Genomic DNA, 144,179 nt, shown 5'->3' with positions numbered 1-144,179 from the left:
TTTACAAATTGGGGGTGTGTGGTGGTGGGGCCCCTTGGAGATAATTGGCCCCGGGGCCTTTGCCAGTGATAATCCACCCCTGGTGCCAGTAAAAAGATTTGGTGAACATTTCCAACTTTTGTTGCTTTGGTTAGAAACACATGCTAAAATCATCAATGGGATCATTTTGATCAGTGTAGTGATTGTTGTCAGTGTGACTTACTGAAGTGATCTGGATTCTTTAACCACAGGCAGAAGCTTCTGAAGAACTTCATCTGCTGAATTTTGTGCTCCAGTAAACTGTTTTAGATCAAAAACATCCATCTTCTGCTCTGATGTCATTAACACATAAACCAGAGCTGACCACTGTGAAGAGGAGAGTTTGGTTCCTCCTATTTCTCCAGATCTCAGATAATCTTGGATCTCCTGCATCAGGAATTCATCACCCAGTTCATTCAGACAGTGGAACAGATTTATGGATCTCTCTGGAGAGCGTTTCTCCCTGATTTTCTTCTTTATGTACTCAATTGTTTCGTCTTTGCTGTAGCAGCAGCTTCCTGTCTGTGTCAGTAGTTCCTGTAAGAGAGTCTGATTGGACTCCACTGAGAAACCCAGAAGGAAACGCAGGAAAAGGTCCAGATGTCCATTTTTACTCTTCAAGGCCTTGTGTACAGATCTATGATGCAGCTCAGATAATGAATTTTTCTTCCAGTTTAAAATCTTAGACGACAGACATTGCTTATTTTTTTCAAACACATTTGTGTTCTTCTTTGTACAGGAGAGATGTGCATATAGAGCTGCAAGATGTTCCTGAATGCTCAGATGAACAAAGCAGAAGACTTTACCCAAGCCCAACTCCTCTCTGAAGATCTGAGAGCACAATCCTGAGTACACTGATGCTTCTGTCACATCAATGCCACACTCTCTCAGGTCCTCCTCATAGAAGATCAGGTTGCCTTTCACAAGCTGCTGAAAAGCCAGTTTACCTAGTTTGAGAATCATGTCTTCATCTTTCATTTTCTTCTCATAGTCCTTCTCATGTTTTACATTGGTCTGAATGATCAGGAAGTGTGTGTACATTTGAGTGAGAGTCTTGGGGATCTCTCCAGTCTCTGCTTGACTCAGCATCTCCTCTAGAACAGTGGCTGAGATCCAGCAGAACACTGGGATGTGGCACATGATGTGGAGGCTCCTTGATGACTTCAGGTGTTTGATGATTGTATTGGCCAGACTCTGATCACTGATTCTCTTCCTGAAGTATTCCTCCTTCTGTGGATCATTGAAGCCCCGTACCTCCGTCACTCGATGGACACACTCAGAGGGGATGAGATCAGCTGCTGCTGGTCTGGAGGTGATCCAGATGAGAGCAGAGGGAAGCAGATTCCCTGCAATGAGGTTTGTCAGCAGCACGTCCACTGAGGCTGATTCAGATATATCACACAGTTTCACATTAAAATCCAGAGACAGACGACACTCATCCAGACCATCAAAGATGAACAACACTTTATATTTATCACTGGATATTTCCATTTCTTTGGTTTCAGGGAAAAAGACATTAAGAAGATCTGAGAGACTGAGTGTTTTGTCCTTCATCAAGTTGAGCTCTCTGAAAGGAAGTGGAAATATGAGCTGGACGTCCTGATCCTCTTTCTCTTCAGCCCAGTCCACAATGAACTTCTGCACAAAGACTGTTTTTCCAATGCCAGCGACTCCCTTTGTCAGCACAGTTCTGATGGGTTTATCTTGTCCAGGTAAAGGTCTAAAGATGTCATTGCATTTGATCGGTTTGTCCTCTGTTGCTGCTCTCCTGGATTGTGTCTCAATCTGACTCACCTCATGTTCATTATTGATCTCTCCACTTTGACTCTCTGTGATGTAGAGCTCTGTGTAGATCTCATTCAGGAGTGTTGGGTTTCCCTGCTTTGCTGTTCCTTCACACAGACACTCAAACTTCTTCCTCAGACTTGATTTGAATCTGCTTTGGACCAGTTGAGAGTCACGGCTAAAAGATTAAAATAACAGATTGCATATGTTCAGATTACAGAACATAAATTAAAGAGCTTCGTCTGAATATCAGCATGGCTGTAATTTGTTTGCACAAGCTATGCTGATATTCAAACCAACAGAACGATTTATTTTATAAATACATTTATTTCATTCAGAAAAACCATGGTAATAAAGAGCTCGTTATGGCCAGTGTCATGATCCTTCAGTTAAACTTTAGATTCTACACAAAAACTATCGTAATTTTAATTAGAGCAACTGCAATGGATTTGTATAGATGAATTGAGGATGAAGTTATGACTTTATTTTGTGTAAATATGTCCAGTTATAATAAACTTTAACTGTAAAATATTACTTCAATAATTAAAAGCCTTGCAATATTAATATTGTTAAATACATCTGCGGTATATTGAAAAATATGTATTATTTGTTTCTGTCCTTTATTTATTTATTCATTCATTCATTTATTCTAATTTAAAGAACTTGCGGAAACATGTGGGCTGGATGAGCTAAATTTTAGCCCCAAGTCAGGCCCTGGTGATTATCCTCTTCTAGGGCCAGAAAGACATTCTAATGATGAAACAATTTAAAGTAAACTCCTTAAGAAAGTCCTATGCGCAAAGGCTGTTGCTGTTTCTGGAAACCTGTTTGCTTTGACCTCATATCTAGTGTTAATGCATTTATGCTTTTAATGTGTTGTAGCCTGGAATATTTGTATATTTTAGAGATACAATACATTTAGTACATCATTCAGGTGGATGGTACACACTGGTGGTAGGTAAGGAGAGACTCCTTGTATGTATGATTGATTTCTCTCTTTGGTAGAAAACGTTGTGGCACCAAGATATGCTGGCCTACAAAGCAACCACTGGCTCTGCACCAATATACCTAAACTCGCTTGTTCAGACTTACACACCCTCCAGGAGCTTACGTTCTGTAAGTGAACGACGCCTTGTGGTGCCATACCAGAGAGGCATGAAATTTTTTTCTTTTCCTGGACCGTTCCCATCTGGTGGAACGACCTGCCTATCTCAATTCGAGCAGCCGAGTCTGTAGCCATTTTCAAAAAACATCTAAAGACACATCTTTTCCAGCAGCACCTGACCAATCAATAGCACTTATCACTCTATTCATTTTCTGTTTGTCTATTTAATAATATCTATAAAAATAAAAAATAAATAAAAAACTGTCCTATGTGTTCTGTGCTAGATTAGCTGAGACTTGTTATGCACTTGCTTATTGTTGCCCTTGACTGTTCTAGTTGCTTCTATTGCACTCATTTGTAAGTCGCTTTGAATAAATGTCCTTGAGCAAGGCACTTTACTCCACGTTGCTCCAGGGGGATTGTCCCTGTAATAAGTGCACTGTAAGTCGCTTTGGATAAAAGCGTCTGCCAAATGCATAAATGTAAATGTTAACGTGGGCCTGCCTGCAGAGCTTAGATCCAACCGTGATCACCTACTTGTACTTTTCTAGCAAGTTTGAAGACTTTGATTAGCTTTTTCAGGTTTCTTTGATTAGGGTTGGAGCTAAAATGCTGCAGTGCATTGGTTTCACAGAGCCTGATTTGAGGAAACTTGCCATAGACCAGCTGTGAGAAGGGATCTGATCCTGTGCTCAACTCTTGGTATTGCAGTGCTTTATAATAGTAGTTCTAAATGCTCCCAGAATTTGATTGACCATCGCTGTATTTTGATAAGTGGATATTTGCATGCATTATTTGTTGGTGGTCTCTATGTCTCTCCAAAGAAAAATGGTGTACCTCAGATCAGTTGATGTCTGTCTCCCCTTAAATGTTACTGGCTCTCCCATAGACTGGTCACTCTTCATAGACACACAACTGGGCTCTGGTGCATTTGATTTCTGTCTGTGACATTCACTTTAAGAGAAAAGAGAAGAGAATAGAAATAACAGATTAGACAATAGAACAATTTTTATTGATGATTTTATACATATACATATATCATTAACTTCTAGACAGAAGTTTTGTACCTCAGATCAGTTGATGTCCGTCTCCCCTTAAATCTTACTGGCTCTCCCATAGACTGGTCACTCCTCATGGACACACAACTGGGCTCTGCTGAGTATGATCTCTGCCTGTGATATTGACTTTAAATGGAAAAGAGAAGAGAATAGAAATAACAGATTAGACACTAGAAGAATTCGTATTGATGATTTTATATCTATCTATCGATCTAGTCAGAAGTTTTGTACCTCAGATCAGTTAATGCTTTTATTCCCTTAAATCTTACTGGCTCTCCCATAGACTGGTCACTCCTCATGGACACACAGCTGGACTCTGGTGTGTTTGATTTCTGACTGTGATATTGACTTTAAATGGAAACGAGACAAGAAAATGGAGATGACAGATTAGACAAAAAAAAAATGTATTCTTGATTTTACATCTATATATGAGTCAAATAGAAAATATATATCCATCGAACAAGACAGAATTTTTGTACCTCAGGTCAGTTGATGTGTGTATACCCTTAAATCTTACTGGCTCTCCCATAGACTGGTCACTCCTCATGGACTCACAGCTGGACTCTGGTGCGTTTGATCTCTGACTGTGAAATTGACTTTAAATGGAAAAGAGAAGATAATAGAAATAACAGATTAAACACTAGAAGAATTCGTATTGATGATTTTATATCTATCTATCGATCTAGTCAGACGTTTTGTACCTCAGGTCAGTTAATGCTTTTATTCCCTTAAATCTTACTGGCTCTCCCATAGACTGGTCACTCCTCATGGACACAGAGCTGGACTTTAGTGAGTATGATCTCTTCCTGTGATATTGACTTTAAATGGAAAAGAGAAGATAATAGAAATAACAGATTAGATTCTAGAAGAATTCGTATTGATGATTTTATATCTATCTATCAATCTAGTCAGAAGTTTTGTACCTCAGATCAGTTAATGCTTTTATTCCCTTAAATCTTACTGGCTCTCCCATAGACTGGTCACTCCTCATGGACACACAGCTGGACTCTGGTGTGTTTGATTTCTGACTGTGATATTGACTTTAAATGGAAACGAGACAAGAAAATGGAGATGACAGATTAGACAAAAAAAAATGTATTCTTGATTTTACATCTATATATGAGTCACATAGAAAATATATATCCATCGAACAAGACAGAATTTTTGTACCTCAGGTCAGTTGATGTGTGTATACCCTTAAATCTTACTGGCTCTCCCATAGACTGGTCACTCCTCATGGACTCACAGCTGGACTCTGGTGCGTTTGATCTCTGACTGTGATATTGACTTTAAATGAAAAAGAGAAGATAATAGAAATAACAGATTAGACACTAGAAGAATTCGTATTGATGATTTTATATCTATCTCTCGATCTAGTCAGACGTTTTGTACCTCAGATCAGTTGATGTCCGTCTCCCCTTAAATCTTACTGGCTCTCCCATAGACTGGTCACTCTTCATGGACTCACAGCTGGACTCTGTTGAGTATGATCTCTGCCTGCGATATTGACTTTAAATGGAAAAGAGAAGATAATAGAAATAACAGATTAGAAACTAGAAGAATTCGTATTGATGATTTTATACATATCCATCTATCGATCTAGTCAGAAGTTTTGTACCTCAGATCAGTAAATCCTTTTATTCCCTTAAATCTTACTGGCTCTCCCATAGACTGGTCACTCCTCGTGGACACAGAGCTGGACTCTGGTGTGTTTGATTTCTGACTGTGATATTGACTTTAAATGGGAACGAGTCAAGAAAATTGAGACGACAGATTAGACAAGAACATTTTGTATTCTTGATTTTACATCTATATATGTGTGTCAAATAGAAAATGTAAATCCATCCAACAAGACAGAATTGTTGTACCTCAGGTCAGCTGATGTGTGTATTCCCTTAAATCTTACTGGCTCTCCCATAGACTGGTCACTCTTCATGGACAGACAGCTGGACTCTGGTGGGTTTGGTCTCTGACTGTGAAATGGACATTAATAGAATAAAGCCCGAACAGAGCAGATAAAAGACAACAGTTCATATATTTGATTTTGCATGTTGAAAAGCTTCAGAAATGTTGAAGAGTCATGCCATTGCTCAAGAATACTGTCACCCATCCGTCCATCTATTTATTGACACAGATCTGGGCTCTTTTAATTTAAGGCAGTGTATAGAGATGTTTTTGACCCTCAGGGTCCTAACTATATCTCAGCACCAGAATATGACAGAGAAAACCACTAACGTCACCTTAAAAACCCTGGAAAACACCCTGTTATGTGACATACAATATATTTCTATAACATTAAAATAATACAGAGTTTGATGTACCTGCATCCTGGAGAGAAATCATCATCTCTGAATGATTCTTTGTCCTCCATCATTCATTTAGTCTTCATGGAGCTGCTCGGGTCAAACTGACGAGTCAGAAACACTGATTCACTAAAAAAGTAGTTGTTAAAATTTCCTTTGTAATTTCCTTGAACTTTATACTGTAACTAACTTAAATATTTTTCCCCAAATTGTTTGCTGTTTAAAAAACAAAAAGGTAAACAATTATGCAACATTTATTTAATTTTTAATAAAAAATGCTGAATGAATGAATAAATGTGAAATGGGGTGAGTTTCTTGATAGGGGATATTATAAAAATACAAATTTAAGTAAATTTGATTAACAAAATAAATATATGTACAAACTTTAAACTGATATCCCTGATTTTCCATTACTATCACAACCCACAGTGTCTGATGTTACGCTCAACCTGGTAGTGAGTATAGGGGTGAACGGGGCACAATCTCACACAGGGGTAGTTGTAAAACTTATGATTTAAACATTTCCACACATGCTAGAGCATGACAAAACTTGTGTGTAATGGTTATATATGTGAATTGGATCACTAACTATTGAATTCAACCATGAAATCATGAGAAACAGGTCAAAAAATACTGTTCAATGTTAAGAAGTGATTATTTCAATAAAAGTAAAGCATTCAGGTTTATCTAGTGTATCCTGTTCTGTGAGAGGTGTGTGTGGAGGAAGGGAGGAGTGTGTTGTTCAGCTCTGTGTTTTTCTGAATGTTTTTCTTCCTATTATATGTTTTATTGATTATATCAGATAACATTTTAAGCTTTAATATGATCATGTTGCAATGTACCCCACCTATGGGGCATGTTGGCACACCTCACTTCCATTCAGGATAAAAAAAAAAAAAAAAAAAAAAAACCTATTAAAAAAAACCTATTAATGAAACAAGACCACATATTTGTAGCAGACGTGTGAAGTTAATGTGAAAAAACAAACTCTGAACCCCAAGCGGATTTACACAAACTGAAAACATTACAACTAAAGTAAAATAAACAAATGTCATGTTTAAATGATAAAGGATGTGTCCACCTCCAGAAAATTGATATTACAATAAGGTTAAGATATTCACGTTTCTTTAAGTAATTCATTTTAAAGTTAAACTGCTTAAAGCCTTTCATGGTTACTTAAGTTAAGGAAGTAACTTGAATGCAGCTCACCTGACTCATGAATGCTCAAATTGATTAAAACATTAGGTTACAGGTTCCCGACATATTCACAGTTTGTCTCAAGTGTTTCCCACCATGTAAATTCCTGTAGAGGCGACTAGAAATATTACTACTAAACACTATGATACTCGGTTTTTCTGAGTTAAAGAATCATACGTCCTGGTGTAAAATGGCACAAGGTAAATCTCTGAAAATGCTTTCACGTCAACAAAAGTTACCAAACCTGTTTGAAGAGAAGCACATCACATCCAGCATATCATAAACAGTTTGGTTGTGTGTGAGAGAGACTAGAACCTCATCAAGAAACATTTAAAGATGTCAAGAATTTACAATTCTATGTTGGCAAAAAGAAGATATAAATCCAAATTTGAGGGTCTTGATTATTATCGTGACAAAGGCTTTGTTTTTAACCTCATGAACATTAATTATAACCCAACAAAGCTTGAATTAATACATACACCAAACCCTATAAAAGGAAAATCATGAGATGGGAAAATGTGGATATACGTTTATTTATTTCTCAAATGGTTATAGGATATATGGGTTTAAGATGGTTTATTTGTCCTTTTAAAAAATAAATAATTGAGAGTCACAACTCTTTGCAAATTCCTTTTGATCATAAACCTTATCATTTTCCATGTGTCCTGTAACCAGAGGCCAGGTGTATAGCTGCACTAGGGATGTTTGTTCCAGTTTTGGGGGACGGTTCACATACCTTTATTGGGAGAGTGAGTTTGCTGGATTATTCATTAAATATAATGAATAAATTGTGTGTCTGATTGGTCCAGATGCTACAGCAGTTAAGAATACATCTGCTGCTTTCATGCCTTGATGCCTTCCTACCTTGAAATGTGTCTTCCAAAGGCAGTGTTTTCCAGTTTTCAGATGCAGCCAGTGACATTGAACTAACAGTGATTTGTAGTTGATGAGCCCAAGATCATGCAGGTGTATCTCTGCAGAACTAATGGGTGTTTCCCAATCAGTGGGGCGTTTTCAAACACGTTACCCAATTTGCTCTAATCCACCGGGGGCTTGGTTTAGAGGTGGGCCTTCATGGCCTTTAAGTCTGTTTAAAAATGGCTTAAAAACATCCATTGTAGTTTGATATTGGCCACTGATTGGTAAACGCCCATTTTGGCTTTTGCATGTGCACTTCTCAGTAGTCTAAGGCCCTGTCCCAAATGGCACACTTCATGTGCACTTTCGGTCTTATGGACTTACAATGGCTGCCGCTTGCACGTGTCCGTTAAGTCAACGAGATCGCAGGGTGTCCCATTTGTCATTTTAGGTCTCAGCTAATTTTAGAGTCATTTTAGAGCTCGCAAATGCCCCCTTTGAGGTCGATATGCGCCCTCGATGCTCACTTCAGCCGACTTCTACGCAGTGGACTTCTTCCTGGCAGTCAAAGCGGCATTATGTTGTGAAAGTGTGGACTCAGAGGAAGACCATGAGGGTTTAGGGTGCCATTTGGGACAGGGCCTAACTCAGGAGTGGGGAACGTTGATACTGGAGGGCCACTCTCTTGCAGCGTTTGGCCCTGTCCCAAATGGCACCCTAAACCTAACTCATCCTTATAAATCTCAACTACAGTATAGATTCAGTCATGGTACAGTGAGAACATTATTGGCAGCAAACTCTCTTATAGCACAGAACCTCATGGCTGTGTCATAACTTTGTCACACCTTGTGATAACACTGAATACTATTACAAACATTATGGATTCAGTGACATAAGTCAGGTAATGTAAGTGTATTTTCTAATGAGGCATATGTAGCCTGTGTTACTGTAGATAATTCAGCAGAGGGAGATTTGAAACCTGTATCTTGCATTGTTTGCTGTTGAATGAACTGAGTGTTAAAAGTACTAAACTGAAAGAAGATCACACTGTTGTGTTTCAGTGATTAAACTAAATGTTCTCATCACCAGCAGCCATATCACCCTGTAGACCTAGACTGGTTTCCCACTGAAGCTAAGCAGGGCTGAGCCTGGTCAGTACCTGGATGAGAGACCAACTGGGAAAACTAGGTAGCTGCTGGTAGAGGTGCTAGTGAGGCCAGCAGGGGGCGCTCACCCTGTCCTCGGCACCCCAGTATAGTGATGGGGACACTATACTGTAACAAGCACCGTCCTTCGGATGAGACATTAAACCGAGGTCCTGACTCTCTGTGTCTTTCGATAAAGAGTAGGGGTGTAACCCCGGCATCCTGGCCAAATTTGCCCATTGGCCCCTGTCCATCATGGCCTCCTAATCATCCCCATATACAATTGGCTTCATCACTCTGTCTCCTCTCCACCAATCAGCTAGTGTGTGTGGTGGGCGTTCTGGCGCAATATGGCTGCCGTCGCATCATCCAGGTGGTGCCGCACATTGGTGGTGGATGAGGAGATTCCCCCCTTCTATGTAAAATTCTTTGAGTGCCTAGAAAAGCGCTATATAAATGTAACAAATTAATATTATTATTAATTATATATTATAATTATAATTATTACATATTACAGTAATCTTGTGTTTGAAAAAAATATTATTTGGACTGAAAATATGTGTAACTGAATGAAAGCATGAGATCAGGTTTTGAAAGAATGACTAGCTGTGTTACAAGTGTGATCCGTTTGGATTTTTGTACTAAGAGTTTTGAAAATGTACACCTTACTTGTGAAAATAGTACCTGTAAAAACTGTAATCATAATTATACAGTACTGTGATACATATCATTGTCTTATAAGGCTTGTGCTGTATCTCAGGACTACAGATTGAATTTGGGTCTTTGGGGCGACTGCACTGACTGTGCTTGGCACGGTGGAGTCGCCACGATACAGGAGAGTGAAGGAGACGAGGTGTGGGGGGTCGTGTGGAGGATAGACGACCAAAACCTGCCAAGTTTAGACCGGTGGGATCACCTGGGATTGTGATCAGGGGCGATTCTAGGATTGTCATTTTAGGGGGGCTCAACCCTCAGTGAGGGTATGAAACAAATGGTAACACTTTAGTTTAGGGTCCAATTCTCAGTATTAACTAGTAGCTTGTTAGCATGTATATTACTAGGATATTGGCTGTTTTTTATTACTTATACGGGCCAATATTAATGCGTTATTCTGCATGACCATATTGTATCCCTTAATCGTACCCAGAAATTTAGGCAGGGTTTTTATAATGACTGAGATCCCAAATGTGAGGTAGTTAGGGGGGTTGGGGGGCATGCTCCCCCGAGAAAATTTTGATTTCTATGATCTACATATGTGCATTTTAAGATATTATCAAGGCCAAAAAGTGTGATAACAATAGCTTAATAACCTAGCCTGACAAGCCAGACCCATATTAAGATGTTGGTACCCTGGCTGCAAATTAGATTTGCTGCTGCTAGGGTGCGTCTAGATTTCTAGGCTACTGAAAACCATGTCAGTGGGCAGTAGATTATTTGTCTTTCTTCTTATCCCTGCATCTCTCTTTTTCTCTGCTTTTATCTTGCCCTGTCTCTTCCCATAAGGCTGAGCTTTGACTGAATTTTTTTTTTTTAATTTTCATCAGTGAAGAAAGTAAACATACTGATATTTATATGTTTTATGAATCATTTTCGTAGACACGTTAATTTATTGAAGGCTACCAGGAAAGCTAGGTTAGTTTATTAAATTAATTCACAATATGCATTGTATACATTTAATGCATTAATGCAGGCTAATAAAGGAAAACGAAAAATCACAGAAAATACCTTCTATAACGTCCTGTGCCGCGAGACATCATGAAAGTAATTTATTTTACATCATCTCCCGCCTCCGGCTGACATGCAGCACAAGCTTTGCACTTCTGAATAAGAGCTATCGGAAATTGGTTACCGCTACACTGACCTGTTTCAGGACACTTTCTCCAATCTTCCATCTGAGATTCGCCGGGACGCCGAGTTGAACAATGGCCACTCGAGTCGACGGCGAAGATTCAAAAAACACCGCGGGAAACGCGCTGGGATCCGCAACAGACTGAGAAAAAGAGCATTCAGTCCTCCTCTCCCGAGCATTTTGCTCGCAAATGTCCAATCCTTGGAGAATAAGATGGACGATCTTAGAGCCAGGATAAGTTTTCAACGGGACATGAGAGACTGCAACATCTATTGTCTGTCCGAAACATGGCTCACGCCAGCGGTCCCGGATACAGCCGTGACGCCGTCCGAGAACTTCTCTGTTTTTCGGATGGACAGAACAGCCGAGGCCGGGAAATCTAAAGGCGGTGGAGTGTGTTTCATGATAAACAAGAAATGGTGCGATCCTAGGAACATCTCCATTCTTTCGCGATCCTGCTCGCCTCACTTGGAACATTTAACTCTCATGTGCCGGCCTTTCTACCTACCGAGGGAGTTTTCCTCGGTCATCGCCACTGCCGTTTATATTCCACCACAAGCAGACACGGGGCTGGCTTTATCTGCCCTCCATGATGTGACCAGCGGCTTCATAAACAAACACCCCGACGCTGCTTTCATCGTCGCGGGTGATTTTAACAAAGCTAACCTAAAGAAAGTATTGCCAAACTTTCACCAGCATGTCTCCTGTCCCACACGAGGAGCAAACACACTGGATCATTGCTACTCTCCGTTTAAGAACGCCTACAAAGCTCGTTCACAGCCAGCTTTTGGCAAATCGGACCATGCCGCCATTTTCCTCACACCGGAATATAAACAAAGGCTCGTTCAAGAGCCCCCGGTGAGGAGGGAAGTCAAACGCTGGTCATCCCATTCAGAGATCACGCTACAGGCAGCTCTTGATGACGTCGACTGGGACATGTTCCGCGCGAGTTCTGAAGACGTCAGCGAGTTCACAGAAGTGGCGCTCTGCTTTATCAACACACTGACAGAGCAAGCCACACAAACAATAACTATAACGTCCTTCCCTAATCAGAAACCGTGGGTGGACAGTTCAATCCGCACTGCAGTTAACACGCGCACTATCGCGTACAATGCCGGTCTCCAAACGGGGGATATGAGGGAGTACAAAGCTTCATGTTACGCCCTCCGGCGCGCCGTTAAAGCCGCAAAACTCCGCTATAAAGACCGAGTGGAATCTCATTTCCAACTCAACGACTCCCGGCGGATGTGGCAGGGACTGAGGACTATCTGTGCTTTTGGAACTAAATCGTCTGCAGAGGTGAGAGCTGATCCGTTGCTGGTGAACGAGTTAAACTCTTTCTACGCTCGCTTTGATGGTAATCGCGGCAGCGCGACTCCGGCGAGTGACGCGTCAGAGAGAGTCCCTCAGAGCAGCAACGGTCACGTGATCTCTGTCTCGGAGGACGAGGTTCGGAGGGCACTCAAACGTGTGGATGTCAGGAAAGCTGCTGGGCCGGATGGTATTTCAGGTCGTGTTCTGTGGTCCTGTGCTGATCAGCTCGCAGGGCTCTTTACATCCATATTTAACGAGTCCCTTGCTACATCTGTTGTCCCCACCTCCTTCAAACGATCCTCCATCATCCCTGTACCTAAGATCAGTAAACCCTCTTGCCTAAATGACTATCGTCCAGTGGCTCTCACATCTTTAGTCATGAAGGTCTTTGAGAGACTCATTAAAAACAACATTTGCTCCTCCATTCCTGACACTTTGGACCCTCTTCAGTTTGCCTATCGTCCCAATAGATCGACTGAAGATGCCATTTCTCACGTCCTTCACTCCTGCCTCACTCACATCGACAGCAAAAGTGGGAACTATGTCAGGCTGCTATTTATTGACTATAGCTCAGCCTTTAACACCATAGTTCCCATTAAGCTAACACACAAACTCCTGGATCTAGGCCTGAATTCTTCTCTCTGCCTCTGGATTGAAGATTTCCTCACTGGCAGACCCCAGGCGGTGAGAATAGGCCAGTTCACCTCCACCTCCATCACCCTGAGTGTTGGAGCTCCACAGGGCTGTGTGCTGAGTCCCCTGCTCTACTCTCTCTACACCCATGACTGTTTGTCCACACACAGCTCCACCTCGATCATCAAGTTTGCTGATGATACTGTTGTCCTGGGTCTCATCTCCAACAACAATGAGACGGCATACTTGGACGAAGTGGAGCAACTGACATCATGGTGCCAGGACAACTGTCTCTCTCTGAATGTTAACAAGACCAAAGAACTGATTGTGGACTTCAGGAAGAGACAGCATCGGTCATACTCCCCTCTCATGATCAGCGGGACACCGGTAGAGAGAGTGAGCAGCTTCAAATACCTGGGTGTGAACATCTCCGAGGATCTGACCTGGACTACACACATCCAGACACAGGTGAAAAAAGCCAGGCAAAGACTGTACCACCTGCGCCAGCTGAGGAAATTCAGGGTTTCACCAGCCATCCTGAAAACTTTCTATCGAGGGGCGATAGAAAGTGTCCTGACTCAGTGCATCACAGCGTGGTACGGGAACAGCACCAGTCACGACTGCAAAGCCCTGCAAAGAGTGGTGCGCTTATCCGAGCGCATCTCAGGCTCAGCTCTCCTGTCTCTGCAGGACATCTACACCAAACGCTGCAGAGGTAGAGCTACTAAAATCATCAGAGACATTAATCACCCTGCAAACTCTCACTTCACCCTGCTGCCATCTGGTAAGCGCTTCCGTAGCCTGATGGCAAAGACTGAAAGACTCAGGAGGAGCTTCTTCCCCCAGGCCATCAGACTCCTGAACTCAGTCACGTGACTTCACTTCACCCCGCACACGCATAAACATCCAGTTTTAACATTAACATCCACATACTGCCATTGCACTGCACTTTACTTTCCTATTGTTACTGCGTAACAACCTGTAATAGACCTTGCACATTATACTTCTTTATATATACATATATATATATTTATGTTAACCACTTATTTCTAAGTCTACAGTTTATCTCACTTATCATATCCACTTATTTTTTTATATTTTTTATATTTTAATTTTTATATTTTTATTTTTATCTTATTTCCTATTTTTATCTTTACTTGATTTATTTATAATTCTACTTATGTTAATACTTTTTATTCTAATTTTATTCTATTTCTATTTTAATTTCTTGTAACTGTTATTTGCACTGTCCATGGAGCGGACCTGTTTACATTTCACTGCCAGTTGTATATTGTGTATATAACTGTGTATGTGACAAATAAAACTCTTGAATCTTGAATCTATCACGACACGCATGCGCAGAAAAGCAACGAGAATAAAAAAATAATACAAAAAAAGAACTTGAATCAATGTCTTTATTTAATCGACATGCCCTGCATTTCTTATTTTCATTTTTATTTTAAAAAGTAAAAATTACACTTTAAAAATTTTTTGATAACATGATAGTTGATAGATTTAGCGGGGCTGGCATGACAGACAGGGGGGCTAAAGCCCCCCTAAAAAGGGTCTAGAATCGCCTCTGATTGTGATGTCTCCCAAAACCACTCTTTCATCTAGTATTTATGATCAGTATTATACTGGATATGGCACTCTTTCCACATTATAAGAAAAAAACTAACTCAAATCAGTATCTCATGTTAATTTTTATTTTGTATTTATTGTATGCATGTATTATTTTGTAAGTATGTTTCATGCTGATTTACTGCACATTATCACTTGTATACACATAGTAGAAAAAAACAGTTTAGTACTTAAAAAAATAATGTACAGATTAAATAAGCCATGATATCTGCTTTGATCATCAGCTTACTTATACTAATATAGGCAGATATAGTAACCTATATATTCATATTACACACTGTACAAAGCATTTATATACTAAATATGTTTTAGACAGGAATTAAAATATCTGCATTTGGAATGTATTGTGCATCTTGCACGTTTCAGGCAGGAACAGGTTCATGAAGGCGTGTACAGCCCATTAGAAGTCATAGTGGAAACAAAAGAGGGGCTGCTTCTCTGCCGGACGTACAAGATGAACAATTTCAGACCCTGTCCACCTTCACCACAGTATAAAAAGGTATTTTAACATTAGCCTGACTGATCAAATCAAAGAATAAAGTTTAATTACAGAGCACAAAGGGAACAACCCACCTCTCTGATCAAATATTAACATGTGATTTAAAGTGTAACAACAGGAGATTTAGATGTTCTCCGTATAGTTGTCTTTTAATTGGTGACTGTCTAGTTGCATAACTATCATGAAAAGTGTCCGTGATGTCTCTCTTATTCATATTGACTTGTTAATCTTGTCTCATTCTCTATCTAGGTTGTGTGTTTAGGGGCTCAACAGAACGGCTTGCCTCAAAACTACATACAGAAACATCTGGCACTGGAGACAAACAACTACAGCGGCACTTCCTTACTGGATCAGATTACAGATATTGAGAAATAACATGTATTTTTACTGTATTTATCAAGTCAATAAATAATAAATACACTTTTGTGTTAGGTTGAAATCTATTGTAATATGGTTTGAACAGAGGATACACAGATTGTTACAAACTATATTATGGCATCCCATTTTGCATAATAATATAGTTTGTAACAATCTGTGTATCAGTACAAATGGCAAAAGAAACAGGCTTTCTTTGTTTAATTTTGGATTAAGGATTGGATCATTGAAAGTTACACAAACACATCCATGTGTGATGATCACTGTGTGTTTGTGTGTGTTGATGCTGTTGAATGTGATGTGTCTGTAGTGGCTCTTTATTCACCATCAGCCGATCCAGAGAAGGTCAGACTAACATCTAATTCCTGTAAGTGAAACACAGACAGTCAAATGTATGTGACATCAATACATGATCCACTAGAACAACTAAAACAAACCATCACTATTAGTGAGAGATAAAAACCCTGTTATACATGGTGTCAACTACAGTTGATAGAATGCATCACTTTGTGAGAAAAAAGATAGGAAATTATTATATTCTTGTTTTTATTTGAAATAAAATGAAACTTTTTGGCACATCAAAAATTAACACACTAGTGGGTTAAAACTCAAACATGGTCTTCATGATAAAACTTAATCATGAAGCTTACAATAAGCTTAGCTTAATATCAATAATTAGCAACCAATTAAAATGTGACCATTTTTAATCATCAATACTCACAGAAGCGTCTTCAGTTTATAACGTGGATCATCCTTCAGATCAAAGAGGAGCATCACATCCAAGTATGTTAGTTGATTTTTAGTCAGATCCAGATGTCTCAGGTGTGAGGGGTTTGATCTCAGAGATGAAGCCAGAGCAACACAACCTTTATATCTGACACCACAATCACTCAACCTGTAGAGAAAAATGACACTCTTCAGTCTCTCAGTTCAGGATCTACAGCTCAGATAAACAGGAACTTCACAATCAGAAAGAGACTCAATCCACAACACTAGTTATAGGTTCAGTCTAAGGTGAGAACCGCTTAACATGGTGCTTGAAGGGTTCTTTTCAATATAATTTGAATTGAAATTCCGAAAGTTAAGTTAGGGAGGTGCCAGCTCATCTAATCTTTCAATCAACAGGTAGAGAATATTAGCAGCTGCTTACCTCTCTCCAGTCTCACTGTGCATTCACACCGCTGCCGGTGAGAGAGTCAAAATTTGGTCTGACCACTCTGCCAGCAATGCTGTTGAAAGATTTGTGGACACTCTGACGTAGATCGAATGCTTGGGTCTTTTTAAAACTTTATTTAAAGGGTCCGCAAAGCAAACAAGCAAAGTTGAAGTGTAGCCCTAATGCAATTGGTCAAATTAGTTTTGAGCAAATTAATTACCTTCACTCTGAAAAACAAGCGTTCTAGCGTGAAAATGTTGCCTATAAATAGTGTTGCGTGCCTTCTTATCAAGTTCACATCATTATGAATGACCACGTCGTAAATGATAGGAAAACCCGTGGCAATGATTCTCCATTTTGCTTGGGAACTAATGTGGTCTGAACCAAAGTTTACAGGACTGCGTTCTCTGGAATCCTCTCAGGCAGAGGACTTTCCGATTGGTTGCCGCCGAACCATACTGTCATAGCTCATTACCATAAAGTTAACCTGATTTCTCTCCTCGACACCCAAATCTTCCAAGCCGCGCCGCGCCGCGCCGCTGTTTGCCTTTTCCCTTCAGACGACGAACTGTCCTTTCTTCCCGAGAAACCAACAGTCACTTCTCATGTAAGATCGAATCTCACGGTCCCAAACACGGATACTCTTTCTGAGCGTTCCGGTCACAAAATCCAGCACTCATACAAACCTCGCACCAGAAGACTTATCTCCTCCACCATTAACTGCGCCCCACCCATCTTCTTCACAGACTTCATCTCTAAATTCTACCACACCTTTTCCACCCATTTCAAAATGGTCCATCAACTTCCTACGTCGAGTCCTCTCAAGCTCTGGAATCCATTTCGCCCGCCAATCATCAAAAGCTCAACTCTACGATGGATCTCATTAATTCTAACAACAGTTCCATCATTCCAACAAACACTTCAATATCTCATAAAAGCAAGACTCAACCCTCATCCACTTCTGTTTCTCTACCTCTCAGCTCGCTAATCCAGAGGCTGCTGCCGCATGCACTTCCTTGTACGTTTTTTTTTTTCACCCAGCAAACAACAGCGGCCGCAAAAAACAGTTCCGCTGCTTCTGTTCTCATGAATTCCCATTGGCATTTAACTCCACTCCCCAGGCAAGAACCGACTATCCTCACTTATTGTACTGTACTTCCTTCTGCTTCTCCAGTTCTTTTTTTAACCTTTTCACAATAACTCATGCACCAGGATGCCTTTGCAGACGGTTACTTTTCTCTCACCCTCAAACCAACCTATTCAGAGAGCAGATCCTAGTTTGAGGCTGCCTAGCTACTCCTCTATCTCCTCTCCTCTATCCTTCCACTCCAGTTCACCTCATTCCTCTCTTCTCCCTTCTGTTCCCCAATTTTCTTCTGACATTCTTCTCGTGCACAGGTCCTAGTATAAGGCTGCCTCTGCAAAGGATCTCACAACTCCTTTTGCCCACCAACCCTCCTTTCCCACTTCAGCCCATTCCAGCCATCTTGGACACCAGTCAGTAATGGGGCCCTCCACCCAGCATCCATCTTCTTTTCCCAACACTAACACTTCTTCTTCAGGTCCAATTCGCTTGCCAGCTCATTCTCTCGCCACAGCAGTCCCTCTTCTGGCTCCTCAATGCAGTCTCTATGGAACCACCTCCAGTGTCAACCCACCTCCATTCCCTAATTCTATCAGGTGCAGACATTGATCTTCCTTCTTTGCTCACTTCAGTTCCCATTAATGAACTGCTCTTTTGACTGCGGCCCACTAACCATCAATAAAAAAAATTCCATACCTCCTTCAAAGTGAGGTCTCACACTTGCAGAATTCTGCATAGCTTTTGGTAGATACACAGAAGTAGTTTGTGCTATCAGACACGAGGAATTAAATGCCTGCCTCTCCATCATAGCGGAGTTTAGTCTCTCTTTTGGAGGTAGTCATTTTTACACCTACCAAAAGCTTTTCGCAGATAAATGTGCCGCCCGCGCCACCCACTGGAACCAATGTCTATACTGGGGAGTACTGGACCTCGAATTATACAACCAAGTCTTCTGAGGAGTTCAAAGCCTCTCTTGCGCCATCTGCAGGTCCATCATTATTTCCTCATTAGCAGGTGAAATGGACAACCACCCAGACAAAAACTTCACCCAGTTCCTTCATTCAGACCTGATAAAAGGTTTTGGAAAGTATACCTGATTCCAGCTTGATCTGCAATCCACGACAGCAGAACCCAACATAGTGGAAGCCTTCATCAAAAAAGAATTGGGTTCTGGATTCATGATCGGCCCTTTTGATCCTCCGCCTTTCGAATTATTCTGCATAAGTCCAATTTGAGTAGCCACCAGAAATTTTTTTGGCAAAAAATTAATCATCATTGATCTCTCTGCTCCTCACAGAAATTCCCAACCAGTATCAATTGCTGGTTTTGGAGCCTAGTTAGCAAAGGTCAACATAACATCTGCATTTAAAATCATGCCCATTCACCCAGATTTATGGCACCTGTTTGGAATTCATTGGAACGACAAATTCTACTTCACAGTCTGCCTAACTTTCGGCTGTAAAAGCAGTCCCAAAATATTTGATATGCTTTCCGAAGCGCTCTGCTGAATTCCACAAAACAATCATGCAATCCCATACCTAATCCATCTCCTTGACGATTTCCTCCTCATTTCACCAAGTCCTGTCATCCATCATTTTTCTGTCATCCAAACAATGTTCCCCATACTAGGAGTTGCCCTCTCTCCCGAAAAAACCTCTAATACACCTCAAACTGCTGAATCGACTGCCCTGTTCGAGCTGTAGTAGTAGCAGCCTATCTATGGGGTTTTCAAATAGTCAACAAAAAACACCCCAGAGCACACCCCCTCAGACATCTCCATAACCTATCCACGAATACCATATTACAAGCCGTTTTTCCAGAACACTCCAAACCTACTAGAGAGCTAGGAGTTTTCCCTCCTCTCAATAGCCTCCATCACTTACCTCTATCATATCAATTCAAAGTCTACCTCAGCGTAGGGCTGTGAATCTTTGGGTAGGAAGCGAATCGATTCGATTTACGATTCATAGGTTTTCGATTCGATTCAAGAACGATTTTTGACAATTCAGAACGATTCGATTCGAGACGATTCACATTAAAATTCGATGCGATTCGATTAATTCGATTCGATTATGCATTTTTTTTAGATGCATTCATAGGATTAAAATGCTTCCCCTAATGTGTCTTAGTCAGGGTGTGAATTACACAGCAGTGTTCAGAGGTCAGAGAGTGGGCAAAAAAAAACCTGTAACACTTTACAATAAGGTTCATTAGTTTAAAATTAGTTAACTACATTAGTTAACATGAACTAATAATGAACTGCACTTATAAAGCATTTATTTTACCTTTGTTAATGTTAATTTCAATATTTACTAATGCATTATTAAAATCTTGTTAACATTAGTTAATGCACTGTGAACTAACATGAACAAACCATGAACAGCTGGATTTTTATTAACTAACGTAAACAAATAAAAACTTATGCTGAACAGAGGTGTTTTCCATGGTTAGTTCATGTTAACTAATACTGAACAAAGGTGTTGCAAAATAAAATATAATACCAGGTTAGTTGGTTAGGTCATGTTAACTAATGCATTAACTAATGTTAACTAATACATCCTTAATGTAAAGTGTTACCACAAACAAAACAAAAATTAGTCCATTGTTAATGTTAGTTCATATTACTTTTTATTACGTTTTATTATACAGACTTTACTTCCCATATAAAACGGCATTTGTAGAAATTTACTTTAAGTTAGTTGATGCTAACTATTGTGTAGGATAATGGTTAATGGAGAGACTCATATTATGCACTTTTCCAACTAATCCTAAACTGACTTTTCTTCACAGAATAGAAAGAAAAGCCCAATTGTTCTCTTTATACAAGATAATTTTCCTTATGATGATTCTGAAAGAAAACGCACCGGTGTCTACTGCTGCTATAGTAACGGATGCAACTTTAATGCGCATCTGATTGATATATAAATCGCACGCTCTTATTTCAGTGTTGGTAATGTTGTAGTTACTTTAGCAGTTTCCTTCGTATATTCAGTTAAACGACATTAAGTTAAATTTCATGTATCATTCATCAGAACTGTGCGTATGCATTTTAGACACTTACACAAACGTGTTTGCTCCGTCCATGCAATAAATGTTCATCCTTGAATAAGCAGGGTTTTACTTCCACTGCTCAGGTAGGCCGACTGTATTTCCGTAAAACTTAAATATTTTATTTTATATAAAATAACGGTGGCATTCCCACGCAATGAAAGAGTTTTATTTCAACAGTAGTGACCGAGTGACTTGGCAGTTGACAATGGCTTGCGGTTTGACTCGGGACAATTCCTGTCTCGATAGAGAGCGGTCATCTGCTCATGTGGTCGCAGTTGCCGTCATGAGGAGAGCTCAAAGATGAGCTGCTCAAACATGTGTCAGTGAGCAACGGACGGAGCGCGAGAGCAATCCAGTGAAGGCGGTAAAGCGCGTGTCTGTGAAGGCGGTAAAGCGCGAGCTGTGAGGGCGCGAATGACGCAGCACGACTATTAATTCACGCATTTAGTAGATATAATCTAATGTTAATTTTAAAGCACTGAATCGCTATTGAATCGCGATTCATTCGATTCTTAGCATTTAAAATCGATTATCGGCCGAAATAAACGATTCACGATTTAAAATGCACGTTTCAAGATTGATGCATATGCATCGTCAGGATTTGTAATCGATGCATCAAGAAAACAAGTGAATCGTTACACCCCTACCTCAGCGGCATTCATTTCTTTTTCAAGCTCATCCACGGCCAACAGTGCGGCAACGTTTACAAAAAAAGAATTCTTCATTACACAAGCACACGGAGTCTGGACTGCTTCTCCCTACTATTTTGCATCTTTCCGCTTACCTAGCCTCGCAGGGCTTGTATTTATCTGGATGCAGTGAGAGCTCTCCCTTTTCTGATGTGTTTGAGCTACTACTCCTGGAGTGGGCTCTCCCATTCGAAATGCTGTCTGGGCTCACCCATCCAGATGCTGTGCAGGCTCCCCCGTTCGACTTGCAGTGTGGGCTCTCCCATTTTGATTGCAGAGTGAAATTTTCTATCCTTCAAAGCACAGTGGGAACGGAACTTTGGCGGATATTCACGCCGCGTTAACCAATCAGGAGCTTGCTCTAGTAGTGACAGCAATGAAGACAAAATCATATGTGGATACCCGGAGCTGTACAATACATATTCGTACGTTATAGAAACAGGAATAAAATGGATCTTGCTTGGAAGGAAGTGAGTGAGGAGGTCGGACAGTCTGGTAAATTGTAAAAAGCGCTCTTTACTCAATTTGTGCTATATATACAGTACATACATATTGAGACTACAAGCTAGCTAAAGCCGGAAAATTGAGCTTATTTGCCATATTTTAAAACAATCCATGTTAGCCATTTCACAACGAGACTGGAGCTGCCTGGCAGAAACCCCTTCCATGACGCAAATTCGCGTCTGTTGCGAAGTGAATGTCACGCGTGAATGAAGCGAATGTCAAGCGCGAATGAAGCAAGTAAACTCAAAATTTTCAAGCATCCAACTACATGCGAATAGGACGATTTATTTGCGCAAGTTGCATCTGGTGTGAACGCACAGTTAGAAATATAGAGACTCAGCTGTGTTGTGTGTGAGGCAGTTTTTGTGACAGGTATTTGTCTTTCCTTTTTACACTTGGTACATTTCCTGATGTGGATACAACTCTATAGATTATCCTAAATCCATGTCATAACTGATACAACTATAAATTATTTGTGAATATTTCTTTGTGAGTACCAGTGTGTGACTCTCAGAGAGATGATTTACCTCAGTATCTCCAGTTTACAGTGAGGATCATTCAGTCCATAAGAGAGCTGATTCACTCCTGAGTCTCCTAGTTCATTCCATGACAGATTCAGTTCTCTCAGATGTGAGGGGTTTGATCTCAGAGCTGAAGCCAGAGCAGCACAACCTTCATCTGTGACACCACATCTCCACAACCTGTAGAGTAGATATAAAGCTCAGATAAGCATGATTGAGCGCCACAAAATCCTCAACACATCTGAATATAAAAAAAACTTAAAAACATCTGTAAGATAATGAGAAAATATACATGCTAATTATTCTTTGTGTATTAATGTTTTCTTTACTGACTTAACAGATCTTAACAAGCCTACTGCGTTTTAGATTATAGGAGGCACTTCCATTTTTGGGAAGTTCCACTCAAAAAGACATCATAAGGGTAGGCTAATATATAATATATATACAGTTAAATAACCCTTAAAATGTCCTTAATGTTGTAATCTCAATGAACAGACTAAGAAAACTATTTACAATGGTGTTTTAATAAAAAAAAAAAAATAATACTATGGCATCATTTTAGGTTTGAAACTTTTCATGTAAACAAATTTTATAAATATCAGGAAAGGAGATATGTAAGAGATAATTGAAAAACTTTTGTCCAGCAATTTGTATATTCTCAAATGTCAGGGTGGCACAACTGCAAACATGGCTCTTTTAATGCATCTATAACGAATTCCACTGATGGCAAGTTTGAAGGTGAACCCAAGTTCAGTTTATTCTAAAACAAAACATGAACAGATGCAAAATAAACAATGACTTGACTTCACCAACTCACATGCAAGAACAACGACTGACACCCAACAACTGAAGCATAGAGGTTTAAATACACAGGGGCAAACAAGAGGCGCCGGCCGTTCAGGTACGGCCTCGGACTGGTTACCCCCCAACTAAAAAAAAAATTATTGGGTGGAGCTACTGACACTGGAGAGAGTTCATGGACTGAAGTCCTCTCTGGACCCTGGACAGGAGACGGAGTCCTCTCTGGGCTCGGGACAGGTGACGGAGTCCACTCTGGACTCGGGACAGGAGACAGAGCCCTCTCTGGACTCGGGACAGATGACGGAGTCCACTCTGGACTTGGGACAGGAGACGGAGCCCTCTCTGGGCTCGGGACAGGTGACGGAGTCCACTCTGGACTTGGGACAGGAGACGGAGCCCTCTCTGGACTCGGGACAGATGATGGAGCCCAGACGGAAAATAGGCTAACTTCCGTCAACATAACCAACGTGACAACCTGCTTGCACAGGGAGCGTGCCTTGTCACCATGGAGACATTTCTGAGAGACGATTCAGAAGATATTTACTTTGGTGCAGATCCTGAACCGTATGTATTTGAACTGTAATACACTGAAGATTAGGTTGTTACGTTAGGTTGTCACATTGGCGCTGGATTCATGGTACGGCAGCAAAGTTCCTTGATTATTACGCAGGAATGAGAGTATAGTTCCTAGCCATATCGGCCTAGAAAAATCACAAATTTTCATTTTCCATTGGTCTTAGTTCACTATGTAACTACAGAAGAGTCAAGTTTTAAATAGGAAAAATATTGAAACTCTTTGGTCATTTTTTGCGCGAGATGCTAACGGTCTAATCAGATTCAATGATCTATGCTAAGCTATGCTAAAAGTGCTACCGCCAGATCGATTGGCTGAATGGATTCGAAAAAATATGTGCAGTACTTCATTGTCTCTCCACCATGCTAGTGGATTAGCCGTAGAGTCATTTGGTTGTTCTTGGAGATAGCGGGTTAACGCGCGCTCTGATCGGTAAAGTGGCAGAGATTTCAGACCTCCGTTTATTAAGGAGATCTCCAAGATTTCTCTTCTTGGTAGGGGGTGGTGCACAGACCTCTCCCGAATCATCTCCAGCAGTAGCAGCCTCCGAAGCACCACTAACTCCGCCTCCGTTTCCCTCGTCAGCTGAGGGAACCTATCTAAAAAATGATTTTTTTTTTATGTTTGTAAAAAATATTTGAATAACACGGTTTTGGCGGTTATAGAGTTCTAATGACGGTGTTTAACTATAACCGTCGGTCTCACGGTTATATACTAACCGTCACACCCCTAGGTGTGAGGAGTTTGATCTCAGAGTTGAAGCCAGAGCAGCACAACCTTCATCTGTGACACCACAATTCCACAACCTGTAGAGATCAATGACACTCTTCAGCTCAGATAAACAGGAACTTCACAATCAGAAAGAGAGACTCAATCCACGGCATAATTAACAGGTTCAGTTTAAGGTGATTTGTGAAAAACTACTGAAAAAACATGTCGTGAAATACTACAATCAGAACATATTGTACATGTTCATTATTCTTTGTATAACACTTTACAATATGTGTGCACTAATATGCATGAATTCATGCTTAACTAATGCACAGATAATTAATAGGTAATGTATGACTCATGAAGAACTAAACCATCCATTAGTGATTACCACATCAACAACTAATAAAGTCTATTTGATTAATATATGAATTGCTATCAATTAAATGATGTGTCATGTATTAAATTCTTATTAACTAGCAGCTTAAATCATGGGGGTCATGCACTTAGTATTTTTCAGGGGGCACCACTTGGGGGGTGGGGGTTACAGCAGAAATGTTTGTGTTTCATGTGGAAAAAAATAACCCACAAATAAAAATAACTAATATTATTAATTTACTAATATTATATAACTACTTTAGCTTTCACTGTGATAACTAGTACAATGTCATCATATCCAATTATATTTTTGAATTATAATACATTATTAACACATCAATTCTGTTTTTGAAGGAAACTGTAAGATATGCACATTTTATTTTTCAAATGTTTTGTCAGTGACGCTGACACAGTACTCCCTGACTTAGTATGTTTTCATTAGTTTCCCATTTCCTTTGTTCAGTTTTCCCGCTCCTCATTTGTGTTATTGATTTCAGCTGTGTGTGATTAATTAGTCTCGTTTATGTTTGCAATATAAGTTGAACGTTCACATTCTGTGTGTCTCTCTGCCCTTTATGAGATATATTGCCTGTTTGGATTAAACTTTGCATTGGAATTATATTCTTCTGAATCTTCAGAAGAGTGTGATAGACGTGCTAAGTCAGACAATTATTTACACTACAAAAAATTAAGCCTATCTGTTTCCATTAAAAAACTATAAACATCCTAAAATAGCCTATTTGCTTACCTTATAGGCAAAACCACATACATTTGTTTAAATCAATTCAAAATACTATTTGGACAGTGGAAAAGATTGAGAATAACTCTTCTCTGAAAACTGTCTCTGAAATGTATTTTATACATGTTTGATTTATTTATTCTAAAACAAGGCAAGGATACTGTGTAATGTGATGACACATAGTCCGTATCTCATATTTTCCTAATGTCTTGTACCGTTAAATATGGTGGCACATGGATGGGAATATTGATATAGAAATTATATGCAGGTGACGTTATGCATAGTAAAACTATGGACAGTGCAAGCTCCATATATGTTATTTCTGGGAGGAGACGGGGTGGAGATGCATGTGCGCACTGCTCACTGGGTTTTATAAAGGGAATTTTGCACAGGTTCTGGCATACGCATGGTTCCCTTTCAATCGGTCATGTTCAACGTCACATTGGAATGTCACCGATGCATTGGGATATTGCCTGAGAGCCCGATCACCTTTGAGTGTAAACTAAACGAGCCAATGAAGATTTGCATTGCACAACCCCCCCACCCCTCCTCGGTTGCAAAATTTCCATTTAAACCAGTGGTCACCAACCTTTTCAAGCCAAAGATCCCTGACCTCAGCCTTGATGAAAGGCAAGATCTACCTAAAGATTTTTCATGGCCGATTCAGAGTTTTTTTCTTCTTTATTTAAGCAACTTTATTTGTTGTTTATTTGCTCTATAACAGGCCAAACTGACCTTTAAAAAATGGCCATTTGAAATGTGAGGCAACCACTGCATTTTAATTACGATCCAAACAAAGATACACATATGTAGCATGAGCAGTTGTTTTTGATTAAAATTATTGCATAATTTCAAGACTTAAGAGTAAATACAGAATGCTCTGACTTTAGCTTTGTGAAATTGTAACATAAGACACACCTGCACAAAACAAAAACAGATGGACTGAATAAAAATGCTAATTCACTCTCTGACAGTAGGAGGTGCTTATGGAAAACAAGCGTTTATTTGGGTACCGCTGTAAAATGCCATAGAAACTATTCTGAAACTATTCTATTCTACATTCATGTAAACCCCCACTCCCCAATTCAATATCTATATTTTTCTTCCTATATTTCAAGCTTCCCAAAGAGTGATCTTGCTGGGCCTATTAGGCTGTTCCACTTCATGTGTTTTTACAGATCAGACATTTATCTGAACCATTCCATTTACACTTTTCCACATAAATGTGTCTCCACAAAACGGATATAAATCCAATCTTCAATTCCCACGCTATATGCCTGTTCACATCATCATGTATATGAGTTCACATCACCAACATTTTATTGATCAACAGTCAATTCCAGGACTGCGAAATGAGAGAGAGTGGCATAAGAACTGATCAATTAGTTTCTTTACCTTTAATGATGATGATGATTGTGCATTGAGCGTCTGTAACTTTTACTTTAATTTGCGTCAGTTTGCTGAAGAGATATTCAGCTGATCGTCTGCGGCGATGCGTGCTGCAGTAGCGCTGTCATATCTAACTATAACATCGGTCGATTTGTGCTGTGCGAATTTTGAGGTTGCAGAGAATACATTTTGGGAGCATATGTAGCGATTTCGTGCCTTGATAATGTGTTTGTAACGCTCGTACACAGAGAGGCCGGATAGCTGGCCTGAATGGTTGTAGCCAAGTGTAAGCAAAACTCATCTGATATTTCACAGGGGTTTATTATCAGCATCGTCGATCCCACGCACACATGGGGCAGTTTGCAAAACACTCCACTAACAACAGCGTTACTGAACAGAAAATAAACAGTGCAAAGAGCAACAGAAATACACGCATACATGCTTTCAGAGCATTGAATAATTATTAAAATCAATAGTAGTTTGAAGTGTAAGGCCTGTGTAAGTGTAATCGTTCCAATGGAGACTCACGATCGCGAGTGAAGGTTGCTGTGTGTTCGGTTTTTTAGCTGGGAAAAAAGGATTTAGTTCCAATTCATCTTTTATTTGACTCCATTTATCATAATCTCGAATTTAGTTACAATGCCAATTGGTTATTTGGTCATTTATTTTTAATAGTTCATCACACATTTAATTATTCTGTTTAACCCTTTGTTGAAATTATACCCGTTCATAATCTATATTTAATAGGTAATAATTCCAGAGTAAGTCAGAATAGATCAAAATGTAACAATTTATTAACAGTCAGGTAAATGTATAATGCCAATTACATAATCAATTCAAAGATAATCCATACATAACATCAAATACTCTGAAGTAGCCTAAAGAGTGAAAGATGCATACCTGACTTCTGAATATTACATAACGCTGAGCATCTAGTAGACACTCAGCGTTATGGGCCGAACTCGTTACAGTATCGCGCCCTTAACTTTCTCAAACATCGCTTTAAGTACTCAGACCAGACAGGAATCTCTTTCAAATGGAAACATGTGTAACAATGGGAATTTACATTTAATCACTATCCCATTTTGACCTGTATTGACAAAAGACCAAATGGTTGAAGCCACACCCACCGTAATAAGCACAATTTCTCTAAACTCTTAAAACCTTTATTATCTTCTTGTTTACTTCTGTGGTGATGAGATCTTTGTACCAGTCGCACTGAAACATTTCAAACAATATCAAACACGTATAATACTGTAATGAGAATTGACATTAAACCATATAGATTTTATGAATTCTAGAGGAAGGATCGGGGAAGATTCAGGTGAAAGGAAAAGCATGTAAATTAAAGCCATTCTCAAATGATTCACTCAGTGTGACATCTCGGATCGGAGTGATCAGCTGATTTGTTTACGGGGTTACCAGGGTAAAAGCTGCATTTCTGCTTTTCCATCAGCACCATCTACTGTCATAGAGTTAACGTACATTTTCATTCAGTGCGCTTTCACTAGTTCGCCATGCTGCTCATTCGCCTTGGGCTTATTTACATCATTCAAAAATTCTGGATAATTCGCAATAAATAATTATTCATGGTATTTTGAAGTGCCCACGATAACAATATTGTGCATGTTCATTATTGTGATATATTACCGTATACTGGCACATTTCTAATTACACAACATTCACAACATCTCTAAGGGTGCTTTCACACTAGCAGTTTTGGTGTGCACCCGGGTTCGATTTATGTCAGAGTTCGGTTCGTTTGGATGATGTGAATGCAGAAGTGAACCGCTATTAATGACGTATGATTTGATAAAAAATGTCTGTTTGTGCTTATTTCACTCATTTTCCTGACAAGGGTGACTGATGTACTGCAAGCAAAGAGCTGTATATCTCATTTCTGCTCGTCTTCAGCATTCTTTAGCATTTTTACTGCATTTGCAGTACATTCGCGACAGATAGACGGAAGTGCCATTACGTACTGAAGCTTTAGAAACAAAACCAACAGTAAAAAAAAATGGTGAGCAACGATATGCATTTTGCCGCCTTCACGCACGCTGACATTACTAAGCAACCGGGTAAACAGCTGCTGCTTTGATGACGCAAACACACCGCGGTTCGGACCCAAATAATATAATATGAACACAGTCCCTCAGGGACAGGGGGAGGGGGGAGCAATCGAACTCGGGTTCGGACCAGGCAATCGAGTGCGAAAGCACCCTAAGAAATAAAGAGACTCACCTGTGTTGTGTGTGAGAGACATTTTTTGCATTTGCATTTGCAACTGGATTTTGTCTCTCCTTTTATACTTGGTACATTTAAGCCTAGTTCAGACTTCACGATTTTCAAACTCATCGGGTCACTGTTCTTTTCACACTGCATAACTATCTGGGCCAACATTCAGTCACTGCTGTGTTCACACTGCACAATGGATCAGCAACATGGGAGTTCACACTGCATGACTGTACAAGAGGAAGAATCACAGACAGCTCTGTCCCGTCCGCAAACTACGTTTCACAAGCAAACACATGCGAGAAGTAAGAATGAAAACAACGCAAGATCACACGTGCATCAGACTGGAGTTCTCGCGCGAGACTGGAATTGTTATTAAAAATATAGACTGCAGTGCAGAAACTTGCTATCCAAATTGTCAGTGTGGTGATGTGCAGCAAAAAGGAGAAAAAGAAAAAAGATTATGGTGGAGGAAATGGTTGGGGAGACACAGGGAGCAATGATTGTGTTCTGCAAAGAGAGTTTGAGGTAAATAAATAATTTTGCAATGTGCTGCTGCTGTGGCTGGTTGAGCAAATGTTTGTGCTTTGTTTCTGTTTGATATAACTATATCTATTAAAATACTGATATTCTGGTCTATAACTCCTCCCTGAACCTCCAGCTGCCCTGTCTCTTGCTCTCTCATTGGCTGTAGTTCATCGCCAATGTAATTTCAGTCAGAACACATTTCACACAGCAGGGGTTTGAATCACTGACAGGTCCAGATATTTAGCATGCCAAATATCTCATGGGCATCAGCGACTCATCTGCGATTAATTCACACTGCGTGATTGTCACTCGTGTGCACGAGCACCGATTTGCCTATGATTTCGGGCATTTGTCTGCGATTTCGCAAAACCTGTGGGCGAGTCAAAATCGGGGCTAAAATTGGGCATTCTGAACTTGGCACTACTGACATGTGGATAAAACTCTACAGATGATCCTACATCCTTCAGATTCATTTATCAGAATGGATACAACTATGATATTTACTAGTATTAGTAAATACCAATTTGTGATTTTTAGAGAGATGATTTACCTCAGTTTCTCCAGTTTACAGTGAGGATACCTCAATCCATCCTTCAATTCACTCCTGATTCTAGTTTATTTCTAGTCAGATCCAGTTCTCTCTGGTGTGAGGAGTTTGATCTCAGAGCTGAAGCCAGAGCAGCACAGCCTTCATCTGTGACTCCACAATCATTCAACCTGTAGAGATAAAAAAACAAAACATGCATGATGAACTGACACTAGTTTTAAAATATACTTCAAGTAGGCCTATTAAAATGGATGATACAAAATTTGAATTGTGTAGAAATGCATGAAATGAAGCAGGAACTTATAGGAATATACAAAAATCAAACAAAAATAATACAGACAAGTCAATGAGTTTAAAAGACTTTGGGATAAGCTGTTGTTGTTTTAGTGTGCAGTATCTGTCAAAAGTTTGTAAACAACAAGTTTTTTGCTCTGGCCCCCTCCCTGTTAGAAGGAGTGATGAGAAACTTAGCATACTTACAGACTATCATCACTCAATTACTGGTTGTGGTGTCCGCAGAATAACATCGGGCTGCTGAATAGTCGATCCCTTTACTCAAAAACGCTTATTGTTAATGCTATGATTACAGATCATAACCTAGATGCTGTGTTTGACAGAAACCTGGCTAAAACCTGATGATTACATTACTTTAAATGAGTCCACCCCCCAAGATTATTGTTATAAACACGAGCCACGTCTGAAAGGCAAAGGGGGAGGTGTTGCTGTAATTTATAATAATATCTTCAGTATTACTCAGAAGTCTAGTTTCACATATAATTATTTTGAAGTTTTCATGCTTTCCGCAACGTTATGTAGTGTAAATGATAAATCAATTTGTGTTGGCTACTGTATACAGACCACCAGGGCACAATACAGACTTTACCAAAGAATTTGCTGATTTTCTATCAGAGATAGTACTGGCTGCAGATAAATTCCTAATTGTTGGTGATTTTTAATATCCATGTAAACAATGAAAAAGACACATTGGGATTAGCATTTAGAGACATTCTAAACTCTAGAGTTGGAACTGCCTGGAGTTAGGCGACACGTGTCAGGTCCCACTCATCGCCGTAATCATACTTTAGACCTAATATTGTCACATGGAATAAATGTTGATACTGTTGAAATTCTGCAGCAGAGCGATGACATCTCCGATCATTATCTAGTATCATGTATACTTAATTTAGCTAAGGCTGCAAAGCCGTCCCCTCATTTAAAATATGGCAGGACTATCACCACTGCCACTAAAGATCGCTTTGTAAATAATCTTCCTCATCAGTTCCATCTCCTCAGCATCCCAGATAGCCTAGAGCAGTGGTTCTCAACTTTTTTTGGGCCAGCGCCCCCTATCCATTATCCAGGTCCCTTACTGCCCCCCCCCCCCAAACCACCCACCACACCAAAAAAGGGCTAAATGTCTTTATTGAATGCATGCTGATTATTATTCTGTTTAATAATAATAATAATAATAATAATATGTATATTATTCACATCATTATTTTCTTCTTCTTCTTAATATTATTATTATTAAATCCGTAACTTTTTTGTATTTAAAATGTACAAAATGTATAATGAGCGAGTGCATCATGAATCCATTTCCCAAACCGTGTTTTTGTCTTATCCTGAATCACTGGTAGTAGGCCTACACTTATGAGTAGTGTTTATATTGAGACTATATTAGGGGCGTTTGTGTGGAACACGTGGAAAGGGCGGCTGTGCTGCTGTCTCCTTTCCACAAGCGCTTGCGAGATGAGAAATAAAAATCTGCCCTAGTGTTCATGACCTGCGGTGCGCTTGCGGCATTCTGAAAAGTATAATTTTCATCTCTCCGCGGCATACGCACGCCTGGAAAAACGAGCGCGCTGCACCGCATGCATGTCACAACCGTGTCGCTTCTATTATGAGCGTGCTACTACTACTCTGCACCGCTGCGGAGTAGCACATTACCTCCACACAGTACCATCGCAAAGGCACCTCACACGGGCCTCGCACAAAGTAAAGTGACAGCTGACTTAAAGGTAGGGTAGGTAAGAATGATCTAAAACACTTTTGTCCAAATTTGTTTAAACTTTCTTTATATGTCAATTAGACATGTGCCGGTAAACGGTAATACGATATACCGCAATAATGAACATGCACAATATTGTTATCGTGGGCACTTCAAAATACCGTGAATAATTATTTATTACAAATTATTCAGATTTTTAGAATGAATTTTAAGAATACTTTACCCATCAACCGTTTAAAATGAAAAACACGTCAAAGAGGAACGCGCACTGATGTAAATAGACCGTGCATGAGCCGAGCACATGGCGGAATGAGGAAACACGCTGAAGTGCACATTCATTCTTCGACAGCAGAGGGCGCTGACGGAACAGCAGAAATGCAGCCGTTTCTCCAGTAATCACATAACATAATACATAATCCTTAAAGACTTAAGGCTATTCATTTTCAAACTTGCATTTTATATTTTAATCTGGACTAAATTACATGCCCTTGAATATGTTCTGACTGTTGTTCAATCACACACTTTACAAGGCTCCAGTATTTAACATTAGTTCCTTCATTAACAAACTGACAATGAAAAATACTTCTAAAGAATGAATTAATCTTAGTTAAATGTACATTTCAGCATACCTATTGTTCTTTATAATTCTTTTGCACTTTAATCTGTTTTAAATATTTGTTTACTTTATACATTTTTGTGTATTGCTTTATTGTATTTAAATGTTTGGTTCTTTTGTTATAAGAAAGTGATTTAACCTGTTATAGTATGACAACACTTTTTTTGCAACTTATTTCAATATCGTGATAATACCGTATACCGTGATAAAAGCTTCAGCAATTAATCGCAACATGAAAATTTGATACCGGCACATGCCTAATGTCAATACATAATTAAAATGTAAGTACTCTGAAAAAGAGAGTATAAAAATCGAGTGACTCTAGACTTTTTAATCTGCAATAAACACCGCTCATTATTTTCATCCGGGACGAAACAAGTGATTGGCTTGGGCAACTGTCACTCTCTCTCGCTACCATGGCTACCGCCGCTTTTGCTACAGGATCTGCCCACATGCGTGCACCCGTTTGATTTGAGGAGTTCAAGAGGCTGTATTTCTGCTGGACAGGTAATCTTTCATTTTCATTATACATTTTTTTGGTTTATGTTTTCATGAAGCATGTATCACTAGCACATGTAGCTGCCTAATATAGCTAACATAACATTACTTAGCATAAAGTTACAATGTTATACCCTCAGCGAGCCATTAGTAGAGATGATAAATACTCAATATGCTTAGCTCAAGTTGATCGCTGTCGTGTTGAATTTCGCAAAAAAAAAGTAACTTTAGATAACAAAATGCATGTGTAAAAGCTAGTACACCGCATCCAGGAACTTTTTTAGAACTAAGTTAGCTTTAGCTACTACCCTCTGTCTAAACTCTTTTACCATGTTCACCGGGAACTTGCCTGCACGTTTATTTCCGCCTTTAGTTTGTTTTACATCTTATTTGTTTATATTCATAATGATAAAGTTAGATTTTTATTACATGTGATTCTGACATGATGTCACTACATGCACTCCGCTCCTTCTTCTCCGCTCGTCTCAGGTAAATAATGCGTCTTCCAGCTGAGCGGTCGGCTTAGTGCGTTCATGTGTTTTGGGGGCGTGGTTGTATAACACCTGGGCTGCGTTCAGCCCCAACAAAACGTTGCAAAACGTTTTTTAAACGGCAACGGTGCTGCGTTGAACACCCTGTTCTGTTGACGCAAGAGTTGTAACTATGGCAGCCGAGAAGGCCATTCTTTGTGTTCTTTTTGAGGAATTTTCGGAGCCTGATAAAATCGATATAAATACGTGTTTAATACTGCAAAATACATGCAATCACTTCCCTTGCCATCCAGAATAAATGACAACACCCCAATCACATTTATTTAACTTTTTAATCTCCTGGTAATCAATTCTAATTTAAATCATTTTATTTCTAGTTCTTACTTTTTTAATAGCTTGTATTTTCTTTCTCACTTTATATCAAGCAATTACCATATATGAAATTTGGTATATAAATAAACTTGCCTTGCAATGAAGCTAAATATATAAATAAATACATCATCATGTTGATTATATATATATATATATATATATATATATATATATATATATATATATATATATATATTAACTTGTGAGTATTTGCAGCGTTTCTGTATTTGCATGTGTTGTGGACTTTTTGCAGCGCGTTTCTCTATTTGCATGTGTTGTGGACTTTTTGCAGCGCGTTTCTCCATTTGCATGTGTTGTGGACTTTTTGCAGCGCGTTTCTCTATTTGCATGTGTTGTGGACTTTTTGCAGCGCGTTTCTCTATTTGCATGTGTTGTGGACTTTTTGCAGCGCGTTTCTCTATTTGCATGTGTTGTGAACTTTTGCTGCGCATGTGTTGTAAAACTGATGAAGATGTTTTCTTTATTTGCAGGTGTTTTTTCTATTTGCATGTGTTTTCTTCATTTGCAGCGCGTTGAGCTCTCTCGGCCACCGTACTCATGACATTTTGAGACAAAAAGGGCAGGGGCTTGAGCCCCTTTTTGTTTTTAATTATTAGAATAAAGACATTAAGAGAATAAATTGTTATACAAGTGCTTTTACTTTTAATACTTAAAGTAGGCCTACCTTTAAAATCAGGTAGGCCTACTTTTTACTTAAGTAGGGTTGTCATTGTTGTACTTCTACTTTTACTAAAGTAAATATTTCTCTGGTTATTTGTAGGCTACTTTTACTTAAGTACTGAGATTCAGTAGCCTACTTCCTCCACCACTGCTGATAAACACTTTAAAGTGAATGCGACAATAACATACGGTTAAAGGCGCGTTAGGGGTTCTGGTTTTGTTCCAAATCTGTACCGAAATTTAAATGAAGTATTTTTAAGCATATAGAGTCAATTCTGAGTAACAGAGACAATGATAATAAGATCAATACGCTCATTTTTGGTTAAATATAAAGTCACTATTTACGCATAGGCTAAAGTTAATGAGGAAGTCATAGCACCTGAAAACCACGTGAAAACTTACCTTGATCAAAAAAACTATTAGAGTGGTTCCCATAATGTTCATGGTTGTTTCCCATCAAGGTCACATAATGCTTCCATAAACACCTAAAACATACTGTTAGACACTTTTGTTTAATTTTTTTCCGATTTTAAGAATGTTAAGCTCAGATAAGAAAATGTTGCAGGTAATAAACAAGCTCTACTTTCACTTTTAATTACGGGCAACAAGGAAGAAAGAACCTATTTGGATCCGTGAAACGCTTCCTGCTCATCCAGTTTAAGCCAAGAGGAGGTTTGTCATTTAAGGCGTTACGAACTTTCTACGATCATGAACTTGAACGTCAAAACGTAAATTAATTTGAAAACAACCATTCACAGCGACATTTAAAACGTCACATTTCTGCGCGGGAAAGGTATGAGCTGTTCATTTTATAGGCTAACAGTAGCCTGGATGCCAGCCGAATTTAGCCCCGCCCACAAAATGTTTTGCTCGGGCAATTCGGTCTGGACTCGCTCCATAGAGGAGGAATTATGCCCGAACAGAAACTGTTCGGACCAATGAAATTGTCAGGGCGGGCTTTAGACGATGATGGACAGATGATCAACAGTAACGTAATCATCCACGTCATCGAAGGCTCTTGGGTTGAATTTGCTCTTATCCTAAACGGAGAACTTGTTCGTATATGCGTTCACCTTTACTATTTCTCTCAGAAACGATGATCGTGTTGGTAAGTACTCTGTGTATCCTTAAATTATTTTATTACTGCCAAAGATCGTTTACACTCATCTTTTTCTTGGGGGTTTCCAAGTGTTTTTGCAATGTCGCGCACAATTGCTACTCAAAACTATAGCCCAAAACTATAACTTTCCGGGGGGTTCTCCGGAAAAAAATGGCGTTTGGTTGGCAAAATATGTTATTTTGGCAAGGTTGCCTGCTAAAATTCGCATTCCTGGGTTTATATAATCACATAATTAGGGTCACTTCAACCCGCGGACATGGAGAAAAACACGGACTTGGTAACAGTGCAGTTGAGTTCTGTTGACATTTGACAACTAACGTTACGCGTCGCTCCGTTGCTCTGATTGGTTGTGGGTCTATCCAATTGAGGTCTTTCCTGGCTCGGTTGAAACACGCCCCATAATCCAAGCTCAATGGAGCGGTACCAGACTCATATTCTGACTAGAATTGAGTATGGCCACGCCACGCCAGGCTAGGCTAACAGCCTATTCCTGCGCACTTTTGTTGAGTGTGAAATTATGTGAAAAGGACGATATAGGGCCTACTAACACTTAATGTGCTGTATTATAATGTTAACCAAAACACAAAGCAGAAGAGGACAGACATCATTAAGAGCCCTTTTAATTTATACAAATTGGTTTATGGATTTATGCTGGCAGATGACAACTCATGGGGATAGGTAGCCTATTATATAGGTTATTTGACAGTATTCTCTTTATCACAAGTACATGTTCACAGCAGCACATTGAAAAAACGTTAACATTAAAATTATGAGTAAACAAATAAAGCAAATAACCATCAAAAGCTAAATTTAGCATTAAAGTAATTTAAAAAATAATTTTAAGTTTTAATGGTATTGTATGTTTAATTGTAAAATTAACCTCTTAACAAGCGCCCCATTTTTTAGGAATTCTTTGAAAACGATATACCCAAATGAAAATGTCTGCAGCTCTTAAACCCTATGGTCTATATTCATAAACCTGGTCTTATTTTAAACTAGACACTTGAAATATTGCTACCCAAGAGTCATAATAACTCAAAGTAATATGGGAACAGAGTAATATACATGTAAATATACATGTAAGTGACTCACGTTTTTTGTTTTTTGTTTTCACTTAGGGAAAAAAATATTATAATTTAATGTTAAGAGCCTGAAAATAACTTAAATATAAAACTGAATGTCTAATCATGTCATGATTCAAATATGAGGATGATTCTCTCAGTAATGTAGCTTCTGTGAGCTTTTATGTCAAGAAAAGTCTAGGCGTCATTTCAAAAAGGCCATTTATTTCAGAACATTTGCTATTGTAAAGAGTAGTTTTTCATTCAAATAAATCTGCAATAAACTGCAATATACTACTAATTATAATGGATAAACAGTTACTGAAAAACTAAAGCAACTATTTACAGAGATTACAAAGTGTAAAAAACTCATTTAGCTGATGGGAAGCGTCTGTGAGAGACAGCGCGCTCCACTGCAGTTGCGCCATGGAGAACGCGCAGCCAGCGCAAAAACAGTATTCACCAAAGCCTACTTACGCAAACTGCGCAAGATAATGCCTTTTGATTGGTTACTAAGTCCATCAATCAAACCTTTGTTGGAAAGGCATTGGCTGGGCACCGAGTGCCTTTATCCAACGAAAACCATGGGCGCAATGATTGACAGCCCACCAAGCCTGTAAGGCACTTCCTCTATATGATGCATCCCAGAAGAGTCTCTGATTGAAGGAGAGAGACGAGGGAGGGTTTAAAATACGTGGGAGAAGCTATTCTAGCAGGGGGAGTTTGCCAGACACGGAATAGAATCGATATTTCATTGAAAATGGACATGATTGATCACGCTAACTCAAAACTCTCTTGCAAACAACGAAGGATTTTTAGTTTTTTCCCTATTTTTTCGTTGTTTTGGATTAAAAAGTGGGATGCATTTTGAAGAATGGACTCTTACACAGAGATGTATGCGGGTGTTTATTGGATTCGTCCGATCTGATCTGAACGACAGGAGATGAAAGATGAGTAACGCTGATATTATGCTAATGTTTACATGGACGGTCCTTTAGCGTTTCATTTAACCCTTTCCTCTCTGGTGTATTTATTGCAAAAACAAGTTCAGAACATGAATCTTGAGTGTTTTAGCTTTCAAATGATGCATAGTTTGTGATAGTTGATTGAATATTTTGTATAAAACAAAAGTAAATAAAAGTACACACCCCCCCACTTCCGTCAACCCCCCCGTCCACGATCCGATGCGGGTTAAAATTAAGTGTAAAAAAATATATTTTATGTTTTTCTGACATTTTGTCTATAGTTTTATAAATTGATATACTTCTGGGAACCAGAACATTTTTAGTATTTTTCATGTCATTTTCATGTTTATGAAACAATGAAAAAATAAAATGGCATTAAATTACATGTATAGACAAAAACAATGGGATTTATTTTTTATTTATTTTCCCATTCAATACAATGCATCTAATTTGCATAATAATGTGTTCCTGGTGAAACATGTAATGAAAAAAAGAAGTGTATTAGTGGGAGTAATAATTGGCAACATTTTCCTAGTAATATCTAATATTTAATAGAATATATTGATATGTAGACTAAAAACTGTGACATGTGTCAGAGAAATTCACTAAATTGTAAACAAAAAGTCTATTCCTAATATATATATATATATATATATATATATATATATATATATATATATATATATATATATATATATATATATATATATATATATATATATATATAGTTTTATCAATCACTGTTTCTGGAGATGAAGCAGTAATACTGTAGTTTATCATCTAATCTCTGAAGAGCTTCATGGGTAAAGATAATGGCTATATTGCTGTTAAACAGCATTCAGGGCTGATAACAGAACTGTGCAAAGTACATGTAGACTTTCATGTAGATTTGGCACAGTAGGTTTTAGGTCCATATTAAAGTTCTCAGTTGGTGATGGATTCATGATCTACTTTCAAAGCTAAAATCCTGAAGAAAGTATCAGATGAGCTCTTTTCTGCTGCTCTTTACTGGAATATCTGCAGGTAAAAAAAAAAAAAAGATTTGAAAGTAATGTAAAAACACTCCATTTGTGTAAAGTGTCTAAAATATGAACTGTTTAATGTTAATCTGTGGGATGTTCTAAACACGACCTGTTGACCTCAAACCATCCATCAATACACCTGCAGGAGCAGAAGATGAGATGATTTACACAGACAACAGCAGGTACAGTATGTGTGTGTATGAGTGTGTTAGTGAATGTTTCACATACCCTTTGGTAAAGCCATTTGTTTTAAGGGCATATTGCACTCACCAGAGTCCTGGGGTAAAACATCATCTAGCAGTGTTTCCCAACCACGATCCTAGAGACCACCAACACTGCACATTTTGCATGTCTCCTTTATCTGCCACGCCCATTTAAGGTCTGACTTTGAGTCTCCACTAATAAGAAGATAATTTGAATCAGCTGTGTTTGATTAGGGACACATGCAAAATGTGCAGTGTTGGTGGACCTCCAGGGGTGCATTCCATTCGACAGGGTCCCTACGCACTGTTTACTGCTCCCTACTCCCTGAGCACGGTATATCAGTTGAAGTGGACTTCACTGACAATAATCGCTCATTTGGAACGTCCTGCAACGTCATCAAAGAAAGGCAACGACATGTGCAGATTATGATATAACATAAATTAATATTGTAATTTACTTTACTTTCAAATTGAAAACCATATAATAAGCATATACATTTACAAAACACACAGTATAGGCCATTAGTACTGTCCATTAGTTTTATTAGTTTACTTATAGGCCTAAGTTACATGTATTGACTATGAAGCTGCACCTGTCATTCAATATGAAAACACTTTGATTTGGTTAACTATGTATAAATGTAGGCTATTCTTAATCAATGGTCTTTGTAGCGGTCTCATCTCGATCTCGTGCGCTTTCTTTCCCAAGTGCAGCTGCACAGTAAACATTCCTGAGGTAAATAAAGTAAAATATAAAAAATGACAGCCCCGGAAGTAAGGGATGCAGTCAAGCTGAAGAAGGAGTCCTATCGGGCCTGGTTGGCTTGTGGGACTCCTGAGGCAGCTGACATGTACCGGCAGGCTAAGCGGACTGCAGCCCGGGTGGTTGTGGAGGCAAAAACTCGGGCCTGGGAGGAGTTCGGTGAGGCCATGGAAAAGTACTATCAGAGGCTGAGCAGAAGCAGAGGCTGGGGGCTCAGAGGAGGACTCGTCCATCACCCAGGCTGAAGTCATCGAGGTGGTCAAGAAACTCCTCGGTGGCAAGGCACCGGGGGTTGATGAGATCCGCCCTGAGTACCTCAAGTCTCTGGATGTTGTGGGGCTGTCTTGGCTGACACGCCTCTGCAGCATCGCGTGGCGGTCGGGGACAGTGCCTCTGGGATGGCAGACCGGGGTGGTGGTCCCTCTTTTTAAGAAGGGGGACCGGAGGGTGTCTTCCAACTACAGGGGGATCACACTTCTCAGCCTCCCCGGGAAAGTCACATGTGTTTTGTGGATTTGGAGAAGGCATTTGACTGTGTCCCTCGCGGCATCCTGTGGAGGGTGCTCGGGGAGTATGGGGTCCGGGGTCCTTTGCTAAGGGCTGTCCGGTCCCTGTACGACCAAAGCAGGAGTTTGGTCCGCATTGCCGGCAGTAAGTCAGACTTGTTCCCGGTGCATGTTGGACTCCGGCAGGGCTGCCCTTTGTCGCCGGTTCTGTTCATAATTTTTATGGACAGAATTTCTAGGCGCAGCCAGGGGCCGGAGGGTGTCAGGTTTGGGGACCACGCGGTTTCGTCTCTGCTCTTTGCGGATGACGTTGTCGTGTTGGCCCCTTCTAACCAGGACCTTCAGCATGCACTGGGACGGTTTGCAGCCGAGTGTGAAGCGGCTGGGATGAGGATCAGCACCTCCAAATCCGAGGCCATGGTCCTCAGTCGGAAAAGGGTGGTTTGCCCTCTTCAGGTTGGTGGAGAGTTCCTGCCTCAAGTGGAGGAGTTCAAGTATCTAGGGGTCTTGTTCACGAGTGAGGGGAGGATGGAACGGGAGATTGACAAACGGATCGGTGCAGCTTCTGCAGTAATGCGGTCGATGTACCGGTCTGTTGTGGTGAAGAAAGAGCTAAGCCGTAAGGCGAAGCTCTCGATTTACCGGTCAATCTACGTTCCTACTCTCACCTATGGTCATGAGCTTTGGGTCATGACCGAAAGGACAAGATCCCGGATACAGGCAGCCGAAATGAGTTTTCTCCGCAGGGTGGCTGGGCGCTCCCTTAGAGATAGGGTGAGGAGCTCAGTCACTCGGGAGGAACTCGGAGTAGAGCCGCTGCTCCTCCACATCGAGAGGGGTCAGCTGAGGTGGCTCGGGCATCTGTTCCGGATGCCTCCTAAGCGCCTTCCCGGGAAGGTGTTTCTGGCATGTCCAACCGGGAGGAGGCCCCGGGGAAGACCTAGGACACGCTGGAGGGACTATGTCTTCCGGCTGGCCTGGGAACGCCTCGGTGTTCCCCCGGAAGAGCTGGAGGAAGTGTCTAGGGAGAGGGAAGTCTGGGCATCTCTGCTTAGACTGCTGCCCCCGCGACCCGGCCCTGGATAAAGCGGAAGAAGATGGATGGATGGATGGATGGACAGCCCTCAGGTGCTTCTCAACTCTTTTAATTTGTTTACATATTCATAAAATATAATATACAAATGTAAGTTATTGCCATAACCATTCATAAATACTCTAGTTTGTATGATAACTATGAATATTCAAATGCATATGTAAACTCCTCAATCGCAGAGCTGTTTAAAAACTCTTCCAACCAACGGCTCTGCACCATCATTAGTTCAGACAGGTGATGCATGCGACGCGCAAAGACAGTTGGGTGATTTTCACTCTCTACTTCCTGTGAAGTGATGTATCGATGTTCCCTTCTTCCCTGGGCCGTTCGCAGTACCCTTCGGACTAAACATGTTTGCTCCCTTTGGATTGGAATCTCACTTAAGATGGCGGCAGGGCCTGAAATTAACTCTTTTGACCACCTGCCACAGTGACTTTTTACCAGCCACTTTTTTTCTCCTCAACATTAAGCCTGTTCACGTGCTTGTCCGGATTTTTGTGTGTGTATTGTAAATATAATTTATTCTGAAGAAATATTCTCAACAGTGTTCAATCAGCTTTGACATATTTAAATCTGCATATCTTTGATATTTTTACCTTTTATAAAGGGCATTTTTTTAGGCTATGCTTCAGCTTTCATTTTACATTTTTAAATTTGATCTATAAATTAAATTAGAATAATAAGACACTTTAGGGCTGTTAGCAATCAACTTAAATAATTTACACTGAAAAATGACAACTTAAAAACTGCATTAAAACATTTAATGAGATTGTTTTAAATAGTTTTGAATATACAAATAAGAAAAGCTGGAAAGAATGTTTAAAAATGAAACAAAACCACCAGTAGGTGGCAGCAGGTGACCGTTTTAATGAGCGAGTCATTGAGTCGATTAATTCAAACGGATGATTGATTCAAGAATGAGGCAGTCGTTTACGGATAGGTTATTGAATCTTTGATACAAACGATTCATTCAAAACGCTGAATCATTCAGTAGGCTAACATTGATTTCTCCTCGAGAGGCTGCGCGAGCGTCAACAGCGCAACATTGTTACCATCAGTTTATTATACATTAGGCTATTATTATCCACTATCGATCGCCACTTACGGTAAATTAATGCAGAATCATTCTTGCATTTTGTTGATTCCCTAGTTTTTTGTTATTGATGTTTTAATCTGTCTAGTAAAATTCTCTTTCACTTTGAACAAACATTGTTCTTTAACTTGTAAGAATACACATTTAAGTGCTGTCAAGTCATTAACGAAATCAATATAAGTAATAATAACTCTTATAACCTAATATACAATTTTTTTTTTTTTTTTAATTATTCATTGATGTCACAGACAGTCATACTCTGACTGCTGACTCCAACGTGGCAGGTAGATTGACAGTGTTACCCGCCAATTGCAAAATTCACCCGCATTTGGCGGGTGGTCGGGTGTTAATTTCAGGCCATGGATGGCGGAATACCCTCTGAAGTCCACTTCGCAGTCCACTTACGGTCGAATGGAACGCACCCCAGGATTGTGGTTGGGAAACACTGATCCAGATAAAAACAAGATAAAAACATCACAACATCAGCAGTATCAGCTGATCATGTCACATGGGGGCGCTGTTATACAAAAAAACAAAGTTCAACAAATGATAATGATCATTAAAACAGAAGAAAGAAACAAGTCAAGCATTTAACAACACTTTCATTTGTTTCTATAAAAAATGTTAAGGGTGAAATTGTTTTGTTTAATTTAAAAATATTTTCTTGTATGTATCACTTTTAGGATGGCCAATGTGGTTGACTCAAAATCATTAGATTTTTAATTAGATTGGATGGTGAAGAGTGTCTCTATGACAGGTGGTTGGAGCAGAGGGGTTGAAAAAAACCAAAAGGGTTTGTCAGTCAGGAAAATCATATCAGAGATGGAGCAAGATATTCTAAAAATCCAAACTTTTTAAAATAATGTACACTGATGAATCCTTCAAAAAACGATTCAAAAGAACATGAAATGAAAAGTGGCCCTGTTTACTTTTATGTTCAAAGTCTTACTGTGTTTCATGAGTGCAATAATCTTTCATCAAAAACATTTTCTAGTTGTGATTTTTTTTTCCCCAGCTGATTTAAACAAGGCCACAAAAACAATTGATATTGACCAATAACAGTATAGCCTATAATGTGCCTCTGATGTAAGACTGATGCCACTGAAGTACTGTACCTGTGATGCCCAGGTCAGAAAGGGTGGAAAGGACGGTCTGGTGGTTTACAGTGTCAAATTCAGCAGACTGACACTTCTTGGTCTAGTAGGATAAGGACGGATGATTTGGAGTTTTGCTTTTGCCAACCAAATAGTTTCTACAATGGACAGCAGGGTGATCTCTGTGGAGTGTCTGCTTTTGAAGCCAAGAGAGAAACACACAGATCTATTTGAACACAACTGATTCAATTGAATTTGACAAAAAAGGAAGGAGTGTTTGTGTGTTAGTTTTTTGACCTGCTTAATTGTGGTGGGAATGTCGCCAGTAGTGTGAGATGTGTTGATAATATGAGTGAGAGCTGGTAGCAGTGTTAGAGAGCTGGGGATCGGGTCTAAGGGACAGGTTGTATTACGGTTGGCACAGAGAAAGCTGGAGACATCATTCTCTGTGAGGGGAGAGAAATAAGAGAAGAGTGTAACGAGTGTCTGTGGAGGTTGGCTGTGGGTGAGTGGTGTAGAGAACTGGATGCTGATGGTTGTCACCTTATCAGTGAAATTGCAGTCATCAGCAATCAGAGAAGAAGAGGGAGAAAGTGAAGGAGAATAAAGTATAGAGGAGAATATTGTGAATAGTTTTCAGGTGTCTTGAGTTATTGCTGATTTTCTTCTGGTAGTAAGAGACCATGGCAGAATAAACATGACAGGAGATACTTGCCTGGGGGCGAGAGGACAGATGTTATCAAGTGTAAGAAAAAATGATGATGAACGTTGAAGATCTTGTTGAAGAAGTTTATTGCAGGATAGCAGTGACAAAGTACATGTAGCACTTTGGGTTCACCGGTGTCAGAATGAACCCAAAACATCCAAATCTCAAACCTTTTATCGTGTTACAGTTGACCACTCTTAATACAAATGAAGTTACTCCTGTTGTAACAACTGTGGTCTGAATGTTAAGTCGATATAAATATATATATACACACATTTTAAAATATATTGTTTTAATTTCTGAGTAGGCCTTTAAAACAAATGGCTTTTTAAACATACTGTAATAATGTGTATTGTAATCACAAGTATCTGATCACATTACTATGATACATAATAAATATGTTAATCATAAAGTATTGACAAGTCTTATCAAGTAGTGGTATCATTGTCTTATTGTAACACATCCACTGAGGCGAGTTGCAGTGAGAACCCAAGAGCAGTTTATTTACAAACGTGAATAAAAATACAAATTAAACAAAGACCTGACCAATGAGAAAACAGGACTGAGAAACACATGACTGAACTGAGTAAACTTCAAAATAAAAGACATGACACATAAAAATTAAACAAAACCAAAACAAACCATGACCTATCCCCCCTCTATGGGCGGGTCCAGACGGCCAAACAAGGCAAGGCAAGGCAAGGCAAGTTTATTTGTATAGCACATTTCATACACAGTGGCAATTCAAAGTGCTTTACACAGAAATGAAATAAAAATATTCGTAAGATTATTAAAACAGTTATAATAGGAATGAAAAGAAATAAAAAATAAAGAAAATATTGAAAGATAAAAATAAAGAGTATAATTAAAAATAAAAATAAAAACAGGGTTAAATTTAAGCATATAAATTAAAATGCAAGCAGTTTGGACAAAGCACGTACAGTGGCACAGCTCATTCAGTAAATGCACAGCTAAACAGATGTGTTTTGAGTCTGGATTAGTGTTGGGTCCGAGTCCACCTTTGTCGAGTTCGAGTCAAGTCCAAGTCTTAAACAATCAAGTCCGAGTCCAAGTCCGAGTCCAAAAGGGGCCGAGTTGGACTCAAGTCCGAGTTCTTATCGACCGAGTCCGAGTCGAGTCCGCCCGAGTCCAGAGTGTAATTAAATTGAAAAAAGATTAGAAATTGCTATTGTAAATTTGTATCTTCTATTAATATTTTAAACTTTCAACCCATTAAACCAATGGCAATATAAAATTAAACAAAAAATACCACTATAACATCTAGCCATTGCCATTTAACATTTTTATTTTGTCAACAGATCAACTAGTTTCCAATCAAAAATGGTTTCAAACCATTAGAATGGACATAGATATACTGTATGTAGAACTTTTATAATTACAAGTGCAAGAAAAACACAAATTAACCTGTTTTATTGTATTTAAATTGTTTAATGCCTCTGGTATCACCAAATTCTTATGTTTAGGGGTGGGCGATATTAAAATCTTATTTCACAATAAATATATATTTTCTCAAGTAGGATTATTCAAGTAAGAATAAATACTATAGAAATTGAATTAAACAATTACATTTAAAATAAAACAAACTTCACTGTATTACATGTACAGTGATTCTTATTAAATTTACTAAAGTTAGTCAGGAGTGAGTGAGTGAGTGAGTGAGTGAGTGATTTTCTCTTTGTCTTTTGTTGTTTTATTAACATTAAAGGGATAAAATTCTGTCATCCATTACTCGCGCTCAAGTTGTTTTACACATGAATAAAGTTCTTTCTTCAGTTGGACATAAAATATATTTTGGAGAATGTTGGAAACCAACCAGTTGGTCCCATTGTAGGAAATAATAATATGGATGTCAATGACTACCATTCAACTCTTTGTGTTCAACAGAAGAAATGAATACAGGTTTGGAACAATATTAGAGTGAGTAAATAATGACATAATTTTAGAGGTGAACTGTCCCTTTAAGGACAAGCGACAGCGTGTTCACTATAGGCTGCGCTGCTGTTAATTTAAGACCTCTACACATCTAATATACAGACACACGCCGATTTTACTTTCACTTTAGACATAACTGACTGTGTTTATGTTAACCTTGTGTGTATTTGACAGTATTAGTGCAGTAAGACTACTTAGTCCAGTAATCACGTGTGTTTGACAGGCTTTTAGTGCGCGCGCTCAGCGCATGTTAACACAGTGCACAAGCACGCGAATGAAACGTTTAACCAGCAAGGCTCATATCAGCGCGTAGACTCACAGGCACACTCAAACAGAGCCAAAATAAACTGAGAGAAATATTTCAAAAATGTATTTATTCGAAATGAATTAAATCGAAAACGAAAAGAAAAAAAAACGCAATTCCCAAGCGTGTATTCAAGATATTCAACAGTGCCGAACGGTTCAATATTATATTAAGAATTGTGACGTCCATAGTATGCACACAAGAATCCGATATATATCGTCATATCACCCAGCCCTAAGTTATTTGGATTTAAGTTGGTATTAAAAGTTATAATAAGCAACTTACATTTCTCTAGGTTTTCTTTGAACATGTCGGTAGAAAGTCGTGCCAGACACATCAGTTGATTTGCAATCCGCAGAGTGCTTCTTTTTACTGGATTTCTTGCAAAAAAATTCTTTATGATTTTCAAAAGCAAAACAAATTATTGCTGACTCTGAAGACATTGTCCTAGCCACGCATTGCATCCGTGTGATGTGTGTATTGTCTGCAAGCATAAGATGATGCTACTGCTGCCTGCCGGTGTGGTGCAGTAAAATCACAAGCGGGGAGACGTTCATTAATTTCTTATCTTAGTTTTATGGCGGTTTTGTTGTTACACATGACTCGGACTCGACTGCACTCGGGATATTTTCCGAGTCCAAAATGTCCAAGTCCAAGTCAAGTCCGAGTACAAATTCACCCGAGTGCGTGACAAGTCCGAGTTCATTCAAAATTGGACTCGAGTCCGGACTCGAGTCCTAGTCCAAGTCCGAGTACCCCAACTCTAGTCTGGATTTGAAAGTGGCTACTGTTGGAGCACATCTGATCTGTTCAGGAAGCTGGTTCCAGCTACGGCTGGCATAATAGCTAAAAGCAGACTCTCCTTGCTTTGAGTGAACCCTTGGTATTTCTAACTGACTTGATCCTGATGATCTGAGTGATCTGTTGGGTTTGTATTTAATCAGCATATCTGTAATGTATTGAGGTCCTAGGTCATTGAGTGATTTATATACAAGTAATAGCACTTTAAAATCGATCCTAAATGTAATTGGAAGCCAGTGTAAAGATCTGAGGACTGGTGTGATATGGTCATATTTTCTGGTTCTGCTCAGGATCCTGGCAGCAGAGTTCTGTATGAGCTGCAGCTGTCTAATGGTCTTTTTGGGAAGGCCGGTGAGGAGACCATTACAATAGTCCACCTTACTGGTAATAAAAGCATGAACGAGTTTCTCTAAGTCTTGCCTGGAAACAAAGCATCTAATTCTTGATATATTTATGAGATGATAGTAAGCTGATTTCGTTATTGCTTTGACATGACTATTGAAACTCAGGTCTGACTCCAAAATCACACCAAGATTCCTGACTTGATTTTTTGATTTCAGACCTTTAGCCTCAAGATATGCGTTCACCTTGAGATTTTCATTTTTGTTTCCAAATGTAGTAATTTCAGTTTTGTCTTTGTTTAACTGAAGAAAGTTTTGGCACATCCAACTGTTAACTTCATCAATGCATTTACATAGAGAGTCAATGGGGCTGTAGTCATTAGGTGATAGGGCTAAGTAGATCTGGGTGTCGTCAGCATAGCTGTGGTAAGCCATTTTGTTATTTTTCATTATTTGGCTCAGTGGCAGCATATACAGGTTGAATAGGAGTGGTGCAAGAATGGACCCTTGTGGGACTCTGCATGTCATGGATGTCCACTCAGACTTATGGTCACCTATACTCACATAATAGCCTCTCCCTTCTAAGTATGACCTGAACCATTTGAGGACCATTCCAGAAAGCCCAACCCATTTTCTAGCCTGTCAAGAAGTATGTTGTGGTCAACAGTGTCGAATGCAGCACTGAGGTCGAGTAGTACCAAAATTTATGTTTTGCCTGTATCTGTATTGAGGCGAATATCATTTATTATCTTAATGAGGGCCGTCTCTGTGCTGTGATGTGGTCGGAAACCAGATTGAAAATTGTCAAAGTATCCGTTTGAGTTCAAGAATTTGTTCAGCTGACTGAAAACAACTTTTTCAATGATCTTGCCTATGAAGGGGAGATTTGAGATTGGTCTGTAGTTGCTCAATATGGAGTTATCCAGATTTCTCTTTTTCAGGAGAGGCTTAACTACTGCGGTTTTTAGGGATTTTGGAAAAGTCCCAGAAAGAAGTGAGACGTTTACCACTTCTAGGAGATCTGCTTCTAAACAGTTAAACACACTTTTGAAAAAAGAAGTGGGGAGTGTGTCAAGAGCGCAGGTTGATGTTTTAAGGTGCTGTGCTGTTTCTTCTAAAATTTTACCATCAATTGCTTCGAAATCAGTCATAGTAACTTTCTGAGGTTGTGGTCTGATCTGATTCACCCCAGAGAAACTCAAGGATGTGCTGATCGCATTTCTGATATTATTGATTTTCAAACAAAACCCAACACTCAGGAGGGTGGTACAGCGGAGATGGTCCTGGGGGAGGGATGGAGGGCCAGGCCCGTGAATGGGGACAGGACCTGGACCATGGCATGGCAATGGCATGGCAGTGGAGCTGAGGCAGGCCTGGGTCGTGGAGCATGGGCGGATCTGGCAGGCTAGAAAGTCTCCAGGGTGGTGCCATCAGTTCAGGGGTCCAGGGCGGTGCAAGAAGTTCAGGAAGCAATAGAGGTGAAGGTAGTTCAGGGGACCATGGCAGTGCAGGTTAGTTAAGGGGGCCAGAGAGGCGTTGCCCTCATGGCCTTAACCATGTACCTATAGAGACAGAGCGACACGCGTCATAATCTGAAGGCCACGCCCACCGGGGGGGAAAACAATCGAACGCTCTCCATTGACTTGTCATTTCGGACTTATAACAAAAAACAGAACAATGTCTAAAAGCGGATATGTGACAAGGTGTACAGCAAACAAGCTAAACAAAACCCACAACCAAAAACCCAGAAGTTTTTATAAGCTATTGACCCAAAAAACAACGTTTAAGGACAAAAAAGTGGATACAGGCCATTGAGACGGAGCGTGACACGTTATATTACACTGAGAGCCACACCCACTAGAGGGGAACGTAATCAGCGACAGGAAATATAACATATAAACCTTGCATTTGGATATTTGACTTAACAGTGACAACATATTTACTGCACACATAGGCATACTGAGACATACTGAGTGTCAGGATCCCAAAATGTACCCATTCTTCCTGCTGAAGCGTCACGTTTTACTGCCTTTATCCACTTTTGTCTCCTTAAACTCTCGTTTTTTTGGGTCGACAGCTTATAAAAACTTATTTCTGTGTCTTTTAGCTTGTTTGCTGTACACTTTGTCACATATCAGCTTTTAGACATTGTTCTGTTTTTTGTTATATGTCCGAAATGACAAGGATGCAGCCTCACGCAATGCAAAGTCAATGGAGAGCGTTGGATTGCCCCCCCCCCCCCCCGGTGTGGGCGTGGCCTAAATACGCTCTGTCTCTATAGCCCCCATTTCTTGGGCTATGGTGTTATGGGCTGGAGCCATCTCTGGACTCTCAGGGGCTTGCATTGATGTGTGGGTGGCCCAAACACACATAATTGCCATGGCCACAATTGTCAGTTCTGCACACTCTGGTGTGGCGGCCATGACGGGACGAGACTTGGCTGAGGGCTCAGGCATGGTGGCCATCTTGTCTGATCCTCAACGGATCGATTACCTTGACGAAGGCGCAAGAGGCAAACTGCTCAGTTCATTGTTGAAAGTTGAGTATTCTGTAACATATCCACTGAGGCGAGTTGCAGTGAGAACAAAATACAAATTAAACAAAGACCTGACACGACACAGAACCATGAACTAAACTTGAACCTGAGCATAGACATAGACTGACCAGCAATGGTACAGGGACAATACTCGACAAGAGGCAACGGAAATATGTGGGCTATTTTTTACACAAAAACTACTGACCAAAAAAATGGAACACCTCTGAATAATCAAAACAGAACCAATGAGAAAACCGGACTGAGAAACACATTACTCTATCACACTAATGCTGCGTTTACGCCACCTCATATTTGCCGGAATCTTGAGATGACAACACGTGACGTTGTATTCGGAGCTGTTCACGTCCTCAAAATGGGGGATTATCCGTTTCTATAGCGTCAATCGGCAAAATGAACCTGCGTGAAAGAATGTTGTAATTTAATTTAAGTAAAATGTAATAAAATTTTATTTAAGTACTAATGTGGCGTTCACACCGGACGCGATTCGCGCGAAGGTGGACGCGTGTACATTTTGAGTTTACTCGCGCGAATCGCGCGTGACATTCACTGCACAACAGATGCGAATTCGCGTCATGGGCGGGGCTTCCGCCAGCAGCTCGTCTCGTTGAGAAATGGCTGACATGGGCTGTGTTTACATGTCTTTTTTTTTGTTCATATCTACTGTTAATGTGTGACAAAACGTAGTTTTAAGACTTTTTCAGTCGATAATGTAGTTGTTTAAAGCTCAAATCTGTGGTTTATTTACATAAATAGTGCCTATTTGAAAATTTTATCTGCCGTTGTCGGAGCTGTGAGCTCCAGCGGACAGCGCGCTCAGCGCACGTGAAAGCCGGCGAGGGCAACCTTTCCTCGGCCAGTCCTTCTGCCGTCTACCGCTGGCTCTGATGTCTCTGTGGTTTGTCTCGAGCTATAATTCGTCTTGTAACGGCCGATCTTTGGTCTCATGGATCTATAATTTGTTCCCTGGCAAATCGTTTAGGCTGAGGGCAAAGATAAGTTTCATTACTTTATATTTTTAGGCTATAACTGTACGTTGCAGTTGTAACGTTAGCCTACTAGCACTGACTTTGAATGTTTGACTGCATTGTTTGCTTTATTTCATGTATAGCTTGTTATACATTACTTATACTTTTGTATTATTGATCATACATAAACTTGCATTTAACAAAAAGAGACTGGGTTGTGTTTCATGTCATTTAATGTTATCACAGTGATAATCATATTGTCTGAACCAGATATTAATATACAGATTTTCTCCTCATTGTTGTCACTACTAGAGCAAGCTCCTGATTGGTTAACGCGGCGCGAAATATCCGCCAAAGTTCAGATTTTTCAACTTGAGCGTTTTGCGCGATTCGCGCGTTCAAAACGCTCAATTCGCGTCCTTTGCGCCGCCTCAATCGCGCGAATCGCGCGAATCTCGCCGCCTCATTCGCGCGAATCGCGCCGCAGAATGCCATTTCGCGTCTCTGCATTGACTTAACATGTAAATCACTCGCGCGAATCGCGTCCGGTGTGAACGCACCATTAGAAGAAGTTATGCAAATGCGTTATTACACTTTCATTTATTTAGGTTGTCATTGCAAGAATAGCCTAGATATCTAACTCCGCGCTGCTTGTCTTTTGTTTATGTTCACATTACTTTTGCTTGAAAAAAAATAGTGTACAATGGCAAAAGTTAATTGAATTTTAAAATATTGTGAAATAACTGATTATTTACGTTTTACTGCCATTTTTCTCTGCTTCCGCATGTGGTGCAGCGGTTACGTGGTACAAGCTGTAACTCTTAGAAAATTCCCAGCCTATAAGCTGTAATTACGAGCTTTATGAGGACGTGAACACTTTTTACAAGCTAGAATCTCGAGGAATTACGAGGTGGCGTGAATGCATCTTATAACAACCAAAAAGAACATGACACATAAGACAAGGGAAGCACAATACATGATGGGAAGGGAATCACATAACAAGAGCTAGGAAACACAACTGAGTAAACTTAAAAATAAAAGACACATAAACATTAACCAAAACCAGAACAATCTGGTTAGTTTCAGACCCTGTCCACCTTCACCACAGTATAATAAGCCTGACTGACCAAACCAAAGAATAAAGTTTAATTACAGAGCACAAAGTGAAAAAAACACATCTCTGATCATATATTAAGTGCTGTCAATCGATTTAAATATTTTTTTTCTGTAATTAATCGCGATTAAAAACATCTGCGTTTATATTTTTATATTGTAATAATTTCACAGTTACTCTCCAAATTAATGTAGAAACAATGTAAAGACAGTATATTTGAAATATTTGTTGTAATGGCATCTTTTTATGAAGGCTAGTAGGCCTATCACTGATACTAATACTGCTACTGATGTCTCAGATTTTTTTTTTTATTACATTAATGATAGACATTTAACATTACAGTATAATTAGAAGCTATATCAATTTCAAGTGAACTTAAAATAATCTTCACATAAACCCATTATAATAAATGTCATATTTACCGGTGTCATTCCTACCTGTCTAATAGGTAAAATGTAAGTTGTCAAACTGTCTACACTGCATAATTAAATTAAATATAGATTAATCCATATTAAAGCTACAATTTTCTTTGTTACCTTTGTTCTGTGATTAACATTAATGACAGACATCATTAGTCGCTGCTGTCTCTTTAAGATCTGCTGCTGCCGAACATGATGCGCATCTGACATGCGCATCTCATTTTCTCCACAACTCTTTTAAGTTCATGTAAGACGTTATTTAGCTCATTTAAGACTGCTCTTATGAGAACACTCGACAAAATGGGCATTTTGGCATAATTCTGCGTGTTATTGTTCGTTGAAGCAAGAAGAGAACTGGATTCTGCCGCGCGTCTTTCAGAAAAGGAAATGGTCATCCTGGACTGTCATAGCATCAGGTCTGTAAGCTTAAACCTGCTCAGGAGCAGCTTATTTCATGTAAACAGGATTAGATTGCATCTTTTTAAGCGGCATTGATACTTAAAATATGTCCAGTAGTCAGGACACTAATCAGGGATCAGGGAGTCGGCCACATTCATGTACACAATATACTGATTCACGACCTTGGAAACTAGGGAGTAGGGCTGTCACGATATTAGATTTTTTAAAAGAATTCAAATAATTTAATTAATTAATTTATTAATTAAAAAATTTTTTTTACTTTGTTTATTTAGCTTTTCTTTTTTACCCAACGAACATAATTGGATACTGATAAACACACAAATAACAAGAGAGAAAATACTGTAAAGTTCAACAGTATGATCAGTGCCACCGCTCCCACCACGAGCAGCGCGTAGGGCACCAAGAGCACGATGTCGATATTTTGTGCTTTGAATATCACGTTTATCGCAATTACCGGTATATTGTGACACCCCTACTAGGGAGCTGATTGAGACGCACCCAGGACATTCACAGACAGGGTGTTCTTTTTTGTCTTGTCACACTCGAATGGTTTAAAAGCATTTGCATGAATAAGAGTGTGATCATATAATGTAACACTATATGATATAATTTTAAAGCATTAAACTGAAAAAAATAATTGTGTGCGTTAACACGCTAATTTTGACAGCACTAATATTAACAAATGTTTTAAAGTGTAACTTAACTGGAGTTTAAGATATTCTCAATATAGTTGTCTTTTAATTGGTGACTGTCTAGTTCAATACTGTAACTATCATGAAAAGTGTGATGAGTCTTATTCACATTGACTTTTTATCTTGTCTCATTCTCTGTCTAAGTTGTGTGTTTAGAGGCTCAACAGAATGGCTTTCCTCAAAACTACATACAGAAGCTTCTGGCACTGGAGATAAAAAACTACAGTGGCACTTCCTTACTGGATCAGACATCCAGAAATGACATGTATTTTTTAACTTACTTATCAAGTCAATTTATAATAAATACACAGGTTTTAACCCTTGTGTTAGGTTGAAATCTATTGTGATATGGTTTGAACAGAGGATACACACATTGTTACAAACTATATTATGTAAAATGAAATACAAGTGCAAATGTCAAAAGAAACAAAAGGTTTCATTGTTTGACTTCAGATCAAGGATTGGCTCATTATGTAAAGTTACACAAACACATCTGTGTGTGATGATCACTATGTGTTTGTGTGTTGATGCTGTTGAATGTGATGTGTCTGTAGTGGCTCATTATTCACCATCAGCTGATCCTGAGAAGGACAGACTAACATCTAATACCTGTAAGTGAAACACAGACAAATGTGTGTGAAATTACAGCATCATCCACAGCTAAAACAAACTATCAGTATTAGTGAGAGATAACCCTGTGATACATGGTGTCAACTACAGTAGACAAAGCTGAAAAAGCCATTTTAACCAGTCAGGATTTGACCTTTGAAATTTGACCTCTTAGCCATAATAATAGTTCCCTTTCAGTCGGTCACGTTCGATGTACGTAACCGACGAATTGGGATCACTTCAGGGAGCCCCTATCAGCTTCGAGACCTAGAGAACGAGCCAATGGCCATTGGCGTGCGGGATTTGCATCTCGCGCTCCGCCCCGCATCGCGGGTATAAACAGGAAGCGAGAGCAACCCGCAGTTGTCATTCACTGAGGAGCCAAACAGGCGTTATCACAGAGTTTCGACTGCTGTATCAGCAAGAGAGAGAGAGAGAGAGTGAGAGTCTTCTACAAGACGAGAGAGAGGATCGCGAGTGTTGGCGTGACAGCACAGATCAGCGGGACCGCGTGCTCAGCTGCACAAAACTGCTGTTCTCACAGCAAACCACATCTGTCGGTTCGGTGAGGGCGTACAGTGAGTACAGATACAGGCTGCACTATCCCCTGTATTCTGTCGCGGTTTTCCCTGGGTGCTTCAGCACATCTTTAAGAGCGTTTCCTCACAAAAAGAGCAACACGGGTGTGACACTGCATCTTTTTCAAGATGTCATTCCACCCGTGCGTTTCTGGATGCGGTCGTTCCCTCTCACCCGTTGGCGGTCACAACCGGTGTCTCACATGTTTGGGCGTTCAGCACGCTGAGGCAGCGTTTGTGGATAGTTCATGTTCCTACTGCGGGAACATGACTATCTCGGAGCTTAGATCGAGACTCGCCTACCTTCGGGAAGGTGGAATCCCCCTCCGCATACCTCAATCTAGTACTATCCCTGTCCAGCAGGATAGGCCTACTTCAACGGATGCCCGGGGTGATCTGAGGATTACGTTCAGGGCAAACCCGCCGAGGGAGCCTCCGCGGGCCCCTGATCCCTCACAAGCTCCTCAGCCGGTGGTGCTTCCGGAAGAAGTCGCTGGTGACTTTCTGAGATTCGGCTGTACTGCCTCCCTCTGGGAGAGTGGCAATGGTCGAGTCGGACCCAGAGTTGACTGCTATGCTTTCCCGGGCCGCCGGGAAGGTCGGGCTTGAGTGGAACCCTCCACCACGTCCCGAACCTTCCAGGTTGGATGATTGGTTTCTCGGGGCGGGTCGCGCTGGTTCTCAGCGTCCCGCTCCGGTACCATTCTTCCCGGAGGTGCATGAGGAGCTGACTAGGTCGTGGACGGCGCCTTTCAGTGCCAGAAACAGACCTAGCGGCTCCTCCCTCCTCACTACCCTTGACGGCGGGCAGGCCAAGGGTTACGTGGGAATCTCACCAGTTGAACGGGCCGTCGCGTTGCAACTGTGTCTGTCGACCGCCTCCAACTGGTGCGGTGACTCACGTCTCTCGTCCCAGGCCTGTAAGTTCTCTTCCAACCTAGTTGCGAAGGCTTACAGGTCTTGCGGACAGGCCGCGTCCGCTTTGCATGCCATGAGTTTGAGTTTGCTCCAGGTGCACCAGGCCCAGGCGCTCATGGACATGCACGAGGGTAGACCTGACCCAGAGCTCCTCCGGGAGCTCCGGACGGCGACGGACCTTGCCCTCCGGGCGACAAAAGTCACCGCCCGTTCCATTGGTCAGGCGATGTCCACCCTAGTGGTCCAGGAGCGACATCTCTGGCTTAACCTGGCCGACATGAGGGAGACCGACAAGTACCGGTTCCTGGACTCCCCCATCTCGTTGGCCGGGTTATTCGGCGATGCGGTCGGAGGCCATCAAGCATATCCTGCCCCGGCAGCCAGCTGCTGCTCCCATTCCGCCGCCGGCCACAGCGCCTCCGCCTGCCCGTCGCAGAGGATGGCCGCCTGCCGCCGCCCCTGCTCCCGCCCCAGCCCAGCAGCAGCCTACACCTCGCCGTGGGCGCGGAGCCGGCCGCGGGAAGGTCGTCCAGCCCACTCAGGCCGCTGCCAAGCCAGGTGGCAAGCGCCATCGTAAGCGACCCTGAGACGGGCCACCCAGAGATGGAGGAAACTGCTCTTCAGGAGATGGCTGCAGCACCACTCCTTCCCCCGGAAGAGGGCTGGGGGAGAATCTTTGTTTCTGTTTTTTCTGTTCCGCCACTGGCCCCAGTACCAGTGGTACCAAAATTTTCAATAAAAGAGCAGTTTCCAATATCTCTGGGTGCCAAGAGAGCGCGCCTGTCAGTGTTCGACGCTCCCATGCCTTGTCACTCTCAGTCGCCTCTCTGTTCGCCAGGAGGGGGTGCCGGCTGCGGGGACGCACCTCAGAGGCCTTCCAACACTCGCACACCCCCTCAGCGGAAGCAGGTAAGTGTTGCACAGCACACTCAGACCCCACTTCGGGCCGCCACCAGGCCGTCCGAGTCGGGTCCCTGCATGCCGCCTCGCTGCCCCGCTGTGGGTACGTCTGTGGTGCTGATGGCCCCGCTTGCACGGTCCCTGGGAGCCTGGCTAGCGCTTCCCAGACCGTCTCGCTGGCTCATCCGTACCATCAGACTCGGCTATGCGATTCAGTTTGCCCGGCGTCCCCCCAAGTTCAGGGGTGTTCACTTCACCTCCGTGTCGAAGGAGAACGGTCCTGTGCTCCAGGCGGAGATTGCGGTCCTACTGGCGAAGGACGCGATAGAGCCGGTCCCTCTAGCTGATATGAAGACCGGCTTCTACAGCCCGTACTTCATTGTACCCAAGAAAGGCGGCGGGCTACGGCCGATCTTGGATCTGCAGTTCTTGAACCGGTCCCTTCACAGGCTGCCGTTCAAGATGCTCACGCAGAAACACATCTTCAGGTGCGTCCGTCCCCAAGATTGGTTTGCAGCAGTCGACCTGAAGGACGCGTACTTTCATGTCTCGATTCTCTCGATTCTTCCCCGGACACGACCCACTGCCAGTTGTTTTATTCCCTGACCGAGGGGACCCTCGGCTCAATTGCTCTGGCACACAGCTGGCTCCGGGACCTACGCAAATATGCGTTTCCCCCAGTGAGCCTTCTTGCACAGTTCCTGTGCAAGGTCAGGGAGGATGAGGAGCAGGTCCTGGTGGTGGCTCCGTATTGGCCCAACCGGACTTGGTTCCCGGAACTAATGCTCCTTGCGACAGTACCTCCTTGGCCCATTCCTCTGAGGAAGGACCTCCTGACTCAGAGACGGGGCACCCTCTGGCACCTGTGTCCGGACCTCTGGAGACTCCATGTCTGGTCCCTGGACGGGACGCGGAGGTTCTAGGTGGCCTACCACAGAACGTGGTAGACACCATCTCTTCCGCTAGAGCTCCCTCTACGAGACGGCTCTATGCGTTGAAGTGGAACCTGTTCGTTGACTGGTGCTCTTCTCGCCGAGAAGACCCCCGAAGGTGTACGATCAGTTCGGTGCTATCCTCTCTACAGAGCGGGTTGGAGCAAAGGCTGTCTCCCTCCACCCTCAAGGTATATGTTGCCGCTATCGCCGCTAATCATGACTTAGTAGACGGAAAGTCCTTAGGTAAGCACGATCTGATCGTCAGGTTCCTGAGGGGGGCGAGGAGACTAAATCCGCCTCGCCCTCCCTCTATACCCTCTTAGGACTTAACTCTGGTGCTTACCGCACTGCAGAGGGCACCCTTTGAGCCTTTGCTGTCGGCTGAGTTAAAAGTTCTGTCACTAAAAACAGTACTCCTGACTGCATTGGCCTCTATCAAGAGGGTAGGGGACCTGCAGGCATTTTCGGTCGACGAATCGTGCCTGGAATTCGTGCCTGGTAACTCTCATGTAATCCTGAGACCCCGGCCTGGATATGTGCCCAAGGTTCCCACCACTCCCTTCCGGGACCCGTCGCCACAGTTGCTGTACCATCACTGCAGTACTGAGCCACTGAGTTCGGCTCCTCAGTGAAAAACAACTGCGGGTTGCTCTCGCTTCCTGTTTATACCCGCAATGCGGGGCGGAGCGCGAGATGCAAATCCCGCACGCCAATGGCCATTGGCCCGTTCTCTAGATCTCGAAGCTGATAGGGGCTCCCTGAAGTGATCCCAATTCGTCGGTTACGTCCGACGTACGTCTCCGTTCCCTCCTTCAGGGAAACGAGGGTTACCATATGTATCCGAAACGTCTCCTAGTCAGATTGTGTGTTTTTATGATAATGAAAGTACCAAGTGGTGATACATAATCATCTTTATTTTAAGAATTCTCTCTTAAAATACATCACTTTGGGAGAAAAAGATGATTTTGAAATAAAATGAAACATTTTTTTCCCATATCAATAATTAATGCACTAGTGGGTTAAAACTCAAACATGGTCATCATAAAACTCTGCTCAATATCAATAATTAGCAACCAATTTCAATGTGACCATTTTCAATCATCACTACTCACAGAAGCTTCTCCAGTTTATAATGTGGGTCATCCTTCAGATCAGAGAGTGGCTTCATTCCTGAGTCTCCTAGTTTATTCAATGACAGATTCAGAAGTCTCAGGTGTGAGGGGTTTGATCTCAGAGCTGAAGCCAGAGCTGTACAACCTTCATCTGTGACTCCACAATCCTTCAACCTGTAGAGAACAATGACACTCTTCAGTCTCTGAGTTCAGAAAAGCAGGATTAAGCACCGCAAAATCCTCAACACATCTGAATATGAAAAATTGATTGAAAAACATCTGTAAGATATTAATGAGAACATATTTTACATGGTAATTTTTCAATTTTACTTCCTATAATGTTTTGTTGATCTTTGTTTGTTTGTTTGTTTATTTCCATTAACTTTATTTTTTGGTTTCAGTTAGTTGATCTGAATCCTTCATCTGAAGGTGATACGTGTGTCATGCAATCATACCAATAAACAGTTCAAACTGCATTTTTGCCTCGCATGTCCTTTTTTGTTGCTTACCCCCTTCTCTAACAAGCACTTTAAAAGCAGGTTTCGTAACACTTAGGAACCATGTTCAACAACAAACTCACAAACAGCATGTGTTTGCAAAACAGCTAATCAGCTTCACAACACCTCTAAGAATTAACAAGACCTGTGTTGTGTGTGTGAGGCATTTTTTGTAACAGGTATTCATCTTTCCTTTTTATATGTGGTACATTTCCTGATGTGGATAAAACTACAGATGATCCTACATGATACATCCATGTGAAAACTGATACATCTACAATCTATTTGAGAATATTTCTTTGTGAGGTCCAGTGTGTGTGACTCTCAGAGAGATGATTTACCACAGTATCTCCAGTTTCCATTGAGGATCCTTCAGTACATCAGAGAGCAGATTCACTCCTAATGTTCCTAGTTTATTGAATGACAGATCCAGTTCTCTCAGGTGTGAAGGGTTTGATCTCAGAGCTGAAGCCAGAGTAGCACAACCTTCATCTGTAACGCCACAATCACTCAACCTGTAGAGAACAATGACACTCTTCAGTCTCTCAGTTCAGGATCTACAGCTCAGATAAGCAGGAACTTCCCAATCAGAAAGAGAGAATGAATCCACAACATGATTAACATGTCCAGTCCTGCGTCTACATGGTGCTTAGGCTTTATTTCAATATTTTATTTCAATATTTTAGAAGATGTAATTTTTTTTAAACATTTTTATGTGAGCACCGCAAAATTCTTAAAACAACTGAATGCAAAGAAAATACTGAGAAAACATGTTGTGAAATAGTTCTGTAAGATACGAATCAGAAAATACAATACTTAATTATTCTTTGTATATTAGGTAACACTTTACAATATGTGACCCGTTACGGCAACCAGGGACACAAGTCGGCAGCACAAGTTTCGAGCGAAATTAGAATGAAGCGGTTTTTTTTTCAAAATTGGTGATTTTCGCTTTTTTGCCGAATCTGTTAGTTGAGATCATGAAGAAGCCTCTCCGTGTTTGAGATAGCAGTATTGGTATATTTAAAAGCATACACTTTGAGGTTGAAATCGCCTTGTTTTTAGGAGATTCTAGCATGCAGCAGAGGCGTGTTTCTCTTTTGTTATTGTCCCGCCCTCTAAGGGAAGCGTGGCTCAGTGTTGCCAAGTCCGCTGTTTTTCATGTCCGCGGGTTGAAGCGACCCCAATTATGTGATATTTAGCCCGCGGAATGTGAATTTTAGTAGGCAACCATGCCAAAAAAACATATTTTACCCCCTGAAATGCGGCTGATACACGAGCAGTGAGCAAGCAGCAGCTGATACGAAGTGCAAACCTCCCAGATAACACAATGTCTGAAGCAGTAAAGAACCAACACGATCATCTTTCCCTTGTGCAGAAAGAGAGGGCTGAGTACAATGACATGACTGAAAATAAACATACATACAGGTCCTTGAAAGTGCTTGAATTTATTTTGTGCAAGAAGTTTTCTGGAAGAAATTCCATATTATTCTCTCCGGTCCGATAATGTGTTATTTCGCCAACACTTCGTGGACTATGATTGATTTACGTTTGTTACTTGCATTTATGCATTACATTAAGTGTTTCCCACGTGAGGTACTTTGTGTTGTACATTGCCATGATGTTCACGCACGCACAAAACCACTACGGTACCTCAGCGTTTCACAGACACACCGTGAAATATTGCAAAAATAGACTGGTTACATGATCCTAAGCTCTTTTCAATAAAATCCATGCAAAAGTTAATATCAGATCATTTTAGAATACAGTATAGGATGTACTGAATATTCTTCAGTTTTATGCAAAACAGAAATATGACAAATAGAATATCAGACCTCTGTCATATGGCCAAAAGTAAAGTCCTTGAAAGGTTCTTGAATTTGAAGTTAACCAAGCTGTGGGAACGCTGTATTAACAACTATCCAAACTGTTTTAGACCTAAAAGAGCCTTTGTAGGCCTATGTTACCCTTAAATGTCAGTGAAAAGAACAGAATCAGATTATTTTTTTTTTCTCATAGAAAATTGTACTTTGCATATTATACTATAAAAACACATAATTATAGTTGATTTTAGTTTATCATAGTTGATCATGACGGTTATCACAGAATCCTGTTAAAAAGTCCCAATACTACACAATGAAATCAATTCACCAAGTTTTATGTAGAAAACCAGCAAATAACAAATAAAAAGGTTTTATAAAAAGATAAAACTCACATATTTCAGCCTCTAAATCATTTTTAGTCAAAAAAGATAAATTACTGACATTTACAATGCACATTATCCTTTATTATTAATAGTATGCGGTCCGATTGTAACCATGCTGCTTTACAGGGGGAGCTTTACAGGGGGTATGGCTTATCTAAATGAGATGTAAATGAGCCCTATTGTCACTCCCAGCAGGTGAGAACAAAATCTTTAGAGGCAAATTTCTCCCTGTTAAGCTTTTTTGAGTGCCTACTTTCAAATGGCCACAACTTCTCCAAATATTATCAGATTTCCATGTGTTACATATCACTGGAAAGCTTGGAGACTACACTTTCAGAATCCGTAAATAACTCAAAATGCCCCAGAACAGACTTGTGTCCCTACCTTCCGTGACTGGTCACATATGTGTGCACTAATATGCATGAATTCATGCTTAACTAATGCACAGATAATCAAGAGGTAATGTATGACTCATGAAGAACTAAACCATCCATGAATGATTACCACATCAGAAACTAAAAAAAGGCTGTTTGATTAATATATGAATAGCTATCAATTAAATGATGTGTCATCATGTATTAATTCCTTATCCACATATAGTATTAACTAACAGTGTAAATCAGGGGAGTAATGCACTTAGTATAATTGAGGAGGTGACAGAAGAACTGTTTGTGTTTCATGTGGAAAAAAGCAAACCCCCAAATAAAAATAACTGTTATTGATAATAAAAACATTACTTTAGGTTTCACTGTCCACAAACCACATGTGTTTGCAAAACACATTATCAGCTTCACAACATCTCTAAGAAATAAATAGACTCAACTGTGTTGTGTGTGTGTGAGGCATTTTGTAACAGATTTGTCTTTCAATTTTACACTTGGTAAACTTGAAGTGGATAAAGATCATACATCCATGTCAGAACTGATACAACTATAAACTGTTTGTAAGCACCAATTTGTGTGACTCTCTGAGAGATGATTTACCACAGTATCTCCAGTTTACAGTGAGGATCCTTCAGTACATCAGAGAGCAGCTTCATTCCTGATGTTCCCAGTTTATTTCCAGTCAGATCCAGATGTTTCAGGTGTGAAGGGTTTGATCTCAGAGCTGAAGCCAGAGAAACACAACCTTCATCTGTAACACCACAATCACTCAACCTGTAGAGAACAATGACACTATTCAGTCTTTCAGCTCAGGATCTACAGCGCAGATAAGTATGAACTTCACAATCAGTAAGAGAGACTTAACCCCCAGCGGTCGCGATGACAATACCACCTTGCTTTTTTTCCCCTTATCAGTGTGAAAGAGACTTAAATAACTTAATCGATTAGTCTACTTTTATTTGTGTATACTCACAATAAAAACAAAATGTTGTGCTTTTTGTAAAATAAAGAAAACATGATGCACGTTCTGCCGTCTGTCTCTCAGGGTGGTTTTCACACTTGGTCCTTTTCAGGGGGTCTGAGCGCGGTTTGCGTGATTTTGGCCCATATGTGAACACTCCAAACGATCTCAGACCCCTTTAAAGCGAACCGAACCGAGACCATCTCGGGAGGTGGTCTGGGTACGGTTCGATCTCATCATATGGTACGGTTCGCTAAAAACTCGCAATCTGAACACAAACCGCTCTGGGCTTACTTGATTTTCTGTTTGCGAATTCCAGTGTAGTTTGGTCATCAGATGCCTCTGTACAAATCGGCTGTTCATCATGGCTGCTTCTTCTGGCAATTCTCTACAAATTATTCGTTCACAACTTACACTTGTTTATTGCAATTTCAACCGCTTCCGCACTGTGTGAGTGAGAGAAGCTGCACGCCTTGCTAGTTTACAATGGTGTTACGAGTGCACACACCTAAAGCACGTGCACATAAGCCAGCTGTCACAGCACGTGTACTAAACAGAATCTTTAACGTCCTATTGCATTTATTTTAAAGTGTCAAAAACACACAAGTTTCACATAAACAAGTGGTTTTGTTTTTAAGTGAATGTAAACATCTGCATTACTAGCCTTTGCAGTTTTCCATTTCCATTTCTTACTTGAATGCTGTTTTAAGGCATACCTACTTTACCTGGAAATTTTAAAGCAGTTTATTTAATTTGCATCTTTTTAAAATTATTGTATTTTATTGTTTATTTTTATCATTGCCTTCTGCATTAATATAAACATGATTCAAGGAAAACAATTCAAAATGTTATTTACAAAGGTGGATGTGTGATATGGCTAGTGCAAGAATATGTAGTATTGCAAAAAATATATTTTTTGTGTAAAAAGATAAACAACTTAATTCATTTGTAGCAATGTCATTTAAAAATTTTTTTTTTTTTTACAAATAAATAAATATTATTATTATTATTAAAATAAATATTGGTTACCGAGGCACAAACAATGTAAGTGAATGGGATCAAATGTTGAAGGCCATAGGGTCAGCCATCAAACACTGAAGTGGACTAGATCCAAAAAGCAACAGTATGAACACAAAGGGGTCTGAGACCCCATTCCTAGTAAAGTGGACCTAAAAAGGATCTGAGTCCTCTTTCAGGTACAGGGACAGTGTGAACGTGAAGAGAACTGGGTCCTTTTTCACTTGGTTCACATTTTGGTCCACTTAAAGGAGTCTGAGTTTGGTTCTTTTAAAGAGGACCCAAGTGTGAAAACACCCTCAGTGAAGTCCGTGTTGAAATGCGTTTGAAAATGAACTGTAACTTAGCGAACACTTGCCAAACATACATGAGAGATGGTGTCTACTTTTAAATAATGTAATTCATATCAAAAAATAATATTCTCAGTTTTTTGTTATCCGTCTGAAAGCAATGCGAGGTAGTTTCTCAAATGTCTGCTCATTATCCATAATGTGACCACACCCACGCGCTACACAGCATTCACATGCTAATCTTCGAAATGCTAGGTAGGAATTGTGAAGGAATGCTAACCTGTAAACGCCACATCACCTCAGTAAACAAACATCAAGCTTCATCATTCCTGTGTTTTTTATCGACTTTGAAAGTTAAGCTGTGAGGAATATGGACTTACCTCAGAAGAAAAACGCGATGGACCTAGTGGAGGTACGAAGTTTTATCCCACTTACGTTAGTTAATGTGTTATTGTTGCATAAACCAACGGTGCACTGAAGCATTCTTTGTTTATATTAGTTTATGCATAAGTAGTACAGTATAAGTATACGTTTTAATGTAAACGATTATAACTACCTCAACAAACTATACATCATTAAAAATATCTAAGACTCAAGCTTCAGCATTTGACCAATTTTATTCTGAAAACCCTAGTGTCAAAAGTTATGAAAATGAAAAAAGGAGTCGATACCTTAAATTTGAATTCTGACCGCCAGCCGCTCCCATTCAGGAAAAACTCCTGCACGGTCGAGAGTAATATTCATACAATTTTTAGCCAAAATGCAGTGCTTTGACTGTGCAGTACCACTGAACGCTCTCATGTACTGTTATTCATTCAGACTGAAAACGAAACAATCTCTTACTTATCAAAGAATCCACAGAAAATATATTTTAAAATATATTAAAATAGAAAACCATTATTTAAAATTGTAATAATATTTCACAATATTACTGTTTTTTCTGTATTTTTGATCAATAAATGGCTTGATGAGCATGAGACTTCTTTCAAAAACATAAAAAATAGTAATGTGCCCAATCTTTTGACCAGTACTGTATTTAATTTTAAATATAATAGGCCTAAAAAACTATTAAGGTTAAGGATATTAAGGTTAATACAATAGTTGCTATGATCATGTTATTGGCTTTGTCAGGCAACAGAAGAGACGGTGAGCAATGCAGAATATACTTTATTTATAATATGCAGAGGTCAGTCGGGAAGCGGGCAAAACTGACATGTGGATAAGATGATCCCACATCCTTGTCAGAACTGATACAACTATAAACTATTAGTAAATACCAACTTGTGTGATTTTCAGAGAGATGATTTACCTCAGTATCTCCAGTTTACAGTGAGGATCCTTCAGTACATCAGAGAGCAGATTCACTCCTGATGTTCCTAGTTTATTTCTAGACAGACTTAGTTCTCTCAGGTGTGAGGGGTTTGATCTCAGAGCTGAAGCCAGAGCAGCACAACCTTCATCTGTGACACCACAATCCTTCAACCTGTAGAGAACAATGACACTCTTCAGTCTCTCAGTTCAAGATCAACAGCTCAGATGAGCAGGAACTTTACAATCAGAAAGAGAGACTTAATCCACAACATGATTAACAGGTCCAGTCTAAGGTGAGACCCGCTTCTACATGTTGCTTGAGGAGTTTCATTTCAATATTAATCACAATAAATAATTTTAATTTTTTATGCATGGCGCAAGTGCACTTAGGGCGTCTGAATCCACTATTGCTTGTTAACGATGAAAAAAAAATGGTTGAAGCACCAGGCGCATGGTCCAAAAGGGTTGTACCTAGTCTCTTAATGAGTCATGGGTGTGTTTTGGGCGTAACATGCAACACATCAATAAGAGTCACATCTCCCATTCCCTTTAAAAGCCATTTGCACTTGCACCATGGTGGATTCGCTATTTACATGGCGGACTTTGCAAGTGAAAAGACTGAAGGCATCTCCAGAGAGGAATCCTTTTATTTTTAATATTTAAACATGTTTGTGTGCTGCTGCGCGTCCTTGTGTGTAACAAGCTGAGTTCATGCACGCACGTCTATCATACATGTATAAGCTCATTCAGTATTATCAGCAGCTATCACGTTTCTCCAGAGCTCATTTACCCTCCTCCATCCCCAGCTCCTCCTCTTGTCCAGTCAGGATTTGGTATTTTGATTCCCCTTGAATCAGACTAAATTCTCAAAATGTGTTGTCCATTAAATATTGACATTAATGATATCTGCAATACATTATGTTGGTTCTGTTTAACCTAAGGGGGTTTATCGCTGCTCTCCCTGCTCTTATCCATGCTAGGCTGCATGGATATGCAGGGGGTTCTTGCCCAGAACAGTACCATACCACCAATCCAAACTGTATGCTAATTGTCAATCATCTTTAATGATAGTGGTCCTGACAGAATTATAAATGTGATCATTTTTGATCATGTAGCTATTGTTGTCAGTGTGACTTACTGAACTGATCTGGATTCTTTAACCACAGGCAGAAGCTTCTGAAGAACTTCATCTGCTGAATTTTGTTCTCCAATAAACTGTTTTAGATCAAAAACATCCATCTTCTGCTCTGAAGTCAGCAACACATAAACCAGAGCTGACCACTGTGAAGAGGAGAGTTTGGTTCCTCCTATTTCTCCAGATCTCAGATAATCTTGGATCTCCTGCATCAGTGAATCATCACCCAGTTCATTCAGACAGTGGAACAGATTGATAGATCTCTCTGGAGAGCGATTCTCACTGATTTTCTGTTTGATGTACTGAACTGTTTCCTCTTTGTTGAAGGAGCAGCTTCCTGTCTGTGTCAGTAGTTCTCGTAAGAGAGTCTGATTGGACTCCAGTGAGAGACCCAGAAGAAAACGCAGGAAAAGGTCCAGATGTCCATTCTCACTCTGTAAAGCCTCATCCACAGCTCTCTGATGCAACTTAGATATTACATTATTTTTCTTCTGTTTAAAAATCTTAGACAACAGATTTTGTTTGGTTTGGTCAAACACATTTCTGTTCTTCTTCGTAAATGAGAGATGAGCATATAGAGCTGCTAGATGTTCCTGAATACTCAGATGAATAAAGCAGAAGACTTTCCCCTGATACAAGCCCAACTCCTCTCTGAATATCTGAGTGCACAATCCTGAGTACACTGATGCTTCTGTCGCATCAATGCCACACTCTCTCAGGTCCTCCTCATAGAAGATCAGGTTGCCTTTCACAAGCTGCTGAAAGGCCAGTTTCCCCAGTTTGACAATCATGCCTTTATCTTTGACTTTCTTCTTATAGTCTTTCTCATGTTTGATGTTGGTCTGAATGATCAGGAAGTGTGTGTACATTTGAGTGAGAGTCTTGGGGATCTCTCCAGTCTCTGCTTGACTCAACATCTCCTCTAGAACAGTGGCTGAGATCCAGCAGAACACTGGGATGTGGCACATGATGTGGAGGCTCCTTGATGACTTCAGGTGTTTTATGATTGTATTGGCCAGACTCTGATCACTGATTCTCTTCCTGAAGTATTCCTCCTTCTGTGGCTCATTGAAGCCCCGTACCTCTGTCATTCGATGGACACACTCAGAGGGGATGAGATCAGCTGCTGCTGGTCTGGAGGTGATCCAGATGAGAGCAGAGGGAAGCAGATTCCCCGCAATGAGGTTTGTCAGCAGCACGTCCACTGAGGCTGATTCAGATATATTACACAGTTTCACATTAAAATCCAGAGACAGACGACACTCATCCAGACCATCAAAGATGAACAACACTTTATATTTATCACTGGATATTTCCATTTCTTTGGTTTCCGGAAAAAAGACACAAAGGAGATCTGAAAGACTGAGTGTTTTGTTCTTCATCAAGTTGAGCTCTCTGAAAGGAAGTGGAAATATGAGCTGGACGTCCTGATTCTCTTTCTCTTCAGCCCAGTCCACAATGTACTTCTGCACAGAGACTGTTTTTCCAATGCCAGCGACTCCCTTTGTCAGCACAGTTCTGATGGGTTTGTCTTGTCCAGGTAAAGGTCTAAAGATGTCATTGCATTTGATTGGTGTGTCCTCTGTTGCTGCTCTCCTGGATCGTGTCTCAATCTGACTCACCTCATGCTCATTATTGATCTCTCCACTTTGACTCTCTGTGATGTAGAGCTCTGTGTAGATCTCATTCAGGAGTGTTGGGTTTCCCTGCTTTGCTGTTCCTTCACACAGACACTCAAACTTCTTCATTAGATTTGATTTGAATCTGCTTTGGATCAGTTGAGAGTCACAACTGAAAGATTAAATCAACATATTACATAAACAATATTACACTTTTAATCAGGCTGTTGGTTTGAATATCAGCATGGCTGTTATGTGTTTGCACAAGCTGTGCTAATATAACAGAACGATTGCGTTTGATATTACTTTTATATGAAACAAAAGTTCAATAAACATGACATGATTATTGAACTGCTTACATGTTAGAAACAATGTTGTAATCACATTCAGAATTTGAGTTAGTTTGTCGAGAATGTTGTACCTCAAATCAGCTGTGTGGTTTCCTTTAAATACTGGTGGTTTGTCCATAGACTGGTCACTCTTCATGGACACACAGCTGGGCTCTGGTGAGTTTGAGCTCTCCCTGTGGCATCCACATTAACAGACACATTTGAATAGAGAACAGAATAGAGTATATATCTATCATCAATCTACTGTATGTAGTAATGTTGTACCTCAGATTAGTTGATGTATGTTCTCCCTTTAATACTGGCGGTTTGTCTTTAGACTGGTCACTCTTCATGGACACACAGCTGGACTCTGGTGAGTTTGATCTCTGCCTGTAGAATTGAATTAATAATAAAGAGAAAATAAATAATGTAGTTTAATTTACCTGTAGACAAAACTCAAATAGAGAATCAATTATTCCATAAGGATTGTATATACAGCACAAATGTAGTTGTGCTTCAATTTGTGCTATAATATGGTTTAATCTAATGAGTTTGACAGTATTCTGGTCCAGATTATCAGTGTGATGGGGGTCAGTAGATGTTAGTGAAACATCAGGACTGAAGCTCTGGATCAGCTGTGGATCCTTTACTCAACTTTATAAGTTATTATAAAGGGCTTTATAATAGTATAATTGGGGCTCTCTGAGTTGTAAGAATGAGTTTGAAGAGTTTTTTTCTGAGATTTCTTTCAGAATTTGATTGCCTATTTCTAAGTGGATATTTGCCAAATTCTGCCCTTCATGCATTTTGCGCCATTGTTATTTTTCTGTCTCTCTATTTTAAAATGTTGTACCTCAGACCAGTTGATGTGTGTCCTCGCTTCAATTTTAGTGGAATCTCTATAGACTGGGCACTCTCCATGGACACACAGCTGGACTCTGGTGAGTTTGATCTCTGACTGTGGAAGTGAGTTTAAAGGGGTCATCAGATGCCCAATTTCCACATGTTGGTATGATTCTTTAGGGTCTTCATGTAAAGTCTGTAACATACTTTATTTAAAATTCCTCAATGTTTGTGTAAAACAACACCCTTTTTACCTCCTCAAAAACAGCTCTGTTCACAGCGACCCGTTTCGGTGCATGTCTCTCAAAATGATAATGAGCTACTGCTCACCCCACTCCTCTCTTCCGTGGGGCGTGTAGACACAAGACACGTGAAGTACTGTCTTGGTGGACAACTGGACAAGGGTGGAAATATGCTAATACGGGACAGTTTGTAAGAGGTCGTGGGCAGAGCATGAGCAATATAACATAATATTGCTCAGAAAATTAAAATGGCTTGATTATTGAGTGTTTATGCTTTTTGAGGATTAAAAAAAAAGGAGCAAATGGATTTTACCATTCCATGTACAATGGATTTTACATGTAGATGCAGAAATGTTGAAGAGGGATTGCACAAGAATATTGTCACCCATCCGTCCATCTATTTACTGATACAGATCTGGGCTCTTTTAATATGGGACAGTGTATAGAGAGCCTTAATTACATCTCAATATGTAATAGAGAATCAATCTATCTATTTTTTTCTATTGATTTTTAATATATTTCTACGTTTTGACGATAAGTGGATATTTTGCCTTGCATGCATTTTGTGCCAGCAGTCTGTCTGTCTGTCTAACAAAAATGTTGTACCTCAGATCAGTTGATGTGTGTCTTCCCTTTAATTTCAGTGGAATAATCATAGACTGATCACTCCTTATGGACACACAGCTGGGCTCTGGTGAGTTTGATCTCTGACTGTGAAATTGAGTTTAATAAAATAACATTAGAACAGTGATAACAAAATAGAGATAAAAATGTATAATTGTTGAATTTAAATTAAGATAAACCTCACATGGAGGCTCTGTCTGTCTGTCTATGGATATTTGCCAACCCAGACAGCAACATAGGCTAGTGTCAGCCCAGATCCTGCCACCCTGCATGCATTTTTTGCCAGTGGTCTTTCTATCTATCTAGACAGAAATGTTGTACCTCAGATCAGTTGGTGTGTTTCCTCCATTCAATTTTAGTGGAATATCTATAGACTGGTCACTCTTCATGGACACACAGCTGGGCTCTGGTGAGTTTGATCTGTGGGTTGAGTTTAATACAACAGAGACAACAGTAGTTCATGCCATTATTGTGGATTAAACAGGTACAGGTGATTTTAGATGCAAAAAAGTGATGACATTGCAAAAGGGTCATGTCACCAATCTGTCCATCTATTTCCTGACACAGATCTGCTCTCTTTTAATTCAGGGCAGTGTATAGAAAGCCTAAAAACCTTATGTTTTTAATTATATCTCAGCGCTAGAATATTATAGCGACAACAACTCACATTTCCTTATGAAGACTTTGGCATACCTGCATTCTGGAGAAAAATCCCCTTTTCTGAACATTTCTTGGTTCTCCATGATTCATTCAGTCTTCATGCGGCTGCACAGGACAGAAATACTGATTCAGACAAACTGGCAAACAAAAGTTACAAGTTTAACTGGCAAAAATTACAATTTAGGGCCAGATGTACTAACAGCTTGCGTCAGCGCAAATCCTCTTTTGGCGTTAAAAAACTACTGTCGGGATTTACTAAAGACACGCAGTGATAAATTAACACTGAAAAGGCATGGACAAGGTTATTTTTGCAGATGAACTTTTTGCATATGCATTTGTAGGAGTTTCCCTTTCAGGCACAAAATTCATGGGAGGAGAGTATTTAAATAATTCATTGAAGGTGATTTACAAAGGTTTGCGCTCGTCAATTTATTAGGGTTTGTGCCATTATTTATTGTGTCTTTTATTTTATAAGAGATTTTCTAAAATCAAATATTTCTGTAAATTTTATGAACAAAATAAATGCATGTACAAAATTAAAAGTAATGTTTGTTAGAACTATTTAAAACTAATTATTTCACCCCACCTACCTGATGTTACCGTCACCCTGGTAGTGAGGAAAGTTGTGGCATTTTTTGTAACTGAAAAAAAAAAAAATCCACAAATTATATTTACGTTTGATACATAAAATTGTGAATTTTTTTTTTTTCATAAATCAGATGTTGAAGTTTAAAAAAAAGTTTTACAACACCCAAATATGTTAACCTCCATTTTTTTTACCTTCTTTTTTAGTTCTTAGAACATCAGGTGATTAAATGTAGCCTAATATTCCCCAGCTGATATTTAAACTGTAATTGTATAGACTTACATATATGTCCAACAAAAATTTGATTTCTTTACGAACTTCACGTTTATTTTTTCCTTTAAATACTTCAAGGAAGCAGTTCATGTTACATAGTAACTCAAATGCACCTGACTAATGCTCACTCACCTCGATCAAAACCTTACTGTAGTTTATCACAGGATCCCAACATGTTCATGGTTTCCCATCGAGTGTTACCCATAACCCAAATTCCTGCATCATCAACTGAAAGATTCTATAATATATACTATTAAACACTTTTGGCACAAAAGTAAAACTCTGAAATTGTTTTCACTTCTGGTAGCAAAAGTCGCCAAACCTGTTTGAAGATAAATGTCCCACACGTCCAGTTCATAAACAGTTTGTTATGAGAGAGAGAAAGGCTACACTAGTTTTGATCAGGAATCATTTAAAGAACTCAAGACTATATGATTCTGTCTGGGCAAGGAATCATTATTTAATTTGAGATATTTTCTGGATAGAATAATGGGCACCCAAACACAAAGCAGAACAGGATAGAGATCTTTACATCAATGTTGTACATTTTAAAGCAGTGGTTCTCACCTCGGAAACTGCCAAAGGGGCCACAGGATGACTTACAATTATTTAATTATATTAAATAATAATAATTAAAATACACAAATACTTTCTTCTCGTTTTATAGTTCATTTGAGGCCGTTTCTATGGTGTTAAATGTCGAGAGCGCATTCTTGTAACATGAGAATGCACCCATGAAATGAATTTCTCAGCTCACAGGCAGATTTCTATCACTCAATCTCAAAACTTACTGGACGTGCATTTTCAAACGGCTATGCTCTCACTCAGATTTTACTGCATGTGTGCTCAAACTTTGTCCAGTATGTTCTTGTGAATATCTCCTTGCTCTTTCTCTAGAATTGTCTCCTTATTTGTCCAGAAACAAATGCCATTGCCAAACAGTGCCATTTTCACTACAAGGATAATTTACTAAGCACGCTCACGCAGGGAGAGTAAATTATGGGGTGATTTTAATTTGTTGGGTAAAAGTTAAACAATGGCTTTATACTTTCTCTTTCCCTCAGTATCCATGGGAACAACATCCGCTACTTCATCCTGCCGGACAGTCTTCCTCTGGACACACTGCTGGTGGACATTGGGCTTAAAGTCAAGTCAAAGAAGAGAGAGGCTGGTGAGTTACGGAAAACATCAAACTGACTTTGAAACTCAGGAATTGATTGACTGTCTATGAAAATGTGTGATTGGTTTCCTTGCCTTTCTTGCAGTTGCTGGCCGCGGTCGAGGAAGAGGACGGGGTCGTGGTGGGCCGACTGTACATTAGTGCGTTTTGTACAGCATTTTTTGCTCTTTAATTGGAGAATATTTAGATTTTGACTTGTTTGCATTTTTGTACATTAAATGTATTTATTTTGAAAGCTGTTTTGAGTCTTTTGTTTATGCGCTGAACTGTTAATATAACTAATATAACTGCTAATATAAGGCAGTGATGTCTTTGGTTATTTTTCTACATTATCAATTAACTGTCCGATTGAACTTGTCTAGTTCTGTGCAGAAAAAGCTTTTCTTTTGTTTGTTTCACCTGTCAAAAGAACGTTTGAAAAGTAACTGACACTACTGGAACTTCAAACGTAACAGGTTCTATGGTCAGAAGAAACAAAAAAATAGCTTTTTTTGGCTGCAAACACTTAAGATGGGTTTGGTGCACACAGGGATAAAAAAGTACCACATGTGTAAAATGAAATACTCTATTTTTGGCCTTAATTTTCTGCCAGAGGTCCTGGACATCTTGTTCAGATACATGTTCAGATACATGGCATCATGGATTCAATCAAATACCAACAGATACAAAGATCTAAACCTAACAGCCTGTGCTAGAAGTCTTATAATGGGCCATGTTTGGATCTTCCAACAGGACAGTGATCCAAAAACAAACTTCAAAATCAAAACAAAACGGGTCACTGAGCACAACACCAAGCATCTGCAATGGCCATCCCAGTCCCTGACCTGAACCCTAGAAAATGAGTGGGCTGAACTGAAGAGAAGCGCTAACATGGATCGGGGAATCTGAAGGATCTGGAGGGATGATCTCTGATCTCTTGTCAGGTGTTCTCCAAACTCATCAGGCATTATAGGTGAAGGCTCATAGCAGTTATCTTGCAAAAAGTATTTAATAAAAAGGGGCAAATAATTTTTAACAACGTGTTTTGGAGAAAAACATTTATTTCATAATGTGATTTCCCCCCACTTTCAATTCTTTTACTTCAATGAAAGGTTAGATTTTTGATTTTTTTGTGTGCAAATTAACAATGCAGATTTATTTTTTACAGCCATCTTTGATCATATTTAACAAGGGGGCAAACACCTTTTCACACCACTGTATATTTGTATTTTGCAGGAAATTATTAATTGGTTAAAATTCTTGTTGGTGGAAAAGTGCTGAGCTGATTTTTTGTGCCATCTAGAGGTTGGAGAATACAGTCAAATGGCCCATTGTATATAAGTGTTCTTATGCTTGGCTTGACTTGTTTGAATGGAAATGATTGTAGCAGGCAAATATATATGGGTCGCAACAATAAAAAAAGAAGAAGAGAAGGTCGCTCTTAAAAAAGTTTGAAAACTACTGCTATAGAGGACTATTATTTTGTTGAACAGACCTAGGGAATGACAGATGACCTCAGATGCTCAGATTTGCTTGACCAATTGGCGGAAAGGGGCATCTCATGACAACCCCCATGTGGAACATAGAATAGAACTGAATGTAGAGAAATGTAGGCTAATGGAGTAACAAGATCGTTGTCAGTGATACAGTTTCGTGTGAGAATGGGGTCTAGTCTTATGGGGTCTTACCCTTATTTGTTGTAGAGTTTGCTTTCTTACAAGGTTGAATAAGGCCAGAAGAGCAAGGATCAATCTTTCCTATTGTTTCTGCTACCACCAAAAGATGTATTAGTGCAAAGAGAAGACAGGTGAATATCCAGGAAGTTTAAATAAGCAAATCCGCCCTATCACCCATGAGGGGTGTGCATGGGAGAAAAGTTGGTAGAGAGGACTGAAGGTGTTGCTGTGATCTAACTGACCGATCCACTGTCCATAATGTAGTCAAAATTTCAACTATGTACCACTTAGGTACTAATATATACACTGCCAGTACCAATATGTGTAATGATAGGCATTCTATTGAGTAACCACAAGGTGGCAGTATAGCCTGCCCTTCTGTGTGAGGTTCATGTTGTAGAGAGACGAATAAGCAGACAAGGGGTTGTTGGACATGTGATGTTGTGAAAGACACGAAATAAAAGATAGCTTGCAGCTCATAGAAGCTAGCAGCACAAATGTTCATGTGTTACTTCTTGAATAACAGAAGACAGAACATTACATGGTACCAGGAATAGGGTCAGAAAAAAAAAAAAAAAAAAAAAGAAAGAAAGAACGGATGCACGATGGATGCAGTAAAACCACCAACTCCGCTGAAAATGACGGGGAATGTGGACGCGAACTGGCGAACCTTCAAGCAACAATTTCAGCTCTACATTGCCGCGGTTGGAGTTGATAGTCGGGCGGAAGAAAGAAAAATAGCCCTTTTGCTAACCATTGCAGGAGCGGAGGCTATTGAAGTGTTCAACACCTTTGTATATAATGAACCCAACGATAAAGACAAGTTTGACGAGGTCCTAAAGAAGTTTGATGAACACTGTCTTTCAAAGAAAAATGAAACTTACGAGAGATATGTATTTCGTTCTCGTCTTCAACAGCCTGGTGAGTCGTTTGATAATTATCTCACCGATCTCAAAATAAAAGCTCAGTCCTGCAACTTTGGTGATCTAAAAAATTCAATGATAAGGGATCAGATTGTATTTGGGACAAATGAAAAGAAACTCAGAGAAAAGCTGTTGAGGGAAGCGGATCTCACACTGGCAAGTGCAATAAAAATATGTCAAGCTAATGAGCTAGCAAAGCAACATGCTCTGACTTTTCAAGCGGCGCCATATGACCAAGAAAGTGAGTCCGTGAAAGTAGTGAAAATGAAAGGAAAATCACAGTTCAAGTTCAAACAAAAAGACAAAAAGAGAGACGATGATCAAACACAGTTTGACTGTAAGAAGTGTGGTGAAACACACAGACCGAGACAATGCCCTGCATTTGGAAGGACATGTGCAAAGTGTAAAAAACAAAATCACTATGCGAAAATGTGTCAAACCAGAAAAAAGATACACATAGTGCAGGACGACCCAGATGACAGTGATGATTTGAGCGAGACATTTTTCATCAAAATGGTGTCATGTGAGAAAAGCTACGTACAGCCCCAAAATGCAAGTGACACAGAGCATGCTGTACGTGCAGTAAAAGATGATAAATGGACTGCACCTCTGTTAGTCAATGGGACACTAGTAACTTTCAAAATTGACACCGGAGCCAAAGCCAACTTGATCAATGAAAATGATCTGAAAGCTCTTGAAGAGAAACCAAAAAGAGTTGCAGACAAGGCTATGTCATTAAAAGCATACAACAATCAGCCAATAAAAACTATGGGTAGTTGCAGGCTCAAATTGACTGCAAAAGGCAGACAACACCACTTGATGTTTACAATAGTGCCAAGTGGACACGAGTCAATCCTTGGAGACAAAGCATCTGAAGATCTTGGACTAGTCAAGAGGATCTACCAGATCAACAGTGACAACATAAAAATAGACAATCAAATCAAAAGACTGCCACAAAGCGAAGGTAGTACAAGTATTGTGAACAAATACGCGACTGTCTTTAAAGGACATGGTACACTACCATACACTTACAAAATACAGCTCAAGGAAGATGCTAAACCTGTAGTGCATGCCCCAAGGAGAGTGCCAGCACCTCTTAAAGCAGGACTTAAAAAGGAACTGAACAGAATGACACAGATGGGAGTCATCGAGCGAGTGGAAGAGCCCACAGACTGGGTAAATTCCATCACATGTGTTAAAAAAAGAAACTCCTCTGAGCTACGTGTCTGCCTAGATCCTAAAGATTTGAACGAAAATATTAAAAGAGAACATTACCAAATCCCAAAGAGAGAAGAAATTCTGAGTGACATGGCCGGTGCAAAGTATTTTAGCAAATTAGACGCCTCGCATGGATTTTGGCAGCTGAAACTGGACCCAGAAAGCAGCAGGTACACCACCTTTAACACACCATTTGGGCGTTACTGTTTTCTGAGGCTTCCATTTGGCATCAAATCAGCGCCAGAGATCTTTCACAGAGCCATGGAGTCAATCATAGAGAGTCTGGAAGGAACACGAGTGTACATTGATGACATAGTTGTCTGGGGAAACACAAAACAACAACATGATGAGAGACTTGAGAAGCTGTTACAGAGAGTGAAAAAGTACGGACTCAAACTAAAAAGAGAGAAATGTCTTTTTGGAGTGACAGAAATGACATTCTTAGGAGACAAGCTCACAGCAAACGGCGTGCTTCCAGACAAAACAAAAGTGCAAGCCATACTGAATATGCCATCTCCAAATGATAAAAAAGGAGTTTTGCGAGCAATGGGGATGGTTAACTTTCTGGGTAAGTTCATTCCCAACCTCTCCTCAAAAACTAAATGCCTCAGAGAACTGCTGCATCACAAAGTTGCATTTGAGTGGACCACAAAACATGAAAAAGAATGGAAAGAACTGAAGAGAACTGTGACTGCTGAACCAGTTTTAACCTACTTTGATCCAACAAAACCAACCAAAGTCTCCACTGATGCATCAAAAGACGGACTAGGAGCCGTATTGCTACAAATGACTGAAGAAAAATGGCAACCTGTAGCATATGCATCAAGATCAATGACTGAGACTGAAAAACGCTATGCTCAGATTGAGAAGGAGACGCTGGGCCTAGTGTTTGGGTGTGGGAAATTTCACACTTATGTTTATGGACTGCCCACATTCACAGCAGAAACCGATCATAAACCACTCATATCAATCCGTAAAAAGAATCTCAATGACATGTCGCCCAGAATCCAACGCATGATGATGACATTGCAGCGCTATGACTTTAACCTAATATACACGCCAGGTAAATACATAGTGCTTGCTGACACACTTTCTAGAGCACCAGAACTCAACAGTGGCACAGCTGAGAACACCGCAGCAGAAGATATTGAAACACACATCAACATGGTCACTGCCTCACTGCCTGCATCAGACACCATACTGCAGCAGATTGTTAAAGAGACAGCAAAAGACTCCATGTTACACAAAGTGTCTCACTGTGTAAACAACGGCTGGTCAAAAGGAGTTTGTCCACAGTTTTTCCCGGTGCGGGCAGAGCTGTGCATGTCAAAAGGACTCCTGCTGAGAAATAACAGGATTGTCATCCCACAGACCATGCGCAGGGACATGCTTCACCGTCTTCATGAAGGACACCTGGGAGTGGAAAAGTGTAAGAGAAGAGCACGTGAAGCCATCTACTGGCCAGGTATCAACAAAGACATAGAGGAAATGATTGAGAAATGTGACATCTGCCTCAGACACCACTACAAACAAGTCAAGGAGCCAATGCTGGTGGCAGACCTTCCCACTGCTCCTTGGCAAAAGGTGGGCACAGATTTATTTCATCTGTTTGGCAAGGACTATCTTCTGGTTATAGACTATTACTCGAACTACCCCGAGATTGCGCAACTCTCCAGCACCACCGCACAGTCTGTTATAGAGCACATGAAAGGGTTCTTTGCCAGACACGGAATCCCACAATGTGTTGTGAGTGACAACGGTCCACAGTATGACTGTGGAGAGTTTAAAGAGTTTGCGAAGTACTATGGATTCAAGCATGTTACCTCAAGCCCATTGTACCCACAAGCCAATGGTCAGGCTGAAAAGGGAGTACAAATTGTTAAGAGACTACTGAAGAAAGCCAAGGATGGTAAGACTGATCCTCACCTTGCTTTACTAAGCTACAAAGCTGCACCTCTGGAGTGTGGAGCGTCCCCTGCTGAGCTGCTTATGTGTCGCAAGCTCCGCACCACACTACCGCAATTGCAACCAGGACGAGACAATCAAAACTGGATTAACAACAAAAAGAGACTCAAAATCAGACAAAAAATGGCCTATGACAGAGCTACAAAAAGTCTGGAACCTCTTTGTGAAAAGGACACTGTGAGAATCGAGGGACCTAATTGCTGGGACAGGAAAGCGACCGTGCTCAGTGAAGTCGGACCTAGATCTTACGTTGTGGAAACAGAGGATGGACATAAAGTGAGGAGGAACAGGAGGAGTCTGTTAAAGACTCATGAGGACACTGACAAACACGAGGACACAAACAAACACGGAGAAACTGAATCTGACAAACAAAATGATACACCAAATGCACACCAAGCTGAGCCTAATACCACAGACTCTCAAATGACTGAACCAATCAGAAGGTCTACGAGACCTAGAAAACCACCTGAGAGACTTATTGAAAAAGTATAATGCTTTACATTGTTGTTTAGAGTAGAGTGCCTTGTTATTGTTATTGTTATTTCTTTATGAGGTACTTGTAAAGTAAAGTAAATAACATGTTGACCTTTTGCATGGTCGTAAGGCTTTATTACAAGAAAAAGTTAAAAGTTAAGTTTTAAAAAAAAAAAGAGAGCTGTTTCAGTAACCTTTGTTTTAGAACTTTGGAAAGGGGATGTAATGATAGGCATTCTATTGAGTAACCACAAGGTGGCAGTATAGCCTGCCCTTCTGTGTGAGGTTCATGTTGTAGAGAGACGAATAAGCAGACAAGGGGTTGTTGGACATGTGATGTTGTGAAAGACACGAAATAAAAGATAGCTTGCAGCTCATAGAAGCTAGCAGCACAAATGTTCATGTGTTACTTCTTGAATAACAGAAGACAGAACATTACAATATGTACCTTTGAGGCACTAATATGCACTCTTTGGGCCCTATTTTAACGATCTGAAACGCAAGTGTCAAAGCGCGAAGCGCAAGTAACTTTGTGGGCAGGTCTCTGCGCTGTTGCTATTTTCCCGGCGGGATAAATGGCTCTTGCGCCCGGCGCAAATCTAAAATGGGTTGGTCTGAAGTAGCTTCATTATTCATAGGTGTGGTTTGGGCGTAACGTGAATAAACCAATCAGAGCGTCATCCAACATTCCCTGTAAAAGCAGGTGCGCAAGTTCCATTATGGATTGCTATTATTATGGCGTATTTACCAGGCGCACGCCAGGAGCGGTTCACAGCCGAGGAGACTGATGTGCTTGTAAGAGCAGTGAAAGACAGAGAAGTTGTGTTGTATGGGGATGGGAGAAACCCACCCAAAATAGCGTCGGTTAAACAGGCGTGGGAGGAAATAGCCACAATTGTTTCATCAGCTGGCATCCCCAGGACGTCGCACCAGTGCCGCAAGCGCTACAATGACATCAGAAGACGGGGAAAGTCCAAGCTTGCCAGCATCAATCGGGCACGCCGTGTAACGGGAGGTGGATCTGCCTCTACTCTGGACCTGACGCCAGCAGAGGACATCGCTGCGTCCACCCTCACCGATTTTTTTTCCTGGTTCTTGACGGACAAACCAATTTGTTAGATGTCCTTATATACATATATGTCTTGCCAGAAGTTGCCACTATTGGGCAAACAGGTCTCCTTAATTATTATACTACAATTAGCCTGAATAATTTGTAAGCTAGATTTATGCCTATTTTTTCACATCTTCGTGGCACACCACAATGATTTCCGTCATCTCATGTGTTAATATTTTTTAGTGTAACAATTTATGATTTGCAAAAAAAACTGTTGCATCTGTGTAGATTACATGAGCAAAGTGTATGCGCGTTGTGCACGCTATACATTATGGTCAAGCATGCGCCCTTAAAATAGCATAATGAACAACGCGCAACGCGCCACTGACTTTAGACTAGGTTTTTTATGGTCAGTGGCGCAATTGTTTAATGGAACAGCAAAATAGCACCAGGGATTGTTTGCGCCGGAACACGCCTCCTTTTTTGCGCTGAACCGCCCAGGTAGCGCAAGTTCATTCACTAGTTTAGCGACGTGCTTCTATGGAGGGAAAAGCGCGCTTTGCGCGGGTGCAAAATAGGAATGACACATGCGTCGGTGTACAAAGTCAATTGCGCTGGGTGCAAGATAGGGCCCCTTAGGTACAAAGGTGTACCTTTTGAAAAGGTACTGCCCCAGTGACAGCTAGGGGCAGTTGTGGCCTAATGGTTAGAGAGTAGGACTTGTAACCCGAAGGTTGTGGGTTTGAGTCTCAGGTCCGGCAGGAATTGTTGGTGGGGGGTGTGAATAACCAGCGCCCTCCTCCACCCTCAATATCACAACTGAGGTGAGACCCTTGAGCAAGGCACCAAACCCCCAACTGCTCCCCGGGCGCCGCAGCAATATGGCTGCCCACTGCTCTGGCTGGGTGTTCACGGTGTGGGTGTTCACTACTGTGTGTGTGTGCACTTGGATGGGTTAAATGCAGAGCACAAATTCCAAGTATGGGTCGCCACACCTCACACCTTTTTTTCTGAAAATGTTGAATATGTTTAACTCGTCTCATTTTCCATTTAGGCTGTGTAGTTAGGGACCCAAACAGAAAAGAAAAACCTACGCAAAAACTACACAAAGAAGATGACTGAGGCAACTATGAGATGTTGAGATCTGGTAGATATCTGTAGTAGTGCATTTGCTAGAATCTGAGACAACAAAACTGAAATGTCATTACAATTTATTTAATATAAAACTTTAATTCTAAATGTTCACAAAATCATTTAGCTCTCTTACATTTATACAGGCTTCAGATAAGTCTAAAGTCTACAGATATCGAATAAGTCTTGCACATGACTCTTGTCAACAATCATTCTTTGCTCTGCACTCAAGAGTATGTGACATTAACTTACAACTGACACAATAGTAACTAAAGTGTAAAATGTGATTTGACGTGTCAGTTTTCCCTCTATTTAACACTGTCAGAGCTTCTCTGAGCTGGATGGTTTCTCTCAGGTCTGTGCCTTTACCTGAGCTCACAGAAATAAGTTACAAAATCTGTATTGAGGCCAATAGGTAAAAACATCAAATTCAGAGGGCAGACTGTATTTTTAATACCATGTCGTGTTAGTGAAGCACTAGGAGACATAGGTTTCAATTCACAATAAACACATTTTTCTTATGTTGAATTTAAAAATATTATAATATGGATTGAACAGAAGATACACAGATTATCACAAACAACTAGAAATATTATGTAAAACTGGGTACCAGTACAAATGTCACTCCTGAATATGAAACAAAAGGTTTCCTTGATTTACTTTGGATCAGGGATTGGATGATAATGGAAAGTTATAGAAACACATCCATGTGTGATGATCAATATGTGTTTGTGTGTGTTGATTCTGTTGAATGTGATGTGTCTGTGGTGGCTCTTTATTCACCATCAGCTGATCCAGAGATGGTCAAACTAACATCTAAAACCTGCAAGTAAAACACAGACAGTCAAATGTGTGTGACATCAATACATGATCCACTGTAGAACAACTAAAGTAGGGCTGTCACGATATTAGATTTTTCACACCACGGTTATTGTGGCCAAAAGAATTCACAGTATCGATATATCACGATATCATAGAAACCTTTGGGGGAAAAGTTATCAACGAACATAATTGGATACTGATAAACACAGGGCACATGCATCTTTTTTGAAGCTCCCTATGAAATAACAAGAGAGAAAATACTGTCAAGATCAACATTATAATGAATAAATATTAACATCAAAACTGCTACTTTAACCTGTTAACTTGTGTACCCGTATTTTAAGCTCTTTAACCTATCGTTGTGCCGGCGCCAATAAAGTCATACAGTAAGCGCACTGCTAATTCAGTTTTAATGTGCACCTAGAACAGCCGTAGATGAGACATTAAGCGCATGGCACTGCGACCAACGTAACATTCTGCAGAGTTTAATGTAGCAATGTTGTCGCACAGTTTTTCTAGATCCGTTTTAATCATGTAATAGAGTTGAACAACAAAAAATCAAGTGCTACGAACAGGCTGTATTGGCCATGACTAGATTGCAAATACAAATACAAAAATATACATTATGTAAATAGACATTGATTAATTAAAAGAAACTATGAGATGTGCTGCACTGCTGGAAACAACATGAGACCATGCTACCGCGACCGTCAAGACAGGCTCGCACAGTGTTTAGAGTCCCCGCCAGCAGCAGCGAGCGTTCCTTCCTTTTTAAAACCTGTTCACTTCATTCGTTTTCTCTGAGATAGCTATCATATTGTAAAAAGATCAGGAGTAAATGTCTTCCAGAATTCTTTCGAGGCGGATTTAAATCTGATCACTCAAACAAATAAATTCAGTATGGGGCACATTTCAGACGAAACTGGACAAGTGTGAATGCATATGGTTGTTTAAACCACATTATATACATTTTACTCCTGGCAAATTGTTAAAATTAAATGCGTGAGAGCGTGTTATAGGCTAGGCTATATATGACATTGTCAGATATGACGGCGCAACTGCAACACGCATCACCGCAAATGAGTAGACCATCACTAAAGCCTTAAGTGGATCAATTTAGCCTCTCAAATCAACGCTTGACCTTTCTTGCCTACTGTAGGCAAGAAAGGTCAAGCGTTGATTTGAGAGGCTAAATTGATCCAATATGTGGTTAACTCACTGTCGGCCGCTGGCCGCTTGTTCATCACTTTAAAAAACAAAAACTTTAATTTAACAAACATAAAATGCTCCAAACTATTTTCTAAATTAACTTAATAAAGAAACTAAACGAAATATAACTACTTTGACATTAAAAACAAAGTGGAACTATTTTTATGGCTGCAACAGTGTGTAATAGGGAGGGAGAAAAAAAAACATGGGCTCCAGTTGGACTCAGGACACTGGAGTATTTACGTGTCATGCTATCATAAGAGTCCTATTCATTTTAAATATTATGGTTATTGCCAATACCGGTATATTGCGCCACCCCTAAACTAAAGCAAACCATCACTATTAGTGAGAGATAACCCTGTGATACATGGTGTTAAATATAGTAGATCGATCTTAAAAAGCCATTTTAACCATTCAGGATTTGACTTTTGACTCTTAGCCATAATAATACTCTTTGTGCCAAGTGGTGATAAATATTCATATTTAAAACAAAAACAAAAGCAGAATTATCTTAAAATACATCACTTGGATAAATAAAATGAAACTTTTTTGTCACATCAATAATTAATGTACTAGTGGGTTTAAACTCAAACACAGTTTTCATCATAAAACTCTGTTTAGTATCAATAATTAGCAACCAATTACAATGTTACCATTTTTAATCATCCCTACTCACAGAAGCTTCTTCAGTTTATAACGTGGATCATCCTTCAGACCAGAGAGGGGCTTCACTACTGAGGCTCCTAGATTATTCAATGACAGATACAGGTCTCTCAGGTGTGAGGGGTTTGATCTCAGAGCTGAAGCCAGAGCAGCACAACCTTCATCTGTGACTCCACAATAACTCAACCTGTAGAGAACAATGACACTCTTCAGTCTCTGAGTTCAGGATCCACAGCTCAGATAAGCAGGAACTTCACAATCAGAAAGAGAGACTCAATCCATGACACGATTAACAGGTCCAGTCTAAAATGAGACACACTTCTATGTGGCGCTTGAGGAGGTTAATTTCAACATCATTAAAGTGTCAGATTCTTTCATTTTTTTTATACGAGTATGCCAAAATCCTTTAACACAACAGATTGCGTACATTCAAATCAATGTTTCATACCCATTTATTATTTGCTAAGTAGCTGTATAATAAGCGGGTAAAACATCTCAGTTACGTATATAACCCTCGTTCCCTGAAGGAGGGAACAGAAATGCCACGTCGATGACAGATGAATAGGAATATTCCTAGTGAGAGCCAATCCACTTTGAGTGTAACTAAACGAGCCAATGCACATTGGCATGCAATGATTGCACCAGCTGCTCATGCCACGCAGTGGCCCGTACATAATATCACCCGGCCCGAACTCTAGGCACAATTCACGTGAAAAAAATGTCAGTGAGGACAGGAAACAACCACATCCAGAAACACACAGGTAGAATGTCATCTTTAAATAGACGCAAGCTCTATCTGTGTTGCTCTTCTAGGGAAACTGCTCTCCGCAGTGCTAAAGCACGCAGGGGGATGGTCGCGGCAACATAGACAGGGAAAATGTGCAGCCTGTCATCTCATAGAGGGAAATCTCTTACCAGCCGCGAAAACAGCGCACCAAACCAGCTGTCAGAACAGCCTTTTGTTTTTGCTCAATAAAACAAAATAGAAAAAGAAAGAGAAAGAGAAAAAAACTTAATTCCACTCCAACATCAAACGAGGAGAGGTCCACTCGAGGAGTCCACCCGTTATAATATTAACACATGCTTTGTAGAGAGTGATTTCAGGACAAACCATCCACCACTCAGCTCCGAAGCAAAAAGCTGATTTGATGCATGCACCTGTGGCTCATTTATACCTGCATTGCATGGTATGAGCAGCTGGTGCAATCATTGCATGCCAATGTGCATTGGCTTGTTTATTTACACTCGAATTGGATTGGCTTTCGCTAGCGAGATTCCTATTTGTCGGTCATTGACGTGGCATCGAGTAGGGGTTCACAGATCTGATATCTATATGATTTATCAAAATTATTTCATTTACATTTGGTCACATAAATGTATCTCCGCAAAACGGATATAAATCCGATCTCCAATTCCCGCACTATATGCAGATTTAATGGAGTTAACATCACCGAAAACAACAGATATGAGCTGCATTTTATTGATTTCAAAATCAAAGATCGCAATAGGAGAGAGCGCGGCAACAGCACTGGTAAGATGTAAAGTAAGACTTGCTTTCGGTTTTATTTGCGGTGGTTTATGTGCGCAGGCTTGATGAAGAGATACAGCCGCTCGTCTGCGGCGATGCGTGCTTCAGTAGCGCTGTCTTATCTGGCTATAACATGTCATATAGGCTAGCCCATAACGCTCTCACGTTTATTTTTTAGCACTGTTGGGAGGAGTAAAATGTTTCAACAACTAGATGCATTCAGACTTTAGCTTTCACTGTAATGCAGCCCAGACCACCTCCTGAAGTGGCTTTTAGTATATTGTGAATTTGTTCTAAACGCTCCTGTTGTCTTCTGTGCCCAGACTTGAGTTTTGTTTGATACATTCAAGAAGCGTGTTTTCTTTGAGCAGGTAAAATTAAAGGTTCAGTTCATATAACTGACTGACAAAATGATATACATGAGGATGCAGTGCATTGTCAATGCATTGTGATGCATCGTGATATCGAACCGAACCGAATCGATGGCATGATAATCGTAATCGAACCGAGCTGTGAGACCAGTGTAGGTTCACACCCTTAGCATCGAGAGTGACCGACAGAATGGGAACTCTATTATTACTTGATATCAGGATGGACAGAGAAATGCTATTCATCCATATCTAGACTCCTTGTCTCTGAAGGCCAATAATCATCTGGAACTGAGGAACCATGTTCAACACCAGACAAACTCACAAACAACGTGTTTGCAAAACAGCTTATCAGCTTCACAACATCTCTAAGAAATAGAGACTCGCCTGTGTTGTGTGAGTGAGGCATGTTTTGTAACAGGTATTTGTCTTTCCTTTTTACACTTACATACATTTTCTGACATGTGGATAAAACTCTACAGATGATACTACATCCACATCAGAACTGATACAGCTATAAACTATTTGAGAATATTTCTTTGTGAGTTCCAATGTGTGTGTGACTCTCAGATAAATTATTTACCCCAGTATCTCCAGTTTACAGCGAGGATCCTTCAGTGGACCAGAGAGCAGCTTAGCTCCTGATGTTTCTAGTTTATTCCAAGACAGATCCAGTTCTCTCAGGTGTGAGGGGTTTGATCTCAGAGCTGAAGCCAGAGCAGCACAACCTTCATCTGTGACTCCACAATAACTCAACCTGTAGAGAACAATGACACTCTTCAGTCTCTGAGTTCAGGATCCACAGCTCAGATAAGCAGGAACTTCACAATCAGAAAGAGAGACTCAATCCATGACACGATTAACAGGTCCAGTCTAAAATGAGACACACTTCTATGTGGCGCTTGAGGAGGTTAATTTCAACATCATTAAAGTGTCAGATTCTTTCATTTTTTTTATACGAGTATGCCAAAATCCTTTAACACAACAGATTGCGTACATTCAAATCAATGTTTCATACCCATTTATTATTTGCTAAGTAGCTGTATAATAAGCGGGTAAAACATCTCAGTTACGTATATAACCCTCGTTCCCTGAAGGAGGGAACAGAAATGCCACGTCGATAACAGATGAATAGGAATATTCCTAGTGAGAGCCAATCCACTTTGAGTGTAACTAAACGAGCCAATGCACATTGGCATGCAATGATTGCACCAGCTGCTCATGCCACGCAGTGGCCCGTACATAATATCACCCGGCCCGAACTCTAGGCACAATTCACGTGAAAAAAATGTCAGTGAGGACAGGAAACAACCACATCCAGAAACACACAGGTAGAATGTCATCTTTAAATAGACGCAAGCTCTATCTGTGTTGCTCTTCTAGGGAAACTGCTCTCCGCAGTGCTAAAGCACGCAGGGGGATGGTCGCGGCAACATAGACAGGGAAAATGTACAGCCTGTCATCTCATAGAGGGAAATCTCTTACCAGCCGCGAAAACAGCGCACCAAACCAGCTGTCAGAACAGCCTTTTGTTTTTGCTCAATAAAACAAAATAGAAAAAGAAAGAGAAAAAAACTTAATTCCACTCCAACATCAAACGAGGAGAGGTCCACTCGAGGAGTCCACCCGTTATAATATTAACACATGCTTTGTAGAGAGTGATTTCAGGACAAACCATCCACCACTCAGCTCCGAAGCAAAAAGCTGATTTGATGCATGCACCTGTGGCTCATTTATACCTGCATTGCATGGTATGAGCAGCTGGTGCAATCATTGCATGCCAATGTGCATTGGCTTGTTTATTTACACTCGAATTGGATTGGCTTTCGCTAGCGAGATTCCTATTTGTCGGTCATTGACGTGGCATCGAGTAGGGGTTCACAGATCTGATATCTATCTGATTTATCAAAATTATTTCATTTACATTTGGTCACATAAATGTATCTCCGCAAAACGGATATAAATCCGATCTCCAATTCCCGCACTATATGCAGATTTAATTAGATTAGATTAGATTAGATTCAACTTTATTGTCATTACACAAGTACAAGTACAAGGCAACGAAATGCAGTTTAGGTCTAACCAGAAGTGCAATAGCAGCAAGTGCAGGATATATACAATGGTTGCGTAAGTGCAGGACATAAAAATGTTCTGAATATATATAAATATGTATAAGTAGAGAGATGGTTATTACTATAAGTAGAACTGAATTTACAGATGAATATATACAGTGAATAAATATACAGATGGCTATTACTATAAACAGAATTTACAGGTGAATATGTACTATGAATAAATATACAGATGGCTATTACTATAAACAGAATTTACAGGTGACTATGTACTATGAATAAATATACAGACGGTTATTACTTGAACAGAATTTTACAGTTAGAGGTATACAATAATATGTTAGGCTAATATGAGGAATATAGCAGTGGATTAAGTTAGTACAATAAATTATGGACAGAGCTATCCGAAAGAAAGTGTAAAAGTGCAGTGGAAAGTGGTTGCATATTCCAGTTAGAAGTACGGTGCAAAATGCAAATGTAAACATTGTTACTGTAAATACAGTCGGCAGTGCAGATGAGCATTATCCAGTTACGGTATGGTGGTGCAGAATGCATAAGTAAACAGTTGTTACTGTAATAAACAGTCAGTAGTGCAAATAACAAAGTGAAGGCAGATGTGAGGTAGGAGAGTTATCAGTTTATGAGGGAAGTGGATCAACGGGGGTTTGAGTTCAATAAAGAGACAGCTCTGGGGAAAAAACTGTTCTTTAGTCTGCTGGTCCTGGTCCGGAGGATCCTGAAACGCCTGCCGGAGGGCAGGAGAGAAAACAGTCTGTGGGCTGGGTGAGAGGAGTCCTTGAGGATGCTGCGAGCTCGATGCAGACAGCGTTTCCTCTGGATGTGTTCGATGGCAGGCAGTGGAGTCCCTGTGATGCGCTGGGCAGTTTTCACCACCCGCTGCAGTGCCTTGCGCTCCGCAACAGAGCAGCTCCCATACCACACTGCCACACAGTTGGTCAGGATGCTTTCTATTGCGCAGCGGTAGAAGTTCACCAGGATGGCCGAGGAGAGCTGATTCTTCCTCAGTGTCCTCAGGAAGAAGAGGCGCTGGTGAGCCTTCTTGACCAGGCTGGAGGTGTTGGTCGTCCACGACATGTCCGCCGAGATGTGGATCCCCAGGAACTTGAAACTGGAGACACGCTCAACAGCCATTCCATTGATGTGGATGGTGTCGTGTGTGCCTCTTGACTCCTTCCTGAAGTCCACGATGAGCTCCTTCGTTTTGGTGGTGTTGAGGAGCAGGTTATTATCAGCGCACCATGTGGCCAGGTGCTGGATCTCCTCCCTGTAGGCAGTCTCATCGTTGTTGCTGATGAGACCAATCACCGTAGTGTCGTCCGCAAACTTGACGATGGAATTAGTTCCATACACAGGCTTGCAGTCGGAGGTGAAGAGGGAGTAGAGAAACGGACTTAGCACACAGCCCTGTGGTACACCAGTGTTGAGTGTGATGGATGTGGAGCAGGTGGATCCTGATCGAACATTCTGGGGTCTGTCAGTTAGGAAGTCCAAAATCCAGTTACACATTGAAGTGTTGATGCCCAGGTCTCCAAGTTTGGCAATTAACTTGGATGGGATGACAGTGTTGAATGCTGAGCTGAAGTCAACAAACAGCATGCGTGCATAAGTGTTTTTACTGTCCAGATGGGTGAGCACAGAGTGCAGTGCCATGGAAACGGCATCCTCTGTGCTCCTATTGCTGCGGTAGGCAAACTGGTGTGAGTCCAATGTGGATGGTATAGAGTCTTTTAGGTGTTCCAGGACCAGCCGCTCAAAGCACTTCATAATGATGGGTGTGAGTGCTACAGGGCGGTAGTCATTAGGGCACCTCGGGCTGGAGTGTTTCGGCACTGGCACAATGGAAGTGCGTTTAAAGCATGATGGTACAGCTGCTTGGGCGAGAGACAGGTTGAAAATGTCTGTAAAAACCCCAGCGAGCTGCTCCGCACATGCCCTGAGCACACGTCCAGGGATGTTGTCTGGTCCAGCAGCCTTGTGCGCGCTGATCCGGCTCAGTGCCTTGCAGACATCTGTGGTGGAGAGTGTGATTGGTGGGTGGTCAGCTGAGGGTTTGAGCTTGGTGGCAGTTTCTCTGTTGTCTCTTTCAAAACGAGCATAAAAGTAATTTAGCTCATTCAGGAAGTTGACATCAGTGGCTGCGGGGGTGGAGTGGGGGGGTTTGTAGTCACTGATGGCCTGGATGCCCTGCCACATGCGTCGAGGGTCAGAGTTGGAAAAGTGACCCTCAATCTTAAGCTTGTAGCAGTGCTTGGCCTTTTTGATGCCCCTCTTCAGGTTTGCCCTGGATGCGCTGTAGGCTTGTGCATCTCCTGATCTGAAGGCAGTATTGCGTGACTTCAGCAGGAGTCGTACTTCCCTGTTCATCCAAGGCTTCTGATTTGGGTATGTGGTGATCTGTTTCTGGGTTGTAACACTGTCGATGGTGGTATTGATATGATCCAATACTGAGGAGGTGTAGGAGTCAATGTCCGTGTGAGCGCCACTGGTGGCTTGAGAAGCAAACATACTCCAGTCTGTGTTTAGAAACCTTTCCTGGAGTGTGGAGTCTGCCCCCGCAGGCCACACCTTGATGGTTTTCATTGATGGCTTCACGCGGTTGATGAGGGGTGAATATTTGGGTCTGAGAAACAAAGAGAGGTGGTCTGACTGTCCCAGGTGGGGGAGGGGTGTCGCAACGTAAGCTCCGGCCATGTTTGTGTAGACATGGTCTAAGGTTTTGTTTCCTCTGGTGTGGCAGGAAACATGCTGGTGAAACTTGGGTAGCACTGACTTTAAGTTTGAGTGATTAAAGTCACCTGCAACAATAAACGCAGCTTCCGGGTGATCAGTCTGTTGTTTACTGATGGCTGCGTGAAGTTCTTTCATAGCAAGCTTGGCATCAGCATCGGGTGGAATATAAGCTGCTGTGATAATAGTGGAGGTGAACTCCCGCGGTAGATAAAACGGTCTACATTTAACCATGAGAAACTCCAGGTTAGCTGAACAATGACTCCCAACAATAGCAGAGTTTGTGCACCAAGCTTTGTTAATATAAATGCACAATCCACCCCCTCTGCTCTTCCCAGAGCCATCTAATGTTCTATCCGCCCGGAGTGTGTGGCGTCCCGCTAGCTCGATAGCGGTGTCCGGTATTCCGCTGTTTAACCAGGTTTCCGTGAATATTAGGACGTTACAGTTCAAAAGTTTCTTACTGTGTGTGATGCTGAGTCGAATCTCCTCCATTTTGTTCACTAGCGACCGTACATTGGCAAGGAAAATGCTGGGTAAAGAGAGCCGATGAGGAGTAAGCGTTAGCTTAGCACGCGTTCCTCCACGTCTCCCTCGCCTTTGTTTACGATCACGCCGCCGTCTGCGTGCACTTCCGCCCGGCCGGGTAGAGTGCAGAGTCACCGGTGTCTTAGCGATCTCAGGAAGGAGTTGTAGATTGTCCATAAAACTGTCGGAAATTCGCAAACCAATATCCAAAAGCTCAGCGCGGGTGTACGATGTAAAGGCACAACTGTTCTGTGCGAACAGACCCGAGAAGAACAGGAAAAATACCGCAAAATTGCAGAATCTGGAGAGACGCTGAGCCTCGCGATCTACTCGCGCCGCCATCTTGGTCATATCCCCGCCATCTTGGTCATATCCAAGATGGAGTTAACATCACCGAAAACAACAGATATGAGCTGCATTTTATTGATTTCAAAATCAAAGATCGCAATAGGAGAGAGCGCGGCAACAGCACTGGTAAGATGTAAAGTAAGACTTGCTTTTGGTTTTATTTGCGGTGGTTTATGTGCGCAGGCTTGATGAAGAGATACAGCCGCTCGTCTGCGGCGATGCGTGCTTCAGTAGCGCTGTCTTATCTGGCTATAACATGTCATATAGGCTAGCCCATAACGCTCTCACGTTTATTTTTTAGCACTGTTGGGAGGAGTAAAATGTTTCAACAACTAGATGCATTCAGACTTTAGCTTTCACTGTAATGCAGCCCAGACCACCTCCTGAAGTGGCTTTTAGTATATTGTGAATTTGTTCTAAACGCTCCTGTTGTCTTCTGTGCCCAGACTTGAGTTTTGTTTGATACATTCAAGAAGCGTGTTTTCTTTGAGCAGGTAAAATTAAAGGTTCAGTTCATATAACTGACTGACAAAATGATATACATGAGGATGCAGTGCATTGTCAATGCATTGTGATGCATCGTGATATCGAACCGAACCGAATCGATGGCATGATAATCGTAATCGAACCGAGCTGTGAGACCAGTGTAGGTTCACACCCTTAGCATCGAGAGTGACCGACAGAATGGGAACTCTATTATTACTTGATATCAGGATGGACAGAGAAATGCTATTCATCCATATCTAGACTCCTTGTCTCTGAAGGCCAATAATCATCTGGAACTGAGGAACCATGTTCAACACCAGACAAACTCACAAACAACGTGTTTGCAAAACAGCTTATCAGCTTCACAACATCTCTAAGAAATAGAGACTCGCCTGTGTTGTGTGAGTGAGGCATGTTTTGTAACAGGTATTTGTCTTTCCTTTTTACACTTACATACATTTTCTGACATGTGGATAAAACTCTACAGATGATACTACATCCACATCAGAACTGATACAGCTATAAACTATTTGAGAATATTTCTTTGTGAGTTCCAATGTGTGTGTGACTCTCAGAGAAATTATTTACCCCAGTATCTCCAGTTTACAGCGAGGATCCTTCAGTGGACCAGAGAGCAGCTTAGCTCCTGATGTTTCTAGTTTATTCCAAGACAGATCCAGTTCTCTCAGGTGTGAGGGGTTTGATCTCAGAGCTGAAGCCAGAGCAGCACAACCTTTACCTGTGACTCCACAATCAATCAATCTGTAGAGAACAATGACACTCTTTAGTCTCTCAGGTCAGGATCTACAGCTCGGATAAGCAGGAACTTCACAATCAGAAAGAGAGACTCAATCCACAACGTGACTAACATGTTCAGTGCCTATTATTATTATTATTATTATTATTATTATTATTATAGTGCTTGGACTTCATTTCATCACATTATTATTTTAAATATATCTTTTTTAAAATTTGTATGTGTGTACCACAAGATCTTCATCACAACTGAATTTGAAGAAAATACTGAGCAAACATGTTGTGAAATACTTCTGTAAAATATGAATTAGAAAATATTTTACTTGTTTTAAAATATTTTTTTGTTTTAAAATTATTTGTTGAATATTTGTTACCACTTTACAATATGGGTGCACTAATACAGTATACATGAATCCATGCTTAACTAATGCACAGATAATCAAGAGGTAACGTTTCTGGTTGTAGCGATGTGTTTTTTGTCAAACTCAAAAATAAGTATTTTTCTAATGATTAAAAAAATGATATTGTTTTATTTTAAAAGGTTCATAATTGTATTTCATTGACAAAATATTTTAGTTTGTCTTATTTATTTTATTTACTTAATTCGTTTATTTGTCAGGGACAATGTACAAAATACATTAATCTTACGAAAAGATGTTTTGTACCAGAATTAGCTAATGCTAGTTTCCATCCGCAGTCCCCGGGCAGGTACACATAATATTAAAACATTACATTACAAATAACTTTCAGTAGCACTAACAAATACATGTAATATCAAAAAACCATCACAACCTAAAATATATATAATCAAAAACATTTTACACTTATAAAGTTTAAATGTGCTGATGCTGACACAGCTGGTTATCGAGAATGTGTTTTTTTAAGTTTTGAGAAAAAATATTCTGATCTACAGACAACTTTAGACTGTCTGGGAGTTGATTCCATTGTTTAATGGTTTTAAATGAAAAAGCTGTCTGTGCAAAGGCAGAGGATCTTTTCGGGATAGCACAATTTCTGTGAGCAGTGGAGCGAGATGTTCTGGTCGTTAGTTCAGAATAAAGTTTTATGAATTTTTTCATTGAGGGTGGAGCAATATTATTAACAATTTTGAAAACATTTCTCAAGTTTGTATATTGAATCAGGGAGTCAAAACGTAATATGTTATATTTACTAAGAATATTGCAATGATGGTAGCGAGGAGCTTTTCTGTCAAGTACCTTTAACGCCTGATTATAGACCGATCGAAGCGGTTTGAGTGTAGTCTCGTTGGCTTGAGACCAACAGGACAAACAGTAGGTGATGTGTGGAGAGATCATGGCATTAAAATACATAAAAGATGCTTCAATTGTCAAACTATTCCTAATATGTCTAAAAGTAGAGATATTATATTTAATAGAATTGCACATTCTTTTTATATGTTTTTTAAAACTTAGAGTTTGGTCCAAATGGACACCAAGATATTTGATCTCTGTCACGACGTAAATTTTTTGTCCATTAAAATAAATGTTAGGCATATCTTTAACTTTATTGGACTTAGTGAAATACATTCCAACAGTTTTTTCAATATTTAGTGTTAAGCAAGAAGATTTCAGCCAATTACTTATTTCGTCCATGGCTGAGGACAATTTAGTGGCTACTTGCTCCATATCCCGCTTATGTACATAGATGATGGCATCATCTGCGTACATGATGATCTCTACGCCCTTGCACACAGCTGGTAGATCATTGATGTAAATACTGAACAACAAGGGTCCCAGAATTGATCCTTGCGGGACCCCAGTTGTACAGGACTTCAGAGAGGACAATGCATTTTTTACCCTCACACACTGCATCCGATTTGCAAGATATGATTGCATCCAACCCAATGTCTCCATAGACAGATTATACTTAGAGAGCTTAGACAGGAGGACACAGTGGTTTACTGTGTCAAAGGCTTTTCGCAAGTCCAGAAACACGGCACCCAGCGTGCCCCCTCTGTCCAAGTTGGCCTTTATGTTTTCAATCAGATAGCAGCAGGCTGCGTCGGTAGAATGGTTACGTCTAAAACCGAACTGCATGGAGTGCAACAAGTTATTACAATCTAAATGATCGGTTAGCTGCTCTACGATGGCTTTCTCAAGAATTTTACATGCTACAGGCAATATACTAATAGGCCAGTAGTTGCTTATTTCATTTTTGCTTCCAGATTTATAGATTGGGGTTATAACTGCTCTTTTAAAGACACTAGGGAAGACACTTTCATCAATAGATTTATTCACAATATAAGTGATAGCTGGTGTTAAAATCTCCCTATGTTTTTTAATGAGAGAGTTATCAAGTCCCCAGAAGTCCTTAACTTTTTAGTTTGATAAGGATTGTATTATTTTATCTGTTTTAGAATAATCAATGTGTTTAAAACACAGAGCCTCGTGATCATAAATTGAGAGCTGAGGTGATGAGCAAGAATGAGGCAATCCAGAGTCATGTTGGATAAGTTCATTCACTGAATCAATAAAATAATTATTAAAATAATTTGAAACTATTAGACCATCCTTGTGATTTTCATCATCTATTTTCAGCTTTATTGTTCCACTCTTAGTTTGCCTCTTTCCAGTTAATTTGTCAATAGTTTGCCAAAGTTGTTTTGAATTGCCCTTTGCTTGTTTAATGATATTCATATAAAATATTGCTTTTGCTTGTCTTAGCTGTTGAGTTATTTTTTTTTGAAGTCCATTATAGATCAGGCGATCAGTTATGAGTCCCATTTATGGGACTTTTTTAATGCTGAATCTCGCGTTTTCATCAATATCAAAAGATTATCATTTAACCAAGGTAAAGGGATTTTGACTTTGGGCTTTACCTTTTTTCCTTTATAATATTTAAAAACAAGCTGTTGAAACATCTTTATCAACTCAGTAGAGGCTGCATCACTGTCTTTATCATTTACCATTTCAAACCAATTTACCTTTCTTATTTCATTATCAAAACTCTCAACATCTTTCCTGGGGATATAGAGTACAGATTCATTAATATCAATTTGATTTAAATTTCGGTAACGCGCTTTAGACAATTTCCTTGCAACTAATGTTAAATTATGATCAGAAAGACCTGTTATTAAATTATAAACTTTACCGATACGGTCAGCTTTGTTAGTAAAGACTAGATCAATAAGTGTTTCAGATGTTTTAGTAATCCGAGTTGCTTTTTCAACCATTTGTGTAAGATAACATTTTTGAGTAATCTCCTTTAGTTGTTTTCTGCCTTTTTTATCGATCCAATTTATATTAAAATCCCCCATGAGAAGTATTTCTTTCGCATTACATTTTTTAAGAATGTCAGTTAGGTGATCAAAAAATATATTATTTGCTGTCGGAGGCCTATACAAAACAAGAACAGCAAATGACATTTCCGGAGACAGCCTAATATTTATCCCCACACATTCCAAAACATCTCCTACTGATTCCATGTGTACACACTGAAAACTGTCCTTAACATAAATCATTACTCCGCCCCCTTTGCCATGACCACGGTCACGCCTGTAGATGTTATAGCCTGGAATATTAACAGCACTATTTGAAGTGGTGGGTTTTAGCCAAGTCTCAGAAAGACACAAAAAGTCAAGGTTGGAATGTGTTAGCAGCTGTTCAAGTTGTTCAGATTTCGGTACAGCACTTCTTATATTTAGGTGTCCCCCAAATACACCTTTAGGTTTTACCTTGGGGTCCCAGAGTACTTTGGCATGGTTAACAGTCTGAAATAGTCTGTATCTCTGTTGTTTGGTTACCGCGTTTGAAAGACACGGTATGGATAGATGAGACAGGTGCACAGATTCACATGCCGCTCCTATCTTCTCCACAGCGTCATTTTGATTGTTTACCCCAGTATCCGGACAAGATTTATCTTGTGAAAGCGCATCTAACTTTATAGCGGGAAAAACCTGCAAAGTTCCAGATCTTTCCTCCGCCGTGCACAATGTTGATGGTAGGCAATTTTGTCTGTTTGTTTGTGTGTGCTCGTAAGAGTAACTCACTGCAATTGTGACTGTAGATCCACACACAGGTGAGATGCCATTTGCTCCCGTTAGTAAAATGCGTAAATGGCGTGTTTACTCCATGTGTTGAAAGGTGGTAGTATGTGGCGCGTCGCGTTGTGATCCGACCGGCAACAAAGAGCTTGCCAGTCACTCCAGGTTGACAGTAACACCGCGGCAAGCACATACAAAGCGATAATCACATACCGATTTGTATATAGTCGCCTACTTTTTCTCAGATAAGGCAACTGTAATTCAGCATCAGGTCCACTGTTGTTAAATGGCGACTCCTCAGAATGTATTAAGGAAGGTGAGCTCGCAGGACCTGCCAACCTGCAGCCTCTACCTGACGCCATGACACCTCTCTTGGATTTTTTTTGTTTTGTTGATTATATCAGGTCACATATTAAGCTGTCATTTGGTCTTGTTACATTGTGCACCTCACATGTTATAATGTACCCCACCAACGGGGAATGTTGTCACATTTCACTTCCATTCTTTCAGGGTGAATCAAGAAAAAAAGTATACACTGTATTAATGAAACAAAACCACATAATTGTACTAGACGAGTGAAATTAATGTGGGAAAAAATAAATACTCTGAACCCAAGTGGATTTACACAAACTGAGATAGTCAAAAAGCGTTAGGTTGTGCCCTGCTCTCCCCTAGTGAAAGAGAACCCCGTTATACTCGCAGCTGATATGTTTACAGGGTTATTGAGGTAAAGACTGCATGTCTGCTGTTCCATCAGCACCATCCGCTGTCAGAGAGTGAACGTACATTTTCTTTTAAAGCATCTCCACTCATTTGCCACGCTGCTCATGTGTGTTGGGTTTGTTTACATCAGTGCGTTTGCCACTTTGACGTAGCATGCAGCGTTGTTGTGCATTTTAACCAGATGGGAAAAGTATTCTTAAAATGCATTCTAAAAATCTGATTAATTCGTGATAAATAATTATTCATGGTATTTTGAAGTAACAATATTGTGCATGTTCATTATCATGATATTGTATTACTGTATACCAAGACATGTCTAATTATCAGCTTCACAACATCTCTAAGAAATAAAGAGACTCACTTGTGTTGTGTGAGTGAGGCACTTTTTGAAACAAGGATTTGTCTGTCCTTTTACACTTGGTACATTTACTGACATGTGGATAAAACTCTACAGATAATCCTACATCCTTGTCAGAAATTATACAACTATACATTTTTGTAAATACCAATTTGTGTGATTTTCAGAGAGATTATTTACCTCAGTCTCTCCAGTTTACAGTGAGGATCCTTCAGTCCACCAGAGAGCAGATTCACTCCTGCTGTTCCTAGATAATTTCCAGACAGATTCAGTTCTCTCAGGTGTGAGGGGTTTGATCTCAGAGCTGAAGCCAGAGCAGCACAACCTTTATATGTGACACCACAATTACCCAACCTGTAGAGAACAATGACACACTTCAGTCTGGATCAGTTCAGGATCTAAAGCTCAGATAAGCAGGAACTTCAGAGACATTTAGATTTTTTTTATGCAAGCGGCCCGAAATCCTCAACACATGTGTATGATATGAAAGAAATTGTCACACCTTCCCATTGTATAATAATCTTTATACTTATCATAAATATTGTAAAACAATGACAGACACTTTAGAAAGAATCTAATGAAGATTAAAACAGTATCCTCTTCAGTTATCTCACAGGACTCTTTTATTTTGTTCATTATTCAACATATAAGCAAACTGAAGAATGATGAAGGATGTAAATGCATTTATACAATTTTACCCCAGTATCTCCAGTTTACAGTGAGGATCCTTCAGTAGAGCAGAGAGCAGCTTCACTCCTGATATTCCTAGTTTATTTCCAGACAGATCCAGTTCTCTCAGGTGTGAGGGGTTTGATCTCAGAGCTGAAGCCAGAGCAGCACAACCTTTATATGTGACACCACAATTACCCAACCTGTAGAGAACAATGACACACTTCAGTCTGGATCAGTTCAGGATCTAAAGCTCAGATAAGCAGGAACTTCAGAGACATTTAGATTTTTTTTATGCAAGCGCCCCGAAATCCTCAACACATGTGTATGATATGAAAGAAATTGTCACACCTTCCCATTGTATAATAATCTTTATACTTATCATAAATATTGTAAAACAATGACAGACACTTTAGAAAGAATCTAATGAAGATTAAAACAGTATCCTCTTCAGTTATCTCACAGGACTCTTTTATTTTGTTCATTATTCAACATATAAGCAAACTGAAGAATGATGAAGGATGTAAATGCATTTATACAATTTTACCCCAGTATCTCCAGTTTCCAGTGAGGATCCTTCAGTAGAGCAGAGAGCAGCTTCACTCCTGATATTCCTAGTTTATTTCCAGACAGATTCATTTCTCTCAGGTGTGAGGGGTTTGATCTCAGAGCTGAAGCCAGAGCAGCAAAACCTTCATCTGTGACTCCACAATCCTTCAACCTGTATAGATAAAAAACATGCATGATGATCTGACTAGTTTAAATTAATATATAAAAAAGTGAGAACTACAAATATAAATAATTTGTAATCTTATTAAAAGTTTTTGAATAACTAGCCAAAATGAAATTAAATATTGTAGCCTAATATGTTAACATTCTCAAAGCGAAGTCAATTAATTTATTGTCACCTACTGGTGTATAGGCCTACAGAAATAGTGTCATATTTAATCAAAGCTTTACTGGCATGATTGTCGGCCTATTAAAATGGATGATACAGAATGTTCACTGCATAAAGAGATGCATGAAATGAAGCAGGAACTTAAATAAATATATACAAATATTAAAGGTGCACTATATAACTTTTCAATCCACTAGAGGTTGCACATTCAAAACAAAGGCGTTGTTTGATGACGCCAGGTTTGAGCGCAGAATCATGTGGTCTTCATCTCACAGCCGGTGGGAAAGAATCGGGATAGGACTCGGGCAGAAATCTTGTTCATGGATGCGATTATTAACGTTACTGTAGTCTGAAGCAGAGCAGGACCGAGTCTTGTGGAGCTGAGGAACCGCTGGAGTGATTGTTAATAAGATGAATGCAACACACACCTCGCGAGCAGCAGGACTTTTATTATGCCAAAGTCACCGGCTCCATTTCTGTTTTTCCAGTCATGTTAGATACATCTGAGTGTGTTGAAACTGACGTTACTTCTAATAAAAAAATCCAGAGAATGGTTTGAATATATACAATCACTGATAGGGATGTGCGCAATGACTATTTTCTCAACTGTTTAAACAGAACTTTTGTTAGTCGTCTAACCCCGGAGACAGTCTGTATATGGGATCTATTTGAAAGAACACTTAATCTGTGAACAGTCAAATTAAATCCTATACTAAATTCTGCTAAAAATAGGTCAAATACATGCCATGTGCTTGCCTTTCATTGATTATTTTAGCTATTTAAATTTTTTACTTTAAACTTGAGCATTCACTTAAGCAACGCTAGCCATTATAGACATATTTATTCAAATCAAGTCAATAGGCAGCGCAGGACCAATAAATTCAAACGTAATAGCCTATTATAAACAGATTTCCTCAAATAAAAGTCCAGCACGTTAAGGTATTGTTGTTCATTACCACGACAAACACTTGCGTGTCCTGGTTTGAACGTGCTTCTAGGCTTTGTAGGCTTTTAAAATACTCCCTCACCTTGCTCATCTTTCTCTGAACCTGCGCGAGCGCTACAGAGAATATGAACGAAAAACCTGAGGTAAAATTTTATTATTTTGTATTGCTGCAGATATACACTTTTCAAAATAATATATTAATTTCAAAATGTAACATTAACATGATGGTAATTTATACATAGCCGTTGTAAAAATATAAAGCAAAACATTAAATGTGCAAAAAAAAAAAACACTAGTATTTTCCAAAGACTAGCAACAGGAGTATAATTTAAACAAATAGTCGGCTAGTCTCGCATATCCCTAAACTTCAACTTTCTGTTACAGTGAATGTAACATTTAAAAAAAAATTGGGGGTGTGCAGTGGTGGGGCCCCTTGGAGATAATTGGCCCCAGGGCCTTTGCCAGTGATAATCCACCCCTGTTGCCAGTAAAAGGATTTGGTGAAAATGTCCAACTTTTGTTGCTTTGGTTAGAAACACATGCTAAAATTATAAATGTGATCATGTTTTTCAGTGTGGCGATTGTTGTCAGTGTGACTTACTGAACTGATCTGGATTCTTTAACCACAGGCAGAAGCTTCTGAAGAACTTCATCTGCTGAATTTTTGATTCCAATAAACTGTTTTAGATCAAAAACATCCATCTTCTGCTCTGATGTCATTAACACATAAGCCAGAGCTGACCACTGTGAAGAGGAGAGTTTGGTTAGTCTTATTTTTCCAGATCTCAGATAATCGTGGATCTCCTGCATCAGTGAATCATCACCCAGTTCATTCAGACAGTGGAACAGATTGATGGATCTCTCTGGAGAGCAATTCTCACTGATTTTCTGTTTGATGTACTGAACTGTTTCTTCTTTGTTGAAGGAGCAGCTTCCTGTCTGTGTCAGTTGTTCTCGTAAGAGAGTCTGAATGGACTCCAGTGAGAGACCCAGAAGAAAACGCAGGAAAAGGTCCAGATGTCCATTCTCACTCTGTAAAGCCTCATTCACAGCTCTCTGATGCAGGCCAGATAATGAATGATTTTCCTTCTGTTCAGAAATCTTCGACAACAGATTTTGTTTGGTTTGGTCAAACACATTTATGTCAATCTCTGTAAATGAGAGATGAACATATAGAGCTGCTAGATGTTCCTGAGTGCTCAGATGAATAAAGCAGAAGACGTTCCCCTGATACAAGCCAGACTCCTCTCTGAAGATCTGAGTGCACAATCCTGAGTACACTGAGGCTTCTGTCACATCAATGCCACACTCTCTCAGGTCCTCCTCATAGAAGATCAGGTTGCCTTTCATAAGCTGCTGAAAGGCCAGTTTCCCCAGTTTGAGAATCATGTCTTCATCTTTGACTTTCTTCTCATAGTCCTTCTCATGTTTGATGTTGGTCTGAATGATCAGGAAGTGTGTGTACATTTGAGTGAGAGTCTTGGGAATCTCTCCAGTCTCTGCTTGACTCAACATCTCCTCTAGAACAGTGGCTGAGATCCAGCAGAACACTGGGATGTGGCACATGATGTGGAGGCTCCTTGATGACTTCAGGTGTTTGATGATTGTATTGGCCAGACTCTGATCACTGATTCTCTTCCTGAAGTATTCCTCCTTCTGTGGATCTTTGAAGCCCCGTACCTCCGTCACTCGATGGACACACTCAGAGGGGATGAGATCAGCTGCTGCTGGTCTGGAGGTGATCCAGATGAGAGCAGAGGGAAGGAGATTCCCTGCAATGAGGTTTGTCAGCAGCACGTCCACTGAGGCTGATTCAGATATATTACACAGTTTCACATTAAAATCCAGAGACAGACGACACTCATCCAGACCATCAAAGATGAACATCACTTTATAATTATCACTGGATATTTCCATTTCTTTTGTTTCAGGGAAAAAAACATGAAGAAGATCTGAAAGACTGAGTGTTTTGTTCTTCATCAAGTTGAGCTCTCTGAAAGGAAGTGGAAATATGAGCTGGACGTCCTGATTCTCTTTCTCTTCAGCCCAGTCCACAATTAACTTCTGCACAGAGACTGTTTTTCCAATGCCAGCGACTCCCTTTGTCAGCACAGTTCTGATGGGTTTGTCTTGTCCAGGTAAAGGTCTAAAGATGTCATTGCATTTGATTGCTGTGTCCTCTGTTGCTGCTCTCCTGGATTGTGTCTCAATCTGTCTCACCTCATGCTCATTATTGATCTCTCCGCTTTGACTCTCTGTGATGTAGAGCTCTGTGTAGATCTCATTCAGGAGTGTTGGGTTTCCCTGCTTTGCTGTTCCTTCACACAGACACTCAAACTTCTTCACCAGATTTAATTTGAATCTGCTTTGGGCCAGTTGAGAGTCACGGCTAAAAGATTAAAATAAATGAATTCTTGGTAATCAAATAATTACACAATATTACACAAGAAACACTGTTTTTTCCACCATAATATCAGCATAGCTGATTTCACAAGACAGCTGCATCCATGAGCATTGATATCGATTTCATGATTCTTTTCTATTTTCAATTTGACTAAGAATTAATTTGGAAATATTTCAGGTACATTTAAGGAAAAATGGCAACACTGTATATAAGGTTTCGTTTGCTAACATTAGTTGACTAAATTAGTGAACAGGAACAAACAATACTTATATTTGTGTATTAACCTTAGTTAATGTCATCATTTACTCATTTATTTTTAAAAACAAAAAAAAGGAAAATATCTTTGGTATATTACCATAATTGTAATGGTATAAATAAAAGATCCCAAAGTATTAAATTCAAATGGCATTTTTTATTTTCCAACATAATAATAATAATGAAAAAAAAACTTTAAAAAAATGTATTTATTAAAAAGTTACAGATAACAGATTAAGTAAGATTAAGTAAAAATATAACTAACTTATAATATAGTGCAAATATTTGGCAAACTTATCATCTCTAGTTATCTATCTATCTATCTATCTATCTATCTATCTATCTATCTATCTATCTATCTATCTATCTATCTATCTATCTATCTATCTATCTATCTATCTATCTATCTATCTATCTATCTATCTATCTATCTATCATATGTTGTACCTACATTTTATTATGTTGAGTAATTGAACTCTCACTGTGGAATCAAATTTAATAATACAAAGATAATATAATAGGGACAAGAATTTATGGAGTTGATTTTACATGTGCATAAACCTCACATGGAGAATCTTGTCTAACTAAGAGAAGCTTTAGAAATGTTACCCAGTGTACAGAGACACTCTGGGTCCTAACTATATCTCAGCACAAGAATATGAGAAGACCACTCAGAACACCTTAACAATCATTGCAAACACCCAGAACTACTCCGTTATGTGACATATACCATGTATTTTCTATAACATATGAAGAATTTGATGTACCTGCATCCTTGAGAAGAATCTCCATCGCTTGATGTTTCTTTGTCCTCCATGATTCGTTAAATCTTAATGGAGCTGCAGGTAAATCTGATGTTACACTGAATACAAAAATAATTTAATATGCTTTACAGAACAGTGCTACTTAAATGTTATAGAAACCATATCAAACATGTATCTAAACAAAACAATTATGAGTTACAAAAATCCTCTTAACAAACTTCAAGACAAGTTATTTTTTATTTCTTAATTTTGTAGATGGAAAAAAACTGCATTATGAAAAATTGTAATAAATAAATAAAAACCAGTTAAAGGGTTAGTTCACCCAAAAATGAAAATTAGCCCATGATTTACTCACCCTCAAGTCATCCTAGGTGTATATGACATTCTTCTAATTTTGGAAAAGTGTTGAAAATACCTCTGCAGTTCAAAATGCTTACGCTACCAGTTACGCTCGTCAGACGTAGCGTAAGCATTTTGAACAGCGAGAGGCACTTTCAACACTTTTTCCACGGAAGGCGAACGGCCGGAACTTTAGCTTATGTTTTAAATATGGATATTTTTCTTACACAAACGCATCAATTCTCTTCAGAAGGCCTTTAGCCTATTAACCCCCCAGAGCCGTGTGGAGCACGTTATTTGACGGACAGAGGCATTTTTTATGGATTTCAAAAACAGAGCAACAATTACTGCTATTATAAAGTTTGGATTAGCCAGGAGTTTTTTAATATAACATTTTATATATATAATATAATATTAATATTTTAATATAATATTTTATTTGTCTGAAAGAAGAACGTCATATGCATCTAGGACTTGAGGGTGAGTAAATCATGGGCTAATTTTAATTTTTGGGTGAACTATCCCTTTAAGTCTCATATTGTCTTGCCTCTTTTGTTCCACTATTAAGTATGTTATTGGTAAAAATGTATTGCTTTAAAGCAATTGAGACAGAGATATGGTTAGAGCATGTATACCAGGTCAGACGTGATCATTAGGCTATGTTTTTTTTTTTTTTTTTTTAAATAGCAAGGGCATGTAATAAAACGCTAATTCTAATGTTTCTGCAACCCTGTAAAAATTGCGTTAAACAATGTATGCTTAGAAAAAACGTTTCACAACCTTGAAACCTGTATGGGGTAATTGTAACACACATAGCCTAGCTTACACATAAAATAACATCAATTATGTGAAAGCTTGAGGCATAAAACAAACAACAAAAACATTAAAAACTTTACAGACTTTTACACAACTTTACACAATACTCCCGGTACCTAAGTCCATTGCCAACTTGTCGATTTTTAGTAGGCTACAAATATGCAGGGGCGTAAATTTTATCTAACAGTAGGGGGGGACGATAAACATGAAATTTCTCAAGAGCAATTTTTGAAGGGGACACAAATAATATAGCCAAAATCGTAGTTGTAAGGATATGTGTACCAGAAAAAAGAAAAAAAAAGAAAAAAAAAATGTGTGCTTATTTGCCGTTTTGGTGCACTGAATAATTATCTAATGTCCGTTTTTCTTTTCTCTGTCATTTTATCTGACCAACAACACAAAGCAATAGTTGTTTAAATATGAGTAGGTTCACCACACAGTCATATTATTTAAAATTATCTTGCATCCTCCACATAGTCTTTTATACTATGATATTCAGATCTTTAGATATTCAACTGCAGCCCTCTGATCTGCCACTTATTATCATATTGAGCAAAACCCAACACAGATCTGACAGAGCGCCGTGCGCACATACTTTAGATTTAGAATTAGCACCAATTCGAGGGTGGGTTGCTTGAATTATGGGTTCATTAGCCTGTTATTCTTAATGAAAAACACAGCAAGAAAACAGTACAATGACACACTCCCTTAAATAGGCACTTTTACATTTCGCTTTGAAACCAAAACTTCCGCGATCATCTTGTCTGTCAGGTGTTTGCTCTAATGATGAATGAAATCTGACTCTCGTTCGGCTCGTGCTGTATTGGGCAGACACGTTCAGTTTTTAATTGTTGTGTCTGTTTTCTAACTAAACAAAATTATTTTATTACTATAAAAATGAAAACAACGGTGGGCCGGGGCGGGGCCGCGGTGGGCAAGTGATGCCAACAGTGTTTTGCCTAATCTGTATTAAAGAGAAAAGAGTCACTTCATCTGATGTTTAAAGTGAATAAAATAGTATTGACAGCTTACTGGAGTTTCACAACTGCTGTCTGAAGAGCTTTGTTCTCTCCCCAAACTTGTGGTGGTAGTTTTTTTTACGTTCAATGGGTAACGTTAGTTGAGGTGCGCGGTGGATCAAACCACTGTGGGGCAAGGGGGGAGGGGGGACTCAAAATGTTTCTAAACTTAAACGCATTTTTTGTCCCGTTTGCTTTTGTATTGTTTTACTACTTACACATTTATTTTAAGTATATATCATTATATTATTTACTATACTCAGCATGGTTTTTAGGGGGGGACAGCCCTCAGATTGGGGGGGTCCTGTCCCCCCCGTGATTTACGCCCCAGCAAATATGTAATAGCCTAGGGCTACTTATTTTCTTTCAGAGTCGATTGACGGTAGCGCCCAACTGTACCGAAAATTACAACTAAAACTTATATTTTAAGCATATAAAATCTATCGGTCTAACAAAAAGACAAGATAGGACAATTAAGATAGGACAATAAGATCAAGATGTTCAAGTTTCGTACTTCATGTTTAAGTTAATATTTTACGGATCCGAATGCGGAAGTCACTTTTAAACAACTCAGACTCACCTAGATCGAAATATTAGGCTTACACAAACTTACCAGACAGCATATGCTCATGGTTTAATTCCCATCCAGTGCACGTAAATTACACATAGACATAAACAACTAAAAGAAAAAACACTGTTTTGCTTAGATTTTTTATTTAAATAATGTTTGCTCCGCTATAAAACGACGCAAGAAAAAAAACTATCTACTTTCACTTTCACTTGCGCAGCGATGTCAGCAAGACAAAAAAAAACAGTTTGGACTCGAGAGGACATTTCAGCTCTGAGCTCATCTAGTTCACACAAAGAGCAGTTATGATAGAGACTAGACTAATAACTCACCAGTTTTGATAAGCAATCAATCATTTAATATTCAACATTATAAGAATATGGGTGATAAAGACAAGTTTGGGGAATTATGAGCTTTTTAAGATCATGGACATTATGTAAATGAACTAAATTCTCCTTGCCCAGTTATTTGGGGGAGCAATAATTCAAGTTCTTATGAGCATCATTAATATGACATTATAAATACCTTTAACAATGTTGACACTGTTGGTAGGCCTACCGGGATTTTGTAGGGCAGGTTAAAAGCATCGATGAACAATACGATTTTTGAAATTTTTATTGAATAACTTTATATAACATCATATTCTTTTTACAGTGAATGTTTTGGTCAGGTTTTTCTTGGAGTGGGCGGGTTTTGAGAGATTTTGGGCTGGAAATTGTTGGTCTAATAAGGGAACTGTCAACTGACAGCTTCAATGGTAAACGGTCCACAACAAGTGAGATGTTTTTTTAAAAAACATTATATAATACTAATGATTCCAACCACCCTGCATCAGTTTTTTGAGACGTGAAATTATGCGAAAAGAACGATGTCGAAATGGATAGAATAATATTCACTCAAACACAAAGCAGAAAAGGACAGATGTCTTTACATTCCCAGAGCACTTTTAATTTATAATGATGGATTTATGCTTGAAATGAGGATAACTCATGGGAATATTATAGAGATTATTATATATATTATTTTGTTCATCACAATTTCCTAATATATACACAGTCAGCAACACATTTTACAGCAATTGTCAAAAACATATCAGTAAACGCACAACAAATAACCATCAAAAGGTAAATTTCTTTTAAGTAATTTCAAAAATGAAAAGTGTACAAAAATGATTTAATCGTCCATGTGGTAGCTTTTCCTGACATTCTTTCATTCATTTTCCAAAACAAACTCTTCCTTTGGATACCAACAGTTTACCAGAAAGATCTGTACATCCCATCATGTGGTTATGGATCATGAAACAGTAATACTGTAGTCCACCATCTGATCTCTGAAGAGCTTCATGGGTGAAGATAGTGGCTAGATTACCGTTAAACAGCCTTCAGGTCTGATAACAGAACTGTGTAGAGTATATTACACATGATTTCATTCAGATTTGGCACAGCAGGTTTTAGGTCCATTTGGGTCTCAGTTGGTGATGGATTCATGATCTACTATCAAAGCTGCACAGATCCTGGAGTAAATATCAGCTGAACTTTTTTCTGCTGCTCTTCTTTACTGGAAATATCTGCAGTTAAAAAATAGTTTTGTGTGGAATATGGTATGAATAGGACAATGGGCATAACATTAATTAATTATAAAATAGTTGAATTATATCTGATCGCTATTACAACAAAAACATGGGATATGTATCAATGTAAAGTGTGTAGCATCTGACCTGTTATAATGTTAATCTGTGGGATGTTCTGGACATGACCTGTTGACCTCAAACCATTCATCAATACACCTGCAGGAGCAGAAGATGAGATGATTTACACAGACACAGACAGCAGGTACAGTATGTGTGTGTATGGGAGTAAGGACCCCCTAAGTACGACTTTAATCCCACTGAAGGACATCAAAATAAGATATAGGGGAATCTGCCGTTTTAATAGCGGAAAATAGTTCACATTGCTCTGTATCTGAAATCATAATAATAATATTATTAATATAAATTTGACCACTCCTAAAATGGGTCGTACTATTGGCCGAGAAGGATAAATGCGGGAAAATATAGCACATTCAATTGGCTGCATGCAATGGAGACATAACGACAGATACAGTAAGTGTTCAAGAGAGACTTTTTCCTGGAAAATAAGCGTTTGAATCTAAATATAAGTGTATCCCATCATGCATACATTTCCTGCACAGTGCATTAAAATCAAATGTTTACTGTGAAATGGTGATGCCTTGAGTGTGAATGAATCATGAATGGTAAATACTGTTAATTAAAACAGCATACAACTCTAAATTTAGATTTAAATTAAAAAAAGTTTTATTAAATTTTTTCTGATGCACACATGGACGTTACGTCCATAACTATAGTACGAATAATCTATAAGAGGATGTTCTTTTATGATCATCAGTGAAATGGCTAGGAATCACTTTATTATAATTATACATACTGAGATTGTGTATCATACAAAACATTTTATTTTTGTTTTTTTCTAAATTGTTAATACCAATGTCATATCATTGTGTAAGGCGCAAAGCTCACAAAGATAGGCTACTGTATTAGATCCATGATCTGATTTATCCATGTTTATGTTGCTAATAAATTGATTTAACCTTTTCATATTTAAATGGCACACCTTTTTTGAAATTATATTTAATTTAACACTGGTGATGTCATGAGTAAGAGAAAGGCAACAGACATAAGGCAGTGTTTTACTACGGTCAGAGTTTCCTATGTACAATGTTTTGAAGAGGTTTAAGTGAAACAGTTCTACAGTTTTAAAAACTATTGTATACATGGCGGAATGTTTTTTCTTGTTTCTTGGTTATTAACGGCATATTGTTGTTGAATAAATAAGATCTAACTGAATTAAATTTGATGAACTTAGTTGACGCATGCATAAACTAGGTTAACTGAAAAAAGCTGACCCCCCTGAAAGTCAATGGCACATTGTGTGTGAGTGAATGCTTCCTCTCATACCCTTTGTGGTAGACACAGAGACAGGGCAGTCGAGCGATGGTGTCCCCCTGAACCATATCATCCAGACATATCGAACACTCACCCGAGTCCTGGGATAAAACATCATCTACAGAAAGATAAAACATCACTAACAGCCTCCTAGAAGATTAGAGCACATGGGGGCGCTGTTCCACAACAAAACAAATGAGCTCTAGAATAGACTGTGGAGGACAAACACAAGCCAGTCCAGCATGAAATATAATAAGTGAAATATGTTTTTATATTTGAGAGCTCAGGATTGCAGAAACAGGCCAATGATCTAAGGTTGTTCTCACCGTTATAATTGAGTCTGTGTTTGGAGAAACACATGGGCAAATGAATGTCCATTTCATCAGAGCAGACATACTTTGAGCAGACGGGACAGTCGAATCCAGCTGAAACAAACAGAACAAATCATTCTTAACTATTGTCATATCTGTATGATTTATTGGCCCTACATTATGTAGGTCAGCTGAAAGATAACAAAACCTATTTATTTATTTCCTCTCAGTGAACAGGAAATGTTGTAATCTCGTCTGTGAGTCTATTTACTGTAATGTGCGTAAATGGGTTATCAACACGATATGAATAATATCTGATATGTAAAATCCACAGTACGTGCTCGAGCGGCACATGGCTGAATGACTGTAAAGCAGGATTTGCCAACATGTGCTTCATTTCAAATTAAATTCATTATAAAGTTGTAAAGTGATTATATTATGATTAAACGGTCTGCTCTATGGGCGTAACGATACACTCATATCATGATTCACTACATTTCATGATATGATACTATCACAATACTTTTAAGCCAAAATAAAAGTTTTATTTTTATTATTAGTACTTCCAAGACATATGGTAAAAAGTGAACAAAAACATACTGTTGATTAAAATGCTAAATTTGGTATTAGGCTACATCAGGGGTGGACTTGAATAGGCTTAGACTTGGTCCTGATCCTCAATGCACAGGGAAATGTGATGCCAGAATAACAATATTCATGAAGCTGAAATTACAGAATTATGTTATGCTGCCTTCACGTGCTATCGGAAATTTCCTAATTCCCACTTTAGAAGTCGTGATTACGAGCTTGTTGCATTCAAGTGCTTTGTTGTCGGAGTGAACAGGAATCATGGTGGACACCAGGGGCCTGTTTCAGAAAGGGGGTTCAACCAACTCTGAGTTTAAACCTGAACTCTGAGTTGACTTACTCTGAGATGGGAAACTCTGAGTTTTGGGTTTCAGAACAGCTGAATTGAGGTAGTTCAATCAACTCTGAGTAGACTGACTCTGAGTTAAGCTCATGCACTCCAACTATGAAAAGCCACGATCAATGGAGCTCCGAAATTACGATTCACCATGGCAACAGCACCCAACAAAAAGACGTTTGCATACTTCCGGGTCAATACACAAGTTTAATTCTTAATTATTTTAATTAAGTTTAATTTTCATGGTATCCAAAAGGCAAACAAAGAATGTGGCAGCCGCTAAAAAAATTAAAAATAAAAACATAATTCAATCAGGAAAAGCTTTAAGCATAAAATGTTCATGGGTGTAGGTTTAATGACTTTACAAACATTTGACATATTAAATAAATATCATTCAGTGTCCAATGTGCAGCAGCTTTTCCCACATAGACCCTTTTCACAGACTGTGATGACGTGTTTTAATGGTCATCAATATCGTAAATCCTGCAACGTTTTTTGTATTTTTTATGTATGTACATTTATAAAACTAATACTTTGTATTATATTACTTTTGCATCAAATTACAAAAATCAAGTTACTGCTGCTGTGAGAGTGTTTCTAATACAGTGTCTATGGGAGTGATGGTGAAAATTAAAATCTTTCTCTCTTTTCACTGCAGTTATCAATCTCACTTTAATTTTTCCATCTTTTTGAAAGTTGTGAAATCACTATTGTGGAGTTTTTCTTTTGCTATTTGAGCAAATGGAGACTAAAATATATATTTAATGTATTCTCTCATTCACCGCTATAAGAGTTGACCCAACTATGACGACTTCAGCTTCGGAAACCCAGAAATGTGAAAAGGGTCTATGCTCTTTTCACATAGTGAAATGTTCTCTGATCCCACCAGTTACATTTATTAATCAGGGTAATGACATTATTGACTTCTACTCAGGCCAGCCAAACTCCAGCACCACTGACAGATGAAGAGGAGATGGAGGAAGAATATTAACATCCAACAGGAAAAAGAATAAAGTATTTGTAGGAAATAAAGATGACTATAAAATTGTAAATAAATGTATTTAACAGCTGTGGTGGTGGTTATGCCATATATCTCGTACTACCATCTGGCAGCATCCTTCCATCCCATACAGTAATCCGTTTTCAGAAAGTGTGATGATGGGAATATGAGTGTCATAAATGCATCCAACCACTGGAAATCCTAAAGGAAATTCGAATTATTAGGTTACTTCTAGAGGATTATCAAGTGAACGTCAGGATCCTGTATAAAAGGACATGCCATTTTTGACACTTTGACAGTGTCCTCATGATTAAAATATGAGCAATGAATGTTCCTGCAAAGAATGCTTTTCTTACTTTGTATTTTTGTCAAGTGGCAGAAAATTTAATTTGTTTTAAGTAAACTTTGCTTACTTTAGATTTAGATTAAATTTATATATTTTTTTATATTTATACTTGAAATACGACCAAAATACTCAGTAAGAAAAACATTTGTGGCGTTTGAATGTATGAATAAAGTATTTAAACACTGCTGGTGCTTTAAAAAGGGTTAGGAGAATGAAAGAAACTCTGGGTTTACCAAAGAAAACCTGCTTCTGACCAGGTTAGGTTCACAGAGTAAGTTACCCTGGTAACTGACTCGGAGTATAAGTTACCTCTCTTTCAGAAACGGGCTTGGCTTACCCTGCTTTCTCGGGTTTGACATACCTCCCATTCTGAAACAGAAAACCCAGAGTTTCCCTTATTTCAGGGTTAACCTACTCAGAGTTTTCACTTAACCTCCTTTCTGAAACGGGCCCCAGGTTATTCATGCCTATTTATTGGGAAAATCTTATTAAAACCAACATCATATGTAGTGTCCCATGCACCGACAACCATATAAACATTCCAGATAGTCCGCTTTCTGCTGATTCTGTAATTTCAGTCAAATGCAGGCTATTTTCGCTGTGTACCAAACATACAATACGCTTCATATGATTACTCTTACATGTAAATATGTACTACATTAATGTCAAGATAAGACGACCTAGCTGTTTTGGAAAAAAAAACAATAAAACCACACCTGCCACAGCGGTAGTTCTCTCCGCCACCATGTTTAAAGCTTATGACACGCCCATCTCGGGAATTGGGGTATCAAAATTATTTCCGAACTTCCCAGTGGTAAACACGACATCAGAGGGCGTTCATGTGCAATTTTTACCTAGGAAACTCGTATTTACGATAATTCCGATAGCACGTGAAGGCAAGACACACATATGCTTGCACTCTGTCACTCACTACATATATTTAATATACTTTTGTACTGCTAAAATCAGACATTTGGCATTATCAGGGCCCACATATATTCCCCTACTGCATTAGTATACATTATGTTCAACATTATAGTTTATACTGTCACTTTCATTTGTTTCTCACGCAATACAGTCACACTTTCAATGCATACATTCGGATCTCACACAGACTGAAGGGAATCACTAGAACAGATTGTATTTAATTATATGAAGGAAAGACCCAAAATACACATCAATGTAAAGATATGCTTATAAATTATGCAACAGAACACAATACACAATACAGAGAATTCATCTGAATGCATATTAACTATAATGCATTTCTGATGTGCATGCACAGTAAAAACTGAGCACTAAAAAAGGGGTAGATTCAGTACTTTTTGTAATGAGGTTTGCAGCAGTTTTGATAGTTTAACTAATGTGCTGAACATGTTTGCCATTTCTTTGCAAACACTCAAGACTTGTGCTTAAAAGTGAGAAATCATTTATGCATTGACCTGTAAATCACTAACTAGATAAGTAGGCAAATGTTACTGAGAAAGAGTCTAAACACTGCTGAGTTGCAACACACACACTTCTTTTTGAGGACATTCATTGATATAATGCAATCCCTAGCCCCTTACCCTAACCTTAAAGGGGCACTTCAGCGCTGGGAAGATGAATGTGTATTTAAACTGGGTCATTTATGTAGTAGAAATGTGAAATTATTTTTGAATGTGGTGCCTTCTAGACTGAGAAACAGTGTTCATTTTGACAGCAAATTTTGATTTAGTTTTAGTCATAGTCTTTTGACTAAAATGCCATTTAGTTTTAGTCATATTTTAGTCTCCTGAATGGTTTTTAGTTTTAGTCTAGTTTTAGTCGACTAAATCTACAGTAGATTTAGTCTCCTAAAATCTAATGAGTTTAGTTAAATTGTAATACATTAAGCATTTAAGCATCACATAACCGACTGTCACTTGAACTGACATTGACATCATTTTGTTTTTGACATTAAAAATACACGAAAGAGCTCAATTCACTTTTTTGTCTGTTTTTTAAAACAGCTATATAGTTTTTATAACTTTGTATTTCTGTTTTAGTCAGTAGGCCATATCAGGTTAAGCTAAAGCTTCAAATAAGTTTGTTTATTTATTTTTTTTAATTTCAGTTAACATTTATTTAATTTCAAGTAATGAAGTTTTTTTTTAATGGTTTTAGTTAATCATTATAACCCTGATACTTTATTGAATATGTGTCAAATACTGGTCTTTCCTCCTGACTATAAATTAAATGGGAATTCTATTAAATACAGTTTATTGTGTAACCAAAAACGAATATATAATGCGTGACTTTTAATGAAATGTTTGCGCCTCTGTTGCAGTTGGAGCGGCTCATTCAAGTTCAGATGACATAAAATATGCATTATTATTAATATGCATGTTACAACCGTCTAAAACATATTACTATATAAAGATTGTAAAGTAAACATTGTCATTATTCATCAGCATTAGTCCATAAACAATTGTCTGACATAAATGTGCGCAATTCATTGAGCCGCTCTGGAGCGCTGGATTGGGGATGAGCCTGTAGAAGCGCAACAGCAGCCGTGTTTTCCAGTGGTTAGATCAGCACGTTCAGATCAAAGGTGCGCATCTGTTCAGGACATCAGTTCTGACTGGATCTCTTCCCTAATCGTCCCTCCCTAAAATTTTCGTCTCGTTTTTATTAATCAGTTGATTTTCGTCATAGTTTGTCATCCAACACTAGTTTTTATTTAGTTATCGTCTCGTTTTTGTCAGTGAAAAAAGGTTGTTGACGAAAATTATGATAAATTATTCGTCAACGAAATGAACACTGCTTAGAAAAGACAGAAAATTTATTTTTGTCTCATTTGGATGAAAGACAACAACTCCCAGAATGCACTTGCTTTGCTGCCCTACGAGGCCACTCCCTACACCGCCCACAGCGTCGTTTTGATCTTCATAATAATACAATTAATTTTGCTCAGTTAGAGAATAAACACTACAATTAAAATCTGAACGTGTCTTTTAAATAAAGAGTGAGTGAGCCGAACGAAAGTCACAGGACAAACGAGGCAGGAGTCAGATTTCATTCATCACGAGAGGGAAGAGCTGAGCAGAGCTGAGGTAAGCGCGGCTGTCATTCACAGCGCATGCCCAGTCTGGCGCGTTTTCTAATCGAATATGGAAGCTAAACTTTCATAGGAATTAATTGAAAATTTGAAACACTCACTTTGCTCCGCACCGTTCCGTTATGAATGCCCGAGGCTGAGCGCATTTCCATTCTGAGAGTGAGATCTCTCCCCTGTGGGCGGGTTGAAAACATGCGGAACAGCTCCCTCTACTGGCTGTAGTTTTTAGGCTCTGGACAAAAAATCCTCCGATGACGCAAAATGACGATATTTGCGTCATCAGAGGATATTTTTTCCAGAAATAAAATGCATAATTCTCTCGTCTCAGGGGGATCTACTGATACAAAGCGTAATGCTAAATCACTGAAGTTACCCTTTAAATATCACAACTAAGGGCCCGTCCACACGGAGACGCGTATCACTGTATACGTATACATTTTTTATCGTATTGGCGTTTCGTCCACACGGATCCGGCGTTTTGGGAGACTGAAACCGCTATTTTTTAAAACCGGGTCCTAAAGTGGATAAATCTGAAAACGACACCCTTGCGGTTTCGTGTATACAGCCAATCCGTATATTTTGTGAAACGGTGATGTCATCACACCACGTCCTGCACGGGGAAGACTAGAAGGAATACAACTACGGGCACTGGGCATGCGCACATCAATACTGCATTGTTTAATTACTGTATTTGCATTATTGTAAGGGTATGTTTAGGGTTGGGGTAGGTGTATGCGTTAATAAAACACATCTGGTAAGTAGCAAATTTATTTATTGTTATTTTATTGTGAAATTTTACCTCACCTCCGACTGTTGCCGTACCCCTTCTAGCCACTTCTTCTTCTCCATTTTTAGTGTATTTCTGTGGCAGAACTACAGTGCCACATACTGGCCTGGCATGTATACTACATCGTTTTGAGCCGTTTTCATGCTCTCGTGTGTACGCAGATATTTCTTGAAACGAGGAAAAAAAAAAAGATAGGATAGGGAAAGTTCTGGCTTCGTGTGGACGGGGCCTAAGTGCCTAACCCTTAAATTATTTGTATCTGTAACCCTACAACCAAGTCTTAACCCGCCCTTTTAGGGATGACAGAAAGTGAGGAGCGGCCAAAAGTTCCTCACCCCCATAGTTTAAAACTCAAACACATCCTTATAAAGGTAACTGTATAAGTACACACACACACACACCTGTTTATCATGCACTGACAAAAAAAAAAAAGGTCAGGTGTGTATTCATAAGAAGGCGCTTTCAGATACACGGCAGCATCTCAAGACTGATTACAGACACAAACACCCTCAAAAGGAAGTCAATCTCTAAGTCAGCTGTGTGTTTGTTTGTAGTCTAGAGGAATCAAGGTCTATAGGGGAACTTTATGGTGATGTGTGGGGTAAAAGGTCAAACTGAAACACATGCCTGAGTTATGACGGCAAAGGTTGCTTAAGGATCACTGACTGCTGTCCAAACAACAGTGTCTAGTTAAGGGCTGGGTATTGACAAATTTAACAATTCAATTTTATTTCGGTTCACAAGATTGTGATTTGATTCAGTTACCGATCTTGATTCGATTTGATCTCAACACATGCTGTAATTGTACAGGCAACTCTGTGAGTTACTATAATATAATATATAAAATTGTATACAAATATTTAATATTAATAAACATATATTAATTACTATAGTATTAATGCTTAATTCGAAATTCAGTAACCCCTCTACTAGGCATGTGCCGGTATCAAATTTTCGTGTCGCGATTAATTGCCGAAGCTTTTATCCCGGTATACGGTATTATCACGATATTGAAATTCGTTGCAAAAAAAGTGTTGTCATACTATCACAGGTTTAATAACTAACTTTCTTTATAACAAAAAGAACCAAACATTTAAATACATTAAAGCATTAACATTTTTGTGTAAAGTAAACTAATATTTAAAACTGATTAAAGAGCTAAAGAATTATAAAGAACAATAGGTAACACTTTACAACAAGGTCTCACTAGTTAATGCATTAACATCAACAAATAGCTACATTTTTACAGTTATTATTCTTTGATAATGTTAGTTTAAAAAGCAGCTGTAAGTTAGTGTAAGCTCAGGTCCATTAAATAATACAGTTACAACTTTTGATATTAATAATGTGTTATTAAATGCTGAAATTTACATTTAACTAAGATTAATTCACGTTTTAGAAGTATTTTTCATTGTCAGTTTGTTAATGAATGAACTAATGTTAAATAATAGAGCCTTATTGTAAATTGTGCGACTGAATAACAATCAGAACATATTCAAACAATATCTAGGGCATGTAATTTAGTCCAGATTAAAATATAAAATGTTTAAGTTTGAAAATGAATAGCCTTAAGTCTTTAGGTGCGTCCCAATCAGCTCCCTAGTTCAGTAGTCAGGGCACTGATCAAGACACAAGTCAATGGGCTGACTCCCTGATCAGTGCCCTGACTACTAAACTAGGGAGCTGATTGAGACACACCCTTTAAGTATTAAGTATTTGGTTATGTGATGAGATTTGTTTACGAAGATTACCAGGGAAACGGCTGCATTTCTGCTGTTCCGTTAGCGCCCTCTGCTGTCAAAGAGCGAATGTGCGTTTCATTCAGGGCATGTCCTTCACTCGTTCCGCCATATGCTCGGCTCGTTGGGTTTTGTTTACATCAGTGCGTGTTCCTCTTTGAAGTATTGTTCATTTTAAACGGTTGATGGGTAAAGTATTCTTAAAATGCATTCTAAAAATCTGAATAATTCGTAAGAAATAATTATTCACAGTATTTTGAAGTGCCCACGATAACAATATTGCGCATGTTCATTATTGCGGTATATCGTATTACCGTTTACAGGCACATGTCTACACTCTACAAAATCCCTTCAAATAAGAACCAATTTTTTATTTTAATTTAATACTTAATAATTGCTAATTTTTTGGTACATTCAGCACAAAATATCTATTTAAAATACACAGTACATAAAAAAAAAACACAACAGCAAGTGCTGAACTCATATCAAGCCAGTCGCAACAAAAATAGCTTCCATTATGATTATTATGAGTAATCTACAGGCAGCACAAATAGAGGCCACCTTTAAAAGGATAGTTGTTGAACTAACCCTTTATGTGTTTTTCATTGAGTTGATCAGCGAGTCTTCGGCAAGAAACACCATACAATCAGATAACAGCACAACCTGTCATGTTCTTCTTAAAGAAAAAAAATCTTAAAGGTGAAGTATGTAGCTTCTGCTACACTAATGGCGTCTAACAAAAATAAAACATATTTTGCAAAGCTCCTTTTGTGCGTCACGCCTCCCCCAACTCAAATATCACAAATTCAGCTCTTGCAGGTGCTAGTGAAGGCATGTCTCAACAGGTAAAAGTAGGATACTTTCAATAAAATGTCCTAAATATTAGGTGTGTTGCTATGTGTCATGAGTAAAAAGTTGAGTAGACTAACACTCTGTCTAGAGCGAATGCAAGCATCTCCATCCAATCTGGACTCAACGTACTACAGTAGCCACGCCCCAAACTCTCACTATAGGTTGAGCTGAAGAGAGATTGACAGATGTGAGCAGACCACTCTCAATGTTTAGATGGTGCCTGGGAGGCTTAATGTTTACATTTTTGGGAAAGATACCCCATGAATGGCATACTATTAGTAGTCAATGACCAATTAGTCTCATGTAGCCAGACCTTCAGACTGACGGCAGAAGGTCTGGACTAGTGTTGTCAAAAATATCGATATTTCGATATGTATATTCGATATGTAAAATATCTGAAACGATACGATACTCCTTTTCTATAGTATCGATACATGGTCTTCTCTCCTCTCCGACCGACAGCAAGTTGACACGCACCCGCCTCTCATTCAGTCCGGTTAACCCTCTGAACACGGCGAACGCGTGTTCTGCGGGATTTTTCAGGTCTTAAAGGGACAGCAAAACTTTATTATTCAAAAAAGACAAACGATCACTTACTGCTGCTCTTGACTGATTAACTTGTGTAACTCTTATGGATTCATCTGTATTTATTTTTTTAAAATTAAGATTATCCAATGTTATTTTAAATTTGATTACTTTGTTTTTGTTAAAATTCAGTTTATTTACCGGAATACTGTTAGACATACCTGAAAAAATAAAGCAGTCTATTTCATTTGTATCTTTATCATATTGTATTTATTTGTGCTATTGTTAGTCATTTGTTTATTTGTTCTTATTTTATTACTGTTTACTCGTCTTTCAATTTGAAATCAAGCATTTCTTGTGCTTTATGTAAGCTATTGCAACACAATTAGTTAGCAAATATTTGTGAGATCATTGTAATGGTAATTGATCAACGTTTATATATGAGAAAAACTTTAAAAGCTTTATCATATAAAGTGATCTCTTCAGAAGAAAATTTTAATTGCCTAGACTTTTGTCACAGGGTGTTTTGGTGTTGGTCCATGTTCATTGTTCTTGGTTCTGTTTTGTTTATCATGTTCATGGTTGTTTGAGTTTGTCATGTTCAGTCTTGTCATGCACTTCCTGGTCTTGTCATGTGACTCCCATGCCATCATGTGATCTTGTGTCTTGTCCTGTCATTGGTTCATTGTTTAATCACTGTTCACAGGTGTCACTTGTCTTGTCATTAGTGTGTGTATTTAAGCCCTCATGTTTGCCATGTGTCTTTGTCTGTTATTTGACGTGGTAACCCGTTGGTGGTGAGTTTTGTTTAGCCATGCCATGACTTTGTTTTATGTTTTGACCAAGTTAAGCCAAGTCTTTGTTTTAAGTTTTGTTTATTGTTAATAAATGCTGCACATGGGTTCAAAACACTTGCCTCCAGTGGATCTACTTGTTACAACTTTCAATAGACGGACAAAAAAATAAATGATATTAAAAATATCTATTTGACAGTATATGCAGCATTTTTTCCCTGTGGTATCGAAAATGGTATCAAATATCGATACCTTTTTAGGTATCGTATCGAAGTTTAAAATTCCAGTATCGTGACAACACTAGTCTGGACTCTATCACAGCTTTTATTGGCCAAGGACTGCCCAGAGGCCGTCTGACTGACATGTACAGCAACCAATCACAGATTGTTTTGTTCCGCATCATGTTTAGGGGTGTGAAAATGTAACGTCAATGTCCCTACAATAACAGACCGGTGTGTAAGCACTTGGACGTATTTTAAAGACTCTATGCCGCCAACTTTACATACTTCATAGGTCTGAAAATCCTGTGTTTAGTTGATCCTGATAAGCGCTCATTGTTGTAAACACGACGGCTTGCTTCTTCCATGAGTGGGTTTGGCTTCACGGTATCTTTGTTTCCAGGCAGACCATTAAAGAACGTGACACACACGTCTCCCAGACATCCTGTAGAATTCAACCAATCAGATGACGACTTATGCATCAGACGTTCAGCCAGCCATCCGTGGGCTGAGACTAATGAACAATAAACTGGGTTAAGAGAATGTACATTAAATCTTACATACTTCACCTTTAAATATTTGAGATTTTTTAAAGAATTGCACTGGATCATTCTTACAAACATCTAAGAATTTATTTTAAGAGACTTCCTTCACAAGATTTTCGTGAATCTGGCTCCAGATCAGATATTTTGCACAGTATTTACTCAAAATCCATTAGAAAATACATAGGCTAGATTTTGAAAGTAATGCTGTTATGTTAACTGGTCAGCACCAATAATATATTGGCTGAATTAACTAAAAGCATTTTAAAAAACGGATCCAATTCATTTCATGCACATTCTGTTTGAATTTTCTCGTCTCTGTTTGAAATCACTCGAATCTCACGATCTGAACTGACTAGTGCACTACCACACAGCAACAAATATTATTGACAGAGAACACACTTATCTTCCTGAACACATCTGGAGCAAACACATGATACACACATGCCTCTTGCACTTTGACCTTCACACTCTAATTTGACACATAAAGTGCAGAAGAATGTCCCTTCAATCTTTGCTGTAAATACACCACTTGTTGGTCGATTTCCTAAAAAGTACACCGTGCCTCTGTCAGGTAAGTGTGAGTGTCAGTGTTCGGGAAACCAGCCATTTGAACCAGACATTTTTTCATTTCTGTTTAAAGCTGCAATTACAATAGCAAAAAAAATCTTTTTAACATTACTTAATAGAAAAATAGCCACTTTAACGGTCAGACTGTGCTCCCCAAATTAAAAAGCTGCCAACCAAACACTTGCTCACAGTTATTTCCAACACGACTCATAAAAAAGGATGCCAACAGGAACTATGGCTCGTAAAATGCCTTAACAAATACAATAACTGTCAAATAATGAAAAACAATGCATTACATATGACTGACACAGACGATTCTCACGTTCAGCAAAGATTCCCTCTGATTCTTATCAATCTGACCTACTATCAATAAATGACCCGAAGATTCATGACTGATTTATTTAATATAATCTGTCATTATCAGATTGTATTAAATAACCATTGTAACCTCCCACTTTAACACAATATATGTTTGATATTTACTGCCACTCAAAGGTCGCAAAAATATAACATTGCTTTTTGACCGGACCTTAATCTGAACAGGCAAAGCTGTCAGCAAAGTACTCATTTATTAACAGAATACATGTTTTATAGTCATTGAGTTCTCTCACTCTTGAATGAGGAAGTCTCTGTATGTTTATAGTTACCATAACAAATCCACAACAAAACAGTCAGCATTCAGTTCTGCTCTAGATCACAGACTCACACACACACACACACACACACACACACACACACACACACACACACACACACACACACACACACACACACACACACACACACACACACACACACACACACAGATAAAACCATCAAATAAGCCATGAAACATTCAGTCATGCAAAGGTGATCTTGTAAAACTTTAAAACCAAGTATAAAAAATCTCCCTCTATCCTACATTATATAAAATATATTTTAATATACATTATGATATAATACATACATGGACTTATTGACATTGGCATCATTAGATCACATATCAAATATGACCTAATAATTGGGTTGATATGCTACATTATATATATATAAATAATACATATTGCATACATGAACTTGCTGAAATTATAATTAATCCATTATAAAATGTCAAGAAGATTCATTATAGTATATTTTAATTAGTGCTGTCAAACAATTCATTGCATACAAAATAAGTTTGTGTTTACATAATATATGTGTGTGTATAATTATGTATGCCTATAGAAATACACACACATGCATGTATATATTTAAGAAAAATGTGCTATATTTATGTATAAATATAAATGATATAAACCACCCACTTTTTAAGACCAGTGATATTGGACCCACTCATTTTTACCGTCTATAATTCTGTTCACCTACCCCTAACCAATAAACACTTCATTATTAAACACACTTTAGACACTTTATTTCCACTTTTCAAATGTTTTTTTTTATTATTGAAAATAAATGCCTTTCCGATCTGATACGTGATAGGAAAAGGGAGTAGAGCGAGTTCGGCAAAAGGCGGATTCAAACCTCTGGCCCAACCAGACGTTTAGTAACCTATGTGGACAATTTGCACTTAATGTAAATTGCATCTACTCCAGTAAAAATTTCGGGGGGACCCTCACCCACCCCAAAATTTTGTTTTGCTACCGACGCCCATGGATATAAATATATATAGAGTATTTCTTCTTTCAAATTTCTTAAATATATACATGCATGTGTGTGTATTCAAATATACATAATAATTATACACAATACACACACATATATTATGTAAACACAAACTTTTATTATGGATGTGATTAATCATTTGACAGCCCTAATTTTAATTCATATGACTTTGATTATGATATGGTCATAAACAAGTTGAATAACCATATTAGGCCAATAAAAGACAATTGCTGGCATTATACAACCATATCATAATATAAAACATATGGTCAATAAGCTACATTATTATATGCCCTAATACATAAGATGATTTCAGGTTAATTGGGACACTTTTTAGTTATTGAAATGGCTGGGGAAAGTGTCCCAATCAACCTGAATTCACCCCTGTGTGAGCTTGTGATTATGATATGCTCAGGAATGTATTCATACAAGGTCAAAAATGATGCATATTATAAGGTTTATCTTTATTTTACGGTGTCCTTGTTACATATACTTACCACATAGTAAGTACATGTAGTTAATAATATTACTAAGTACTTATATAGTTAGGCTACACTGTAACAATTACACCGTAAAATAAATTGTAACCTGTTAGTATTAGCTACGTTTAAATAATTATACATTATATAATGTAATTATATTGCGTATCATTTTTATACATATAGTGATAATGATGAGGTCATATAATAAATGTATTCGTATTCATTGTGATATTTTAAAAAGCATGCATGTTCGTGCACAGCTCTTACCGCCCAGCATGCAAGGCGTCAGGTGTGCAGGTAAAGAGCCGATCATCAGTGATCGCTGTCCGTCTGTGTCATCTCTCCGGCCGCTGGTCGGGATGATAGCGCTCTGGATGAATGAACCGGGTCTGTGCGATGAAAACTGGACCCGTTCGCCGATCTGTCCCGTCGAACCGCCCGCGTAATAGCGCAGCACCGCAGCTCGCGCGCCCGCGCTGTTCATATCGGACCCGGAGTAAGATCTGATCCGGACCCCCTCAGACGGACTGCTCTGTTTCGGACCCATCCTTTATAATATCAGTCTTTAAAAATCCTAGAAGCCACGAACTGGACCTGCAGCCTCAAGCCGATAAACGCAAAATATACATTAAGAGCGAAGCACAAACAACTTTTCACACTTCCATAAGCCAATGTGAGTAAATCCAGGCGCGCACGCCACAAACAAACTCAGAGTGACGCCGAGATCACATGATCTGCAGCTGCTTCCTCCCCCTCTCCTCCTTGTCTGGTTTTGCAATATTATTCCTGCTTAATACTTGTTTTTACCATTTCTCTGCTGATCTGAAGTCCTCTATTGTTATATTTCAATGAAATCATGCTTATCTAGGCTAGGCCTACTTCATTACACTCTAAAAAAATGGTGCAATATGGCACTAAACGTGGTTCTTGGCCCGTAATCACAGGGGAATCTCTATTAGTGCTGTAGGTTCTTCTGTGGTTCTTCTCCGGTTCTTTGGCTGAGGTACTATAGCACCGCTACCATATACAGAACATGTTAAAATATGGTGCTATATTACACCAAAAGTGGTTCCCCAATGATTACGACCAAGAACCACCATATATAGCACCATTTTTTTAGAGTGTACCTTCTTCTCTAACATGCAAAGAAACCCAGAAATGAAATATCACTGCCTATGTAACTTTATCCATTTCAAAATGTCTAGAAGTATGTCTTGTATGAATCCAGACTGAGAATCTGAACATAACTCCCTTCTCCAAGCGCCAATCTGATGCTATTTTTCTAATAATTATCTAATATTGTGGAATAATTGCTGCTGCACCTGTTATTTAGATCTTTTGAAGCATCTGTAAAGATATCTGTCATATTACTATATTTCTACTCAGTGTAGACAACCACTTCATGTCATAAAACAGAAGCGGATTCAAGTGCGAGTGAAAAATAGAAATTTAATCTTCAGAACACAGTTAGTAGAAACAAGGATGTCAGATGTGTAGGCAGGCTTTGATCCGGGTGACGCAGGGACTCAATGGGCAACCAGATCCAGGAGCTGATCCACCACGGTGAGAACATCCACACAAACGAACAGGATCCACACGAACAGCAAACACCAGATGAAACGGGAGGAGAACAGGACAGGACCACGAAACCACACCAAACGATCTGACAAACACAGGGTAGTTAGCAAGCTAATATGTAGACCAAGTAATCAAGTGCAGCAGGTGGTGGTGATGATCTGATGAACTGGCAATCAGAAACCACGCCTCCCACTCACACTCCACAAACACACACAGACAGAATGAACCAGTGAATTCATGAACCAATGTGTAAAGCGCTTTGGATGGCCATTGGTTTGTTAAAAGCGCTATATAAATGCAGTCCATTTACATTTGAGTGTATCGAAAGTTATGTTATAATGCTACTCGGCAGCTACTATGAGACACTTGTTGCACACTGCAGTAAGCTAGATGGATATTAGGCATGGTAAAACATAGTACTCGCGGTAAATCAAGAAAATCAGATTTAAACAATAAGACCTTACACTGAAAAAAAATGATTTGTTGCATTTACTCAATTTTTTTATCGTAAGTGGTCGCAATCAATTTATTTTATCTCAATTTAAACAAAAACACATGCAATTCCCATAAAACGAATTCATATATTAAAATCAAAAAACTAAATGTATATTATTTAAATGAGCACAAATGAATTATGCTTAATTTAATCGGGCCATAATAATTTTTTTCAGTGTATCTTACACCTGGCACAATGTGGGACAGGTCCAACGCAAGTGTTTTTTGCTAGTTTCAGCCCGACGCAGGTATCATTTTCACATCCTGTGCAACATTGTTTAAATAGCAAATGCACTCGCGCCATCTGTTCACCCATGGGCGTGGTGGTCTGAAAACCAGATGTGTACAGGCGCATTGTTGGTGTGTTGCTATTGTGAGGAACTGAAAACGACTGCACCATTGACCAACAAAAAACTGGTCTAAAGTCAATAGCACAGTATTTTTGTGTTATTTAAAGGGTGTGTTGGTAATATGTGCCTACACTCTAAAAAATGCTGGGTTAAAAATAACCCAAGTTGGGTTGAAAATGGACTAACCCAGCAATTGGGTTGTTTTAAGCAAACATTTAACCCAACCGCTGGGTTAAAACAACCCAATTGCTGGGTTAGTCCATTTTCAACCCAACTTGGGTTATTTTTAACACAGCATTTTTTTTAGAGTCTATACACAGTGCACAACGCACGTACACTCTGCTTATTACACACACAGGGATGCGCAGCAGCACACACACGTTTAAATATTAAAAATAAAAGGATTCCTCCCTAGAGAAGCGCTCGCAAATTCCGCCATGTAAATAGCCAATCCGCCATGGCGTGAGCGCAACTGAGACTCTGATTGGTTTATTGCACGTTGCCCAAAACACACCCATGACTCATTAAGGGAATAGGGACAACCCTTTTAGACCATGTGCGCCGACCATTTGTCCCGTCATTAAACTAGCAAAAGTGGATTCAGACCATGTGCTTAGATCGTTAAAATAGGGCCCTAACTGTGTTGAGCTGTAGAACAATGATTCGTTTTCTGACGATGAATGATCCAAACAGTTGCTCACCTGTCTAATAAAACACAATATATATTAAAGCATCTTTGGTGTTTCCATGGTTTCTACAAAATAATACGGAAATCGAGGGTAATGCGGGTATGATGTCATTGATACGCGACACATGAACACGGTCCTTGTCCTGGTTAAAATTGCTTATTTCTCTGGATTTAAACATTCTTGGAAACATTTGACATAATGGAAGTACACGAGTCAATAAAATATATAACACTGGGATTTTGTATATTTTAATCCCAAAATCTTACATATTGTGCCTTTAAGTACAATCAACTTGGACTCAAATTACATAATTTGTAAAACTTGATTATATAACTATTTTGATGAGTTAAAGCAATGTAAAAACCTGTTGTCATAACTAATCGATCATATATTTTTTTAGTGTTGTAACTTGCAAGCCCAAGTCAGAAGTTTTACTATGAGAATATTTAACATCAAATTTTCATCCAACCAAAGTCCAAGAGCGTGCCATGTGATCTGCTGAAGAAGATTACCGCTTATTTGTGTGTGGGGAAAACATGGATCAAATAATCATGAAAACACAGGGATAAGAAATACAGAATACACTCATAAGGTTCAAATTTAATTGCTGAATTTGAGGTTACAGTACATGCTGACCCAAACGAGTTTTACTCCAGTTTAACTCTAAATGACTCTAAACAACAGGCTGATCAATATTCATCTAAATCAATGACAATATTTCCAATTACCACATTTTGAACAATCTTCTTAGAAATTAAATGATTAGTTATAAAGGTGACTGAAATATCATCCACAAATGGATTTACACACATAAAGGAGCGAGGAAATAAATAAATATAATTAAAGGGTAAGCTATAATAAGCAATAGATAAATATTAATAATAATAATAATTAAAATAATATGAATAAAAACAAGAATCCAGTACAGAGCTTTAGCTGTTACATAAAAAACAATACGTTTAAACAAACAAATACATTTTACATAAAGTAATATGGCTAAGCAAAAGTCATCAAAAAGTGGCAAAGTTGATCACTGAAGACTATGGGACAAACAAAACCAAAATAAAATAGAAATCACAATCCGATACAGAGCTTTAACGGTTACAGAACTACATAAAGACAGTCAGAAAAACAGCAGCTTTGATCTCAGTAACACACTCCGTATAATGTTGGTGTAACTTCATCTCTACGCTTGACGTGTGCAGGAAGACACAATGGAAGCAGAAGACGGTGGACGTTTAGCGTCAGCACATTCACGTACAGTATGTCCTGGGGAAACACGGCCTGTGCAGTCCTTCAGCCGTGATCATGAGGAGATATGAGACAGCAGATAGATAAATGATGGCAACATCAGGTCACATGACCATGAACCGCAGCTGATATACTCTTCAAAATAAAGGTTCCGTTTAGATTTACAGGAAAATTACGCAAAGAACTCTTCATTCTCTAGAGATCTTTAACATTCTGGAACGTTCTGGTGATTTGAAGAACTTCATAATTGTGCCTAATCAATGTTTTGAAGAAGTACATCAGCTCAAGAACCGTACAAGGCCGAAACAAAGGTTCTTGATAGTAAGAAGTGCATTCAGACTGCTCTGAAGAACCTTTATTTTAAGAGTGTGGAAGCTCCACAGTTTGACCTTTCTCTGGTTAAGCTCTGAGGTGAGCGCTCTTAACTCAGAGGACTAAATACAATATGTTCATAATTAATACAATCAAAAAGACAATCAAGGCAAAGAGAGGATTAAAACATGAGGGGATTGTTAAAAATGTCACCCATCCTCAGTGATGATCAGACTTCTGATCACGTTTAATTTCATCCTTAAAGGGACAGTTCACCCCAAAATAAACATGTTGTCACTCTCATGTTGTTCCAAACCTGTGTCTGTTGAGCACAAAAGAAGATATGTTGGCTATCAAGCAGTTGAGGACACCCATTGAGGAGGACAATACTTAAGTATTTCTACTCCAGTACATTTTCCAAGTATTTTATCAGTGTTTTTCTTTGGAAAACGTTTAATTCATTACATCCCAAATCATAATTTATAATGTCATACGTTTTACTGCACTACATTTCATAAATAAAAGTAGTTTTTTTTGTACCTTGAATGCTTAATTACATTAAAAATATAGTACTTTCTTACTTGTACTCAAGTAAAATTTACTAAACTACATTTTTAATGTAATTAAGTATTAAATTATATTCAATATGAAACATAGTGCAGTAAAAAGTACAATATTATGTTTTGGAAGGTTGGGAGGTAAAAGTTTCCCAAAGAAGAACACTGATAGAGTACATATACTTGAAAAATATAATTACTTGGAAAGTAAAAATACTTAAGTACTGTCCGCCTCTGCTTCCTTAGTATTTTTTTCCCCTACTATGGAAGTCAATGGGTGCCGTCAACTGTTTGGAACAACACGATGATGACAAAATGTTAGTTTTTGGGTGAATCGTCCCTTTAACAACAGATACTTTGTATGCGCTTACAATCAGCTTTGGTTATTTGTCATTTAGCAGATATTTTGGAGTGATTTTAAGTACATTTCGATACAAGCACAATCCCACAGAAATGACCCAGGGTTAAAGGGTACAATAAATCCACAGTCGACATCTAGATTCTCCACAGCCAACATGAAATCAAAATGGACCCTTTCTTATTACATGTTCCTGGTCTTATTGTGACGGATTCATTGGTGCACATCAGTCACCACCGAAATAAAAAGAGTTTTCTTGTGATGGCATCTTTAGTTACTCAACTTGAGCAAATTCACAATTGTTGCCGTTGCATGTTAATTTTATGTGTTGCATTGGATTATCCCAGTGATACACAACATTGATCAAAATGTGCGGTATTTACGCTATGGACTGTATCACAGTATATGTCTTTTTTTATCAGACTATGAAGAACTAAGATGTTTTTACCACACTGGACCCAAAATATCCTTATTTTTCAAGAAGCCAATCGCTGAATCAAACATGCAACGTAATCATGTGACAACAGTGCAGCAGTATTCCATTCTCAACATAATTGCTACCTTAAGATGTCACCTCCAGACACATGATGGGTTAGGGAGAGAAATATAAAATATGAGAGCTGGGAATGAGTTTTATCCTTGCTTGAACGTGATGAGAGTTATCATGACATGGCGGATATGGGCATGAGAGTTAATATAGATCAAAATAACATGATCATTTGAGTTAAAATCAGGGTGCAGGAAAAGCTGTCCAAATATTAAAGGGTGTAATGGTGCAGTGTGTGTGTGTGTGTAAGGAGAGTAAGGTTAGGAGAGCAGGGCTTGATGCAGAGACGGTGGCCCAGCGCAGAGCCTCACTGCTGGCCATTATTGCTGGCTCACGCCCATCTGCTGGTGGTCTGGCTCTGGTTCCTCCTCCACATCTGCATGATACTGATCGAATGTGTCATCGTCGATGTCTGGAAGACCCAGGAGCTGCAGGACAGTTTCACAATCATTCCATACGGAATAGAAGAGAACCAAAATAGAATGTTCAGATGCAACATGCACTGCATTAGAACACATCTGGCTCTAAAATCTGATTGAATGAGCCATGTTGGAAACATCCGAAAAACAGGCAAATTTTATAATAACGTGCTTGGCAAATGTTACACAGTATGCTGTTAAACGGCCCCACTTTATATTAGGTGGCCTTAACTACTATGTACTTACATCCAAAAATAAGTACAATGTACTTACTGTGTTCAAATTGTATTGCAAAACACCTTTGCTGATATTGAGGTGGGATACGGGTAGAGTTAGGGACAGGTGTGGTGGTGTGGGTAAGTTTAAGGGTAGGGTTAGGTGTAAGGGAAGTGTGTAATTACAACTGTGTTTTTAACTGTCAACTGTGTAATTACAAATGTAACTACAGAAATGAATTAGATGTAATTACATGCAGGTATTTTTTAAAATGTAAGTACAATGTAAAAACATGTATGTACACAATTAGTGCATTGTATCAAATGTAGTGGTGGGCATAGATTAAAGGTGAACTATGTAAGATTTTTTCAGTAAAATATCCAAAAACCACTAGCCAGTGTTATATATTTTGTTCAGTTGAGTACTTAGAATATCCCAAATGTTTCCAACTATTTGTAAATCGTGAGAAATTGCTATTTTTAACCAAGGAACCAGGACGTGTGAGCTATGCGTTTGAGGGAGTCGCCTGTCGATTGCGTCATATCTGCGTTACCCTCGGTTTCCGGTTTTATTCAGTGAAACGCTTTAGTCTCACTGCAGTGTGAACAAGTGTCATAGCAGCCGCCGAGCGAAAGTCATAACTTCCTTTTCAACACACTCAAATATATCTAATACGATAAACAGAGTTGCGTTACCTCATACTCATGACTGGAAAAGAGGAAGTGGCGCCGGCGACCGTGTCATAATAAAAGTCCCGCCGGCGACTACGCCCTAATAACAGTCCTGCTCTTCAAACGCTCCAGTGGCCTTGCTCAGCTCCACAACACTCGGCCCTGCTCTGCTTCAGACTACAGTAATGTTAATAATCGCATCCATGAACATGATTTCTGCCCGAGTCCTATCCTGACTCTTTTCAAACGGCTGTGAGGTGAAGACCACACGTCCCAAGATTCTGCGCTCAAACGTGGCGTCATCAAACTACGCCTTTGTTTTGAACAGGCGACCTCTAGTGGACGGAAAAGTTACATAGTGTAGCTTTAATTTTTTTAATCTAGATTAATCTCACTTTAATCTTGGAATTAATCTAGATTAAAATGGCTCATTTGAATTCTGCCGAAGGCATTCAGATGTGTGCTCGTAAGTGATCGTTTGTCTTTTTGTAGTTTGAATAATAAATAACTTCTGTCCCTTTAAGACCTGACGCACGCATGGATCCCAAACACTGTTCCTGTGAGCTGGTTACGACTGTGTTTACGTTAAAACTCACCCAGATGGGCATTGAGACATTTTTGAGTGTATTTGACCATTAATAAGCTGGAAAAAGGAGCTCATTTTTGCACTTGTATGTCAGAGGTGGCTTTATTATGGTATGTGTGTGTGCGCTTCAGATGTGAGCGTGAAATCTGCGGAAATTAGTAGAATTAACGTTATGTGCAACCCCGCGCGAAATTCAGACCGGTCACACCAATACTAACACGCTGTCATGAGGAAAAATCCAGCAGAACACCCGTTCGCAATGAACTGAATGAGAGGAGGCGGGTGCGTGTCAACTCGCTGTCGGTCGGAGAGGAGAGCGCAGCTGATATTGATACTGTAGAAAATGAGTATCGTATCGTTTCAGATATTTCAGTATCGATACATATCGAAATATGGATATTTTTGACAACACTAGTAGGCATACACACCGGTTTCGAAGAGTAGTTCTCTCGCCCCTACAGTGCAATTCGGCTAGGTATACATCCGCGCTAAAATATCAAGATGAAAGTCATCATAGCTTGCGTAGTATAGACCCAGCTCCCAACCCAACTTTGAGAATAGGTTAACAGCGATATTTTTTTTATCGCCCGATAAGAGTCTCACGTTAACTCCGATAACGGCCCACCACTAATCAAATGATTAATTAAAATGTTAGTACATAGTAGTTAAGGCCATCTAATATAAAGTGGGTCCAGTTAAACTAATGAGCTATACCTGGCTGAACAATAGTTTATTGTGTTAATTATTCCTGATAAATGTAGAGCGAGAAAGACTTACAGGCCTGAAGGATCTGAAGACTTTGTCCAGCACCTCCAGCAGTGTTTTCTTCCCGCAGGAGGAGATGTAGTCCTGCGCCAGCTGCAGGAACGGTAGACAGTCCTCGCTCTCACTCCACACATGCTGAAAACACACACACACAGGATTAGATTAAACACATCATCTCACCACACGTTTCACAGTAGTACAAATATTCAGCTCAACACTTAACATGTAGGCCTGGTTTCATAGACAGGGCTTTGGTTTAGGCCAGCTTTTATAAATGTGCCTTAAGAAAAAAAACATTACTGATGTACATCTTGAGATGAAACGTCTCAGTTACGTGAGATGTAATGGAGACGTTACGTCCCTCTGCCACTTCGGCTGTAGTTCAGTCTCAGCTCCTCTGCAGGTAACATAATGCAAGATTGCCAGTGTCCTTCCTTATATATCCACGAGGTGGGGCGGAGCTACGCTATGCAAATTCCACAGACCCATGGCATTTCTTCGCCATTGGCTCGTTTTCTAAGAACTTGAAGGTGGTAGGCTTCTAAGCGAAACCCCCCATTTGTCAGTCACTGACGTAACTCGGAGTGAATAAACGAAAGGGAACAATGGAACTGACATATTTAAAGATATGTTTTAAGCTTAAACAGCTCAAACATGAATTTTAGTCCAGGACTAGCTTAACCCTAAAGCCATCTTCTGGACAAATGAGGGCAAAATCTTTATTTTTTTTATTTTTTTTAAATACTTTCCTTAATCTGAGCGGTACAAGACTTGGCTACTTTTATGAAGTTTGCCACCTGAACACACACACAAAAGAAATTGACTCGATTCTACAATGTTAAGTGCTTGAAAAAAAAGTCCTTAATCCCGCCTTCGTGGACAGAGTGAGTTTTAGTTTTTATTTTTGTCAAATAAAAAACAGTCACTCACACATACACAAACAAAGGAATTAAATGAGCCAATAACTGGGCAATTAAAAAATAAATTTGTTACAACATTGGTTTACAGAGTTCAGCCCATATGCAGCCGTTGAGTTCTATTGCCATCTAGTGGCTATTGATATTTTAGTTTTAAAAAGAAATTAATACCATCATAGGTCACCAGATGTCACCAAAGTCACCACATTTTTAGGTTTTGGCTTTCTGGACTTGCTGATATGTTTTTGTTTTTTTTACTGAAGTTAAATAAATATTAAATACAACATAAAAATAAGTATATTTTACATTAAAAATATGGTACTTTTAGAGGTAAATAAATTAATTAATACCCCAAAAATCACAAAAAAAGGCATAAATTGATAGAATTAATTTTATCAAAGATGGTGATATAACATTTATAAAAAAAAAAATTTTTTGGAATCACACTTGTGACCTTCGTGCACAAATGTGTCCATGAGGGTGGGATTAAGGGCTGTTATGCGAGGGTGGCTTGAGGGTTAAGCCTTGTCTATAAAAAGTTTCGATTTATAGTTGAAACAGATTTATCATGTATTTTTAATTCTATGTTATTGTGTGTTTATTAAACTATATTTCAATACTGCTTTATTTTTTCATGGTCATGGGTTCCCAGTGAATGAATATAAATGGTTATATATAATACATTATTTTAATAATTACTTATTCATTGTCATGTATCACAAGATGTTACAGGCCATAACAATATAATATTTTCTGTATAAAGTGTTATATAACTGAAAATCATGATTTATTGTTGTCCGAATTAGTCAAATGTGTGTTCATAAAAATTGTGTCAATTATTTTGCCGTACCATACTTTGCCTTTAAATTGGTGGAATTATCTCCCACAACTATGTAAGAATCAGGAAATTATGTCACTTTCCCTCAATGATAACATCTGACGCACTGATAGGTAAGAAAATATTTGAATCTAAAAAGATCTTGCAAGAGTTATTTTGTAAAACATCAAAAAAAAGTGTTACTACAATATCAAAAGGAAAGCAGAATTTATCACTGATCACACAGTGAGTTGATTAAAAGTATTTTAATCATGATTTCATTGGTGCCATGTGCTCTTAGCATTTATCCTAGCAGGTAGAGTTTTTGGCTGAAAAGTTTAAAATGGTCAATTCTGTTACTGTCAAACTCTGAGTTGACAAACAATACTATAAAGATTTTTTTTTTTCGGAAAGAAAGTAACTAGTGTAGGGCAAGTGTAATGGAGGTCAGCTAGTTGTTGCTGTGCGAGTAAACCTCACTCCTCTGATCTCAAGAAACGCTCTAGCGACTGACACTAGGGGTTGCAGCCTTTAGCCTCCTTGTTAGAGCGTCCGACTCTCATGCCGGCAGAACCGGGTTCGAGTCCCGCTTGGAGTGGGTGGTTCGAACAGGAGGGGTTACACAAGCACTGAATTATTAAAATTTAACTTTTTGAAATGCAAAATGTATCTCCATGAAGTTGCAAAGCCCAGTAAACAGTGTTTTACACGTTCATGACAAACCTTTACACATCTACAAATCATTTGCAATGGAGAGAGTTCGTAAAATTACAGTATATCAGCACCGATCTCTCTAGAAAATCAGACTAAAAATATGCATTAGTAAAAATATTTTTATTAACACAAACTCCCTGGTATATTTATTCCTGGGCTTATAAAATAGGAACATTCGGTATATGGATAAAAGGAATTCTCTGAAGTCAGAGTTGAGCTTCCTGGAGAGAATCTGGGACACTAAAACTCTTTGTCCCGTTATATTTATCCGAGCGAGAGGGACCATTTTTCAGATGGCCCAAATAATCTTCTCCTCCCAAATGGCATTTGAGAAAAATGTTTAATGAGGAAAAAGAATCGGATTTGAATACAATACCATAGACCACTGAGTTCTAAAACTAAAAGGTTTACACTGTGTCAGTGTGTCCAGTTGTGTAAAACCTGAAGGAGTAAAAGTCAAATGAATTGTGTACAACACATTTCTGTTGGCATTCAGAGGACCCGAGAAAGCAATAACAAGAAATGCTGAAGTTTGTGCTGTTATAACTAACATAGATCAATGTCTTGTGTGTTGAATGCTGTACACTTGATGCTAAATGTTCTAAGGGCAGTGTTAGTGCATGTGTGCTGCTCTGAATGCTCTCTAAAATGCTCTGGATTTTGTCTGCTTTGAGAACAAGGACATGACACAACAGCACATCATAAGTCTCTGAGCGCCCATTCCAGGCTACATTGGAAAGCATATGATGATTGGAAATATATGATAATTTCCAATCTCATCAAATCAAAACTGGAGTTTTGCAGCTGTTAGGCCATGTCACTTTGAGGATATCATCTACTTGCAAAATTTAAAAAAAGTTTAAAATAACTCTAATGCTCAACTACTGGTTAATGGCTATTAATATTGCTATATCCAACCGCATTTTCCGGTTTCAACAGAGACCGTCAACACGTGGTGAACAAATTCTACACACTCAGTCTTTCTCCAGAGATCTCAGCTCAAGCTGTGTTGTGTGGAAATGCCTGAAGCAATGGATAGAAAAGGTTCAGAGATTATTCATGCATCTGTCCAGAGCTCGCAGGAACAGAGAGGAAAACCCCCCGCAGGCCAAACCAGAGGAGATCCACCAATTCCCATCAATTCACTTCAGCTGTATTAACTTGAAGTACTGACAAGGCATCATTCTTATAATCTGTTGAAATGTTATTTCATTTAAATATTTAATTTTAAAACCAACATTAGTGGCTGTTCACAAACCCCTTTCACTTTCATCGTGCAACATATTTCCAAGTGGACAGAATATTCAACTGTAAAAAGCTCACCAAGGTAGCCAAACCGAATGAGTAAGACTTTACAATAAGGTTAAAGGGTAAGTTCACCCAAACATGATAATTATCCCATAATTTACTCACCTTCAAGCAATCCTAGGTGTATATGACTTACTTCTTTCAGCCAAACACAGTCAGAGTTATAATAAAAAATATCCTGGCTCTTCCCAGCTTTTTAATATAATATATCGCATCTATCCATCATAAAAGTGCTCCTATCCATCATAAAAGTGTATCTATCCATCAAAAAAATGCATCTATCCATCATAAAACTGCTTCTATCCATCATAAAAGTGCATCTATCCATCATAAAAGTGCTCATATCCATCATAAAAGTGCATCTATCCATCATAAAAGTGCTTCTATCATCATAAAAGTGCATCTATCATCATAAAAGTGCATCTATCCATCGTAAAAGTGCATTTATCCATCATAAAAATGCATCTATCCATCATAAAAGTGCATCTATCCATCGTAAAAATGCATGTATCCATCATAAAAGTGATCCTATGCATCAAACAAATGCATCTATCCATCATAAAAGTGCATCTATCATCATAAAAGTGTATCTATCCATCATAAAAGTGCTTCTATACATCATAAAAGTGCATCTATACATAATAAAAGTGCATCTATCCATTATATAACTTCTCCACACGGCTCCGGGGGGTTAATAGAGACCTTCTGAAGTGAAAACATGCGTTTGTGCAAGTAAAAATATCCATATTTATAGCTTTATAATAATAATCACTGGCTTCTGGTAACGGCCGCACACGAGTTGAGTCAAGTTCCGGTGGAAGAGTGACCTCTGACCCAGCGCATGATGTAGGATGTAGGCGCAGTGTAAGCTCTGGTGAGAGTCGAACAACAAATTCAAGCTCCTCTCAAATTTCTCTTTTAAAATGTTTGTACGTTTTAGACTTTTAATTCTTGCCTGGTGCTTTGTTGTGCTCTATCCTCTGCGCTTCCGTGTTCATCAATACATCATGTCAGAGGTCACTCTTCCGCCGGAACTAGACTCGCGTACAGACGTTATTGGAAGCCAGTGATTATAGTTCATAAAGTAATAATTAAAAAATATATATTTAGATATTTTCTTACAAAAAATCTTCAGAAGGCCTTTATTAACCCCTTGGAGTCATATGGAGCACTTTTATGATGAATGGATGCGCTTTTTTGGGCTTCAAAATCTCAGGTACCATTCACTATCATTATAAATCTGGGAAGGGCCAAGATAATTTTTTTATATAACTCTGATTGTGTTTGGCTGAACGAAGAATGTCATATAAACCTAGGGATGGCTTTAGGATGAGTAAATTATTGGAAGATTTTCATTTTTGGGTGAACTACCCCTTTAATACATTAACTTAAAATTAGCAATACATTTGTTACAGTATTTATTAAAAATACAACTGTTGTTTGTTAGGTCATGTCAGCTCATGTCCAGTATATAATATTAACAGATACAACTTTTCAGCATGTTAGTAAATGTCGAAATTAACATCAACTAATATTAATAAATGCTTTAAAAGTATTTTTCGTTGTTAGTTCATGCTAACTGATGTTGTAAACTAATGTTAACAAATGAAACCCTATTGTAAAGAGTTATAGTACCACTAAATGCAAGCTTGCTCAAACAACGTCTCATCAGCTATTTGGAAACTGGTTAACACTATCAATCACCAGCACAGCACTTTAATATAGTGGCGTCCACAAGTCTGAGACACGCTGACACAAATGCTCCTTTTTGGATCCTTTACTATTTCATTATATATATGAATAGTGAAAAGTTCAACCAAAAAATTGCTTGCACTAATATACTTACTTTACTAGTGATATACACAATTACTGATTTTATATCATGTTTCTTTCTTCTTCCTCCTCTTATCTTTTTTTTTTTAGAGGGGGGATGTCCTGCTCATGTCTGTTCAAATTAACAATCCTAAATTTTCAATGTGCACTGCTAATCATTTAACATTTCACACTAGGACTTTTCTTTTATATAACTGCATACAAAATTGGTTTTACTGTGAGTTTACAGTATTGGAAAACACAATTAACTGTAAACAAACAACATCATACTGTATTTCTACAGTGCATATGTACTATATGAAGGTACCCAGCATGCAGTTCGATGGATTATGCTGTGGAGTTTCTTGATTCTTGTTGGCTTTATCTGTGCTGCTGAACTTATTTTTGCTTCACTTTTAGCAGTTTGTGTTGTTGGTTTATTTAGTTTTGTTATTATTATTTGTTGAGTGTCGCCATTGTGATGTCTGTGCATCATTAGGCGATGCTTATAAGATGATGTCATCTTTCAAAGATGAATCTCAACAGTTGTTTCACTATTGTCAAAATCCATCTACAAACAGTTATGAATTTGAAATAAGTTATTGGTAAATCTTCATGCTTAAATAATACCAAAACAAAATCTTCATATTCATGCTAAGAATAGTTAAAGGGGGGGGGGGGGGGGGGGGTGAAACAGTCAGTTTCAGTCAATCTCATGTCAATCTTGAGTGCCTATAGAGTAGTATTGCATTAGTTTTATTATATTTATAAAAGAAAGATAGGCTGTACAGAGTCTTTCCGGGGAAAAAAATGAGTGGCTTGAGGCGTACAGCACAGCGATTGCGTTGAGAGCGTCTGAAAGCTGTGACTGTAAACGTGGGGAAAAAAACGTTATCCTAAATAAACCATGGAGATCAATCAGATTTAGCCTTACATATATGATCCAGAATCAGATCTAGAGGCTGAAATTGAACAGGACGACTACAGCAGGACGTCTCAATGGTATGTACTGTAACTGTAACTTATATACTTGCTTAGCGGCTTGTTATGCGCGAGTTTTACAACATTTGTGTGTGTTTACTCGTGGTTTATGAGAACATAATTTGGTTTATGGACTATTGTATGCGATTTAATGTTAGAAGTAGCAAGCGGAACGGTTTTGCACGTCAGACTAGTGCGTGTGTTTACCAGAGGTGGACAAAGTACACAACTCTATTACTTGAGTAAAAGTAAAAGTACTACTGGTCAAATATTACTCCATTACAAGTTAAAGTTCTAAAAACAGATTTTTAAGTAAAAGTACAGAAGTATTTGTTTTTAAAAGTACTTAAGTATCCAAAGTAAATTTCCTTTTTTATGTCAATGCATTATTTTATTATTGCATTGTTGTATAAATGCACATTATGCCACCAAGGTGGTTTAAGCCAGTCAGTGATGCTCCATCCGACATGCTAGCATACGACTACCTTAAACTCATTTCTTTACATTTGTATAGAGCGTTGTAACTTTTATACAAGTATTGAAATGTTCAATTTCTTGTATAAAAGTTACAAAGCTCTTTACAAAGCTGCTGTCACTTTAAGGCTGAATGCATGGACCCTATACACTGATACGTATCCAATATTCTCCCAACCGTTTACTCTCTTTCTCCCAGACATTTACATTTTATGAGACATGCATCAAAGTGTATGCCAACTAAACTAATCTTTAATCTTTTGAGAAAACTGAAACATACTTTTTAAGTATAGCCATGGGTGCACACACTGTGCCAAGGAACCGTCTTCTTCCATTTTGCTGTAAACTGATCAGTGTTAAAAAAATTTTTTGGGAAACTTCACAAGACCCTATACAAGAGTGATTACTGATAGGCTGTCTGCAAAAAAAAAAAAAAAAAAAAGACTTTTAAAGAAGAAAAAAATAATCCACTGACTTTCAGAACTGCTACAGAAACGACTTTCGACTTTGAGGATCTTGATAGAAATGTAGTGGAGTAAAAAGTACGATATTTGTCTTTCAAATGTAGTGAAGTTAAAGTAAAAGTATCCCTAAAAAATAATACTCCAGTAAAGTACAGTTCTCAAGTAAATGTACTTAGTTACTGTCCACCTCTGGTGTTTACATAGAAAAACAATGGAATAGTAGCGCATTTGAATGAACGAGTCGATAGCTAACAACACAAAGACATTTGAAGCAGTTTTACTCACCGTCTGCTTCCAACGCACGAGTCACGACCGTGAACCTTAATCGGTGGGACCGCTCCATCTTTCAACATTAGACAAGCTACAAAAGTGGAACTGGGCCTTGTTTATAAACCATCGTCGCCGAAATGCAGGGAACAAACAAAAACACTTGCACAACTCCGTTGCTGCTCCGGAAAAACAAAATCCATCCACTGTCCCACTAATGCTGGGTTCTTTGGGAACTAATGCTGGGAAGCTGTGCAGAGTTGTCTTGCCCTGACAACCAAAAACACACTTCTTTGGTGACATTGTTGATTTCGTGAAGTCCTGCAGCGCAGCCAGCTTCCCTAAAGCCGAGCACAGCGTGTTAATGGGCGTGCATTTGCTCTCTCGCTCTAGTCGCGCGCGCCCTTCCAGGAGAAGAGCCCGTACGGCCCGTACAAGGACATTCCGCCCTTGCTGACGTCAGATAGACCCATACTCGAAAAAAACTTTCAGAAACTTATGAGAAACCGGAAAGAGTATTGTCGGCACAGAAATACTCCATCAAACGTCCATCTTTTTTTTTTTTTACTTTGTCCATGTTTAGCATGAAAATCCAAGTCTTTAACAGCGTAAAAAGCTGAAACAGCAAATGCATGAAACAGCACCCCCCCCCCCCACCCCCCTTTAATAGTTAAACTATAACATATTCTAGCTTGTCATCATTTTAACAAATGTTTTTTATTTGTCACATTTCTGACTTGGCTAGAGATTTGAATATGAATATACAAGGTCCAAGACCCCAAGCGAACGGAACAATGATCACCATAATGGCGACTTCAAAACAATTACAGTAGTAAAGAATACATTTATTACAGTGGCATGATTAAAGACAATATTATAATGTGAAATCACAGTAAAACAAGCATCATTCTTCTGCTGATTCAGTCATTTGTAAAGGAAATGATGACCCAGCATGCATTGATTTCACAGTCAATTTCTGACTACAGTAATTTATTGTGTAATAATACTCTTTAATCCTGTAAATTCCTGGCATTTTTTTTACGGTGTGGTCTTTTGGCTCTACTGTATTTGTATTTATTAATAAAGTAAACTCTCTCTCTCTCTCTCTCTCTCTCTCTCTTTCGCACTCTCTCGCTCTCGTTCAGTGACCCTGCTGAACGTGGTATTGATCAGTCTGAGTAATTCGAGCCCTGTCCTGCTGCTGCATGCGCTGATATTTTAGTGAGCTCTGGGACTGCAGGGTGATGCGGTCTGATCATGTGGTGTGATGTCAGGGAAACTACAGTAAACTGTTGTGCTTCCTTTCAAACAGACGCACACACGAACAGAAAGCAAACATGCATCCAACAGACATGTGCGAGGGCAGCATTAAAGCAAATGCAGCTACATCACAACACCAAAACAACAGAGAATATCTGCACCATTTATCCCTCAATGAGAGTTACTGTGCAGCTTTAGACATTTGTGCTGATAAAACACATTAACACACACCTCATCATGGCTCTGAAATGCAGCTGAAGCAATGCCTGTCTGACCGGAACATATGCATCAGATACACTTATAAAAAATGAACTTGTTGGCAGATGCATCCTCCAACACTACATCATCCAAAAATCCAGCCAAGCACGTATTGAGAAAATACTGCAGTCAAAAAACAGTGACATCATTTCATTGGCTTTCAGACAAAGGCCTTAAAACACATGCACAAAATAAAAAGTATTAGAGCGATAGTGTCCAATATACAACACGTTACTGGGTGATTTCCATCTTCATGCTCCAGTAATAAACAGGCCTGTGTCTAATAGACATGCTAATACCATAGCATGTCCAAAAACCATGGTACTTTTTGTAATTGAGACAAGAGACCACAGCAGTATTAACACACACACACACACACACACACACACACACACACGGGCGCGCGCACAGCTCCCCCTCCCCCCCTGAGGATATTACTCGATTATGTCATACTTACAAAATTGTCGGTTCCTCCCGTGAGATTGTCCGGGCATAGCACGTAGAACGAGATCCCGGGCTCGGCGTAGAAGTCCAGCCGCCTCTCGTCCACATCCTCGGCGAAGATCAGGTCGAAGGGGTTCCCGGAGCACCATTTCTCGGCGGTGTCCACCAGCTCTTTGAACTCCATCCTGCCTGACGGATGCGGCGCACCTGAGCCGCGGGTGATGCTGATGCTGCGGATGCTGAGCACTAACGCTGCGTCGTCATGGTGATTAGAGATGATTCTGGTTCGCTGTCGTCTCACTGTCTCATATCGGCCTGTACTCGAGTCTTCCTGAACTGGACCTAAAGGACCGGACCCGGTTCAGCCCTCCTGTGTGCGGAGAACAACGCCTGTCCTCTAGCAGGATGACGTCACATGACAACACATGCGCCCCTCGTCATCATCTGCATAAGGAACCATCTCTAAAGAGACACTCGTTTTCTCAACTGTTCAAACTTCCTGCCTATATAAACAATCGTGTCGTTTTGATGCTATGTGGTAAATATAAATTATTATTAACAAAATCGACAACAACATTTCAAGTATATGCTGACATGTCCTGACGTCCTTTGTAAAGAAATGTATACGCAATTTAAACTTGTTTACCTTTTTTAGGAATTTAAAGAATTTAAGCGTAAGTATTTAAATCAATTCATATTAAAAATAATTATTTATAACTATTAATGCATGAGGTGTGTGTGTGTGGTTATATTTAAAACACTGAAAACACCCAAAATATATGTTTTAAATGGCACTGTACAGATTGTGTATAGATTGTGTTCCACTAGAGGGCGCCATTAGTCCAGTGTTTGGAGCAGTGGGTGAACGGGTCAGATAGATTCACGACATTTTTTATCGTAACAAATATACATAAACAATTATACATTTACGATTATTTTTAACAACATTCTTTTTAGAAATGTCAATTCTTCTTAAGTTTTGTCTTAAGAACAAGCTTAAGAAAAAAGATAACATTCATGCAATGTTTTGGTGAATACAAATATTCTTACCCTTTTTTCGAGGTTTGAATTTATTATTATTTAATGAAAATAGCAGTTAAGAATAATTTTATTCTTAAGAATGTTTCGTCAATCATTAAGCGTGACTTTGCAATACCATCATACTTACAGTAGATGCTTGCTCAGGTATTTTGTATGTAATTGCAAAGGAATTTAAATATAGGCCTATACAGTGTATTTAACAGGTAGTATAGAAGCTACTATGTTAACCTCCCTAAAAATGATAAATTATCTAAATCGATTTGATTAGCTTATATGAGATATAAGATACATTTAAACCATGTGACGCAAAATAGCTAAATAAGAATCAGCTACTGATGACGGGCGCAACATATAATAATAATTTGTTACATTTATTTAGCGCTTTTCTAGGCACT

The 144,179-nt window shown here is 39.2% G+C and overlaps 6 protein-coding genes across 7 annotated transcripts in view; 1 reads left to right on the top strand and 5 right to left on the bottom strand.

The window, feature by feature from the left end:
• Positions 1-7,716, bottom strand: part of LOC307133350 (NACHT, LRR and PYD domains-containing protein 3-like) — a 26,928-nt gene extending 19,212 nt beyond the window's left edge. Inside the window, exons 1-13 of one of the 2 annotated variants that reach the window (XM_079828395.1) lie at positions 7,479-7,716; positions 6,288-6,373; positions 5,835-5,939; positions 5,585-5,701; positions 5,359-5,475; positions 5,137-5,253; positions 4,890-5,006; positions 4,668-4,784; positions 4,446-4,562; positions 4,198-4,314; positions 3,976-4,092; positions 3,746-3,862; positions 203-1,981 (exon numbers count right to left, since the gene is read on the bottom strand). In XM_079828395.1, the coding sequence (XP_079684521.1) occupies positions 203-1,981; positions 3,746-3,862; positions 3,976-4,092; positions 4,198-4,314; positions 4,446-4,562; positions 4,668-4,784; positions 4,890-5,006; positions 5,137-5,253; positions 5,359-5,475; positions 5,585-5,701; positions 5,835-5,939; positions 6,288-6,340 (2,990 nt within the window). In that variant the 5' untranslated portion in view covers positions 6,341-6,373; positions 7,479-7,716. Of the gene's footprint in view, positions 1-202; positions 1,982-3,745; positions 3,863-3,975; positions 4,093-4,197; positions 4,315-4,445; positions 4,563-4,667; positions 4,785-4,889; positions 5,007-5,136; positions 5,254-5,358; positions 5,476-5,584; positions 5,702-5,834; positions 5,940-6,287; positions 6,399-7,478 lie in introns of both variants that reach the window. The other variant, XM_079828396.1, reaches the window with a different exon arrangement.
• A 451-nt stretch (positions 7,717-8,167) lies between these two features.
• On the top strand, positions 8,168-15,780 carry LOC307133509 (gamma-glutamylcyclotransferase-like; the record flags this gene model as incomplete). Its single annotated transcript, XM_079828592.1, has 4 exons — positions 8,168-8,215; positions 10,230-10,375; positions 15,273-15,405; positions 15,655-15,780. 4 exons carry the CDS (start codon positions 8,168-8,170, stop codon positions 15,778-15,780), a joined length of 453 nt encoding a protein of 150 aa, XP_079684718.1.
• Positions 15,781-24,881: 9,101 nt separating this feature from the next.
• Positions 24,882-70,263, bottom strand: LOC307133508 (NACHT, LRR and PYD domains-containing protein 12-like; the record flags this gene model as incomplete). Its single annotated transcript, XM_079828591.1, is given in 11 exon segments — positions 24,882-24,966; positions 30,688-30,736; positions 30,739-30,854; positions 59,595-59,768; positions 60,433-60,606; positions 63,281-63,454; positions 66,258-66,431; positions 67,398-69,185; positions 69,435-69,536; positions 69,628-69,732; positions 70,196-70,263. Coding segments are annotated over 11 exon segments (3,009 nt in total).
• An 11,971-nt stretch (positions 70,264-82,234) lies between these two features.
• On the bottom strand, positions 82,235-107,681 carry LOC307133353 (protein NLRC3-like). Its single transcript, XM_079828410.1, has 10 exons — positions 107,506-107,681; positions 104,722-104,816; positions 101,897-103,684; positions 99,999-100,172; positions 99,481-99,654; positions 98,963-99,136; positions 93,531-93,704; positions 87,344-87,517; positions 84,878-85,051; positions 82,235-82,993 (listed from the first exon to the last, which is right to left on the bottom strand). The coding sequence occupies exons 2-10, from the start codon at positions 104,769-104,771 to the stop codon at positions 82,987-82,989; spliced, it is 2,889 nt and encodes a 962-aa protein (XP_079684536.1). The 5' UTR covers positions 104,772-104,816; positions 107,506-107,681; the 3' UTR covers positions 82,235-82,986.
• A 378-nt stretch (positions 107,682-108,059) lies between these two features.
• On the bottom strand, positions 108,060-124,964 carry znrf2a (zinc and ring finger 2a). Its single transcript, XM_079828462.1, has 5 exons — positions 124,501-124,964; positions 110,749-110,847; positions 110,435-110,540; positions 109,178-109,246; positions 108,060-109,027 (listed from the first exon to the last, which is right to left on the bottom strand). The coding sequence occupies exons 1-4, from the start codon at positions 124,778-124,780 to the stop codon at positions 109,189-109,191; spliced, it is 543 nt and encodes a 180-aa protein (XP_079684588.1). The 5' UTR covers positions 124,781-124,964; the 3' UTR covers positions 108,060-109,027; positions 109,178-109,188.
• A 4,480-nt stretch (positions 124,965-129,444) lies between these two features.
• On the bottom strand, positions 129,445-142,927 carry mturn (maturin, neural progenitor differentiation regulator homolog (Xenopus); the record flags this gene model as incomplete). The annotated part of the gene is made up of 3 exons (XM_079830118.1): positions 129,445-130,798; positions 133,040-133,162; positions 142,757-142,927. The coding sequence occupies 3 exons, from the start codon at positions 142,925-142,927 to the stop codon at positions 130,691-130,693; spliced, it is 402 nt and encodes a 133-aa protein (XP_079686244.1). The 3' UTR covers positions 129,445-130,690.
• Positions 142,928-144,179: the final 1,252 nt, after the last annotated feature.

Source organism: Gobio gobio, assembly GCF_949357685.1.
Source record: "Gobio gobio genome assembly, chromosome: 11".
Classification (NCBI taxonomy): domain Eukaryota; kingdom Metazoa; phylum Chordata; class Actinopteri; order Cypriniformes; family Gobionidae; genus Gobio; species Gobio gobio.
This window is presented reverse-complemented; position numbering and strand designations above follow the sequence as displayed.

Coding starts and splice junctions, on each gene's coding strand:
- znrf2a (XM_079828462.1), bottom strand. CDS start 124,780: ATGGGTCCGAAACAGAGCAGTCCGTCTGAGGGGGTCCGGATCAGATCT. Junction 110,541..110,748: donor ACACAGACTCAATTATAACG/GTGAGAACAACC, acceptor ATCTTTCTGTAG/ATGATGTTTTATCCCAGGAC. Junction 109,247..110,434: donor CTCTGTGTCTACCACAAAGG/GTATGAGAGGAA, acceptor CTGCTCCTGCAG/GTGTATTGATGAATGGTTTG.
- LOC307133353 (XM_079828410.1), bottom strand. CDS start 104,771: ATGGAGGACAAAGAAACATCAAGCGATGGAGATTCTTCTCAAGGATGC. Junction 100,173..101,896: donor AAAGAATCCAGATCAGTTCA/GTAAGTCACACT, acceptor TTATCTATACAG/GTTGAAGGATTGTGGAGTCA. Junction 93,705..98,962: donor TGTAAACTGGAGAGACTGAG/GTAAATAATCTC, acceptor TGTTCTCTACAG/ATTGATTGATTGTGGAGTCA.